At 39.2% G+C, this 144,179-nt stretch overlaps 1 protein-coding gene and 2 pseudogenes across 1 annotated transcript; 2 read left to right on the top strand and 1 right to left on the bottom strand.

Annotated features, from left to right (window-relative positions):
- Positions 1 to 13,716: 13,716 nt before the first annotated feature.
- On the bottom strand, positions 13,717 to 84,709 carry Herc6 (HECT and RLD domain containing E3 ubiquitin protein ligase family member 6). The gene is made up of 23 exons (XM_021164082.3): positions 84,483 to 84,709; positions 82,462 to 82,621; positions 81,181 to 81,257; positions 71,467 to 71,694; positions 70,063 to 70,157; positions 65,869 to 65,996; positions 63,024 to 63,160; positions 62,495 to 62,568; positions 59,266 to 59,384; positions 58,353 to 58,412; positions 51,195 to 51,288; positions 50,268 to 50,457; positions 44,901 to 45,055; positions 33,013 to 33,117; positions 32,040 to 32,147; positions 27,030 to 27,167; positions 24,888 to 25,031; positions 21,696 to 21,862; positions 20,110 to 20,173; positions 19,720 to 19,790; positions 16,277 to 16,460; positions 16,083 to 16,185; positions 13,717 to 15,839 (listed from the first exon to the last, which is right to left on the bottom strand). Exons 1-23 carry the CDS (start codon positions 84,676 to 84,678, stop codon positions 15,583 to 15,585), a joined length of 3,054 nt encoding a protein of 1,017 aa, XP_021019741.1. The 5' UTR covers positions 84,679 to 84,709; the 3' UTR covers positions 13,717 to 15,582.
- On the top strand, positions 52,937 to 53,178 carry LOC110296439 (small ribosomal subunit protein eS27-like pseudogene; annotated as a pseudogene).
- Positions 84,710 to 93,579: 8,870 nt separating the features above from the next.
- Positions 93,580 to 96,488, top strand: LOC147003973 (KANTR integral membrane protein pseudogene; annotated as a pseudogene).
- The last annotated feature ends 47,691 nt before the right edge of the window (positions 96,489 to 144,179 follow it).

Below are 144,179 nucleotides of genomic sequence, written 5' to 3' on the forward strand. Positions count from 1 at the left end.
GTAGAATTGCTACATGACTAAAACTGGAGGTCCAAAAATGTTGCATACCTTCTTTCCTTGTAAAAGGGTTGTGTGTGTGTGTGTGCTATTAAAATTTTACTTATTAGCAAAAACAAAACAAAAATCTACAAGCAAACAAACAAAAACAAAAACCTGCCTTAAAATAGCATTTACACATTAGATCAAAATACAACAATCCAGAAAGTTGGCCTAAGTCAGTTTTCTTCACTACTAAATAACATTCATCTTCATTTTGAGAAAATTTCTGTTTACAAAGAAAATAAAGAACAAAATGTATAGATTCTAATTCGTTGGGCTGGGAGTTTTTATTGTCTAAAGTACCATATACTTCAGTTAGGAGCATTGAAACTTAATGTTCTGTAGCACAACAGGGTGACTAAACTTCATGACATTTTATAAAGTACAAGAAATATCCTTAACAAAATGTTTATGGACAGGGCCATTAGTCTCCTTATTTGATCATAGTACAATGTATACATGTATCATGCCCTTTGAGTATATGTAATTTTGTGTCAATTTAAAAGACACCTTATATTTTAGTTTGTTACATTGTATTATGATTGCCTGCTTTTTATCTTCTGTCTAGACAGTAAACTCTTGTTCCAATTTTGCTTTCCTTTGGGTGCTCGATTGAACCCCAGAACCTCCTGTGTGGTAGATTACCATCACAATATTTTTATTAGTTTATTTTTTAAATATTTATTTTATTCATGAATGTCTGTGTGAATATGCTCACACATATGCAGGTGACATGGAGGATCACAAGACACATCAGATCCCTTGGGTTTGGAGTTTCAGGTATATGTAGGTATTAGAACCCAAACTGTGATCCTTTGATAGAGGAGTAAGTGCTCTTAACTCCTGAGGCATCTCTCCTGCTCCTTGTTTGTTTGAGGCAGAACCTTTAAGCTCAGGGTGAAGTTCATACAAATCCTCCTGCCTCCTGGATGCTGGTTTTGCAGTCATGAGCCATCACACTTGGCTGTCACGACATTTCTAAAATAAGGCTTAGTACAAAGCAGGGAAGACATGACTCAGACAAGTCTTACTAATTTTTAGTGGTTTTATTTATTCTTAGACAGTCTTATACATACAGTGTATCTTAACCATATATACCCCCAATTTCACCCCTAACACATGGCCCTCCCACCTTCCTATCCTCCCCCCTTTTTAAAGTAACACAGTGAATTCAATTTGTGATGCCTGAATAAGCACAAGGAGCATATCAGCAAGTCTTACCATTTCAGCCCAATTAACATCTCAGGTTCATCTTGAGAATAGGAAAACCTTTTGTTTATATAGAATTGTTTGGATCAGGGTTGAAGAGATGGCTCAGTGGGTAAAAGTACTTTATCAAGCATGAGGACACCATTTCAAATGCCTAAAATCCATATTTTACAAAGTGGGTATAGTTACAAAACCTCTGTAGTCATAGCACTGCAGAGTGCAGAGACAGGTTAGGTAGGTCTTACTGGCTGGTAGCCTAGCTCCAGATTCAGTGGAAATGCCTCAATAGAATAACACAGTTATACAGTGTATAACAAAGTAATAAAATAGACTATGCAGTGACCTCAGACTCCATGTGCATGCACCCAGGCACATGTGTATCTACACATAAATAGATATATAACATATACAAAAAAAGTTCAGATTTTGAGCATCAAGATGAAATTTACATGTGAAAGATCTTTATAAAGAATTAAAAGGGTACACAGGTCCTGCCAGGAGAGAGCTGGTCTCCCAGAAGTGCCCTCACTCCTGAGCTCAGAGGTGAGATCTCCAATAACTGTCCAAAGCAGGACCAGCCAGGAGCACACAAGGCACAGGAACAGTGGAGCAGATGGAAGTCTCCATCTGCACCTGGGAGCTGGGGTTATTCCATATCCCTCTGTGTACAGGTGCTGCTCTAAGAGAGCTGGTCTACCAGCAATGTTGACACAGGCACACAGGAGGGACAACCTCCAGCCAGAGACAGAAAGACCAACTAGCACCAGAGAAAACCAGATGGCAAAAGGCAACCACAAGAACTTTACCAACGAAAATCAAGACTACTTGGCATCATCAGAATCCAGTTCTCCTAACACAGCAAGTCATGGATACCCCAACACACAAGAAAAACATGATTTGGATTTAAAATCACATCGTATGGTGCTGATAGAGGACTTTAAGCAGGAGAAAAAATAACTCCCTTAAAGAACACAGGTTAACAGGTGGAAGCCCTTAAAAAGGAAACAAACAAACAAAACCCTTAAAGATTTACAGAATAAACATAACCAAACAGGTGAAGAAATTGAACAAACCCATCCAGTATCTAGACATGGAAATAAAAACAATAAAGAAATTACAAAGTGAGACAACCCTGGAGATAGAAAACCTAGGAAAGAGATCAGGAGTCATAGATGCAAGCATCACCAACAGAATACAAGACATAGATGAGAAAATTCTCAGGCTCAAAATATACCATAGAAAACATTGACACAACCATAAAAGAAAATGCAAAATCCAAAATGCTCCTAACCCAAAACATTGTGTCAAGAAATCCAGGACACAATGAGAAGACCAAACCTAAGGATAATAGGTATAGAAGAGAGTGAAAATTCCCAACTTAAAGGGCCAGTAAATATCAACAAAATTATTCAAGAAAACTTCCCTAACCTAAAGAAAGATGCCATGAACATACAAGAAGCCTACAGAACTCCAAATAGATTGGACCAGAAAAGAAATTTCTTCCTTCACATAATAATTAAAACACCAAATGCACAAAACAAAGAATATTAAAAGCAGTAAGGGAAAAAGGCAGACCTATCAGAATTACACCACACTTCTCTTCAGAGACTAAGAAAGGCAGAAGATACTGTGCCAATGTCATACAGACCCTAAGAGAACACAAATACCAACCAAGGTACCTACTATACACAGCAAAACTCTATTACCATAGATGAAAAACCAAGATATTCTATGACAAAACCAAATTTACACAATATCATTCCAATTTACACAGTATCTTTCCACAAATCCAGCTCTTCAAAGAATAATAAATGGAAAATGCCAACACAAGGAGAGAAACTACACCTTAGAAAAAGCAAGAAAATAATCTTCTTTTAACAAACCAAAAAGAAGATAGCCATATAAATGTAATTCCACCTTTAACAACAAAAATAACAGGATGCAACAATCACATTTCCTTAGTATCTCTTAATATCAATGGACTCAATTCTCCAATAAAAAGACATAGACTAACAAGCTGGATACGTAAATGGGACCCAACATTTTGCTGCATACAGGAAACCCACCTCAGTGACAAAGTCAGACAATACCTCATAGTAAAAGGCTGGAAAAAAATTTCCAAGCAAATTGTCCCAAGAAACATGCTAGAGTAGCCTTTCTAATATCAAATAAAATTGACTTTGAACCTAAAGTTATCAAAAAAGATAAGGAAGGACACATCATATTCATCTAAGGAAAAACTTCCTTAACCTAAAGAAAGAGATGCCAATGAAGAAGAACCAAGAAGAACTTTCAATTCTGAACATCTATGCTCAAATCAAGGGCACCCACATTCTTAAAAGAAACTTTACTAAAGCTCAAAGCATATATTGCACCTCACAAAAAATAGTGGGAGACTTAAACACCCCACTCTCATTAATGAACAGATTATGGAAACAAATTAAGCAGAGACACAGTGAAACTAACAACACAGTGAAACTAGCAGAAGTTATGAACCAAATGGACTTAACATATCTATAGAACATACTACCCTAAAACAAAAGAATATACCTTCTTCTCAGCACCTCACTAAACCTTCTCCAAAAATGACCATATAATCTGTCACAAAATAGGCATCAACAAGAAGATGGAAATAATCCCATGCATCCTATCAGATCGCCAGGGACTAAGGCTAGTCTTCAATAGCAACAAAAACTACAGAAAGCTCAGATACATATGGAAGCTGAACAATGCCCTACTTAAGGATCACTTGGTTAAGTAAGAAATAAAGAAAGAAATTAAATACTTTTTAGAATTTAATGAAAAAGAAGCCACAACATTCCTAAACTTATGGGACACAATGAAAGCAGTGGTAAGAGGAAAACTCATAGCTCCGAGTGTCTCCAAAAACAAACAAACAAACAAACAAAAACAGGATAAAGCATACACTAGCAGGTTGACAGCACATCTGAAAGCTCTAGAAGAAACAAACAAACAAAAAGCAAATACACCCAAGAAGAATAGACAGCAGGAAATAATCAAACTCAGGGCTGATATCAACCACATAGAAACAATGAGAACTATATAAGGAATCAACCAAACCAGGAGCTGGTTCTTTGAGAAAATAAACAAAATAGATAAACCCTTAGTAAGGCTAACCAGAGGGCATAGAGACAGTATCCAAATCAACAAAATCAGAAATAAAAAGGGAGACATAACTACAAAACCCAAGGAAATTAAAAAAAATAATCATTAGATCCTACTACAATTGCCTATAGTCAATGGAACTGGGAAATCCAGATGAAATAGACAATTTTCTAGACAAATACCAGGTACCAAAGTTAAATCAGGATCAAATACACTATCTAAACAGTCACATAACCCCTAAAGAAATAGCAGTCATTAATAGTCTCCCAACCAAAAAAGGCCAGGACCAGATGAGTTTAGTGCAGAGTTCTATCAGGCCTTCAAAGAAGACATAATACCAAAACTCTTCAAACTATTCCACAAAAAAGAAACAAAAGGAACACTACCTAATTCATTCTATGAAGCCACAATTACTCTGATACCTAAACCACACAAAGACCCAACAAAGAAAGAGAACTTCAGACCAATTTCCCTTATGAATACCGATGCAAAAATACTCAATAAAATTCTCGCAAACCGAATCCAAGAACACATCAAAACGATCATCCATCATGATCAAGTAGGCTTTATCCCAGGGATGCAGGAATGGTTCAGTATACAGAAATCCATCAGTGTGATGCACTACATAAACAAATTCAAAGAAAAAAACCACATGATCATTTCATTAGATTCTGAGAAAGCATTTGAGAAAATCCAACACCCCTTAGTGATCAAAGTCTTGTAAAGAACAGGAATTCAAGGTCCATGGCTAGAACATAGTAAAAGCAATATACAGCAAATCAGCAGCCAACATCAAACTAAATGGAGAGAAAGTTGAAGCAATCCCACTAAAATCAGGGACTAGACAAGGCTTCCCACTCTCTCCCTATCAATTCAATATAGTACTCAAAGTCCTAGCCAGAGCAATTAGACATCAAAAGGAGGTCAAAGGGATACAAAATGGACAGGAAGAAGTCAAAATATCACTCTTTGTTGATGATATGATACGTAAGTGACCCCAAAAATTCCACCAGAGAACTTCAAAACCAGATAAACAACTTCAGCAAAGTGGCTGGATATAAAATTAACTCAAACAACTCAGTGTTCTTCCTCTACTCAAAGGATAAACTCGCTGTTAAAGAAATTAGGGAAACAACAACCTTCACAATAGTCACAAATAATATCCCATACCTTGGTGTGACTCTAACTAAGCAAGTGAAAGATCTGTATGCACAAGAACTTCAAGTCACTGAAGAAAGAAATCAAAGAAGACCTCAGAAGATAGAAAGATCTCCCATGCTCTTTGATTGGCAGAATTAGTATAGTAAAAATGGCCTTCTTGCCAAAAGCAACCTAGAGATTCAAGCAATCCCCATCAAAATTCCAACTCAATTCTTCATAGAGTTAGAACAAAATTCAGGAGGAAATATGGAGACCAAGTGTGGAGCAGAGACTGAAGGAAAGGCCCTCCAGAGACTGCCCACAGGGGGATCCATTCCATATAGTTACCAAACTCAGAAACTATTGTGGATGCCAAGAAGTTCTTGCTGAAAAGGAGCCTGTTATAGCTGTCTCCTGAGAGGCTCTGCCAGTGCCTAACAAATACAGAGGCAGATGCTCTCAGCCAACCATTGGACTGAGCATGGGGTCCCCCAATGGAGGAGTTAGAAAAATGACTGAAAAAGCTGAACTGGTTTGCAAACCCATAGGAAGAACAACAATATCAACCAACCAGACATCCCAGAATTCCTAGGGACTAAGCCACCAACCAAGGAGTACACATGGAGGGACCCATGGCTCCTGCCGCATACATAACAGAGGATGGCCTTGTCAGACATCAATGGAAGGTGAGGCCTTTAGTCCTGTAAAGGCTCGATGCCCTAGTGTAGGGGAATGGGAAGACAGGAAGCAGGAGTGGGTGGGTTGGTGATGGGGGCGGGGAATAGGATAGGGGGGTTTTGAAGGGGAGACCAGGAAAGGGGATAACATTTGAAATGTAAATAAAGAAGATATAATAATGTATATAAAATAATAATAATAATAATAATAAATTAAATGAGCTAATTATGGTAGGACACACCTTTAATCCTTGCATGCAGGAGGCAAAGGCTAGTGAGATGGAGAGCAGCCTGATTTACATAGTGAGTTCCAGGATAGCCAGGGTTTTGTAGAGACTCTCTGTCTCATTAAATAAATAAATGAATGAATAAATGCATAGATAAATAAATAAATAAATAAATAAATTTGAATTGTGTAATGATAGTATATGAAATTCAACAAACAAGTTCTCCAGTCAAACAAGCCTACAGTTAAAATTATAAAACATAACTTGTTCCATGGACATACTGCATTTGAAACATTTAAGAAAACTGTAGTCAGAACAGTGAGCTGTTACTACCTAGACCACCAACAATTTTCTTTTCCCATCTCAGTTCAGAGAAATGGCCACTACAGAAGATGTAGTCAAGAATCTAGAACCCCTTCCCTACGAGTTATCAGATAAAGGTTAAAGTAACTGCTTGGAGGTCACCAGAATAATTGTGTAATTATTAAAGACAATATATGCATGTATTTCTCCAACTGATTTTTGGAGCAACTGTAGAAAACACTATATAACTCTGTTGGGAGGCTATAACATAACACTCTTGCTATTAACTGTGTGGGGGGATTAGATGTGAGCAAAGCTGTAATTAGAGCAAGGAAATGATACCAGATGGTAACAAATTCACAGTGACACAGAAGAGAATCAGAAACCATAAAGGTAATGTAATCAATTCTATAAACATACTTGCTTCTTAAAATAACCTTCAAAAATGCCAAAAGAGAAATCTAAACAAGAAACCAAAGGACCAATAGGACCCCTCAAAAAATGTCCAAGAAGGATAAAAAGGCTACAAAAATAACATTGAATTAGAGTTGGGTATGGGGCCTGCTCTTAAATTTGGTTACGTTACCCAGTGAGACTCCCTTGGAAAAAGAACCTGATTTTTCTTTTGCCACTGGATATGAACTACATACAGATAGCTTCCAGGTTGTGGATGTGACCTGTGCCTACTTTCCTTTGTCAATGCTGGGACCCTGTGCATCTTGTGCAGATTTTATGTGTGCTGCCACAGTCTCATTAGACTTTTGTGTCTGGAAGAAACTGTTTTCTTAGTGTTATCCATCACCTCGGGTTCATATAATCAATCCATTTATCTTCTGCATAGATCCCTGTGCCTTGAGGAAGGACTTTGATGAAGGTATCCCACTTAGGAGTGAGTGCTCCAGAGAATCTCATTCTCTTCTTGCTTTCCAGTTTTGAGTTTCTTCATTAGTTCCCATCTTCTGAAAGAAGAGGCTTCTCTGATCTGGCCTGAGAGAGGCACTGATATATAATTGTATATTATTAGAAGTCATTTTATAGCTATGTTACTTTAGTAGAATAATAGTATTAGGCTTTTCCAAAAACCCATGACCTACTTAGTCTCATGTTCTTGGCCACTTTAGCAATGGTATCAAGTAGTCAGATATGGATTCCAGCTCATGCAGTGGGCCTTAAATCTAATTAGAAAGTGCTTGGTTTCTCCTGTAACATTTGTGCCACCATTGTACCAGTATATCTTGCAGGCATGTGGTTGTAAGTTGCAGGGTTTATAGTGGAGAGTTATTTATGATTACAGATTACCTTCCAGGTATGGACAGTGCCTTCCAGTATCATGAACACTAGTCACTAGGACTGAAGCTTCTAGTTAGGTACCAGGTCAACTTCTGTGTATTCAGTAATGTAGGTGTTTTTAAATATAGAACATTATCATCAGGTTGTAGAGAGCAACCAATAGCCTATGTTGTTTGGGGGGGGGTGTCTCTTTACTGCTCTGGTGCTATAAGAAGATACCATGACCAAAGCAACTTATAAAAGGAAACATTTAATTGAACCCTTGCTTACAGTTTCAGAGAATTACTTCATGATCATCATGGTAGGGAATGTGGCAACAGGCAGGTAGATATGGCACTGTGGCAGGAGCTGAAAGTTCACATCTGTCTCATAAGACTGGGCCTGGCATGACTTTTGAAACCTCAGAGCTTACTTCCAGTGACACACCTCCTCTAATAAGGCCACACTTTCTCAAAAAAGACCATACTTCCTAATCCTTCCCAAATGGGAAGTTCCACTATGTGGGAACTAAGCATTCAAATATATGAGTCTATGAGAGCCATTCTCATTCAAACCACCTCAGGAGCATTCCAGTGGGTCACTTTAGCCAATGACTCAACAAGATGTAAACTATTTCTAGCACTGGGGGTTTACTCTGTGCCATAAGGTGCCATAAGACAAGCTGTAGCAATGTCTCCCTGTTATTTGGTGACTCAATTTATATTTCTTTCATATATATATTGAACTACTGTGATGAAAGTATATTCTTTTGTGTTTAGCTGGAATGTACTATAGTTGTCTGATAAGTTCATTTATTTTGTGATTTTACGTAATTCCAGCATTTCTGTTTAGCTTATGTCTGTATGACATGCCTGTTGGTGATTGTGGGGTAAAAAAGTCACCCACTATCACTGTGTGAGAGTCAATATGTGGTTTTAGCTATAGCAGTGTTTCTTTCATGAACGTGCTCTTGTTGGTTTCTTCCTTTAGTGATTGTGTAGTGTAACCTTCTGATTAGTTTTAGTTCAAAGTCTTTTTTTTTTTTGGTCAAAATTTAAGATAGCAATACCAGCTTGATTCTGGATTCATTTGCTTGGAATTTTTTTTCTATCCTTTTATACTGAAGTGATCTCACTCCTTGGTGATAGGGTGTTTCCTGGATGGGGAAAAAAAGACGATCCTGTTTTCTAATCCAATTGGTCAGTCTGTCTTTTTATTGGGGAATTGAGACTATTAATATTAGGAGTTAACAATGAGAAGTGTGTATTGATTCATGTGATTTTGTTACTGTTGTTGTGGTTGGGCCTTTCTTCCTACTTTTGATTCAAATGTTCAGGATCAGGACAGCAAAATGTTATTCTAATATTTTTAAAACCTTCCACTGGTATCTGTAACTTCTCATTTGAAACACTAAAAAGAGAAAGAAAACTGGACTATCTATTCCCATGAACACTAGTATTTTCTTTTTAAAGAATGAATATCTTTCACTGAACATACTTTCTTGACAGCCCTTGACATACAAAATCCTACAATAAATATTACAGTGGGACTATTAAAAATCTATTATTTCCATTGCATTCATGCATCAATCACCTTGAAGCCAGGTTGGGGATATTGTACCCTCCATCTATAAGGCACCCTGTTCACAGGTCTCAGTGGATGCCAGAAATGTCAATAGCCTGAAACTGTAGGTTATGTTTTCCTATGAGTACACACATTTTTATAAACATTCAAATTTTTACTTCAAGAAAATATTAAGTGTATTAAAACTTCCCATATCACTACTAATATACCATGGAACAATAACTAAATCAGGGGTAATTGAACACAGGCACTGTGATACCTCCCTGTCAGTGTGGGAAAACTAAAAGATGGTTTATATCTTGGGTGAAACAGAATAAGATGGCATGTGGTTTCACCAAACTACTTAGACTGTTCAACAAGTTAAATTGGATGAGATGCTTGTTTCCATTTAATAGTTTTCGATTGTAGGTAGGCTGCGTACTAGGTTAAACTATGGAAAGTGAAACCACACTTCGACATTTGATTCTTGTGTAGAAAAAGACAAGCAGGGGGGAAAAGGATAAGTTATAAGACAGGGAAGAAAGAAAAACTTTCCCTGGACTATAAATGACCTACATCACGGAAAAATTACAGCATTATGGGAACAATGGCCAAATGTCCCATTCTGAACTAAATGTTCAGAAATAGGCTAAACCCTCACAGAACACTCTATAATTCTAAGTGCATTACAACATACATGTGATTCATACAGATAAGAAAAAGAAGATAAGTGTTTCTCAAAGGTAAGGCTGAGAAAGCCATTGAGTCAGTCACAGGGAAGTCACTGGTGAGATGTGGAGGTACATGAGCCTTAAAGGATTCAACTCTGCTCTGTAGGTGGAGCCAGCTAACCCTCTTCACTCTGTGACCTGGTGCCCTCCTTGCAGAAAACACCAAGATCTCAACAGATTTGTTTTAATGACTCAGTATACCACAGAAAGGACAGAGAAATGCCAAATGATGACCAAATCATGTGCTGACACTAAGTGAAATGAGCCAGAGGCATGAAGGCAAGTAACATGTTCCCTCTAATATATGCAATTTAGGAAAGCACAAAGAAAAGTATGGAAGTACAATAGCCAATTAAGGATAAAGAAGGGGGATGTAAGAACAAAATCTAATTTTAAAAAATGACTTATTATTTTTATGTGTATGAGCATTTTGTCTACATGTATGTATGTGCACCAAATGCATGGTTGATGTCCAATGACATCAGAGGAGTGCATCAGGTCCCCTGGGACTGGAGTCACAGAGGGTTGTCAGCTGCTATTCGAGTACAGGGAATCAACCCTAGGTCTTCTGAAAGAATAGGTTCCCTTAACTGCTCAATCACCACCTCAGAGATAATAGGGGTTGGATATGCTCAAAACCCATTTTCTATTTATGAAAATGTCAGATTGAAACCTGTTACATGACACAAGTAATGTATGCTAATTAAAAATTTTAAAAAAGGTAAGTGTGATCAATAGCTCAGACAAAATGACAATATGAAAATTTTCATGAGGATACTAAAATTTTACACCTTGAAAAGTATAAGAACTAAAGTTAAAAACATAGAAAACTTAATGTATGCCAAGAGGCTAGAGAACTGGAAGGTGTCAGAAAACCCCATGAAGCAAAGTTAGGCCAGGACAAGAGCACACACAACTCTCAGCTGGAGAGAGCACACACAACTCTCGGCAGGAGAAAGCACACATACCTGGAGAGAGCACAAGTACCTGGAGTCCTAGATGTCGAACTCACAGGCAGTTGTGAAAACAGGCACTCTCCTACATCTGAAAACCAGAAAAAGCCAAATTGTTCTCACAACTGAAGAAATCAAGATAGAATTAAAAAAAAAAAAAGAAAACCAAAGTACATTAGAGTAAAACTACCTGAAAATTAAAATTTAAGGGGAAAACTTCCAAAGTGTCCAGAATAAAGACTTGTTTCAAAAGAAGCCAGGTGTGGTGGCACACACCTGTAGTACCAGCTACCAAGCACCGAGGTAAGAGGATCTCTTGAACCCATAAGGCCATAAGGCTGGCCTGGGCAAAAAAGAAGACTGTCTCAAAGAAGAAAACAACAAGCACTCATAAAGTTTGTTATAAACTAAAACAAAAGCAAGCAACCCATTTATTATAAGCTGTTGATAATAGGCCTTAAATGTAAATGTACAGAAATAATTAAGATCAGGATTGGGAAGAAGGCTTCATGGGCAAACTATTTGCTATATAAGTATGAGGACCTGTAGTTGGTCCTACATCCCAGCTTCCATGTAAGAGCCAAGAGAGGCAGATTCTAGATGGGACAAAGTAGTCTAGGTTCAATAAAATCTGTCTCAAAAAGTTAGTAGAGAATGGAAGAGGAAGAATTAAAACTCAAACTCTGGGTCACATAGACATGGACATTCAAATACACTCATATGCTCACATACCCACATATATTCATGCATAACACGAACACACACACACACACACACACACACACACAGAGAGAGAGAGAGAGAGAGAGAGAGAGAGAGAGAGAGAGAGAGAGAGAAACAGAGAAACAGAGAAACAGAGAAACAGAGAAACAGAGAAACAGAGAAACAGAGAAACAGAGAAACAGAGAAACAAACAGAGAAACAGAGAAACAGAGACAAACAGACAGCATGAGCATAAGGGGGGGTGCGTGGAAATAAAGTCAAAGGATAGGAAAACCTGGAGAGGAATGTCAAAAAGGAAGAGGCCAAAGGAACCCCTTCAGAGAGCATCTTTGGGGGCACCTTTCCCAGAAAAGTCTTCCTGGAGCATCTCAGCTCAATTGCCAGAAGAAAAAAAAAATCTGACTTTTTAATAATCTTTTAGGGGTAGCAGGAATTTGACACCATGAAACTTATTTTAGTATAGTGTATGTGATACAAAAGCATGGAGAAGACAGATACTGGCTAACACCATAAATGAGGAGTTTCTGTTGGGTCACAGTACAGACTGCAAGCTAACTCTGCATCCCAGAGAGAACTGCAGGGAAGCGATGTCTAATTCAGACCTGTGCTCTTACCAAGGGTTAGGTTATATAATTCAGAACACTTGGCTACCATGTACAAAGTTCTAGGTTCTACTCCCAGATACAAGGAAAGGGAATCTTGGTTGGCCAGTTGTTGTTGGATATATTTCTGACTTTTCAGTTCTGTTCCATGTGATTTGGTGACCTGTACACACCTCCTCCCAATTCACACCATCTTTTTCACTTTATACTCAAAGTGAATCACAAAATCAATATATGGAAGTCCCCTGTATTAGTTACTTTTCTATTGCTATAATAAAACATCATAAGCAAGGCCTCTTATAGAAGGGAAATTTATTTGGAGCTATAGTTCCAGAGGGCTAAGACTCCACCACAACCTCAGTGGGGAAGGGTGGCAGAAGAGCAGGCAAGCATGGTGTCTGCAGCTGGAAGCTTCGACCTTGATCTATAAGTATGAAGCAGACCATGCAACCTGGCAATGGTGCATAGCTTTTGAAACCCCAAAGTCCACCCTCAATGACACACTTCTTCCAGCAAGGCCACAACTTTTAAACCTACTCACACAGGGACACCAACTGGGAACCAAGTATTTAAATGTCTTAGTATATGGACCATTCTCATTCAAACCACCATACCCTTCACCTTTCATCACTCTTTAAATTATGCCTCAGCTATTCTGAGCCCTTTACATAATATACTTTAGGATCCATTTATCAGTGTCAACAGAATAAATTGCTGAAATTAAATTAAATGATCATTTGACTACATGTGCTAGTCAGTAGACTCAGCTTTTCTAGGTCTAAGACCAAACATTCTCTCTAAACAGTAAACAGTAAGTCTCATACACAGACATAGACAGTCAGACACATACCACACACACAGACATACACACAATACACACAGAAATATAGACACACATACAGACACACAGATATGCACACATAAACACCACACACACATGCAAAGATACACACAAATACATACATATACACACAGAGACAAAGTTATACACACAAATACATACCTTATACACACATATACACACACATACCCACAAACCTTGGACTAATAGCATGTTGCTATCAGTAAATCTGATCTTTTTACTACATATTGATTTAAGATTTCATTAGTTTCTTTAAACAATATAGTTTTCATTAGAAAATACTTAAAAACATTAAAATTACTCTCTGTTATTTCCTATTTTTCATATGATAGATGACAGTGATTTTCCAATTCACTGTGTGTTTGTGAACTTGAGTCCTGAGCTCTTTCTACATTTATCTAATGTGCTTTTTAAGACTCTTCTACATAGTTAATATAATCTAAAAATAAGGCTTTTTGTTCTTTGGTTTTGAATTAATGTCTTTTATTGTCTTTATTTATAATATAAATTCATATCCTGAATACAATGTTATATGTACATGATAGGCCTTCCCATCTTCTTGGCAGTGGGCAGCATTTAGTCTTTTGCCACTAAGAAATCAACCGTATCTAGGTTTTATCAAATTGGCAGTTTCCTTTAGGCCTTGTTTGCTTTCTAATACATGACTAGGTGCTATATTTTGCTCAGTTACTTTTCTGTCTATTCTGAGGTATTATATGGGCATTCTTTCTATCGGTCTGTTGAGATGTAGTTGATTTTTAAGTGCATCTCCAGGTTAATTCCTACTTGGTTGTGAGGCATCACACTCTACATTGTATTGGATGTTCTAAGTATATTAAAATCTCAGGAAGGATTTTGGCGTCTGTTCACATAAGATATCTATGGTTTCCTTTCTCTGTGACATCTTTGTCTGGTACTAGAGCAATGTTGGGATCCGAGAGTTAGCTGAAGCGTATTCCCTCTTCTAATGATTCATTTGCTTTTGTTGTGGCAATTGATGACAATCATTTTATTATCTTTAAATGATCTATTTTTAATTAGCTTATTTGGTTTCTTTGGAGTTCAGTAAACATCTCACATATAAAGCCTGATAAGTCTATAAAGATACAACATCTTTACAGAAATGGAACTTTTATGATGAGTGATTGCCACAGCAGCATATGTGTCATTCTTATGACAAATTATATTTGTTTATGAAGTCATTTCAAAGCTGTGTAATTCAATTTAAGGTTTAACATTAAGTAGAACTAGTATACAAGATGTATTGGTCATTTCCCATAGCAGTTCCATTGCTTCATTAATTTACTCTATAGCATCATAACAAGACATACTGCAACTTATTCCCATTTTGCCAACCACGAGAAGGTATGAGCTCCTGATTGTTTTCACTACTTTACTAAAATAACAGTATCTATGTTTAGAATGTATTTTGGAGCACTGTACTAAGTATAAGTATCTTTGATGAATAATAAATGTCAACACTTAGAAGTTGAAAATAAATCATTTAGAATTTTCTAAAATCACAACTCGAAATATGTTCCTTAATACAAAATATGCACCTATATGCTTCAAAAACACATTGAAAGCTTTGCAAACATGGTTTCTTAATATTTTCAAACTAATAGTTTTTTATTGGTACAATAAAACATTAAATAAATATTTTATTTTTTTATTTTAATGTAGGTATATGAATGTTTTGGTGGCATGTATATCTGTGTACCATATCCATGGAATGTCTTGGAGGCCAGAGGAGGGGGTTCGATCCCTTAGGACTAGAATTACAGACGAGAGGTGAGTAGCCATGTGGGTGCTGGGAATTGAGCCCTAGTCCTCTGGAAGAGCAGCCAGTGATCTTAAACATTGAACTCTCTCTTTAGCTCACAATATTGAACATTTTAAATATTTAGTATATTATTAAATGAACATTGTTGTTCAGGAAATATTTCAGCCAAAACAAACATTCAAAAGCATCAAAATTAAGAATGCAGCAAAGTAAAAAAAAAAAAAAAAGAATGCAGCGAAGTATTATAGAATTGTTTCATTAAAATATTAATTTATAATTTATTTATCTCAAAAACTGTGCAATTCAAGTAAAATCCTTTAACCTCTTGTCCCTACTTAGATTAAGGAAAGACAGAAGAATTCCAAAGTGAAACACCTAATTCCTGAGTCTGTGAACTGCTGGGAGGTGAATGTTTCTGCATGGGGATGAGACAAATCCCGTGCTATTGTTGATTGCAACCTGAAGTGCTTCCTTCATCCTTCGCATTGAGGAATACTTAGGCAGGTCTAGCATCCTGTGACATGTCAATGATCTTAGGTTATCTTCTTCACTGAAGGTTTCAGAACACCGGAATACTATCCCTTCATGCTGTAGGCCTTTCACATGCAGCCTATCACATCCTGTAAGAAACACTAGAAAGGAATACAATTTTGTTAAGAATTTTCATCTAGAAATTTTCAAGATACATAAAAAGAAATAATGATCACATTTAATAAATATTGAGTACACTTTTTGTGCAGAAAAACTGCACAGGGGCAGGGGTAGGGAAAGTCTAGAAAAATAATGGCTTTGGGGTTTTGTGCTCTACACATATATGTGCCTTGCCATTAAAATAATCCATTTCCTGAAGACTGGATATCTATTATAGTACTTACAGAGAAATTTTTTCTTTTCATCGAAAGTTAAGTCATGGAAAGCCTTCCAAAACCGCAGAATAGTTGGGTGTGATTTGTCATATCCATCTTCATACTTTGAATTCTTGAGAACAAGAGAAAAAAGAGAGAAAGTTTTAGGAAGGATACGAGTCAGTTATTTGGAAACATTAAAGGGTACTTGGGTTACCACTTACATTTTCAAATTGTTTCCAGTCACAAGTAGCATTTCCAATTATTGCTGTCATTAGTTCTTCGGGCTGGAATTGCCTAATTATATCCCAGTTACACACCTTGTAAAATCCTCTATGAAATTCTTCATAAATCGTCTTTATAGATATGTTAAAAATGTAATCAACACACTTATGCACATAGTCTGTCCTTGATGGAAGAAAAAAAAATCCAATGACATGCCTTATCCATGACTATAATACTATCTATTTTTCTCTCCTTACTCTATTGAGAAAGAAAAGTAGAACTTCTGTGTAGCCCACAAGTCTATACAAGACAGGGAAATGAAAACTTGACTAACTAGGAAAAAAAAGGTCCTTAGAGAATATAAGAGAAGGACTCAGACTCTACAGTATTCTCATTTTACATATTACAAGGAGTATTTGTGTCTCCAATCTGAATATTTGTCTTTGAACAGGGACATGTCCCAATGAGCTCATTATACATGGAAAATGCATTGTAACACATCTGACCTACTAAATATTGTAGCTTAGCCATTTTCCCTCACTAGCTGCTCTCCAGCATCAGAAGTATTGCATAGTAAAAGAGCTAGCTAAAGAATGGTCAAAAATCCAAAATTTATGGAGTATGGTGACCATGGAACATCATATGCTTTCACATCACAGGGAACTACGGGAATAAGTCCAACCATTTGGCCCTTGCTTCTTTGCTTCTACACATTCCTTTCTGACATCCTTATCTGGCTATGTCTTGTTCGCAGGAAACCATATGTTGTAAGCATTCTCCCCAGCATGGCATGCTTCCTCTTTCCAATCATCAGATTTTTCTATGAAAATGAAATTCTCAGGGCTGGCCCTTCTCTTCTCCTTCCATCCCCCATCTCTCTTCTAATAGATCACTTTGTGAAAATAAGTTCTGCAAGGCTGACCTTGCATTATCAGATACACTTAACACAGTATGATAGATTTCCCTGTGGCAAGAGACACCATGTGGATGTGGTTTGACTCTGTCCAGCAAGCATATATGTGGTGAGATTTATCTCTCCCATTGTTGGGTATTAAGAAGGTAGAAACTTGGTCTAACTATAGTGTTTATGGAAGGACCTTTGAAGAGTGATTACAGTTACATGAAATCATCAGAGAAGAGCCCCATGACTGAACTCTGTTAGCCTTACTAGGTGATGAAAAGGAAGATGAAAAGAGACAAACAGCCACACTCCTCATGTCTGTCAGGTGCTGCCCTTTCACACTCAAGATGAGGCTAGCAAGAAGGCCACCCACAGATATGGTCCTTGAATTTCCAGAACTACGACATAAATACAACTCTTTTCCTAATAAAAGTTACCCAGTATTTGATAATTCACTACAGTAATGGAAAGTGGACTATGTGGGGTATAGAAACATCTCCATTAGAAACATGTTCACCCTCAACCCCCCACCACCCCTTTATACAGCTTTTGTAACTAGCCTATTTGAACCACCTCTCTCTGTCCTCCCTGTAACCAATCATGTCCTGCCAGTATAATAACCAGTTTCCCAAAAGGAAAAAGGGTGGGGTGGGATGTCAGGAGACAGAAAGAAAAAGAAATACAGAGAGAGGGCAGAGGGAGGGAAAACGGAAAAGACAGGAAGGAAAACCTCATTTGTATCATTTGCTAATGTTTATGCTCTAAATATTCCTGCCATGGCTGACTTCAAATTACTAACACTTTAAATAATAACCTTTGAACAGTGATGAAAATTTTGGAGTCAGATCCCATAAATTAGTACCAACTGGTTTATCTGATACATTACATGATGGTCTATTTGGGTATCAGCTTTCTGACCACTAAGATACAAGTTATATATTTTGCCTTTTTCATGCTTCTGTTACTAATATCTAGAATATATTGTGACAGAGAATACAGTCTAAAATTATACCTTAGAGGACAGAAATATTTATTTTTTTCCAACATTTTTTATTATTAGGTATTTTCCTCATTTACATATCCAATGCTATCCCAAAAGTCCCCCATACCCTCCCCCCCACTCCCCCCCCCACTCCCACATTTTGGCCCTGGCATTCCTCTGTACTGGGGCATATAAAGTTTGCAAGTCCAATGGGCCTCTCTTTCCAGTGATGGCCAACTAGGCCATCTTTTGATACAAATGCAGCTAGAGACAAGAGCTCCAGGGTACTGGTTAGTTCATATTGTTGTTCCACCTATAGGGTTGCAGTTCCCTTTAGCTCCTTGGGTACTTTCTCTAGCTTCTCCATTGGGGGCCCTGTGATCCATCCAATAGATGACTGTGAACATCCACTTCTGTGTTTGCTAGGCCCCGGCATCGTCTCACAAGAGACAGCTATATCTGGGTCCAATCAGCAAAATCTTGCTAGTGTATGCAATGGTGTCAGCATTTGGAAGCTGATTATGGGATGGATCCCCAGATATGGCAATCACTAGATGGTCCATCCTTTTGTCACAGCTCTAAATTTTGTCTCTGTAATTCCTTCCATGGGTGTTTTGTTCCCAATTCTAAGAAGGGGCAAAGTGTCCACAAAGATGCTTTCTCCGCATCTAACGAGATGATCATGTGGTTTTTGTCTTTGAGTTGATTTATATACTGGATTACGTTGATGGATTTCTGTATATTGAACCATCCCTGCATTCCTGGGATGAAACCTACTTGATCAGGATGGATGATTGTTTTGATGTGTTCTTGGATTCGGTTAGCTAGAAATTTATTGAGGATTTTGCATCGATATTCATAAGGGAAATTGGTCTGAAGTTCTCTATCTTTGTTGGGTCTTTTTGTGGTTTAGGTATCAGAGTAATTGTGGCTTCATAGAATGAGTTGGGTAGTGTACCTTCCGTTTCTATTTTGTGGAATAGTTTGTGAAGAACTGGGATTAGATCTTCTTTGAAGGTCTGATAGAACTCTGCACTAAACCCATATGTTCCTGGGCTTTTTTTGGTTGGGAGACTATTAATGACTGCTTCTATTTCTTTAGGGGATATAGGACTGTTTAGATCATTAATCTGATCTTGATTTAACTTTGGTACCTGGTATCTGTCTAGAAACTTGTCCATTTCATCCAGGCTCTCCAGTTTCGTTGAGTATAGCCTTTTGTAGAAGGATCTGATGGTGTTTTGGATGTCTTCAGGATCTGTTTTTATGTCTCCCTTTTCATTTCTGATTTTGTTAATTAGGATGCTTTCCCTCTGCCCTCTAGTGAGTCTGGCTAAGGGTTTATCTATCTTGTTGATTTTTCTCAAAGAACCAGCTCCTCGATTGTTTGACAGAAATATTTATAATTGAATCATTTCTTCTCTTCTCCTACCTGTTTAGCATTCTAAAAAAAAAAAAAACTAAAACAAACATCCAAGAAGCTCAAATATACTTTAAATTGTATCAGTACAAACATTTTATGCCTATTCAAAGTAGATATTTTAGGTCTCTAAACTTACTTGTTGGTTTCGTTCACAGGCACAGAGATCCCATCTGGAATTAAATCAACATCTTTTTGATCCCAGTATATCTATAACCAAAATATAATCAACTGATTAACTTAAAAATGATCTGTCATTATTATCCATATACCTCCCCTAAAATTTTACAGCAATTATCTTTAAAAATATTGATAATTTATATTAAATATTCTATAATAAAATTATGTTTAAAGTAATAGATAATGGCTGGGGAATATATATTAATTGTATAATACTTTATTGGCATAGGTGCAATCTCCAACAACTCCTTGTGACACTAAAACAAACAAACATATACACATACATACATACATACATAAACAAAAACTGATTAAAGCCAACCTATAATCGAGATTTATTGCTACTCACAGAAAAATACATGTGAAGTTCTTCAATATCATCAGCCTCACAATTTTGAACTTCTTGCAAATTCCTATTGAAAAATTAATTTAAAATGACATATTTGATGTTATAAAAATTCAAAGTGATAATCATTCAGTGGGGGAAATTAAGTAATACAGACAGGCACAAAATTCAGTATAAATTTTGTCTCCTACTCCTTCTCACTCATCTTCTTAGAATAATCTTGATTTAGAATTTGATTTGTTAGCCAACTCTACCTCATTGATAGTGCAGTGTACTGTGAAAATGATTATGCAGACAAGGCTCTAAAGCAGAGAAATTACTTTGCCAAGTCCATGGTGTCTTTGGTTGTCACAGTTAAAGGTTGTCATCTAGTGAGTAGTGACTCTAGACACTTTCAAATACATCACATGCCCTGCAAAACCTGCCACAAAGAGAAGTAAAACAGCCAATGCCTGTGGTTATGGCTCAGTAGATGCGCTGTTTAAAAGGGAGGAGGCCCAGGGTTGGATACCCAATCAAAACATTCAAAACATTCAAAACAGAAAAGGCCAAAATATCAAATTGTCACTCTTGAGAAACCCTTCTTTAAGAAAAATCTATCACTAATGGACCACACACACACACACACACACAAAAGAAACATTTCATTCAATTTGTTATCAATACTTTAAGAAAAATTTGTGGCAGAAAAAGGACATTTTATCCACTTAGTTCCTAGTGAACCTGAACATGCTTTTATTTTTGGATAAACCATATTCATATTCACTTATGGCACTATTTCTTTATAAACCACATATATATGTACTTATGGTACTAACTCAATTTATAAACCATATAAATGTACTATAGCACTATATTAATAAACCACATCTAAATACATACACTTATAACACTGTATCTATTTATAAATTATGTCTGTATAAACATAGTCATAGTACTATATTTTTACAAATCACATCTATCTGTGCCATCCTATCACACCGTATTTATAAACCATATCTATGTGTATATATATACATGTTTATATCACTGTATCCATTTATAAGCCACAACTATGTGCATGTACTTATCATGCTATATTTATTATAAACCATATGTATATATGAACTTATAGCACTATTTATAAGTCATATCTATATCTCTATATATGCACTTATAAGCACTAATTTACTTATAAACCACATTACATATATTTATAAGTATAGCACTGCATCTGTTTATAAGTTACATATATATGCACTTATACATTGTATACATTTGTAAACCATATCTATATATGTATATGCTCTTATAGCATCATATATATTTATAGGATAAGAAGGATGACACATGTTCATCCTGAGAACTCCCCTAAGTACTTTCCACCTTGATAAAGAACCCAGGTCCAGACTCTTTATTATACTGGTTTTTTGATCAGAGGAACATCTGCTTTTTCTTCATTTCTGAAGGCTTACTCTATTTACTGCAAGTCATGCTAACGGAAGCCCATCTATAGGACACACAACATTAAAATTGAAGACCTGACCTGTGTCATGTGTGATATTAATGGTCCTTAACGCTGCTTTCATAAAGCAAGTATATGTACTTACCTCCCCAAGGGAAGACTAAGTTCTTTTAAGTCTTCCAAAGACGGCTTTTGGTTCAAAAGTTTTTTATATAAAGCCAGTGGAAAAGGAAGGTTGATAACCTTTAAGTTATGTAGGGAGAGTCCACATAAGATCCCAAATAGGAAATAGCTGCTCTTCTCAAACTTGGGCTGGAAAATACATTTGAAAAAAGTTCCTAAGCTATTATAAATAACCAGTTCTACAAAGGCACAACTAGACCAAAAAAGGAACAAATTTTAGCTTCCTTTACTAGTTAATATCACAAGTTAGACAAAAACTGGGTTTCAAAGAATAGAAAAATTCAGAATCTTTTATAAGTTATAATACAATTTCGATTTTCTTCCATAATGTTCGTTGTATTCTTTATGTTTATTTGTTTTTGTTTGTTTGCTTGAGACATACTTAGAAAACATTCTTTTGATAGTTCTCAAAACTAACTGTATAACTGAGGGTGACCTTGAACTCCTCTTTTTTTTTAATTGGGTATTTATTTCATTTACATTTCCAATGCTATTCCAAAAGTCCCCCACACGCTCCTCCACCCACTCCCCCACTCACCCACTCCCACTTCTTGGCCCTGGCGATCCCCTGTACTGTGGCATATAAAGTTTGTATGACCAATGGGCCTCTCTTTCCAGTGATGGCCGACTAGGCCATCTTCTGATTCATATGCAGCTAGAAACATGAGCTCTGGGGGGTATTGGTTAGTTCATATTGTTGTTCCACCTATAGGATTGCAGATCCCTTCAGCTCCTTGGTTACTTTCTGCAGCTCCTCCATTGGGGGCCCTGTGATCCATCCAATAGCTGACTGTGAGCATCCACTTCTGTGTTTGCTAGGCCCCTGCATAGTCTCACAAGAGAGAGCCATATCTGGGTCCTTTCAGCAAAATCCTGCTAGTGTATGCAATGGTGTCAGCGTTTGGAAGCTGATTATGGGATGGATCCCTGGATATGGCAGTCTCTAGATGGTCCATCCTTTTGTCTCAGCTCCAAACTTTGTCTCTGTAACTCCTTCCATGGGTGTTTTGTTCCCAATTCTAAGAAGGGGCAAAGTGTCCACACTTTGGTCTTTGTTCTTCTTGAGTCTCATGTGTTTTACAAATTGTATCTTATATCTTGGGTATTTTAAGTTTCTGGGCTAATATCCACTTATCAGTGAGTACATATCATGTGAGTTCTTTTGTGATTGGGTTACCTCACTCAGGATGATGCCCTCCAGGTCCAAACATTTGCCTAGGAATTTCATAAATTCATTCTTTTTAATAGCTGAGTAGTACTCCATTGTGTAAATGTACCATATTTTCTGTATCCATTCCTCTGTTGAGGGGCATCTGGGTTCTTTCCAGCTTCTGGCTATTATAAATAAGGCTGCTATGAACATAGTGGAGCATGTGTCCTTCTTATTGGTTGGAACATCTTCTGGATATTTGCCCAGGAGAGGTATTGCGGGATCCTCCAGTAGTACTATGTCCAATTTTCTGAGGAACCACCAGACTGATTTCCAGAGTGGTTGTACAAGCTTGCAATCACACCAACAATGGAGGAGTGTTCCTCTTTCTCCACATCCTCACCAGCATCTGCTGTCACCTGAATTTTTGATCTTAGCCATTCTGACTGGTGTGAGGTGGAATCTTGGGGTTGTTTTGATTTGCATTTCCCTAATGATAAAAAATGGGGCTCATAGCTAAACAAAGAATTCTCATCTGAGGAATACCTAATGGCCGAGAAGCACCTGAGCTTGAACTCCTCTTGCCTGTACCTCCTAAGCGAGGGATTATAGCCACATGCAGCCATGCCCAGCTTCTTGCATAATTTTCAGTATAAATTAATAATACAGAACATTAAGTAAATGAATTTTTGGTTACTGGTAGTATTTCTGAAATGTAGAAACATGCTCTGGTGGAATTACAAAGTTTTCGTTTGAAATTTTAAGGTCCTGACCATCCAATTCATGGAGACAGGTGACAATGAGGAAGGATGGTTGTTCTGCAGCAAGATTTCAATTGAGCAGAATGAATGCCAGATGAGTATTCCAAGAATGGTGGCTCCATTTGGCAATGCAGCCCCACATGGGGCTTAACACTGGAGTGGTGCTCATGAGGCCACATTGTCACTCTGACATCCTGTCTTACAAGGAAGACCCTTTGCCTGCAGACAATCCTGTCATGATGCATTGTGTTAAGGAGACCTCTTGAGAGCTGATTTATGTAGGCACCATGCCCTTGGGCTTTGATCTTTGAGCTCCTTAACAAAGTACTTTGGTGGTTCACTAAAGTGACATCAACAAAAACAGACCATAGCAGCTGCCCTCACTTCTCTTCTCTGCATCTTGTTCTCCTCCTTAGAGAAACTAAAACTAAAGGACAAAAAACATTCCAGGCCAAAACAGCAGCCCAGGAAGGAAGCTATCCTAGTGTGACATTCCAGGATTCCTGCTCCAGTACCTTTCTGGATGTTAGCAGGTTCTGAAGTTCAGTGACTCACAGGATATGTGTACTCCCAGTTCTCCTTACCCTATTTACTCCTCTACTGGAATTCTGAAATGAGTTAAAGCGCAGCACAATCTGCAAAGGCCTCTCCCAGTCAGCTTTTCATCCCATAGTTTGTAATGCGTACTCTGGTTCAACTTAATTTTGCTGTTTTATCAAGCCATATATAAATTAAAATAAAATTTGTGTGTGTGTGTGTGTGGTCTGTTTTCTACTTAACAGAACTGTATGAATGTACTTTAAAGTGAGGGCTTTGCTCAGTGTGATGCACTCCTACAATCCAAAGCATTTAGAAGTTAGAGGCAGGAGAACTGTGAGTTCAAGGATAGCTTGGAATATAGAGCAAGGCACTGAATAAGACAACTTATAAAAAGATAAAAATGAAAAAAATTATAATCAAAAGAATCAACCAATATCTCAGAATTAACAGCTATCTCTACTAGTTCACCTACAGTTTCTCTCTACTAATTTGAAACATTCTGCACTATAACTCTAAAAATTATGGACACATGCCAAGACATGGTTTTCCACAAATTACCTAATCATGCCAGAGCTCAGCTGCAGTCCCACAGGTGATGTGTTCCTATTCAAAATAGAGAAGCCAGGTGGTACAGTCCTGATTTTTTACACTTGCTTTGCATATTGCAGCATGTAATGCGTTTTTTGAGAAAGACAGAACTTACATTGACTGGAAACCACATGTTGGAACCCTTTTCAGGATATATGAACATTTCATATTTGGGGTCTGTCATCTCTTCAAATATACAGTGGAAGAACTCTGAACTCACTCCCCCAGCCTCAGGACAAATTTCATTAACAAATTCAACCTAAAGAAAGAAAATTTATTTCAGGGCTGTTATTTAAAATATAGGTCCTTGCTCTTTATGGAAAAGTCTTCAGCGTGTTCTGGCCTTCTTGTGCTCACTACAATGGCAAGATCCACACAGTTCTTTTCCTTCTCACACCCTGTCATCCCTCAGTTTGCTGCCAAGCAATGAAAGCCAGGAGCCCATTTATTCCCAGGTTGGTAAGTCGGTGAGTGGATCCTTTAGATTGACATACTTACCTCTGGAAGAAAAAAGAGTATCTTGATATAAAATTTAATATTCCTTAAACCCATGAGTCATGAAATTATCAAGTTATTCCACCTTGTCTGTCTTCATAGTTGCTTTCAGACTGAGCAACCTTGGCCTAATCCATTTGTGTTCTCCAGCCCCTCCTCAAAGTACTTCTAGTAAGCATCCCTTCTAGTGAGCATGGGTTAACAGTTCTCAAAAAGGGGTGGGGGAGGGCAGGGCTGGAGAGATGGCTCAGTAGTTAAGAGCACTGACTGCTCTTCCAAAGGATCTGAGTTCAAATCCCAGCAACCACATGGTGGCTCACAACCATCCATAATGAGATCTGATTTTTGGTGCTGGAGATTAAATTGTGTCCTCAGGCATGCTAGGCAAGCACTATAGCATTCCCAGACCTTGTATTTTAAATATGTGTATGTATCCTCAAGCTTCATTTTCCCAGATGTTGCCCTTGTCTGCCTGAAAGAGCGCACCTGCTACTGTTTGATCAAAAGTTTTGGCCTGCTCAGGACTCACAGTGATGCCAAGGAGTAGGAAAGATAGTCTTGTCATGCTCAGTCTATTTTGTATAACTCTTGAAGTTAACATCTCTCTTAAAGTAGAGTCATTTCCCACAGAGGAAAGTATTTTCTACTGATATCTTCCTCACAGACAAAAGTATAAGAAAACTAAATACCAAGGGAGACTGGCTTCTAAGATAAGCTTGTTTCTTTATTTTCTATTTGAATCACATGCTGGGAAATAGCCCTTTCTGGTCTGAGTACTCTCATCCAGGATCTGTTTTCTTTGGGAATTGACCACTTACAGTCGCAGCTGGTATCAGGAAAATCCACTCCTTTTGAAACTCCAGGCTCTAGCTTTTACCCACAGAATTTGTCAGTATTCTATTCTGTATGTAATATGGCCTTAGGTGCTACACCATAAACAGTCACAAGGCATCCACAAAGGATTAAACAAAGACTGGCTGGAATCAAAACCTACATTGCAGAGCCTAGAACTACAATGTGTGGGAAATGTGCCTGTTACACCTGCTATCTGTTGGGTGTATGGATCGTCTCAGTTCTTCACTATTTCTTGATTGAATTCTTTTGAATATGATTTTCCAACGTCTCTCATTAAGAGGTTAGTGTATGTTCCCAGTCTTTGGCTTGGGTTCATTCATGAGACTTCTTTGGTTCAAACAATATTTAATGATGACTAGATTGCATTTCCAGCACTGCTCTGAGAAGAACATGCTTGCTGGTCGCAAGAGGAAGAAGAACATTAAAGTATAACCGAATGTCCTCAGCCAGTAATAGCATAGCATAGCCAATCCCCACCTAACTTTTGGATATGTGAACAAACTCAAGCAAAAATGTGGATAGCTGGGAATGTAGCTTATGGTAAAGCACTTGCTTAGCATGTGTGGAAACTCTGGCTTTATTCCTAGCCTCATACATACAAACACATATTCATAAAAAAAAGACACCCAGAAATTCGGGTGCACTAGAAGATTTTAAAATGAATTGTTATTTTTATGACATTAAGTATTGGAATGATTCATTCTAACCATCAATAGTTAAGTTAACCTACAACTAAATATGTAAACATTCTTTTGTCTCAAGGGAAAGGGGAAATTTCTGGAAACCACGGTTGTGAATGTTGCTCCTTAATTATGAAGGTTCCTTCCCACAAAGAGAGAGAGAGAGAGAGAGAGAGAGAGAGAGAGAGAGAGAGAGAGAGAGAGTCCAGTGAAAAATTTCTTTTTACCAATAGTTGCTTCCTAAGGTCGAAGTCTTCCACTTGTCTTAATTGACGCAATGTATCTTCCACCAGGTGACTTCGTCTGACTTTCAGTATAAGGTATGGTGGGGAGCTCATCTTTTCTGGAAATGCCATGACTTCAGACTTTTAGAAAAAGAATTTTTAAGCTGGTTATCTTTTGGACCTTTAATAATCTCAGGGATAAAAGTGTGAATGGGGGAGCAGGCCTACAATCCCTGGAGTGGAGGCTGGAGAATCGAAAATTCCAGATCTGGGGCTGGTGAGATGGTTTAGCGGGCAAAGAAACTTGCTGCCTAGTATCCTAACCTAAATTACCTCTCTGGAACCTATATGCTAGAGGGAGAGAACTGACTCAAGCAAGTTATCCTCTGAACTCCATATGTAGATGGCAGCACATATGAGTACAGTACATAAACATAAAAACATTTTTAGAACGAAATTCAAGGCCATCTTGGGTATATATACAAGGCTCAAATTCAAGGCTGGCCTGGGCTACATGGTTTCCCATCTTTTCTGCCCCTGCCACACACCCAGTCAACCTTCTGAGTGCTGGAATTACAGGCATAAAGCATCAGGCTTGATTTATATTGAATAGTTCTAGTAAAAATATTTTTGTGTTTTGCTGCCACTGCTTTGTATACTTATAATTTAAGAAAGGTGGTATTAAATTGTAAGATAATACAATTACAGGATCAAACAAGTTGTAGCACCTAGTGTTCCTGTGCAAAAATGAGTAACCGGCCATGAACAGTTAAGTGGTTAAAAATGTCTACAACCCCTTCATATAGTAGTCATAATGCTGACATCAAACCTGCTAAGAGAACAATCTACCATCAACCTTCAGAAGTCCAGTGTTACATGTAAACCTCAGAAATGACTGTCAGTGCCATGGGGCAGATGAGGAAAGCTGATGTCAATAGGAAAAAGACAAAGGGAAGACATTCTCTGAGAGGATTCTCCATGAAAATAATAAGCATCCATTTTGGAAGTCTCTACAACTGTGTCTCAGGGAACCACACTGTTCTGGAGCAGTGTTCTGCCATTTAAAATAGTAGTGTCCTGAGCTTTCTTAAATTGTCAATAGTCCTTCACTACTATAGGCCTTGGTCTTGTTTCTGCTAAACTTCTTTGGATAAGAAATTTAGCACTGGACTTGACTACCCTTGATTTAAACTTCAACATACCTCTGAGGCTTCAGGTCTAGCACACGAACAATAAAGCACTGTTTAGGAATCCTGTGTCAAGATAGTTCCCTTGGGGTCTGCTTTAAAACAAGGATACGTTGATTAATGAATAACGAGTTACTAGGGCAGGTGTGTTTGTTCATACAAGCTTTCTACTATCTTAGATAAGGCATATTCGAGTCTGGGCTGGGGAACCCCTACTCGAGACCTCTGGCACCCCAACACATACTGAGACATTCACAAAATTCTACTAAATTTTTCTGTTATTCCTTGAGCTTTTCTTTTCTCCTGGTTCTTTATTGACTCCTGTGTTTGGGAGTCTGTAGTTCTGGATGTTTCAGCAACACTGACTGTTAGACAATGTTGTCTATGGCTCTGAATGATACACAGTGTTCACTGACCATAACAGGCAGACATTTCTCTTGCTTAGTGAAGACCTAGTTTAAGAATCTCCATCTTATTCTATTGTGCAGATAATCTCCACCTGGTCCCTGTGTGTGAGTTTTCCCTTTCTACATTATTTTATTTGAATTGGCTAGTTAGTTTAAATTAGTTAGTTATGTTAATTTGGAGCTTACAGTTTTTGACTTTATACATCAAATCCTTTGGAGAACAGAGCTGTGAAGTCTGCTTCCCAAGTATACCCATGAGAATTACTACTAGAAATTATCTCTCCTAGTCCTTCTTATATAACTTGTAAAAGTTCACGTATCTTCTCATTAACACGATAGATTAGCTATTTCTATAGAGAAAATACTACATATGGAAGGAACTGCTTAAAGGAATTTTATGAGGAGGTTACATGTGGGAGGAAAAGGCTTTACATTTTCCCTTTGCCAGAACGTCAGACAGATGAAAATAGGACTTGGTCAAACTGACTAATGACATGGTGATTAAAAGGAGCTAGTTATTAGTATTCCTTCTAGGCTCCACCCCACAGTTATCTGAGAATGGCCAAGTATGCCTGACTCATTATGAAAGGGGCTGTTTGGTGGCCCCCCATCTTACTCTCTTACTCTCTCTGTCCCTTCTCTTGCCATTCCTCTTCCCCCTCCCTGTTTTCCTACCTGGCCTCTAGCCTCTACTCCCTCCCTTCCTCCCCCACCTCTCTCTCTGCCTTTCTCTGTCACTACTTCCTCCTCAACTCCCCATACCCTAAATAAACTCAATTCTGTGCTATATCTGTCATATGCCTGGCACTTCAGGAGGAAGGGATGCTCCAGCATGGGCACGCAGAGGCATCCTTTTCCATCTCCCCATACCGTGCCTCTAACAAACATACCCTGGCTCTTTCTTTTTTATAAAACACAACACTAATAACAGTAGAGTGATAAGTCTTTATCCTTGGAATGATATTACTAGCATGCTTCTTGTGTCTTGATTTCTTATTGTAAAACCCTGGAATTTATGGCATGATGCCCTGATAAAATCAAACCTAATTAATAGTGTATAAAAAGGAAATAATTTGCATCAAAATGGCTTCTTTTGTGGACATGGTGCCCTAGACTTCTTTGTTTTATACAGATGGCCAGTGTTGTTTGGATTTATAACAAATGCAATAATGTATATGATGTTGAATTTCTTTTCTTTTCTTTTCTTTTTTTTTTTTTTTTTTTTTTTTTTGGTATTTCCAGACAGGGTTTCTTTGTGTAGCCCTGGCTGTCCTGGAACTCACTCTGTAGACCAGGCTGGCCTCGAGCTCAGAAATCCACCAGCTTCTGCCTCCCAAGTGCTGGGATTAAAGGCATGTGTCACCACTGCCTGGCATGATGTTGGATTCCAATAAATCATTAACTCTAAATAGCTTAAGTCAATATGAATCTTTCCTGGGAAATGACCTAGAAAACAAGCTGTAGCAATCAAAAAAAGTTTGAAAAATCTTTAATATAAAGTCTAGGACAATACTATTTATATATAATTATATTAATAATTACATATAATAATTATATTAATGTACAGCTATATTATATATAGTTATATATAAATATACAATTCTTCCTTTAGACATAATATAATATGTAAATGTTATATGTAAATGTTGTATGCTGGTGATACAATTGTGAGAGAGGAACAAAATAGTCAAAGTAGAAAGTTCTAAAAATTAGAAAGTATGTGTTAGATATAGGATATAGATATCATATTTGAACTGTGCATTCTCCAGTCTCATTATTTGCATGTTGAGCAGTTATGGGTCCCTATGTTAATTGCTATGTGTTATAAAAAGCAGTTTCTTTAATAGAGTTTGAGAAATTCACTAATAATCTATGTGTATAGCAATAAGTCATTAGTAGTTATATTAATACCATGTCCATTTAGCAGAAAACTAATAGGAAGTTCTCCTCTAGTGTCTAACCTAGGTAGGCACAAGTTCCCTGGCCCTGATACTGGTGCCAGGTATTGATTTAATCTCATAGAATGAGCTTCAAATTGAAACAGAAAATGGTTGGTTATTTCCAGACACTCATGCCACTCTTGCAGCAGTTGGCATCTCTTGCCAGGACAGTCATTATCTTGAAGAATTCATCTCTAGGTCAGATTGACGATTTTTTTTTACCCCTGTGGAAGTGTGCATAGCACCTTCTAGGACCATAAAAGCTAGCCAATAGGAATGCAGCTTCCAAGTCAGTACCTACTTGATTTCCTCTATGTTCTATGCGTCATGTATTCAGTGTCTTCAGCGATAGGGCCTATATCATACCCTTTCCCTGCAGGTTCAGGGACCTTCACAGAAGAAGGGGTGGTAAGACTGTAAATTTCAGGAGTGGTAGATGGGCAACACTAATTGGACTGGGGATTAAAACTAGGGTGGAATGGAGAGAAAAAGAACATTAAATTAGGTAGGTAGAGAGGTGAGGGTGGATCTGGGAAGAGCTTGATGAGAAGTTAATATGATCAAAATATATTGTATGACATTCTCAAAGAATTAGCAAAATAGTATTCAAATATGTTTATGCTTACAAGTCAAGCTCTGAGAAACTAGGAAGGTGGGGGAGCACCCTCTCAGAGGCAGAGGGGGTAGAGCTATGGGGTAAAGAACTCGGGGAGGGGACTGGCAACTTTTGGAATGTAAATAATTTATTAAAATTTAAATTAAAAATTTAATAAAAAAAGAATAAGTGAGGAAAATATTAAACTGGAAGCATCATGAGATGACCTGAACACAGAGAAATAAGGTGACCAGATTAGCAGACTAAAGGGTTAAATCCTGAAAAGTAATTTGAGCTGGCATTTGCCTTAAAATACTTCATAAGAAAGAACTAGTAGTAACTGCAAAATTAACAAAAGTGGTAGACCAACACATGTGGTAAAATGTGTATACCCGAGGGTCATGGTAAAGACTACTACTATTTTTACTTTATATATGTTTTAAATTTTTCATCACAAAAAATGTGGTTACCCAGATTAGCTTGAATATCGTTTCACTGAGTCTCCAAAGATTCATGTGCAACTTTGTTTCTAGTGTGGCCATAATTAACTTTTAGCTGGACTTCCTAGAAGATAATAAGGTCATGCATGGGACACTACTCTTGGAAGGGATTACTATGAGCCTCACAGAATGGGTTATTTCCTGTGAGAACAGGTTGTTATAAAGTGAGGCCATCCAATGCAACTGGCCCCTATGACACATGTCAAAGTCCTTTTGTGGTTCTCGTCGTGTTTTAATGCTGGTGGTGGGAGACAGGGTAGTGAAGAAATAAGAATGGGCCCGTCAGAATTCCTACATCATGTCAGTGAACATTTGAGTTAAATAAATCCCTTTATAAAGGATAAGCCTCAGTTAGTTTGGCATAGTAACAGAAAACATACATACCATCAGTTTTACAAATGAGTCACATTTCATTAGTTTAATTTTGGATGGCAAATCAAAGACAAATAGAAAATCACTGAAAACAACCATATCTGAGAATTCTGTAGAGACCTAAAAAAAGAAAAATGAGGCAAACAAGTTTTGACAATGAAAAAAATAACATTCATTCCTTTCCTAACTTTATCACTATATTTACTGCTAGGATCTTTTGAATCTATTACAATGAAGCATCTTCCTTCCTTCCTTCCTTCCTTCCTTCCTTCCTTCCTTCCTTCCTTCCTTCCTTCCTTCTGTCTGTCTGTCTGTCTTTCCTTCTTTGTATTTGAGACAAAATGTCATATATCCTAGGTTGATCTTAAACTATGTCCCAGAGAATGACCTTGCACCTCTTTTTAAAATTATTTTTAAAATTTTAAATTATTTTATCATTTTAAGTTATGGGTTTTTATTGTGCATGTGTATCTGTGTACGACATGCATGCAGTGTCTTCAATGTCCAAAGATGCCAGAAGATGATGTCTGATCTCCTAGAACTAGAGTTGCAGATGCAGACAGTTGTGAAATACCATATGGGTTCTAGAGATGGAACCAGGTTCTCTGGAAGAGCATCCAGTTCTTTTAACCATAGAGCCATCTCTCAAGCCCTGACCTTGTACTTCTGATCCTCTATCCTCCACCAAAGTATAAAGATTACAGGACCTCACTGCCATACCTGGTTTATGCAGTACTAGGGATCAAGAACCCAGGCCTCCATTTGTTCTAAGCAAGTACTCTACCAAATGAGGTACATATCTATCCCTTAGAGATAATTCTATAAGAAAATAAATTTGTTTTATGAGCAAAGTGTTTAAGCTTTCAATGGCATTCAATTTAACAAATTTAGTATTGTAATAAGGACATTTTCTGATGCAGCGATGATATAGTTGCTAACAGCTTTAAGTCATGAACATTCTTACAAGGTGATATGTTATACTTACCAGATCATTATGCCGTATGAACATTCTTCCTGCCTCTACATCAAAGCTAAAGATGCCAGAAAGCTCATTTATGATGAAGGCACTTTCTGGAAGTTGACATTTAGCCTTAAAGAAAACAAGACCTTGAATTTCATTTTCTATTAATAAATTGTATAGCAGGTAAAACCTAGATTTATATGCATATATACATTTGTCAGTGACTGAGAAAGTGTGTTTTAGACTAGCTGAATTAAATGGGATAAACTTCACTCAGCATATTTCACTGAAAAATCAAATTCTGTCACTCAAGAATTTTCCATCTACCAGGTGGTGGTGGTGTTCACTTTTAATTCAACCATTCAGTAGGCAGAGACAGCTGAACTAGAGAGGCCAGCCTGGACTAGAGTGTGAGTTCCAGGGCAGCCTGGACTAGAGAGTGAGTTCCAGGGCAGCCGAAGCTATGCAGAGAAACTGTCTCAAAACAAGGGAATAAACAAACTGAACTCGAACAAACAACAAAACAAACAACAACAAAGAATATTCCATCCTCATGGTATCTATCAATCATTTAAAAAATTCTGGCTTCTCCGTGTATCTTTTCTGGTGTCAGTCTCTCTGTGCCTTTGCAGGACAGTTGGGGTCTTTTTCCCCTTTACCTACAAATACAAATGCTAGTTCTATATTAATTTGTATATGTGTTGTCTTGCTTTTACAATTTCACACGTATTTTTGATACCTGATACTTTTGATACACTGTGTGTATTCCAAAATACAATCCGTGTAAGGTACTCATGGTCAATTTACAAAGATCTTCTCAATAAATTTAATTTAAATTTTTTTTAAAACTCTACCAAATGAGGTACATATCCCAAAGTACAATCCGTGTAAGATACTCATGGTCAATTTACAAAGGTCTTCTCAATAAATTTAATTAAAATTTTAAAAAAACTATCTTTGGGGGAGTTATCATTCTATGCCAGAGTAAGAATGGAGATAGTGGGGAAAAAAAAAAGAATGGAGATAGTGAAGGTCATGGTAAGAATACTGGGTAAGGAGTCCTTTAAAGTTAGGGACAGGCTCCAAAGAAGGTGACACACGTACTCTAAGACAGATACATGGTGACAGAAGAACTGCTTAAAACTACATCTTCCAAGAGCAGATAGATGTAAGAACTCCTGAGACATAGCCTCAGAGGCTGCCTGCTCTGACCTCAAACCAAGTTCCTAGTAGGCCTTTAAACCAAGATACCTATGACCTTGAGAATAAATTACTGCTGGCTTAGCCAAAAACTTCTTTAAAAATAATGATTCTGTGTTACCTATGGCTTACTATACAGACAGTAACCAGAAAGCATCACAAATACACACACACACACACACACACACACACACACACACACACACACACACACACGATATCTCTGCCTATATATAGGTAGCTAAGTATAAGGTTAAACTTCTGGTTCTTCCTCTCCTTCCAAATGCAGAAATTATAGGATCCAGCACTAACCCTGGGTAGGACAGTTTGATGTTGGTAGAGGGTAGCTCAACAGGTGCATCTGACTAGTGAGCATCTGGTTTTCTTTTTTCCCTATTTCTTTGCTTATTTTTAACTATAATGTGCTTACTAGAAGTTTTCTTCCAAGTAAAGAATAAGTATTCAGTAAATGAATAAGTAATTAAACATCTTCATTGTTCATTTACAAAGTTAAATAAATTTAAAGCATCTGATTATCTACAAACAATACTAAAAATCACCAAGGAGACATGTAGTTTATTAAGCAGTAAATTAAGCTATAAGGGAAAGGTTAGATTTTTTTAAAATGTATTTTTAATCATTTATTTATTTATTTATTTATTTATTATATTTAAGTACACTGTAGCTGTTTTCAGACACACCAGATGAAGGCATCTGATCTCATTACAGATGGTTGTGAGTCACCGTGTGGTTGCTGGGACACCATTTCCTAGCTGGAGGAAATATAGAAGGGTAAATTTCTTTGAGACAGCCAGGAACCCTTAGGGAAACTGCAGCACCGTTTGATAATGGCTCAGAGCCAAAAAGAGACAGTGTACACTGCAGCCCAGAAGTCAGAGGGCAAACGTTGGCTCCAGGCCAAACCGACAAAGGGAGCCTGCTACAGGCACCAGCCCTCACCAGTCAGAATCAACTCAAACTGCCAGATGCTAAACTGGCCGCACAAGGTACTAGCTGAGCAGCTCCCGAGGCAACAGGCAGAAAGAAAAAAAAAAAAATCCAAGCCCAGACACAAACCTCTAAAGAGGTACTGTTGCAGCCTGCCCGCAGTCCACAACACAGAGAGACCACAAGGTACAATATGCTCGAAAATGTGTTTAAGTGCTAAAGGGGAAAAATGAATATAGAAAGAATACAGGGAGAAAGTCTCTGAAGGAAGTAAAGAATTAGAGATTGAAAAGAAAAATATTTTCTGTGTTGAAAATGCAGAGAAACACAATGACTCAATGCATCTGGATCGCATATGACTTTGTTATGCTTATCAGCATTCAAATGTTTTTTTTCTGTAACAATTAAAATTTTATAGATCCTCATTAAGAAAGATCAGAATAAAACAGACCGAGGTAAGGAGAGAACTGAAAGACAGGATGCTAGGTTCTGGGCCATAGAACAGAGGTTAGAGGACTCTTTAAATCAGAGTAAAGAACCTTAAAAAGAATCCAATCTGGAACCTACAATAGCAAAAACAAACAAAAAAAAGAAGTTCCAGATGAAAAAGAAATTCACAAATGCTTGGGGGAATTATAATGGCAACCCATAACAATACAATGCTTAACGAAGTTACCTGAGAGCAATAACATGCAATAGCTTATGTATATAATTTTGCAGAGTTTGAAAATTGAAAATATACATATGTGATAATACATCACACAGTTGATGCATATTTCAAATCCCAATGGTTTTCCGCCTTAAGTTCTAGAAAGGCTGATTTTGAGATTGCATATTTATTATAGATGGTGGCTACCTTAGAGAAGCATTTGCAGATTAAAGCTATTTATGCTCGGGTACCATACATTAGAATACAACAATTTTTTAGACATTATGACATAAAACCTGTTATAGGCATACCTTACAATCATACCACACAAGTAACTGTGCAGAAATCTAACAGAGCGTTAAAGATAATGCTCATAGAACAAAAGGGGGATACAGACTCTCCCAAAGAGAGTTTAAATAATATTTTTTTGACATTATTATTTTAAGTCTTAAATGTGGTGTGTGTGTGTGATTTTAAAGAATGCTGAGACACTGAGATGTATTTATTCCAGCACCCTGCCTGATCCTACCTCAGACTGCCTCAATGCTGTTTCTTCAATGAGACAGATATTATAACTGCTAAAATACATTGAGTTATGAAAAAACTACTGAACTAAACCAGCCTGCTTATATTAAGGATGTCCTAACCTAAGAATGGAAGGAAGAAAATGTGATTCTTTGGGGGAGAAATTTTGTGTTTCTCTCTACAGGAATAGAAAAGCTATGCATTCCTTCCAAACTGGTAAAAATCAAATCTAACAGATTTGACTTCAGACCCCTGAAGATTCTGGCTACAGATAGGAAACAAACAAACAAACAAACAAACAAACACCACGAAAACCAACCAAACAGGAAACTTGTTTCACTGACCCTTCTACATAGGGACAGTTCTGAGACTGGCTGAGACATGACAATGTTTTGTGCCAAAACTTCAGCTATGTGTAGTCAATAAATCATGTTGGCTATAGATTCCTCAAGACTTCTGATACCATCTTTTCTAATGGCATAGATATAATTCATATTATAGTTTGGTTAAACAATACAAACTAACTTATAAACAAGGACAGAGAGCAGAGACTCATCTGAGGCTGGATGGTAAACACTGCACATCCCATGCATGTGTAAATAGAAAAAAATGTGTATTACTCCTCAACGCTTACATATTCACAGAAAAAAAAAAAAAAAACAACCAGACAAGCAGCCCTGAGACAATTACCTTAAGGACGCCAAAAAGGATGCTGAGACATTGAGATATATTTATCCCCGCATCCTGCCTGATCCTACCTCAGACTGCCTCAGTGCTGTTTCCTTAAAATTGTGTATCCAGGACAGATTCAAAGAAAGCTGCTGGCCCAATTGGTGAGCATCAAAGACTGTTCCAGCCAGGACTTCAGTTAAGCCCTGAATTTTTCCAGCATGCAAAGACTGGACAATAAATGCTACAGCTAGCTTTCTTAGACTGACCCAAATCACAAATTTTAGGTGACCCCCCCAAAAAAGAAAATGCTTCAAGTCAGCAGGATGCAATTTTAGGACAAAGACAACCCATTTGCCAAAAGTGGGGTGGATGGTTCTTTGTTGTTCAATGGGTGATTGATCTTTGTTGTCATTTAAGGTGCCTAGTTACAAGGTGTAATGGTCTTCAATCAGGAAAGAAACAAATTAAGGGAGGTTAGACTCAGAGATTTTTCTTTCTTTTTCTTTCCTCTATCCTTTCTTTTCTATCTAGTGTTAATGGGAGGAGGGAGAAGGGATGTAAAGAAAGAGGTAGAATATAGAAATAATTAGAATAAAAGGCAGATTATTGGATCTACTCTTAAATTATAGAGCCACTACTAGTCAAAATAATCTTCTATTAGTATAGGTATTTATATATTGATACAAAATTAAGGTTATATTTGGTTACAACATACTAGTATCAACTTTTTAAAACCTATTGTACCTATGTAAATCTTAAAAATGTAATGTTAACTTCTAGTCTTTTTGAAAGTTACTATTATAAACTGTTTAGGATAATTAAGATAATGTCAGTTAATAGTCAGACAGTCAAACTCATGGTCATGTTAGAAACATGTTTAGTTTATTACAGAAATATGTTTCCAAGGTTGAACAGATATTAAATAGCTAGAAATAAACATTTACCTATGCAGACAGACTAATAGATAGATGCTCTTCACAAACCTCAGAGACTACAGAATATGGCACTTAAAGACATCTTACTGATAAAAGACCTTTTATAACAGTGGGACAGGTCTGATCCTAGCAGTACCTCCACTCTACTTGAAGAAGATGCTGAGCATAGAAGAATTCCATATGGAGCTTGCTTCATATATGGCAAGATAGTCACTGGGCAAGAAACTGCTTCAACTGCAGACAACATGCTGTCCAAAATGGACAAATGAGAAGCAGAGAAGTCAACTGCTAAGCTTTGTCAAGACGAGGTAAGCAGTCTTTCATAATTCTTGCTTCAAAGACAAATTTATCAGATATTCTGGGCCTAAAGGCTGAAGAAGGATACGCCAACATTATAGAAAAATTTGTGAGACTATCCAGGCAGCCAGCTTTCTCTGTTATTTCTATAATTTTGGAAGCTGCCTGCCTGTATTACATGCTTACTCATGTAATATTTATTCCTTCTCAAGTCTCTGATTGGGTTGAAGACTAGATTGTTACAGTCTTATAATTAAGTTACTCTCTAGTAAGTACACAAATTCATGAAAATTAAATAGGTGATAAAGTAATCAAAAAAGATATTGAGAAAGAAATTTTTAAAATTCTGGAGATAAACAAAGATAAAAACACAACACCTGACATATGAACACATCAAAAGGATTCCTCAGAGGAAAATAAAATAAATAGAAACATCTAACTAATACAAAGTATCAACTAATCTAAGTCCTGGTTCTTTGAGAAAAATAAACAAAATCAACAGACCCTGTCTCAATTAACTAAAATAAAGAGATGATCCAAACTAACACAATCAAAAATCAATAGAGACATTACAACTGATGCAAAAGAAATTCAGAACATTATATGGAAATATGTGGAAAAACCTGTCCATCATTAAACTGACAAAAAAAAAAAAACTAAAAGAAATACATGAATTTCTAAGTTGAATCACTAACTAGAGCAATAAGTCAAGAAGGTGTTTCCTCTATTAGTGAGGGATAACAATAAGAAAATAAGAATAAGTAAAATTAGGCCTATTTGCAGATAATACAATATGTATAAAAGATACCAAAAACTTGATCAGAAAACTTCTGTACTTCAGAACAGTGGCAATATTGAGAGGAAACTTACAAAGCTCATTAACCATTCTATAAGCCTTGGAGGCACAGGAGTAGCAGAGTTCCACCCACAGGACCCGGAAACTCACCGGGTTCCACTGAGAGAACACTTTACCAGCCATAATGGCTGGATCCAGCCCCTCAAATCAGAAGTGGCCAAACTGTGCCCTATGGAGTAAAATGCCCCAAGATCAGGCCATAAAATGCCACCAATCCCAAGACACCCTAGAAAGCTCCACCCCCAGGACACCCTATGTTATCTCTGCCTCCTGCTCAATTCTTTGTTTCTTCTCTCTTGTATGCAGAGGCCACCCAGCCATCCTCCTGTGTTTTTCCCAATGAATCTTCTGTGAGAGGTTTGTTGTGAAGTGATTCAGGCAGCAGGGTGACTTGCCAGGGCAAATGCAGAGACTCCTGTTATAGGTGCTACACTTGCAGATCTCTGGCTAAAAGGCCTGACCTCTACCTGCATGCAAGATAAGACAGCCCATCCTTGAAGAGCTCCAATTGCAGGGCCAGGCTCCTGAGAAGCTCCAGAGGCCCTTGAGGTAGAAGAGTAGCCAGAGCCGGGCGTGGTGTCGCACACCTTTAATTCCAGCACTTAGGAGGCAGAGGGAGGTGGATTTCTGAGTTCGAGGCCAGTATGGTCTACAGAGTGAGTTTCAGGACAGCCAAGGCTACACGGAGAAACCCTGTCTCGAAAAAACATTAAAACAAAACAAAAAAAACCTCACCAATCCCTGAGCTTGCCCCAAGATATAATTCCTCCAAGAATCCCAGGACACCATGGAACGTTTCACTCCCCAAGAAACCCTATATAAGTCTCTGCTGCTTCTCATCCCGAGCAGAGGCAGCCATTCTCGGATTTTCCCTCCCAAGAAATCTCTTGGTTGAGGTTTGTTGTGCCATATTCCTCAGCTCCCAACTGCCAGGATTGCTTTCCCCTCGGAGATGTAAGGCTTATACTTTCTATACGCCATCAGCAATCATGCTGAGTCCAAGATCATACACACACTTCCATTAATAAAACTTGAAAAATAAACCACCTGGGAATAAACCTAACCAAGGAAGTAAAAGCCCTCTTCAACGAAAACTTTAGATCTCTGAAGACAGAGATAGATAAAGGTAGTAGGAAATGGAAAGATAGCCCATGCTTGTTGAGTGGGAAAATTAATACTGTAGTTAATTAATGGTGTAATCAATACAAAATTAGTATGAATGCAATCCCAATAACTATATCCACAATATTTCCCACAAAAATAGAAAAAAAAGTTTGAAAATGCATATGGATCCAGAAAAGACTCCATATAGCCAAAGCAATCCTGAGCAAAATGCAGAGGGATTGCCACTCCAGATATCAAAATATATTGCAAAGCATAGGGGGAAAAAAAGACAAAAGAAAAGCCTGGTATAGGCACAATAACAAACATGTAAAAACATATAGACTGGTGAAACATAATAAAAGACACAAACATGAATGCACAAAGGTACAGCCATGTGATATTTGACAAAAACATATACTGGGTAAAAGACAGCATCTTCAACAAACAGTGCTAGGAAAACTGGATGTCTACACACAGAAGAATCAAAGTAGACTGTATCTACCTCTCTGAACAAATATTAACTCCAAGTGAATAAAAGACCTCAATTTCAAACCTGACATTTCTGGAAGAAAGATTGGCTTTATTCTACAAGATATGGTTATAGGAAAAGACCTCCTGATTAGAACTTCTTTTGCCTAGGACATCAAATTAATAATAATAATAATAAAACTTTGACTTTAAGAAAATCAGCAGAGTGAAGAAGAATCCCATGGAGTGACAGAGAATGTTTGCTACTGATTCATCTGACAGAGGATTAATCTCTGGAATACATAAAGATCTTCAGAAAACAATGTTAAGAAAATAAATAATCTAATTTAAAAATGAGTTGTAGTAATCCCATCGATGGAGTTATCAACCCACAGTCAAAATTTCTGACCCAGAATTGTTCCTGTCTAAAAGAACTGCAGGGACAAAAATGGAGAAGAGGCTGAAGAAGAAGCAGTCCAGTGATCGGCCCAACTTAAGATGCATCTCATGGGGGGACGCTAAGGCCTGACACTATTACTGATGCTTGATGTGCTTACAGACAGGAGGAGCCTAGCATGGCTGTCCTCTGAGAGGCCCTACCAACAGCTGACTGAGTCAGACACAGATACTTACACCTAACCACTGCACTGAAGTCTGGAACCCCTATGGTTGAATTAGGGGAAGGACTGATGAAACTGAAGGGGAGGGGAACTCCATAGAAAGACCAACAGTGTCAATTAACCCAGACCCGTGGGAGCTCCCAGAGACTGATACACGAGCCAGGCAGAATACACATGTTGGTCAGTGGCCCCTAGCACATATATATCAGAGGACTACCTGGTCTGACCTCAGTGAGGGAAGGTGAACCTAATCCTTGAGATACTTGAGGCCCCAAGGAAGAAGGATGCCTGGAAGGGAGGGAAGCACCCTCTCAGAGGCAAGGAGGAGGAGGATAAGGATCTGTGGGATAGGGGACCTGAAGGAGGGGCAATGGCTGGAATATAAATATATAAAATAATTTTAGAAAATGAGCTATGGGTCTGAAAAAAGGGTTCTCAAGCAAATAAATAAAAATATCTGGCCGGGCGTGGTGGCGCACGCCTTTAATCCCAGCACTCAGGAGGCAGAGGCAGGCGGATTTCTGAGTCCAGCCTGGTCTATACCAGGGCTATACAGAGAAACCCTGTCTAGAAAAACCAAAAAAAAAAAAAAATGTCTAAGAAACATCTGAAAAAAAGAATAGCTCATCATCCTTAGGAGTTAGAGAAATGTTCTCAAAACAATTTTGAGATTTCATCTTACTCGAGTCACAGGGCTAAGATCATTAAGGAAGATGACAACAGACCCAGAGAGACCTGCAGAGAGGAGAGCTCTCTTTCACTGTTAGTTGAATTGCAAATTGGTGCAACCATTCTGGGAAATCAGTGTGGAGAATCCTCAAAAAGCCAAAAATAAATCCACCAAATGAGCCAGCTATACCACCCCTTGATATATGCCAGTGGTTCTCAACCTCCCTAGTGCTATGACCCTTTAATATAGTGCATCATGTTGTGGTGACCTCCAACCATAAAATTATTTTTTACATCAGCACTGGAACAATTCTTATTAACTTCTTTATTAACCTCCAAGTATCTTTACTTTTCTCCAGGAAAATCAAACACTACCAATATGGAAAGAAAGGAATTTACAAGAAACTATCCAGGATGAAAAACAAAATCATTCACAAAATCCAGCTCTTTTCAGTTATAACTGTGAATGCAAGTCAGCTTAACAGAACAATGAAATGACAGATTAATGCACCAAATTCCATAAAATTATTTTTCTTGCTACATCATAACTATAATTTTGCTACTGTTAGGGATCATAATGCAAATATCTCTGTTTTCTAATGGTGTTAGGTGAACCCTGTGAAATGGTTATTGGAACCCCCAGATAGGTTGTGACCGACAGATTGAGAACTGCTAGTATATGCCCAAAGGACAAAATATCATGACCAAAAAAACATAAAATAATGCATTTAACTATGATTATTGCTTCAGAAGGTTGGAGTCCATAAGGACATGGAACAGGAATAGGTAATATACCACATGTATGTATGTATGTATGTATGCATGTATGTATGTATGTATTCATACATTTTGATCACAAAAAGGAATCTTTGAAGCCTGCCCCCAGGCTACTTCTCCAAGTAACATACTTCTCCAGCAAGACCATATCTTATAATCATCTTTAAACAGCCACCAACTGCAGGACAAGTATTTAAACATATAAGCCTGTGGAGCCATTTTCATTCAAAATATCACAATACCCTACTCCACAGATACTTCCTTGACCATTTTCATTGCCATGCTGTCTACAATGGCTAGAAAATGGAAACAACCTAAATGTCCTTAAATTTATGAGTGGAAAATGCAATGTGGTGTATATACACTACTGAATATTATTCAACTCTAAATAAAAGTGAAATTTTCATGTAAATAGAGCTATATATGATTATGCTGAGTGAGGTAACCCAGACTCAGAAAGGCAATGTCACAAGTTTTATCTTATCCATATATCCTTGCCCAAATATTTAGGTGTGAGCATAGAACATGAAGAAATCACAGAAACCAGGATAGTAAAAGGGGACTATGAGGATAGAGTGAAAGAAAAGCAAAACTTGAAAGAGGAATAATCAGATACAAGAGATATGAAAGGAGAAATGCGAAATCCTGAGAGACCTTAATAAGAGAGGGGACAGGTATCAATAGAGAAAAAGATGTTACAGGGCATTGAAAATGACATTAAGGATGTTTGAAAAAGCCATAAGAAATCACTTTATTTTATATTAACCTACAATTACACACATGCATGTATGTGTGTGCCTGCATGCGCGTGTGTGTGTGTGTGTGTGTGTGTGTGTGTGTGTGTGTGAGAGAGAGAGAGAGAGAGAGAGAATTATGTCACTTGGACTCTGAATGCTCCCCACAAGGGCTATAGACTATCTAACAAAAACTCCAGTGCTATGAATAAGAAACTTCCTTTTGAGTTTTGGTCAGGGTAGCTCAAGAGACTCCCCAAATAATATAGGCTATTGCTGCTGCCTTTGGCTGCTTCCCAGAGGGTGAAAACACCATATTCAGACACTGGACAAACAGCATTAGATGAAGATATGATCAGAAAGCCCTCTCCAGTTTTTATAGTCTCAGAAGTCTCAGAACATACTATGGAAGCTGCCAAGGGAGAGAAGCTACCACAGCCCTACCCAGTCATGATGCCTATGTTCCACATCACGACCAGTACAGCAAGATAGATCTCTAAAGGTGGTACACAAGTCCTGGCAGTAACCAGCAGCTCTCCAATTGGATGTAAGGCTCTTTTAACAGGAGGGAGACCATGCCTGGTACTGGAAATCTAACCAATTACCCAGAACTAGTGAGGTCAGTCTTAGAGAAGAGCCTACTACTGCCTACTTTACTAGACCAGCATAATTCCTAACTGCATTCTTAGCAACTATCCTTGTATCCACAGATAATTGTATCTCTTAACCCTCATCAAACATACTTCTCTTTGTAACAAATGGAGACCATTACAGAAAAAACTACAACTGGTCAAATTGCAGAGAACAACTGACCATGTTTCGCCAAGGCCCATCTACAACTTCTATATCAAAGTTCTGGAGAACACTGTGAAGGAGGAGGTGAAAAGATTATAAAAGGTAGAGGGTCAGGAAGTCTGGCGTATGATAGCATTTCCTAGAAATGAAAGGGAAGCTACATCAATGAGACCTTAATACTGAGGTTACCAAAATGAGGATGAAGCAATGACAATACCTATAAACATGCTACTGCAGACAGCAGAACAGTCACAGGGTTCCACCCCTACAAAAAAGACTACAGTCAACCCAAGGACTGCTGAAAGGGAATATTACTTATCTCCAGGGATGATCCCCCCAATTGGTTATTTAATACTAACCAAAATTTGACCTGAAATCATATACATAGAAGCAATGCTAATTGGACCCAACAGGTTGTGCTGATAAATATATGCATTTATACATATATGTAAAAAAATATTTAAGGAGTCCACGAATTTAAGAGAAATGTCAGGGAGACATGGAAGGGGTTTTGAGAAGAAAGAGAAGGAGAAATTATATCATCATATTTTAATTTCAAGTATTTTTAAAAATGTAATTGACTGAGAAATAAGGAATTAAATAATAATAATAATTTATTATTTAATAAATTGGTATATACAATTCCTTAAGAGGAGAATTTACCTTGTGCACTTCTTTTATCACTTCTAAAAGAACTTTAATATTAGTAATATACTGCTCGGTTGCAACTCCATACTGTATTTGAGAGATGATGGCTTTCTTTAGCATCTGAACCAGTATGTTCAGAGAAGAAACTTCCAAAGATGCCCAACATGTTCCTGAGGGTGTGAAAACCAAACATGAGAATGTATTCCTCTTCTCATCCCTTAAATTCCTCAGTTTTTTCTGGGATGTTTAAGACAAGAAATAGACGATGTTTCCCATATCTACCATCATAACCATAAAACAATTCTTCTATGGATATTATCACAAACAACACACTATTCAACAAATGTAGACCAAAACTTTAATCTATTAAAATTAAAGAAACTCAAATTCAGAATTTGAAGAAAATTGTTAATAATTATGATGAAGTGAATGATCATCCTTTCTTTGATTCTGTTGTTTGATTTGACGTTTCTGAGATAGGACATTTTTATGTAGCCCTTAATATTGTAGCCCAGGCTGGCCCCGAACATCTACCAAGCTTCCTGCCTGATCATCTGGGTGCTGAGGTTAAGATCATGTACTGACTTCATTACTTCCAAATTAGCAATTTTGTCAAACAGCCACAAATATCTGAAAATATACAGATGAATACCATGCAATGTTACTGATATTTCTACCTAAAAACTAAGTAATGCCTATTTTCAGATTACATAAACAGCTGTCACATATGGATATACACTTATTTTAGGTAGATTACACCTCACTTTTAATATTGTTGAGAATACACTGGATTTTGGTATTTTTAAAGAGGAGATGGTAGGGACATGGGAATCTTTTTTTTAATTTATGAGTGGATTAGGACTTTTGAAATATGACTCCTATATCAAGAAAAAAAGCACTTTCTTTTTTGAGAAAATGTCTTAAGTAGTCCAGGCTTCTGATTTGCTATATAGTCAAGGCTGGCATTGTACTCCTGGTCCACTTCCTCTACATCACAAGGTCTGGAATTACAGATGTTCACCCCCACACCCAGAAAATATCTCTTTTAAAACCTGCAAATATGGGGCTGGAGAGATGGCTCCATGGTTAAGGGCACTTTCTGCTCTTGCAAAGAACCAGGTTCCGTTGCCAGCACCCACACGATGGCTCACAATTGTCTGTAACTCCAGTTCTAGAACATATGTTACTCTCTCCTACACTCCACCAGCTCTGACACACATGTAATGCACATAAGTTCAGTTAAAGTACACACACATAAAATTGTTATATTTAATTTTAAAACACACTGCTCATTCCATTAATAATGATGCATGGACAATTTAATCATTTAATTCTGTAACTGTACTTCCTTGCATTTTTCTTGTAAGTGTAAGTTTATATACATCAAAGAAATACAGGTTACTACTACTACAGCAGTAGAAGAATGGAAGCAACTATCCATAGCACATTCCATGTTCTGGAACAGCGAGAGTTTGTTCCTCTAGGCCTGTGCATTGGAAATGGTAAAGTGGTGGGAACTTTAAGACATGGTTTAACCTTAAGCAATAATTGGTAGTTCTTGAGAGAGGGTTGTTATAAGAGACAGTGTGTGTGTGTGTGTGTGTGGTATATGCACATGTGTGTGCCCATTTGTAGGCACACACACACCAAGGACAGAGCAGGATGTCCAGTGTCTTGATTTATTATTCTATGCCTTGTTCTCTTAAGAGATGGTCTTTCACTGAATCTAGACCTAGTATGCTAGCCAGCAAACCTCAGCTCTTCTTTCTCTGTTCCTTGCAGCTCTGAGTTTACAGGTACACATACCATACTAGCTTTCCATGTGGGTGCTGAGCACATTTACCCACTTATCCATCTTAACTGTCATAAAAGGAGGTTTTCATGGTTACACATAAAAATCTGAGTCTGTAACTCCTTCTAAGATGGCACTGGGGTAGTTTATATATAGCGTTGTATTTTTTAAGTATCAGACCTTCAATGATCACTTAAAATTATGAAAAATTCCATAGTTTGAATAAAATAACAATGATAAGAAGTTTTTTCATTGAACATTTTCTTTATTTACATTTCAATTGGTTTCCTCTTTCCAGGTCTCCCCTTCGAAAATCCCCTATCCCATTACCCCCACCTCTATGAGGGTACTCCCCTACCCACACACCAACTCCATCTTCCTGCCCTGTAGTCCCCTACACTGGGGCATCGAACACCCTCAGGCCCAAGGGCTGCTCCTCCCACTGACATCCAACAAGGCCATCCTCTGCCACATATGTGGCTGGAGCCATGTGTCCCTCCATCTGTACTCTTTGGTTGGTGGTCCAGTTCCCAGGAGCTCTGGGGGAGGAGGGTGGTCTGGCCTGTTGACACTGTTACAATCCCCCTCAGCTCCTTCAGTCCCGTCTCCAACTCCTCCATTAGGGACCCCCTGCTCAGTTCAATGTTGGCTGCAAGCATCTGCCTTTGTATTTGTCAGGCTCTGGCAAAGCCTCTCAGGAGACAGCCATATCAGGCTCCTCTCAGCAAGCACTTCCCTGCATCTACAATAGCTTCCAGGTTTGGTGACTGTATATGGGATGGATCCCCAGGTGGGGCAGTCTCTGGGTGGCTTTTCCTGGGAGTTTCTGCTCCACACTTTGTCTCCATAATTCCTCCTGTATTTTGTCCCCTTTTCTAAGAATCACTGAAGCACCCACACTTTGGTCTTCCTTCTTCTTGGTCTTCATATGGTCTGTGAATTGAATGTTGGGAATTCTTAACTTTTGGGCTAATATCCACTTATCAGTGAGTGCATACTTATCAGTGAGTGTGTACTTTTGTGACTGAGTTACCTCACTCAGGATGATATTTTCAAATTCCATGCATTTGACAAAGAATTTCATGAAAGCATTGTTTTTAATAGCTGAGTAGTACTCCATTGTATAAATGTACCACAATTTCTGTATTCACTCCTCTGTTCAGGGACATCTGGGCTGTTTCCAGCTTCTGGCTATTATGAATATGGCTGCTATTAACATAGTGGAGCATGTGCCCATATTACATGGTGGAACATCTTCTGGGTATATGCCCAGGAGTGGTATTAGCTGGGTCCTTAGGTAGTACTATGTCAAATTTTCTGTGGAACCGCCAGACTGACTTCCAGAGTGGGTGTACCAGCTTACAATTGCACCAACAATGGAGGAGTGTTCCTCTTTCTCCACATCCTCACCAGCATCTGCTGTCACCTGAGTTTTTAATCTTAGCCATTCTGACTGGTGTGAGGTGGAATTTCAGGGTTGCTTTGATTTGCATTTCCCTGATGACTACGGATGTAGAACATTTTTTTAGGTGCATCTTGGCCATTTGAGTTTCCTCAGTTGAGAATTCTCTGTTTATTTCTGTTCTCCATGTGTTAATAGGTTCATTTGTTTCTCTTGAGTCTAACTTCTTGAGTTCTTTGTATATACTGTATATTATTCCTCTTTTGGGTGTAGGATTGGTAAAGATTTTCTTCCCAGTCTGTTGGTTGCAATTTTGGCCTACTGACAGTATCCTTTGCCTTACAGAAGTTTTGCAATTTTATGGGAATTTGTGGATTCTTGTTCTTATAGTATAAGCCACTGGTGTTCCATTTATAACTTTTCCCATGTGGCCATGTGTTCGAGGCTTTTCTCCACTTTCTCTTCTATTAGATTTTTGTGTTTCCTCTTTAAGGGCTTCTACCTGTTTACCTGTGTTCTCTTGTATTTCTTTAAGGGAGATATTTATGTCCTTCTTAAAGTTCTCTATCATCATTATGAGATATGATTTTAAATCAGAGTCTTGCTTTTCTGGTGTGTTGGGGTAACCAGGGATCACTGTGGTGGGAGAACTGGGTTCTAATGATGCCAAGTAGTGTAGGGAAATAATAAGGGGGCTCATGGGATGCCCTGGGGAGGGGAAGCAGCCCAGAGGTTGCCCTGGGAAAGGGGAGATCCACACCCCGCCAGAGTTTTACCTATTCTCTAGTCTGTCAGGCGTGGGAGAGCTGCTGTCTATCTTCCACTCATCCCTGGATGAGCATCTAAGCCTCTGACCCATGTTTCAGGGGGTGGGGTGGCAAGGGGCAGCCCTACCTGGGATTCCTAGAGCTACTTTCCTAGAGCCTCGGAGTTATGGGAGAGATAGATGAGAGAAGAGAAGTTCCCAACACCTGAGAGAGCGAGTGCAGTCTTGACTGGAACACAGAGACTCTCTATGGTTTTAGAGATTTATTGTAGAAAGGCAAGGGGAACTAGAGAAGGTAAGGGGGGGAAGGCTAGAGAGAAAGAGAGAGTAAGAGAAAGAGAGGTGAGGAGAGGAGAAGACAAAGAGAGAGGAGAGAGGGGGTGAGAGAGAGTATAAGAGGTAAGAGAGTGAGAAGTAAGAGTTAAGAGCAAGAGCAAGATGGGGGCCTAACAGCCCCTTTTATGGTCTTTACTGTTGCTAGGTACCTGGGAAGGAGTTTAGCCTGAAGGTCAGAATCTTGGCCTATGTGACTTCTAGCCATGCTTCTCTTGTGGGGGCTGTGGGAGGTGGTATCTTAGGCAGGAGCCAGAGTTCCGGGAGCATGAGGGAATGCCTACCGTGTCATGTAGGTGAATTATCACCCTTTGGGGTTCAAACTTCAGCTCAACTGGAGACCACCTGTCTTTCCATAGCCCAATTCCCAACAAAGTAGCATTGGTTTCTGTTGCTCATGTTCTTGCCCTTGCTTCTTGCCATCTGGTTATCTCTGGTATTAACTGGTCCTGCTGTCTCTGACTGTGTCTTGTCCCTCCTGCAAACCTGTGTGTCAGTACTCCTGGAGACCAGTTCTCTCTGGAAGGACTTTGGATATGGAGAGCTGTGTCACAGGGTGCAGCTCCAGAGTGCAGACAGAAACCTGAAGGATCATGTCTCTGGCTATTCCTTGGCTCCTGTGTTCTGATGGCTCTGGGTGGGTCCTCATGGGCCAGGATTTTGAGCAGAAATGGTGGTCTTACGTGTGCTCACAGATGTATAGCACTCCTGGGAGACCCACTCTCTCCCATAAATATTTGGGTATGGAGCACTGTAGCACAGGATCAGCTCCAGGCACAGACCCAGTGATAAAAAGTTTACCATTGCTTTTTGTCACTATTGGTTAAATGTTTGAGGTTTCCAAATAGTAATCAAAAATTATAAAGTATGATTTATCTTGACTGGCACTGTATGTCTAACAAAGTGTAAGAACAATACTTGCTTTGTATGGTGAGAAGTGTAGCGGGTATAATAGTTTTGGATTGATCTTTACAAAACTTCACATACCCTTCACTAAAATAGTATCATGAAATCTCTCCAATGTTTGCTATGATTTCTACTTCAAAAGTGATTCTACAGAATATATTTGTAAAATGATATAAAACTTACTCAGAAATGCTAATGACTGTGGATCCATTTTATGAATAACTTTTGCAAATTCAAATGCCAGGGTCTTCCAGTTCTTAGGATCGTGCATAATGGAACATTCTGGGAGCAAAAGAAAAACCAGTAGAGCGTCGTGGTGTGGAGAACTGTATGGAAGATCTCTGAGCAGATCCTCCTCAAGACATGTGGTTATCTGTGGTCAAAAGGAACAAAGAGCAAGGCCAAGTTACAGAAGATACAGTATTTTGAATGACTACAAGTTGTAGCTGCAGGTTTCCTTTCATCATCTTCCAATTAGAAAGTTCACTTAGTCCTTCTGGAACCTATTGATGAATCATGGTCAGCCTTTTCATTCACATACCCTTGAGGTAGTCCTTGAGTGATCCATCTGCTCATTTTATATTATGGGACATGAAGGAACTAAAGTGAAATCACATGTAGATGGATGTACACAGTGAATAGTCGGTTTGAAACTAATGCAAAGTTCTTCAGAAATATTTCTGTAAGCTAGTTGCAGTGGCACACATGCGAAGTCCATTACTCAGAAGGCTGCACCCAAGATTCATCTCAAAGCAGACCTTGAGCTTTTTAATCATTCACCAGAGAGGGTATCCTGCTTCCCAAACCCCTGTCCTTTCCATGTGCATTGCTAGAAAGAAGCTTCATGTCTCAGTATTACTTTCTTCATATTGAAAACAAAAGACTATATCTTTTGTGCATTTAATGGTTTAATAAAAAAGTAAATGCCACCACCTATCACAATGTCTGGACTAAAATACCATTATAATGGTAACTAGCCCTCTGTTCAGCCCCACGCACAAGTCCTTATTACCCACCTCCCACCAAAACTAAGCTGCTGTTATATTTATTCCTACAAAGAAGTGTGATTGTGTGGTATCCCAGATAAGCGAAATAAATAGTGGCTGTTACCAAGGAAGAAATCCATTTCTCTGTTGTTAACTTCTTGAAGACATCTCTTGCCAGTTTTAAATCCACATCAATGAAATTATTTTCTCCAGCATCTCTATGAATACAATAAGCATTAAAAACACATAAACAGGTGGGAAAAGAATATTTTAAAACTCCATATGATATTATTTGGTCTTTGTCTTAGCACACACAAAATAATAACTTTATTTAAAGCTCACCTATTTTCGAAATAATAGACTAGAGCAACACAGAAGTGTATAGATCTATTCTTGTTAAAAAGGAATAAACTATAACTTGTTATATCTGAATTGGTAAAATTTAATAGGCTGCAATTTTAGCAGGATTTTATTTTTTAAATTAAATTAAATTAAATTTTATGGTACTAGGATTGAACCCCTACTCTACCACAAAGTTACAAGCTGATCCCTACCAAGATTCTACAAAATAAGTCTAAGGACTATCTATCCCGACAATCAGTCTATTCCACAGACTCAATTGTTTACTCTCTGCATATGGTGCCATTTCTGTTTAATTATTTATCTGTGTACTTATTTATTTATCATTGATTACTTTTTGAGACAAAGTCTTAGTGTGCCCAGGCTGGTCTTGAACTTGTGATCTTCCTGCCTCAGCTTCCAAGTGCTAGGATTACAGGAATGCACCACTGTGTCTAACCACCATATCTTCTTAAGATTTACATTTCTGCAGTTACATTAGGGGTGGGTGATGAAATAATAGTGGTTCCACTATGCCCAGAGACCTTGTCAGCAGAGGTTTGACAGTTTGTTTTAGAAATGTTTTGAAAGATACATGAACTCATTAACGGAAACATGAACACACAGTTTGTGCAATGAGAAACTTTGAATCTCTTACCTCAAAATCCTGTCCTTGATAGTTCTACCAGTCCTAGATTCTAGCAATATTTACCCAGTTCGTCTCAACCTTGACCCTTTTCTACATTAAAATATTGCCCAGATATTGTTTACTTGGCAGTTTGATTTAGTCACATTCCATGACCAGCATGCAGCAAGTCTAACAGCTTTAAAAAACTATCATCAACACATATTTTGGGTTTGCTGAATTAAGTATCAGTATTGATACTAGAACTATTTACACAAATTATAACTGTAAATATTTCTACAAAATTCTTTCTCCTTTGCAGCCATCACCTGGAAGTTTAAAACTCCCAAAAAGTGCTCATGGATATTTTTTCTTCTTTAAAAAGATAGTATTGTAGAAGAGGAAGAGATCACTTCTGCCTTGCTGCTGGCCCTATGGAAACTTAAGGTGGGCCTAAGAACTCAGTAAGTATAAAGGATTCTCTTACATTCAATGAACATAAAGAAAGATTATCATGAAAAAGAGATACAAGTTTTATTAAAATTGTATGTACATAGGAACAAGATAAATCCAAAGAAATGACAAAAATATGATGTTTTATACTTTTTTAGACAAAGAACAATATGTTTGTGAAGGAATGATATGATAAATGGGTGGGTAGACTAAGATAATAACTCTTAAGGATATGTGTAGAAGAGGCATGTGTGTGTGTGTGTGTCTGTGTGTGTGTGTTTAAAGGGGCTACTTCAGTGACTATCTATGTAGGATCCTCACAACTCCACTTACCATTCTCCTTTCCCTCACACACCTTTTGCTCAGCCCTTAACTATTTATTGCTTGCTACATGTAGAAAAACAAAAGTTCCCGGCTGTGAAGATGGCCCTACAAGAACATGCCTTGCAAAGGATCTCCTTTATTGCTCTCCAGAAGAAAAGAAGAGGAAACACAAGAAAAAGTGCCTGGTGCAGAGCCCAATTCCATCTTTATGGATATAAAATGCCCAGGATGCTATAAAATCACCACGGTCTTTAGCCATGCACAAACTATAGTCTCGTGTATTAGCTGTTCCACTGTCCTCTGTAAGCCTACAGATAGAAAAGCAAGGCTGACAGAAGGATGCTCCTTCAAGGGGAAGCAGCACTGAAAGCCCCTGATTCAAGATGAGTGGGAACCTTCCCAATAAACACATTTTGGATAAAAAAAAGAAAAACAAACAAACAAAACAAAACAAAACCAAAAATGAAACAAGCCAGATAATGTGGTTAATCTCTTCTGTAGTTATCATGCTTTAGGTGATTTCACCTGGAAATAAGCGATATACCAATTTGACATATTTTGAGCTGATAGGGCATTAACTCCTAAATTTAGTATAGACAATTCTCCTATGTGCAATAAGCATAAGTCTGAAGTAAAAAGGGGCCATTGTGTCCTGGAGAGTCCCTTTCCCAGATTCATGACTTTTGGGCGTTGCATTTTGTTTTGTTTCTGACCCTGTCTAATGTGGGATATCCATGTAAGTATGGGATTACAACGATCATGGTGGAGCCAGGCATGGGTTTGCAGCTGAAGGCACTGATGCCCACTGTCCCTGAATCAATCCAACATCCCAAGCCTATCCTCCTCCCATGCCTGAGTGCTGATGCACAATTCTCATCTAGACCCAGTTCAGGCAGCCACAGCCCTGGGGAGTTTGTTGTCATAATGGCTGTGTCTTGCCCAGAACATAGTATTTCGCAGATCTTTTCACCCATGAACATTTTTTTTCTTTGTTTTTGCTGCTGTATTATGTGATGTTCCCTGAGCTTACAGGGAATGGCATGAGTGTCTTCTTTAAAACTGAGCATTCATGCATCACTTATTCTAGGGACTTTGTGCAGTCATGAATTTTTGCATTTACCAGCAATCACTTTGGGGGCAGGGAAACTTTTTTTAAGGCTTACAGTAGCATTTGTTTCTGAATATAATTATAAATATTCAAAAAAGCAGTTTGGTGATATCCCATGCTAGTTAAACAGCATTTCTAGTTCCTCCATAGGGTCTATTTTATATGATTTTTGGCCAGCTTTACAACACTACCAATGCTTTGCCTCCATAGAGTGCATCTCTAATCCAGTCAAGAGAACAGCTGGTTATGCCATTAACAGTAGTGTTCTACTGCACAAATAGACATGCTTTGTAAAACAGATTGGTATTATAGCTTGTAGGGTACACAGCTGTTTATCTTTTCTTCCCTAGAAGCCTACAGTGCCCTTCTTAGGCTATAAAACTAGCCAGCAGGGAAGAATCATTTTTTTTAAATTAGGTATTTTCTTCATTTATATTTCCAATGCTATCTATCCCAAAAGTCCCCCGTGTCCTCCACCCCCCTTCTCCTCCCCCTCCTCCCACTTCTTGGCCCTGGAGATCCCCTGTACTTAGGCATATAAACTTTTCAAGACCAATGGGCCTCTCTTTCCACTGATGGCCAACTAGCCCATCTTCTGATACATATGCAGCTAGAGACACTAGCTCCAGCAGGTACTGGTTAGTTTATATTGTTGTTCCTCCTATAGGGTTGCAGATCCCTTTTTCTCCTTGAGTACTTTTTCTAGCTTCTCCATTGGGGGCCCTGTGTTCAATCCAATAGCTGGCTGTGAGCATCCACTTCTGTGTTTGCTAGACCCAAGAATAGCCTCACAAGAGACAGCTATATCAGGGTCCTTTCAGCAAAATCTTGCTAGTGTATTCAATGGTGTCAGTGTTTGGAAGCTGATTATGGGATGGATCCCTGGGTATGGCAGTCTCCAGATAGTCCATCCTTTCATCTCAGCTCCAAACTTTGGCTCTGTAACTCCTTCCATGGGTGTTTTGTTCCCAAATCTAAAAAGGGGCAAAGTGTCCACACTTTGGTCTTCATTCTTCTTGAGTTTCATGCGTTTAGCAAATTGTATCTTATATCTTGGGTATTCTAAGTTTCTGGGCTAATATCCACTTATCAGTGAGTACATAATATGTGAGTTCTTTTGTGATTGGGTTACCTCACTCAGGATGATGCCCTCCAGGTCCATCCATTTGCCTAGGAATTTCATAAATTCATTCTTTTTATCGCTGAGTAGTACTTCATTGTGTAAATGTACCACATTTTTTGTATCCATTCCTCTGTTGAGGGGCATCTGGGTTCTTTCCAGCTTCTGGCTATTATAAATAAGGCTGCTATGAACATAGTGGAGCATTTGTCCTTCTTACCGGTTGGAACATCTTCTGGATATAAGCCCAGGAGAGAGATTGTGGGATCCTCTGGTAGTACTATGTCCAATTTTCTGAGAAACCTCCAGACTGATTTCCAGAGTGGTTATACAAGCTTGCAATCCCACCAACAATGGAGAAGTGTTCCTCTTTCTCCACATCCTCTCCAGTATCTGCTGTCACCTGAGTTTTTGATCTTAGCCATTCTGACTGGTGTGAGGTAGAATCTCAGGGTTGTTTTGAGTTGCATTTCCCTGATGATTAAGGATGCTGAACATTTTTTCAGGTGCTTCTCAGCCATTTGGTATTCTTCAGGTGAGAATTCTTTGTTTAGCTCTGAGCCCCATTTTTAATGGGGTTATTTGATTTTCTGGAGTCCATTTTTTTGAGTTCTTTATATATATTGGATATTAGTCCCCTGTCTGATTTAGGATAGGTAAAGATCCTTTCCCAATCTGATGGTGTCCTTTTTGTCTTATTGACCGTGTCTTTTGCCTTACGGGAGCTTTGCAATTTTATGAGTTCCCATTTGTCGATTCTCAATTTTACAGCACAAGTCATTGCTGTTCTATTCAGGAATTTTTCCCGTATGCCCATATCTTCAAGGTTTTCCCCCACTTTCTCCTCTATAAGTTTCATTGTCTCTGGTTTTTTGTGGAGTTCCTTAATCCACTTAGATTTGACCTTAGTACAAGGAGATAGGAAAGGATCAATTCGCATTCTTCTACATAATAACCTCCAGTTGTGCCAGCACCATTTGTTGAAAATGCTTTTTTCCACCGGATGGTTTTTGCTCCCTTGTCAAAGATCAAGTGACCATAGGGGTGTGAGTTCATTTCTGGGTCTTCAATTCTATTCCATTGGTCTACTTGTCTGTCGCTATACCAGTACCATGCAGTTTTTATCACAATTTCTCTGTAGTACAGCTTTAGATCATGCATGGTGATTCCCCCAGAGGTTCTTTTATCCTTGAGAAGAGTTTTTGCTATCCTAGTTTTTTTTGTTATTCCAGATGAAGTTGCAGATTGCTCTTTCTAATTAGTTGAAGAATTGAGTTGGAATTTTGATGGGGATTGCATTGAATCTGTAGATAGCTTTTGACAAGATAGCCATTTTTACTATATTGATCCTGCCAATCCATGAGCATGGGAGATCTTTCCATCTTCTGAGATCTTCTTTAATATCTTTCTTCAGAGACTAGAGTTCTTATCATACAGATCTCTCACTTCCTTAGTTAGAGTCATCCCAAGGCATTTTATATTATTTGTGACTATTGAGAAGGGTGTTGTTTCCCTAATTTCTTTCTCAGCCTGTTTATTCTTTGTGTAGAGAAAGGCCATTGACTTGTTTGAGTTAATTTTATATCCAGCTACTTCATTGAAGCTGTTTATCAGGTTTAGGAGTTCTCTGGTGGAATTTTTAGGGTCACTTATATATACTACCATATCATCTGCAAAAAGTGATATTTTGACTTCATCTTTTCCAATTTGTATCCCCTAGATCTCCTTTTGTTGTCGAATTGCTCTGGCTAGGACTTCAAGTACAATGTTGAATGGGTAGGAAGAAAGTGGGCAGCCTTGTCTAGTCTCTGATTTTAGTGGGATTGCTTCAAGCTTCTCACCATTTACTTTGCTGTTGGCTACTGGTTTGCTGTAGATTGCTTTTTATCATGTTTAGGTATGGGCCTTGAATTCCTGATCTTTCCAAGACTTTTATCATGATTGGGTGTTGGATTTTGTCAAATATTTTCTCAGCATCTAATGAGATGATCATGTGGTTTGTGTCGTTAAGTTTGCTTATATAATGGATTACGTTGATGGATTTCCGTATATGAAACCATCCAGCAGGGAAGATTCTTATAGCTCGATTTCAACTTGATTTCTCAATATCATCCATCCAAGGCATGTGGTCTTCTCCAACAGAATCTTACCAACTAGTTCTAGTGCTGCTTTGCTCTTGTTACAAAAATAAAATGAAATAAAAGCTGCATAGCAAGAGATACTCAATATCCTTTGATGGCTTTCACCTTTATATACACAAGCATCACACACACACACACACACACACACACACACACACACACACAGATGGTTAGTCTTATATCAACTTGACACAAACTAGAATCATCAGATAGGAGGGAGCTTCAACTGACAAAATGTTTCCATAAGATCAAGCTGTAGGAAATCCTATAGCGCATTTTCTTCATTAGTGACTGATGAGGTAGGGACCAGGCCATTTTGGGTTGGGCCACCCCTGAGCTGCTGGTCTTGAGATCTGTAAGACATTAAGCTGAGGAGGTCCTGAGGATCAAGCCATTAAGAAGCACCCCTCCATGGCCTCTGAATCAGATACTGCCTCCGGGTTCCTGCCCTGCTTGAGTTCCTATCCTGACTTTCATCAATGATGAACAGTGATTTGTAACCATAAGCTAAACAAACCCTTTTCTCTCCAAATTGCTTTTGGTCATATTCTTTCATTACAGCAATAGTAACCATAATTAAGACACATGCAAAGGAAGAAAAAAACTTGATGGAATTTCTGGGAATATAGATCGTGTGTGTGTGTGTGCGTGTGAGTGTGTGTGTGTGTGTGTGTGTGTGTGTGTGTGTGTGTGTGTGAGAGAGAGAGAGAGAGAGAGAGAGAGAGAGAGAGAGAGAGAGAGATTCCCAAGAGATATAGATGGCCCAAACACTGAACATTAAAAGAATTACTTAAACTATTAGGTAATGTTAGCTGCTAGGAGATGAGGACAGGAGGGTCAGATATGTAGCGTCCTCCTCATCTACACAGCAAGATCAAGGCCAGCTGGCCTACATGAGAGTCCTGGTTTTGAGATAGTAAAGCATGTTTAAGTACAGCTGTTTATCTGTAGATATAAAGAGGCTGACTAAAATGCCATTCCCTCCAATTAAACAACAGAGGGAGGAATATGGAGGAGTTAGTTTATAGCATGAAAGAATCTTTTATCAACCAGAGAATTCTCTATGTTGGAATCCATGTGCTGACAAAATTCACACTCAATTTGGTTCTATAAGTTTCCTTGTAAACGGCCCCCAGTATTTTAGATAAAGGTAAATTCCACTGAAGCTTTACCTTTTCTTCAGAAAGCTCGCTGTCAAACAAGCAGAAGATGAAAATATCAAGCTGATTTCTCTGCAAACATAATAACAAGACAAGGGCAAAGTCACATTTGGACATTGTGAGGTGACATTGCCATATGCCACTGCTTCTCAACCTGTGAACTGCAACCTCTTTTGGGGGGTTAAATGACAATTTCATAATGGTGGACTAAGACCATTGGGAATACCAAATATTTACATTATGATTCATAATAGTAGCAAAATTAATTATGAAGTAGCAAAAATAATAATTTTATGGTTGGAGATCACCACACATGAGGGACTGTATTAAAATATCACAGCATTAGGAAGGTTGAGAACCACTGTCATATGCAAATGTGTTGAGCAGTACTTATAGGTATCCTAGGATTCATGTGACCTGCGGGCTGCAGGATAGAAATACCTACAGCCTCCTTTATCTTATATAAAAATAGAGCTCTAGACTCATTATTAATATCCACATTATGAGCACATAACTTATAGATGTCACTAATGAGTATCACCAAAACTCTTTATAGTTATTTTTCTATGCATTTGCATTTAAATAATGAATACAACCAGTTACACTAAAGGCCTAAATTCTGACCGTGAGTTAATCAACTATGAAGACCCAAAAGCAGTACAACTTGCTGCTAAGACCCATTCATACATCTCCCTTACTTAGAAAGGTACACGCCATGTACATTCTCCCTGTAGCTCTTATATTAAATAAATTATTAATTACCATGCATATCAATGACCAATCCAACCAAAAGGTAATAAAAGAGAATCATTCCCAAAATGTAAATTCTGTTAGGACAAAGCTAAACCTTCTCTCTCACAGCTAGGACAAAGTGATTAGGACTTCAGAATCACAGAAGGGACTCTAAGTCATCAAGCTGAGTCACCTTTTGGCATCTTCCCGATCTTTTCTTTTGTTTGCTGCTCTCCATTTCTTTACCAGAGACTGGTTGATTCGGATTATTTCTGGCAGGATTTTCATGGAAACACCTGTAGACCTAGTACGCTTTAAGGAAGAAAATAAAGACAAAAATGACCAGGGGAATGCACATACACTTTGAGTGACAATCAGTAAAGTGCCAGGCACACGCAGGGCTTGTCCTCTTGCATAGGTGTTTGGTGGGTTGAGCTTTTGCTTCAGGATGAACATTCTGTTTCCTAACTTGTGCCATTTTGCTTGGTCTGGATTTTAAAAAGTGTAATAATGCAATAAAAGATTAAAAATAGAGACTGATAGGTGCTTATAAATCAATATTCATCTTAGCATCATTCAAACGGCCATAATAGCGATCAACATATGAATGCATTTTCGATGTGATGATATAATATGCAGTGAAATATTACTCAGCATTGAAAGTGATACTCTAATATAATGTAGGTGTATTCTAGACCATGCTAAATGGAAATAAATCAATTAAAAAATAGGAGACATTTTATGATTACATTTATATAAAGTATGTCAACCTTATAGAAATAAAGAAGAAATTAGCTAGGACTGAGGAGGCCAGGGAATGAGGAATTATTATTTAATAGATATGAGGTGTCTGCTTGTGATGATTAAAATGTTTGAGAAACAGTGATGATACTTAATGACATTATGAATGCAATTAATGCCACAGAAAATTGTAGGCATTGGGTTTCAAATGCCACATACACAATCTTATATGTAGTTTGAGATAGGGTCTCACTATATAGCCAAGAGTGACACTACAAACATACACACGCACACACACACACACACACACAAACACACATACACTACTTTTCTTCAATCAAATAAAATCCTCTGGGAAAATATGTACAAATAGAATGCTTCAGGTGTGCCTACCCACTGTGCTGGTGATGGGCTCTATGCCAGGATTTTATTCAGACTCAGCCACGTTTCCAGCTCCTATCTGAGCACTTTGATTTAAATCCCAGTGGTTTGGAAATTTACCAATCACAAGGGTTTATTTTCTCTTGTATCTAAGCATCTCAGTACAACCATCTGCCCCCTACTGGCATTTATGTATCATTTATTTTCCTCTTCAAAGTCCCTAGCTTCTCCTTGAAAACTTCACAAGCTCCTTGTCACTTGTGCTGACCACTGCTCCTGTCCTCATGCTCCCTCTTCTCATTCTTGACAACTTCAAAGGTGATGACAGAAGTCTGTCTCTTGCTTCAACATCTCAGCTCCCAATCTCACCTCAACTCCTTTCTCACCTCATTTTAGCTACTCCTGACAGGAGTAGCTAAACTCCAAACTGAAGTGATTGACTCCTGGGGTTAGATAATTCTTTGTTGTGAAGGATACTACACATAGTAAGATATTTAGTACTCACTGTTCCTAGCCCTTACCCACTAGAAGCTAGTAATAGTCACTGTCAGCATACCAATCTAAAATGTCTACAGACAGAACCAAATGATTGTTAGAATGCAAAATGACCCTTACTTAAAAAGCACAAACTTATGTCTAGGGCATAAACTGGACTTTTACACTAACAATTGCTCCATTTTTAAGCACCCATTCAGAACAGTCTCTCTAACCATGGCATCAGATCTCACTCTTCGATCATCTCGTTACTCTGAAACAAGCTTAGTTCCTACTCTTCACTCTTCTAATCACTCCCACAACTCCTTTAGGCTTCCCTTATTGGACTGAAAATTCCTTCTTTCATTATGTTCAAGTCTGGATAACTCCAAAGTCAGTTCCCAATGCCTGACACCACTGAAGACAACTGCCCATCGTGCTGGCCAACCACATTCAATCTGTGATCACAAATACCACATGGGCACTTCCAAAGACAGTTGCTTATCTTACTCTGACACAACCATTGCTCCTCTCCTTGCCTTCCCCCACATTCCTTTGCTTCTCTCACTCTCACATCAGCTTTGGTCATCAAGCAGTATTATGCATCAACTCACCCTCATCTGCAGCCACAACAGCATATTTCTTTCCTTAGACATCTCAATTCTACACTACATTCTCTCAACTTGACATAAAGCTTAGGGAATCTCAATTGAACTGGCTCTATCAGACTGGCCTATGTTTTTTGCTTCTATAGAGCATTTTCTTGATGAATGATTGATGGGTGAGGCCTAGGTGACTGTAGTTGGTTTCATGCCCAAGCAGATGAGCCTGAGCTATATAAGAAAAGTAACAGAACAACCCACAGCAGGACAGTAAGCAGTGTTCCTCCAGGGTCTCTATTTCAGTTCCTGCCTCCAGGTTCCTGCCCTGAGATCCTACCCTGACTTCCCTTCATGATGGACTAGTAAGCTGTAAGCCAGTTCAACCCTTTCATCTCCAGTTTGCTTTTGGTCACAGTGTTTTATTACAGCCACAGTGAGAAGAACTGCTATAGCACTGGACTCTGTTTTCTCTCTCCTGCTTTGGGACATTCTTCTGCCACTCATGAGAAACCATCCCATTATCTTTTAATTTTACTTTCTTGTTAAAATGTCTCTGTTGTCAAAATCCTTGTTTCCACTTCCTCTCCTCTTCTTGCATTGACCCCACACCAGGGTTTATTGCTATCTGTTAAAATTAAACTCTGTGCTTGTCTGTCTTGACTTTCCTGCAGAGATGCTTCTCTGGAAAAAGCTGCCTCCTAGTTCCCAAATAAGAAACCATTCTTTCACATCTTTTTATTTGGTTCCTCCCCTGCTTTCCCAACTGTGCACGGTAGCCTGATTTTGTACCTCTTCTTCCCCTCTGTCTCAGGCATCTCCCCTGCCCCATCTTCCCTCTCTTCTTTTGTCTTAAGCCTGCCCCTCATTGCCCACATCTTTCTCCTGCCATTCCTATTTTGGGATGAAATCAGGGCTCTTGATTTTGCACTCAAGACAAGTAATCTCCCACTGAGCTACATCCCCAGCCCTCTGTTCATTTTTGGAGACAAGGTCTTGTTGACATTTCCACCATTTTAATAGAGGAACACATTAGTAAGAGATCTGAAAATGAATAATATACTGTCTCAAACAATACTCTGAAATTTAGGGAATTGTGGGTACAGCTCAGAAGAAAGCGCTTGCCTAGCATACACAAGGCTCTGGGTTTGAGTCCCCAGCACCAGGAAAGAAAGAATTCCTGAAATCTAGAGGGGAAAAATAAGTCTAAAAAGGAATAACACATACTGATACCCGACGAGTTGTCACAAAGTTGGCGTGTGCTCCAGCAAAAATGTCTTTGACTTCAATATCCACAAGGTCTATAAAATTAAGAGATCCATGTTCAAAGTTTTACTGGGGAAAAATAAACCTATATATAACTAAGTTAAATGTATTCATTTGTTAGAAATGTATACTCTCCTAAATTCTGACTACAAATAGCATAAGAATTAATTTTGACCAGATCAAATATTATTTATTCATTCAATAAACATTTATAGTTGTCTAGGCCCTTGCATAATGAATCAGGGTTAACTTGCTTAACTATTTGCTTGAATGTAGCAAACCATGTTGTTTATATAATTAACTAATTTGATGTCTTTTGAATTACTTAAATCTTTAGAAATGATTACCTATTACTCCAGGAAAAAGATTCAACAGTTTAAGTTAAAAGCACTAAGAACCAAAATCATAGCTCAGTGGGATCCTGTGAAAGAAGACTGAATGCGATGTCTCCTTCAGTCCATCAGTCACGAGCTAGTGGAAATACTCATACCCTCTGCAGCTAGCAGGCAGGTAATGTCAGAGTTCTCCGCGGGGGCCTCCTGATGAGTTGGGTTGCTTGTGTGACTTGGTCCATGGCCTAAAGATACCACCTGACCGGTGGTGTAGACATATGCAATGGTGTGATAACTACAATATAAAATACAATACAGTGACAATATGATAGTCCAAAGAACCAAACACCCATGAGTTTAAAAAGAAATGGAAATGACAGATTTACCTTCACCATACAGCCAGCTGTCTCATTACAGTATTAGTATTGCAGAGTACTAGAACTCCTTCAATCCCTGAAGAGGTGGTATTAACATACTAGTAATAGTAAAGATACTATTTGTGGTGGGGATTTACTATGGTTCCTACTATGTGGCTTTTTTTTTTTTTTTGGTTCTGTGTTGAGACAGAATCTCATATAAAACAGGCTTGCCACCATCTCTTCATGTAGCCAAGGATAATCTTGACTTTTTGACCCTTCTGCCTTGACCTCCTTTGTGCTGGGATTAGAGGCAAAGCTCACCATCACCACCATCACCACCACCACCACCACCACCACCACCATCACCACCATCACTACAGCTGAGACCACTGCCACCATACCCAGTATATGTGGTTCTAGGGATCTATACCAGGACTCACTGAGTGGTAGGCAAGCACTCCACCAGTTGTGCTACATATCATGTATTTTATTTATTTATTCTTAATTTTAAAAACAGCATAGAAAATATCAGGCTTCATCACGATGCTGTGTCAAACACTTGTTTTTATTAGTCCCTTCTGCCATCTCTGCTCATATCTCTCTGTGTCCCTGCTCCTTTATCCTTCCACCTCTTTGGCATCTTCTTTCTGCTTTCTTGTCACATGTGTTCCATTGCCCACCTTCCTTAACACTTCTTTTCTCCTTTTTTGGTCCCCTTTATAGTTTTATGACCTATCACGCTCTCACCCACACATGTACACACAGACAAACAGTAAAAGCTAAGATCTGCATTAGACAGTACATGCACTCATCTTTCTAAGCCTGAGTCATCTCTCTTAAATAGTAATTTCTAGATTTATTCATTTTCCTGGAAACTGTATATCCCATTTTTTTTCTTGATAGCTGAAGAAAATTCCTCTGAATATGTATATCATGTATTCATGACCTATCCATCTATCAAGAGACACCTAAGCTGATTCTATTTTCTGTCTTTTGTGAATAGTTTGCAAGAGCCTCTGTGGTAAGATATCAGAGTCTTTTGAGTGCATGCCAAGGAGTGGTACAGCTGAGACAAATGGTAACTCTACTTTTAACAGCTTGAGGAATCTCTCTCCTGATTTCCATGGTGACTGCACCAGTTTGCACCCCCAGCAGCACTGACTTTTTCTCTCCCTCACCAAGATTCCTTTTGCTTTTTTTTCCTGGTGACAGCTGGTCTGACATGGGTAAGGGTTGCCTGAGTGAGGTAGAATCTCAAATTGGTTTCCATATGCATTTCCCTGAAAGCTAGGGATGGTAAACATGCCTAAAAATGTTCATGGTTATGTGTGTTGCTTATTGTGAGACCTTTCTGCTCAATTAATGGCTTGGTGATTAGCAGCAGTTTGTGTTTTTCACATGGTCTAGGTTTTAGCTTTCTGTTTGAAGTAGCTGGCAAGGATTTTCTCCCATTGAAGGCTGTCTGTTAACTCTGCTGATAGGTTTCCTTGCTTTGTTTAAGCCTTTAAATTCCATTCAGTTCAACTGTTAATTCTTCAAGCTATTCCTATTCCCCTGGAGTCCTTCAGAAAGTTCTACTACTTTCTGCCTGCATCTTGACACGTTTTCCTCCTGTCTCCCTCTAGCATTTTCAGGGCTTTGGCATTCAAATTAAGGTTTTAGTCCACTTGAGTTGTGTATGTATGATGCTCATGTGTGTGTGTGTGGTGTCTGTGCATGTAGGTATGCATACACATGACTGAGGGCAAATGTATTTGTGAGCTTGTTGGGTTCCTGAGCTCATGTCAAGAACCTTCTTCCAATGCTTTTATTCCTTCTTCACTAAGGTAATGTCTATTAATGAACACATCCAAAGACTGTAGACATGACTAGGCTCTTGGGGAAGCCTTCCAAGGCTACAATTACAGGCAGAATGCCACATCCACTGCCACTGACATGGGTCCTGGGGATGTGATCTCTGGTCCTCATACTTGCACTGAGAGCATTTGAACCACAGAGCATCTTTCAGGCTAACTTTGAGCTAACTTTTGCAGAGTAAGAAATATAAATCTAGTTTCACTTTTATACAGGTGGATATCCAGTTTTGCTAGCACCATTTGTTGAATAGGGAGGGACTTATTTTGTTTCAGTTTTTCTCCAATCAAATACTATGTAGCCCTATCTGTGTAAATTTACTTCTGGGTCCCATATTTTATTCTATGTGTTCTAAATGGAAGACTTTCATTTTTTAATGCAATAGGTTAAATACATACATACATACATACATACATACATTCATACATACATACTCAAAATGCCCTATAATTAGGTTATCTATAGTCCTGAATATATGCTAATCATCATCATGTCCTGTATGCATGAGATTAATTAGTCTCATCAACTTAAACAGGCAAACAACCCCACCTTTGCCGTTTAATTCTCTCCTACCTTCTAATCAGAGTAAGGCAGTCTATATGTAGTAAACTTCTAATAATTATTTCTTATATAATTATTAATAGAAATGAAAATTTTAAATTAAAATGTATCTTAAAGAAATAAATTTTCAAAGAAAAAAATCATTATTAAAAGCAGAGCCATGTGTTTTGGAGTTTCTATGTAATAAGCACAAAACTGTCTATTCAAACTTTTTAAAAAGGTCCGTTACCTTGCGCACTCTATCTGTGAAACACAGCCACCAATTCCTTCTATGAGTTGTGGGCCTCTTCTCCCACTCCTGGGGCTGGGCTGTAGCTGTCCAGAGCTATTGCCTCCAAATGTAAACACTTGTCCCTCCTGTTTAAGAAATAGGGAACCAGATTTATTTCATGTTTTTAAAGGTAAACTATCACAAGATATTAGTATGAAAGTGATATGTGAAATTTTGTGTCATTTATTATTTGATTTATGGGATAAATTTCTATAAATTTATTTCAAAATCATTTATTTATGTATATATTATTTATATTTTTTTAAAATATAAGTTGATGAGACTAATCAACCTCATGCATGTAGAACATGATGACTATTAGCATATATTGGGGGTTTTAGATAACCTAATTATGAGGGCATTTTGAATATTTATGTATCTAACCATTTACATTAAAATTATATTTATTATATATTTATAAAATTTCATGACTTATTCAAAAATATTTATATTATTATTCCAAATATTATTTACAAATTTATTTATGGAATTTCCTTTAAAATTATGCACTTTGAATATGTTAAGAGTGTATTACATACTCAGATTTGCTAAGGGAGGGGCTGTAAAGATGGCTCAGCATTATGAGCATGTACTGCTTGGCAGAGAACCAGAGTTTGATTCCATCATCCATATCAGGCCATTTACTACCACCTGTAACTCCAGCTCCAAGGAAACTGATTCCTTTTGCACTCATGTACACATACACACACACACACACACACACACACACACACACACACACAGAGAGAGAGAGAGAGAGAGAGAGAGAGAGAGAGAAACACACAGAGAGAAACACAGAAAGAGAGAGGAGGAGGAGGAGGATAGAGATAGAGTTAAAAATAATAAAATAAATGTTGAGTATATCTTAAATATTTTCATAATTCTTTTCTTTTCTTCATCTTCTTCCCCTTCTCCCTCTCCCTCTCCCTCTCTATCATTTAAGGAAGAGAAAGATATCTTTTCGACACATATACTATATATACACCAGGCATATCTATAACTTTGTGAACTGTATTCCAATAAGGCTAAGAAAAGAAGAACTAGCTACTTTTTATTAATTAATTAATTAATTAATTTCATCCCTCATTTATTTACATGTTGCCTTCCCTCCCAGTCCCCCCACCTCATGGGGTTCTTCCTTATATTCCCCTTCCCATTTACCTCTAAGCAGGTACCCACTCCCAGGCATGAAAACTAGATACTTAATGGGTATTTGCTAACGGAATCAATGACAATTTAACTGCTTAAACTCTAACACCAACATTTAAGTATTGGGTTGGCTGCTTTACTTATTTGGGCATTTCCTGAAAACACTCTCTCCTCCAAAGATGATTCTTATGGGCTGGAGAGATGGCTCAAAAGCTAAGAGCACTGGCTGCTCTCCCAGAGTTCTGGGGTTCCATTCCCAGCACCCGCATGACGGCTCATAACTGTCTGTAACTTCAGTTTCAGAGGATCTGACACCCTCACACAGACATACACGCAGGTAAAACACCAATGCATATAAAATAAAAATAAATAAATCTTTTAAAAAATGATTTTAAAAAATATAATTTTTTAAAATGTGATTCTTTAAAACAAATCTAGGAGTTTGTGGGGAATCACTTAGTTGGTAAAATGTTGGTCATGTAAGCATGGGGAGTTGAATTCAATGCTCTGAGTTCATATCACAAGCAAAGCATTCACATAAAAAGCAAGGCATTGCAATGTGCAGTTGTAATACCAGTGCTAGCAATATGGAAATAAAGGATCCCTTGGGCTCCCTGGTCTGTTGGGTTAACAATGATCCCCAGGCAAATGAAAGAGACCCTGCCTCACAAAACAAAGTGGATAGCTCCTGAGGTCCAATACCAAAATACCAAAATGTTATCCTCTGGTCTCCACAAGCACATGCATACACGCACAGACACAGAAACAGACACAGACACACACACACAGGTCTACCTTTCTCTTGACAACTAAGATTAATGTAATTTGAACAATTGATTAATATAGTTCAGACAATTGAGGTTTCCTAATTTAAGTCGTGGCTTTAGAACAACTAATAAAAATAATGAAATTGAAAATTAAAATAATTTGGTGGACATGAAAATAATGTAGGTCAGTGGTGGATCACTTATCTAGCATGCCTAAGGTATTGCATTTTATTTATTGAAAATAATTATAGTTAATAATAATAAATTTTAAAAATTATTTGATGTACCATTTTTTTCTAGTGCTGAGAATCAACTCTAACACCCAAGCAAACATTCTACCCTTGATACACCACTTGGTCCTGCAGATTTCAGTTTTTATACAAGCATATGAATTATAAAAAAACTGTTCCAAATCTGTATCTTTTGATGATGGGAAATATCCATCCCATTCAAATACATTGGACAGCCAGGATAAGTGGCAGAAGAAAAAAACTAACAAAACTGGCTGTTATTATAGCAATCACAGAATGGAACAAAGTGTGTTCTGGTCTGTGCGGTGGGTTACTGAAAATGATAAAAAATTTTTCTGTCGATCTACATTGCCAATGAATAACTGCATGAAAGATTGGCTCCTACATTAGCTTCTAGTACAGTATCTTGAAACATCTGCTGGGTTATATTTAGTTCAGTTTTCTACTTTAGATATAGGTAGGTTTAGATATTGAAATTCACTTTGTGTCATATCTGAGCATTTATGTTCTTTTAAAATTTGTTTATGAAAATCCTAACTTCTGGGGTCTGGAGAGATGGCTCAGCAGTTACGAACACTTGCTCCTATAGATGGTCTAAGGTCTGTTCCTAACACCCAGAAGGAGCCTAACAGCTCTGTAAAGCAGTTCCAGAGGATCGGGCCCCTCTTCTGGCCTCAATGATGCTTAGATACACATGCGTACAACACACTTCTCTCTGTGTGTGTATATATATATATGACTTATTTATTTAATGTATATGAGTATACTGTAGCTCTCTTCAGACACACCAGAAGAAGGCATCAGATCCCATTAGAGATAGCTGTGAGCTGATCATGTGGTTTCTGGGAATTGAGCTCGGGACTTCTGGAAGAGCAGCAGTCAGTGCTCTTAACCACTAAGCAATCTCTCCAGCCCTACAATTATTTTTTTAAGGAGAAAAAGTTAAAACTGGTTATACTTTTTTTTATTTCTTTTGGCTTGTGTACTCCTTCTAGAATGCCCCACCTGGGGATCCATCCCATAAACAACCCACCAAACCCACACACTATTGTGGATGCCAACAAGTGCTTGCTAACAGGAGCTTGATATAGCTGTCTCCTGAGAGGCTCTGCCAGTGCTTGACAAAATACAGAGATGGATGCTCACAGCCATCCATTGGACAACGCCCACAGTCCCCAATGAAGGAGCTAGGGAAAGGACCCAGGTTGCTGAAGGGGTTTGCAACCCCGTAGGAGAAAGAACAATATGAACTAACCAGTAACCCCAGTGCACCCTCGGACTAAACCACCAACCAAAGAGTACACATGGTAGGACTCATGAGGATGGACTAGTTGGTCATCATGGGAGGAGAAGCCCTTGGTCCTGTGAAGGCTCTATGCCCCAGTATAGGGGAATGCCAGGGACAGTAGTGGGAGTGAGTGGGTTGGGGAGCAGGAGTGGGGGTAGGGGATTTTTGGAGGAGAAACCAGGAAAGGGGATACCATTTGAAATGTAAATAAAGAAAATATCTAATAAAAGAATGAAAGATAGAAAGAAAACATACAACACACTTCTATCCACAAAATAAATCTTTAAAACAAAACCCAATTTCTAATAAAGCATTATTGGGAAATGGAATCAGGCCTTTGTTAGATGATCAAGTCACAGGACAAAGTTTTCATAAATGGAGTTGTTTTCTTTATAAAAGAAACCTCAACCAGAATACCTTGACCCCTTCTACTGCGGGAGAACAGAGCAAAATGCCATCTGGGAATCAGAAAGTTACCTATCATTACTTGTAAACCTGCTGGCACCTCTCGGATGACCCAGCCTCTAGAGTTATGAGAAGCCATACCTCTGGTGTCTCTTAGCTGCACAGTTGGTGGGGTTTTGTTACAGTAACCTGGACAGAATAAGATCACTTGCTTGCTTTCAATAATAAATAGCACATCTATGTTTTTAATAAAGTTCTGATATCTGAAAAGGAGATGCACATGTGGAATTACCTCAGTAAGCACGGCAGTGTGCTCATAACCACAGCTAATATAAACCACACTCAGATTCTTCAGGGCACCAATTGAATGTGGCTTGTAGATTTGTTCTGTTGAAAGAAAGAAGACTTTCTAGAATATAGGAAAATGATTGAGAGACACATTTGTATGTTTGAGAGCAGCTTAGGCTACAAAGTGAGGTTCTAGAGTGTGTGGGGGAGACAGCCTCAGAATTTCATATCTTCATATTTTTATAACTTTTATAATCTCTACATTTCTGTCTTATGACTCAACATAATTTTAAAAGTGAATATGCAGTAGAATTAAAAAGAAAAAGTATGCTTTGATGGGAAAATATGCACTCTAATATTTATTTCTGGAAATCTTTAACCTTCTAGAACAGCTTTGGTTCCAATCTTCAGTACCAATTATGTTTTCATAGTTTGTATTCATTTCCGATGCATAGTATGTGCCGAATGTATGTATTAGTGACGCTGAGAACTAGAGAACCTACCATAAAAAGATTAAATGGGATGTAAGTGCTCTTTCATATAGTAGGTGCTGATATACATCAGCTGAAATGCAAAGAATGAACAGAAGAGAATGAAGTTCTTGGAGAAGACTTCTTAATGAATTATATTTTAGAGGTACAGTTACCCAGACTTTTTCTTAAACATACAACCTAGTCATTTTCTCTAACAGACTCAGTCTAATCATTGATTTCCAAAGCTTACATATTAGAACACCATGGGAATTCATAACAATGGCCTGACTGTCACTCACAGGCATCCTGATCTAATTTTCAGCTTAACCTGAGCATCAAGAACTTTAAAGGCATCCTATGGTAGACAGATGGTTTACATCCCAAGGCCAGAGCCTGTAAATATGATAGGTTACCTAGCAAACAGCAAATAAGGAAGCCAGTCGAATTTTAAAATGCTGACCAGTTGACATTCAAATAGACAAGTTAATATAATTGATCCAGGTGGGCCCAATGTTATTACTTTAGCTAAGGGAGCTAGAGGCAAAAGAGCCAGTGTGATCAAAGCATGATTTTTAGAAGACTTAATCTGACACCACAGGCTTTGGAGAAACAGGAAATAGCCTATTAATGCCAACGTCCTATATAGAAGCTAGACAAGACAAGAAAATGGGGATTCTCGTTCAGAACCTTCAGGAAACAAGGCAACCCTGCTGACTGAGACCAAGGAGCAGACTCCTCTGAGTCTACATTTTAAAAAAAACATTGTTTTAAGTTGTTAATTTGTGATGTTATTCCAGAAGCAAGAGGAAGCTGATACAGCTTTCCAGGTCATGCCAGAGTGAATTTGGGAACCACTGTGATGTACACTGTGGCAGGCCGCTTTTCCAGCTACAAAGGAATAACAACTTGTTAGAAGGACAAAACTATTTACTTACCTTTAACTTTGTTCCCGCTGAGAGCCAGCTGCCCAGATCTGTTGCTCCCCCAGCCAAATGATGTCCCCGTGAGAGACAGAGCAAAACTGTGTGTGCCACCTGCAGCAACCTGAGCCAGTGGGATCCCCTCCAGAGACTTCACCTTCTGTGGGATAGCTTGGGAACGGGAATTCTTCCCCAGGCCCAGTTGTCCTTCACTGTTCCTTCCCCATGAAAACACATGGCCATCTACATATATGAAGAACACTTAAGAACTGTACACCTACTGGATTCCAAACACAGTAAAATCTATCACCTCAGTTACACACACACACACACACACACACACACACACACACACACACACACATACACACTGGTTTTACAGACGTATCATTGACAAAGGAAGCATACATATTTGAAATATTGAAGTAGTATTCTAGTATACATATACACTGTAAAATAAATGCCAAAATTAGCTAAATAAATTGCCTCACACAGGTAGTTTTGTTTTATTTTGCCAAATTCTGCTTGTAGGGCTGGGGCTTTAGCTCTAGAGTGTGCTGAGACCAACTAAGGTCTTGGGCTCAATGGCCAAGTCCAAGAAAATAAGCAAACAAGAGAGTGAAACAAAGCAAAACCCTTCTCTCTTAGTAAATATTAAGTATACAATCTATTATTACTACGAATAGTCACATCATGGGACAATGATTTCCCGACCCCATTCATCCTAAACTCCAGTTTGTAGCCTTTGAACACTTCTTCCTTCTGGCTACCTGCATGTTCCTGGCAACAGCCACTCTATTCTGTTTCTGTGAGTACAATGTTATTTGATTTTATGTGTAGGTAAATTAGGTAGTATTTGTCTTTTTATGTTTACCTTAAGTTTCTATTATAATATCCTAAAGTTGCAAATGCATGATTCGCCTATTTTTTGTACTAGACTTGATTCTATAAGTCTTCAAAAAAAAAATAAAACCAAAATAAAAGAGATAATACAACTACATTTTTGGACAAAAGGCAAGGCATATTCAAGATCCCCTTTAAAACAATGTCCCTTCTTCTCCCTTGCAAAGACAACTGTGTTCTTACAGCTTTTCTGCCACCAGATACTTGGAGTTGTCCTTGATTTGTGTTTTCTATATGCTTCAAGCTAGAAAATCCTAAATCCCCGTTTCCTCCCACTGCCAAAACTATGTAGAGTTCAACTTTTTCTCATTTCTTAATTGTTACCACTTTATAGTAGTCCCAAACTGGTGTTCCACCATGCCTCCTTTGCTTTCAACAGTCTTTTCTGTCAAGGGTAGCCAAATTAATCTTTAAAAAAAAAATTGGGCTGGTGAGATGGCTCAGTGGGTAAGAGCACCCGACTGCTCTTCCAAAGGTCCGAGGTTCAAATCCCAGCAACCACATGGTGGCTCACAACCATCCGTAACGAGATCTGGCGCCCTTTTCTGGAGTGTCTGCAGTGTGCTTACATATAATAAAAATAAATAAATCTAAAAAAAATAAAAAAAAAATAAAAAAAAAAATAAAAAAAAAATTATGTCCAGTCCCCAACTCAGGTCACCCTGCAGCTACATCCCTCAGTCCCTCTTCTTCTCTTTGGGACTTACCATATAAGAGGCTCCTTTCTAACAAGGACCTTCTAGCTGGACTATGCAATGGGAAGACACAGGTAACCCACCTGCAGGACCCATCCTGACTCTGATCACCACATGAAGATTGGGATAGATCCATTCTCCAGGCCAAGGCCAGCACACACATCCTGCACTAGGGCCCAGCCTCACATTCTGCCGCATCCACATTAGAAACAGCCAACAGAAAAGTCCAAATTCCTTATCATCTTGCAAAAACAATATGGAAGATCAAGACAGTATGTACACCCCCAAATCAACTAGTGCTATAGAAACATTCTTCAGTGAGAATTACCTAGATGGACACTGAGGCACAGACCTCAAAATGAACAACCATAAATGTCACCAAAAAATGCAAGAATTTTTTTTTAAAAAAAGGACACTATTTAGTGAACTTGGAGAATAAATGTCTTATTGATGATCAATAAAAACCAAATATGAGTGAAATGACAAAGAAAATACAAAATTTGAAATCCAAGTATAATGAAAAGATAAAAATGTTTAAGAGAACCCAAGATGAAATGAAAATGGAATTTTAAAAAATATATTAATATCCCATTTGGAATCCTCAAAAGGAGGCTTCCAAATAAATAAAGTAAATGATGGAATATCAAGGATAAAAAATAGAATTAGACAATGCAAGCAAAAAATATAAAATATATTTTTAAAAGCAGGAAAAGAATGGGCATGTCTAGTGCAGGACATGTACGAATTGTGAAAAAGCATAAAAGATCAATCTTAGAACTAAGGCATAGATAAAGGGAACAAGTCCCAGATGAGTGACATGGGCCAGAAGTTCAGTATGATCAACCTCAAGCTGAGGAAGGATATAAACAGAAAGATAGAAGAAACACACAGAAAGATCAGAAAAAAAATTAGTCATGGCATGCAATAGTTAAAGCATGTAAAGAAGGAAAAATGTAAAGAAGGACTTTTGGGATAGCATTGGAAACGTAATTGAGGAAAATATGTAATAAAAATATTAAAAAAAAAAAAAAAAAAAAAAACATCTCCAGGAGTAAAGATTGCCTACTGTGACTGCATTTACCTAACTATGATGTTGCCTATACCAGGGCCAATCTCAAGCATTTTTACAGAAATTATTTCTGGTCTTTTGTACTCCCCCATCTTGTCTTTAAATCTCTGGACATCTTTTAAATTGCTAGACCAAAAGCCAACTTGTTTGTTATTTAGTAAATTATTGAGCCTCTAATATATGCTGACACCAGGCTAGTGGAAAATTTCATGAATGATCTCCAGAAATCTACACATGTCTTTAGGCTCTTTGCACAGCTCTGTTAGTAAATGGAATTGTCAAGATTTGCATATTTACTGCTTCTTTAACTAAAGCATGTGCTTCCAGAAGAAAAAAAAAAAAAGAAGGAAGTTGTGTTGCAAACTTCTTGAAGAAAAAGAAAAACAGACATACAGGACAACCCATCATCATAACAACTGGTTTTTCAATAGAAACTTTGAAGGCCAAAAGCAACGCATGCTTGTTCTGGAGCAACGCATCGAACTCCTAAAACACCATAAGTGCAAAGCTATATGTCTGTACCCAGTGAAAATATCAGCCATATATGAGGTAGAAAGAAAACCTTTCATGATACAGACATGTTAAAAGAGTTTGTGTCTACAAAATCAGACCTGCAAAGAATACAGAAAGCAATACCTCAGACTAAAGATAGGAAAGTGACTATAGAAGGGACAAAAGAGGATTTTAAACTAAACTCTAGTGTCCACAACTTCATAGCAACCATAGAGTTGGAAGTAAAGACAGATTAATGCCAACTTAATAATATCATATGATGTTGATACCTTACTTTCTCCAGTAGATTGGCCATCTGGAGAACCTAACAGATATCTTCAGAACTTTCACTGAAATGCCAAAGAATATACATTCCACTGAGCAGTCCATGGAAGTTCCTCTAAAATACACCACACTCTGGGACACAAAGAAATTCTGAACAAATTCAGAAAAATCCAAATAACTCAGAATCCTACCTGATCATAATGGAATAAAGCAAAATTGTCAGCAAACAAATCTTTATCAATATACAAGCTCATTGAGATTAAACAACTCATTAGTTGGTGATGAATAGTCAAAGAATAAGTCAAGAAAATAATTTTAAAATTTATGGAAATAAATTAAAATTAAAGCACAATACACACAACCTCTGGTACACATTAAAATGTGAGGCTTAGGGGGTTGGAGAGATGGCTTGGTGGTTAAGAATGCCGACTGCTCTTCTGAAGATCGTGAGTTCAAATCCTAGGAACCACATGATGGCTCACAACCATCCATAATGAGATCTGATGCCCTCTTGTGGAATGTCAGCTGTAGTGTACTTACATATAATAAATAAATAAATAAATAAATAAATAAATAAATAAATAAATAAATAAAACTTTTTTTTAAAAAATGTGAGGCTTAGAGGAAAATGTACAGCTCTAAGCTCCTACATTAAAAACTAGAAAGATTACAAATAAATGACTTCATGATGCAACTGAAGGATTTGGAAAAACAAGAATAAACCAATCCCAAATCTAGTAGATGGCAATATATATATATATATATATATATATATATATATATATATATATATATATCAGTACAGAAATTGACAAACAGACACAAACAAAAACAATACTGAGTTCTTAAAGCTGGTTCTTTAAGAAGATAAATAAGATAGACACAGCATTGACCCAACAAATCAAAACAAAACAAAACAAAAAAAAAAAAGGAAAGACATATTCCAAATGAACAGAATCAAAAACGAACATAGAAGCATTACAACATGTACCAAAGAAATTCAGAATATTATAAGGGAATACTTGAAAAACTTGTACTCTACTAAGTTAGAAAACCTAAAAGAATTTTAAAATGGGTACAGAGTTAAACAGAATTTTCAACTGAGGAATATTGGATGGCTACGAAGTACCTTAAGAAATGTTCAACATCCTTAGTCATTAGGGAAATGCAAATCCAAACAACCCTGAGATTCCACCTCACACCAGTCAGAATGGCTAAGATCAAAAATTCAGGTGACAGTAGATGCTGGCAAGGATGTGGAGAAAAAGGAACACTCCTCCATTGTTGGTGGAATTGCAAGCTTGTACAACCACTCTGGAAATCAGTCTGGTGGCTCCTCAGAAAAGTGGACATAGTATTACCTGAGGATGGAGCTATACTACTCCTGGGCACATACCCAAATGATTCTCCAGCAAATAACAAGGGCACGTGGTCCACTATGTTCATAGCAGCTGTATTTATAATAGTCAGAAGCTGGAAAGAACCCAGATTTTCCTTCACCAGAGAAATGGATATAGAAAATGTGGTACATTTACACAACGGAGTACTATTCAGCTATTAAAAACAATGAATTCATGAAATTCTTAGGCAAGTGGATGGAACTTGAAAATATCATCCTGAGTGAGGCAACTCAGTCACAAAAGAACACACACAGTATGCACTCACTGATAAGTGGATGCCCAAGATACAATTCACAGACCACACAAAGCTCAAGAAGGATGACCAAAGTGTGGTGCTTTCATCCTTCTTACAAAGGGGAACAAAGTACTCATGGGAGCAAATAGGGAGGCAATGTGTAGAGCAGAGACTAAAGGAAAGGCCACCCAGAGAATGCTCCACCTGGGCATCCATCCTACATTCAGTCACCAAACCCAGACACTATTGTGGATGCCAACAAGTTCTTGCTGAAAAAAGCCTGACATAGTTGTCTCCTGAGAGGCTCTGCCAGAGCCTGACAAATACAGAGGCAGATGCTCAAAGCCAACCATTGAACTGATCATGGGGCTGCCAATAGGCGAGATTGAGAAAGGACTCAAGGAGCTGAAGGGGTTTGCAAACCCATAGGAAAAACAACAATATCAACAAACCAGACCCTCCAGAGCTCTCAGGGACTAAGCCACCAACCAAGGAGTACACGTGGAGGGACCCATGGCTCCTGCTGCATATGTACCAGAGGATCAATATCAGGCATCAATGGGGGGGAGAAAGGCCCTTGGTCCTGTGAAGGCTTGATGGATGCCCCAGTGTAGGGGAATTTGAGGGTGGGGAGGTGGGAGTGGCTGGGTGGCTGAAAGAACACCCTCATAGAAGCAGGGAAAGGGGGAATGGGATAGGGACTTGGGGGGGGGGACCGGGAAAAGGGGATAGCATTTGAAATGTAAATAGAGAAAATATCCAATAAAAAAAACAATAGAAAAGAAAGAAAGAAGCTATGCTCAGGAAAACGAGAACATGCCACTGACATATTTTTCCTTATCCTAACTCCTATGCATTGTGCAACCCTGAGCTATAATTTAGAGATCAAGTTATTGTCATTAAATATTATATATATACACATATACATATATGAAATATACAAATATATACATATACATACATACATATATGTGTGTGTGTGTGTATATATATATATATGAAAACCTAAAAGAAGTTGATAATTTTCATGATTCATCCAAACCACCAAAGTTAATTCAAGAAATGACTAACAAACTAAAGAAACCCGTAAGAGATAAGGAAATGAAATCATAATAAAAACCTTACCTACAAAAACAATACCAGGCCCAGACAAATTCACAGCAAATTCTACCAGATTTTCAGAGAAGATATTCAACCAATGCTTCTTAAATCTTTCAAAAAGAAAGAAATAGAACAGCTCCAAACTCCTTTATGAAGCTAATGCCAGTCAATACCAATGAAAGGAACACAGCAAATAAGCCTAAACTACAGGCCAATATCCCTTATGAACATAAATACAAAAATGCTCAATAAAATGCTTTCAAACTATGCACTCAAAAGATCATCAAAGCAGGCTCTATTCTAAAGATACAAGAAAGGATCAAAATATGTGGCTTGTACAAGTTTGCAATCCCACCAACAATGGAGGAGCGTTCCTCTTTCTCCACATCCTCATCAGCATCTGCTGTCACCTGAATTTTTGATCTTAACCATTCTGACTGGTGTGAGGTGGAATCTCAGGGTTGTTTTGATTTGCATTTCTCTGATGATTAAGGATGTTGAACATTTTTTCAGGTGCTTCTCAGTCATTCGTTATTCCTCAGGTGAGAATTCTTTGTTTAGCTCTGAGCCCCATTTTTAATGGGGTTATTTGATTTTCTGGAGTCCACCCTCTTGAGTTCTTTATATATTGGATATTAGTCCCCTATCTGATTTAAGATAGGTAAAGATCCTTTCCCAATCTGTTGGTGGCCTTTTTGTCTTCTTGACGGTGTCTTTTGCCTTGCAGAAGCTTTGCAGTTTCATGAAGACCAAAGTGTGGACACTTTGCCCCTTCTTAGAACTGGAAACAATCACCCATGGAAGGAGTTACAGAGACAAAGTTTGGAGCTGAGACAAAAGGATGGACCATCTAGAGACTGCCATATCCAGGGATCCACCCCATAATTAGCCTCCAAATGATGACACCATTGCATCCACTAGCAAGCGTTTGCTGAAAGGACCCTGATATAGCTGTCTCTTGTGAGACTAGGCCGGGGCCTAGCAAACACATAAGTGGATGCTCACAGTCAGGATGGATCACAGGGCCCCCAATGGAGGAGCTAGAGAAAGTATCCAAGGAGCTAAAGGGAACAGCAACCCTATAGGTGGAACAACAATATGAACTAACCAGTACCCACCGGAGCTCGTGTCTCTAGCTGCATGTGTATCAAAAGATGGCCTAGTTGGCCATCACTGGAAAGAGAGGCCCATTGGTCATGCAAACTTTATATGCCCCAGTACAGGGGAACGCCAGGGCCAAAAATGGGAATGGGTAGGTAGGAAAGTGGGGGGGGGGAGGGTATGGGGGACTTTTGGGATAACATTGGAAATGTAATTGAGGAAAAAAAATATTTTAAAATATTTCAAAAAAAATTCAAAAAACAAAACAAAACAAAACAAAACCCCAAATATGTGGCTTGATAAATAATATAAGTAGGCTTAATGGGAAAAATCACATCATCATCTCAATAGATAAAGAAAAAAACCTTTGACAAAATCCAATCTGCTCCCTCATTATAAGTTCTAGAGATAGGAGGACTGGAGGGAACATACCTCAACATAATAAAGACTGAATATGGCTGGGCAGTAGTAGTGCATGCCTTTAATCCCAGCACTTGGGAGGCAGAGGCAGGCAGATCTCTGAGTACGAGGCCAGCCTGGTCTACAGAGTGAGTTCCAGGACAGCCAGGGCTACACAGAGAAACCCTGTCTTGAAAAAAACAAAATAAAAAATAAAAAATAAAAAACACAAAGACTGAATATGATAAATCCATGGCTAACATTTTCCTAAATGGAGAAAGGCTTGAAGCAATCATACTAAAATCAGGAAAGAGACAGGGCTGCCCACAAGCCCTGTTATTTTTCAATATATGTCTTAGTACTCTAATATGAGCTAGAGCAATAAGATAAGAAGAAAAATGAAAGGTATGCAAATAGGAAAATAAGTCAAATTATTTTATTTGCAGATGATAGGATATTATACATACAAGATCACAAAATTTGTACCAAGAGGCTTTTAGAAATGATCAACAATTTCAGGAAAGCGGTGGGATACAAGATCAACTTGAAAACTCAGCAGCCTTCCTTTATAACAACAATGGATTTGCTGAGGGAAGAGATAATGACACAGTCCCACTCACAACTGTCTCAGGGGAAATAAATGATCTAGGAATAAACCTAAGCAAGGCAGTGAAAGACATCTATGATGAAAACTTTATCCCTGAAGAAAAAGGCTGAGGAAGACACAAGACAATAAATAGATAGCCCTTTCATGGGGACGTGGGTGGACAGAATTAATATTGTGAAAAGAAATGTTTTGTCAGAGCCACTTACAGATTCAACAAAATTCCAAACAATATCTCCACAGCATTCTTCACCGAAACAGAAAAACCAAACATTCTAAAATTCATTGTGAAACTACAGAAGACCTTGGGCAGCCACAGCAATCCTGAGCAAAAGGAACCATACTATTAACTAATCTAAGGGCGGGCTCTTTGTGAGATAAACAAAATTGACAGACCCTTAGCCCAACTAATCAAAAAAAGGGAAGACATGTCCTAATTAACAGAATCAGAAAATAATATTGAAATATTATAATACATGCCAAATAAATTGAGAATATATAAGGTAATTAATTTTTAAAAGAAAACTTGTACTCTATTAAGTTGGAAAATCTAAAAGAACTGTACAGATTTTTAGATTTATCCAAACCACCAAAGAAAATAGCACCCTAAACAGACTCACAACAAATGTGATTGAAACAATAATAAAGTCTCCAGCTAGAACAAATAGATTTAAAGATAAGATGAATATCTCAATAAATGCAAATGCCTTTGAGAAAATCCAATGTACTCTCAGAATAAAAGTCCTAGAGATAGTAGTACTAGAGGGAATGTAACTCAAATTAATAATTAATAAAATTAATTTTAAATTAAAATTAATATTTGAGAAATATTAATTTCTCAAACTTGAATCACTTGAATCACTCCCATTAAAACTAGGAAGGTGTAGAAGCTGTCTACTGTCCTAAGCACTGTCCAAGCACTATTTGGAGCAGAATGCAACTGAGGAAATTTAAGAGTCAAAAATAAAAATGAAAAAGTAAAATTATCTTTATTTTCAGATGGCACGCTATTAGGCATAACTGACTCCAAATATCCTATCAGAAAACTTCTAGAAAGAACCAATAATTTCAGCAAAATGACATTACACAAAAATCAACTCTTGAAAATCAGTAACCTTTCTAAAGGTCATCAATAAACAATATGAGAAAGAAGTGATGGACACATGCCCACTCACAATAGCCTCAAAAAGAATAACTATCTAGGAACCAAGCTAAGCAAAGAGGTGAAAGACCTCTACAGTGAAAACTTAAAATCTGAGTGAAGAGATTTGGAGACATTAGAAAATGAAGAGCCCTCCCATGCTTATGAACAGGCAGAAATAATATTGTGAAAATGACCATCCTACCAAAAGCAATTAACAGAGTCAGTGTAGTCCTAATCACAATCTCCACAACATTATTTTAAAATATTTCCTAATGACAGAGGTCCCCTAAGTATTCTTTACCTTCTGATAATGCCAAAGAGTGGTAGTGTCCACAGGAAACTTGGATTATTTTTATGCCAGCCAGAGCTTTTATTTTCCTATAATAAAAAAAGCCACAAAAATCTGTTGAACCTTCTTTAGGATGAGTTATCAAAGAGATCACAGACATTTAAAAGTATTTTAGACGAGACATCAGCTCTCCGTGAACAATGTTACTCTGTGCTTCTGGAATAGTCCAAAGTGTCAAGCTGTTTTTTCCTTCTTGCTTTTTATGATTTTTGCTAATTAGAGGAAGGGTTTTACTCCCAGCTTCCAAGAACTACAGACCACCTCTGTTCCTCTCTAAAGACAGTAGCATTGGGTTTTCCTATTCTGCACCTCCCATATCTTTGCAAAGGACCAGAGAGTCTTCATTCCCACACCGACCCTGCTAATGCCACTCCCATGGCTGTCATTTCACTAGCTGTAGTGTTTGGAGACAGCAGGAATGTCATTCATCTAACCATTGCATCACTAAATGACAAGGCATCTGACTACCCAACAAGAACCATGAGGCTCTGTTGTGCACTCCTTAATACAATATCTTCACTTCCGCACACAGCCCACAGCCAAAATCACCTAGCATCTGTTGTCTTTCTTTGGTGTGGGTTGGGTTTTTTGTTTGTTTGTGTCTTTTTGTGGCACTTAGAGTTTTTAAGGGGAGAAGGGTAAGAAAGGGTCTCACATAGGTCTGGCTGTTCTCTGACTCTTTATGTAGGTAAGGATGACCTTGACCTTCTGATTCTCCTGTCTGTGTCTCAGCAAAGGTCTATGTATTTTAGAGCATCAGTGGAAGAGTACAGCATGTTCCATTAACCTTTTCCATCACAATGGTAATGGATATTCTCCTACATAGGAGCTTGAGTATTTGGGAAATATATAATAAGTTAATGTGAGAGGCTCTTCTTTAGTCAGATACAAGATAATCAAGTAAGATTTCTTTCTGAGTCCTTGGTATCTTGATGGTTTGTATTTTATAATATTTATTTATTTATTTATTTATTTATTTATTTATTTACTGTAGAAGTTCAAGGGGGCTCCCATACTTGTATTACAATAAGTAATATCAGGACTTAAGAATTGCATATCATTTCATCCTTACTCTCTCCTTCATGGCCCTCTATTTAATCAACTTATTCTACACATGATTTCCTGAACACTTTTCTCTCCACATTTTAACCCTTACGCTAGTAATCTCTGTGCCATGGCATTTGAGTACTTAGCACTTAAAAATACTGGAAAGTAGTGAATTGAAATACTTACGTAGGCATAAAGCTTTTTTCCTTAAATTCTCCAATCCCCAGCTGCCCTTCAGAACCGGCTCCCCAAGCGAAGACCTTTCCTTTGTGGCAGACAGCCACAGAGTGTTCCTTCCCACAGCTCACCAGGTCAACATGCAGATTATTCAGTGCCTGAATTGGTTCTTTGGGAACAGAAACAAATTTTAAAGAGAGAGAGAGAGAGAGAGAGAGAGAGAGAGAGAGAGAGAGAGAGAGAGAGAGAGAGAGAGAGAAAGAAAGAGAGAGAAAGAGAGAGAGAGAGAAAGAAAGAAAGAAAGAAAGAAAGAAAGAAAGAAAGAAAGAAAGAAAGAAAGAAAGAAAGAAAGAAAGAAAGAAGTAAAAAGAAAAGAAAAAGAAAAGAGAAAGAAAAACCTCCCATAAGATTATAAATGTCTGGAGTTTAAGACAGGAATTGCCTCCAAAAAGGGAGGAGGGGGAGTTACCCTGATTCTTTGTGTCCCTCAGTGTTGGTTAAATCAAGTCTAAAGTTCTTACTAAACATCATGAAGAAGTAAACCCAATATGTTTATACATGTGTGGAAAGACAGCAGTTTATATGGACTACCTGAACACAGCTTGGCAGGCAAAGTCGGAGCACCTTGAGTTCCTATCTGAGCAAACTGAAACCTAGCTCAAAATGATATTCACAGCCCACGGAAACGAAACTGAAAGGTGCCCATTCGTGTCTGGCAAGGGCTTTATCATTTCTTAGATGGTTCCCCACAATTTATTATCCAACCTCTTTTCTTTTGTTAAGTACACAAGTTCCTGGATCTAAGCACCTCTTTTCTTTTACTGTCTGTGAATACCTATATTAGGTAAAAGACTAATAAAATCCCATGCTGTTTTTTGCCTATTCATTTTTTTCAAGTTAAAATTGTAGCTTCCAGAAACTGAATCCAAAGGGACAGAGGAATAGTTTTCATTTTCTACACAGTTCTTCAAATTATTCTACATACATAATCAAATATAGTCAATGGGAATGTAAAATAGTCCAGTGGTAGAGTGCTTGCTTAGCATATAAAGTGGCAAAAATAGATAATTAAAACCAGAAAAACAAACTAGAACTTTAGTTAAATCCATACTTAGAAGTGAATCAATATCATATATAAAATCCCCTAGTGGATTAATGTTTTGGTAAAACCACAAATTCTTGTTTAGATACAATTACAATAACTCATAATGACAAAATTTCTATAAAGATTAAATACATAAGCAGAAGATAAAACGAGGAGTTGCAATGATCTTAGAGATGCCTTTGGTGTAATTATAGATGACTTTTTTGAATTTAAATATTTTATTATTTTTACTTATGTGTGTGTGTGTGTGTGTGTGTGTGTGTGTGTATCACTGTGTGCATATATGTGTGTGCTGGTACCCATAGAAGCATCGGGTCCTCTGGAACTGTAATTATAGGTAATTGTAAACTGCTGCATAAGTGTCAGGAGCTGAACTCTTAACCACTGAGCCATCTCTCCAGACCCTATAGGTGGCTTCTTTAGTACTTTCCTAAATCAGCTTTAATGCCGAAAAATGCTATTATACTTAAAAAAAAAAACAAAAGACAAAAAACAAAAACAAAAACAAAAACTTAGGAGAGAAGATGCCCCAAGTTATTGCTAAGCTAGTTAGAGGCTTGTTAGAGGCTTGGAAGCTATTCGGTTTGGAAAACAGATTCCCCCACCCCCACCCCACCTCCCCTCCAGAAAGTTCTCTCAGGCTTAGCTTGGTAAGGAGGAGGGACTTTCTTTCTATCCAGAGGAAAGCTTGCTTTTTTGCTTTCAGTTTCTCAATGAAGAGGAATTGGAAACCGAAACAAATACAAACTCTAGAGCTCTAGGAGTTGACCCAGTTGATGCAAGCTGCTTAAAACAGGGTTCCAGCTTCTGATATCCCTGGTCCAGCCACCCGGTATCCCTGGTCCCCGTCCCTGGTCCCCTGGTCCCCTGGACCTGAGGCCCCCACATCCTGTCCTGAGCACCTGCTCAGGAGCTTGGTAGTCACCTGGCTTTTTGGTACTCTGCTCTCTCTTCTGGCCCAGCTGTCCCCAGCTGTTGTCCCCACAGGAATACACCCTGTGGTTGCTGAACAGTAGGAGCGAGTGGTGTTCCCCGCTGGCTGCCTGTAAGAGTTCAATGCCGCCGGTTCCCGCCTTCAGGCGCCGAGGCTTCAGGCTTCCTACAGCCCAGCTGAAGTACATCCCTGCGGTGCACAGCCACCCGCGGCTCTGGTATGACAGATGGGCTCCCAAGAGCAAGTGACCTAGCTTCCCTAACTCCTCCCAAGGGCGCTGCCCAGTCCCTTACATCATAGTTCTTTCGAGTAAATGCCTGCTTGTCCCACGCCACTAACAGCTTTCCCAGGGGCTTCCTTCTTGGGTCATTTTGAAACCTGGCTGCTTGAATTTCAAATACTGAGTATCTGAGAAGACAGGGAAGAAGAAAGTATCTCCATCATAAGTAAGCCACTTGTGAGTGCTGCTGCTCTGGACAAATTTCTAGATCTGTGAAATATTTATTAAGTGACAATATCCACAAGTTGTAGCAATTTCAGTGGCAACCAGTTCCCAGGGAATCTGCTTTCCTTGGCAATTCTAGCTGGGGTTCTTTTATTCCAATCTTGATTATTAATTTTCAGATCACACATTAAGCATCACATAGTAAATCTATATGTATAATACATAGATTATGGAGTGTGTTCAGGGGGTTACAGAACTTTTTTGAAAGTTTCAAGGAGTCAGAGAAAGCCAAAGCTGGAAAGCCTGTAGGGATGTAATTAATAATGAACCCCAACTGAGCTGCAAGGGGGAAGCTGCTGTCCAACTGAATCTAACTGCAGAGTAAGGGCAGGGGCCAGATGCAGAGAAATGAAAACCTTCACATCAAAGCTATACAAGCCAACAGAAAAAAAGAGAACACTCTTGCAAGTTTGCTGAGCTCTCCCTCTCCTCCCTCTCCTCCCTCTCCCTCTCCCTCTCCCTCTCCCTCTCCCTCTCCCTCTCCCTCTCCCTCTCCCTCTCCCTCTCCCTCTCCCTCTCCCTCTCCCTCTCCCTCTCCCTCTCCCTCTCCCTCTCCCTCTCCCTCTCCCTCTCCCTCTCCCTCTCCCTCTCCCTCTCCCTCTCCCTCTCCCTCTCCCTCTCCCTCTCCCTCTCCCTCTCCCTCTCCCTCTCCCTCTCCCTCTCCCTCTCCCTCTCCCTCTCCCTCTTCCTCTCCCTGTCTGTCTCTCTGTCTCTCTCTGTCTCTCTCTGTCTCTGTCTCTGTCTCTCTCTCTCTCTTTTTCCCTCCCTCTCTATCCCTCCCTCCCTCCCTCCCTCCCTCCCTCCACCCCCCTCAAACACAGCTCTGAAAGGGCTGTGGGTCACTGTGTTTGTTCCCATCTGTTGCAGGATGAAGCCTCTCTAATGAGAGCTGAATAAGGCACTGACATATGAGCCTAGCAGAATATTATTGAGTCATTTTATTGTTACCTTTTTGTTTTTCTGAGACCAGTAGTATTTGGTTTTGTCCTAGGTTCTAGTTCTTGGTCACCCGAACAGTGTCAGGTGAGGGTTCCTTCCATCTCATGGTGTAGGCCTTAAGTCAAATCTGAGATCAGTTGGTTACTCCATTTGGTTTGTGCCACCATTGCCCTAGCATATTTTGCAAGCCGGACAGATTGTAGATCAAGGGTTTTATAGTTGGATTGGTTTACTTTTCTCTTTTAGCAACCTGCAGAGTCCCTTTGCCTGTCATAGACATAAGAACATGGGGTAAAGGTTCTATGTAGGCACTAGCGCTACCTCTCCAAATTCAATGGATTGTGTGGGTGTTGACTTCAGCAATGAAAACTTGCTGTCAGTTTGTTGAGAGCAACCTATTTTCTTGGTAACAGCCTGAATTATTTGAGGATTTCATAGCGACCCTTTCAACCAATAAATCAACTGGATAAAACTTAATCCCAGACTGAAAGGTTCCATTGGGGACAGAGATGGCCAGTTGGGGTTCCATCTCCCTCATTATTTGGAGACTGCAATAGAACCACCTTCATTATTTTAGGAAGTTTCCACTACATCAGGTTTCCATATTCTTCAAATGAGTTTCAATACTAGCTGTTCCTCCTGTCATTGCCTCTCTAAATTCCATTTTCTCTCTTCCTTCCCACCAGAACCTCCCATTCTCATGCCTTCCTCTCCTCTACCAGTAAAATCCATTTCTATTTCTTCATCCCAGAAAAAAATCCATGTGTCTTCCTAGTCCCTTCCTTGATGCCTAACCTCTCTGGGTTAAAAAGATACAAGAATATACAGAATACCAAGTAGACAACAAAATCAGAAAAGAAATTCCTCATAGTATTCTTTAACATGAGGTCATTCAGTTTGATCAGCACCATTTTTTGAAGATTCTATTTTCTAGTATATATTTCTAGCTTCTTTCTCAAATATCACATGTCTATAAGTATGTGGACTTATTTCTGAGTGTTCAGTTCTATTCTATTAATCAATATGCCTGCTTTTATGCCAATGGTATACTACTTGTCTTGCTATAGCTTTGTAGTATAACTTGAGACCTCCAACAGTTCTTGAATTGTGTAGGATTGATTTAGCTAGCATCGATTTTGTGTGTGTGTGTGTTTCAATATGAAGTAGAAAATTGTTCTTTCAAGCTCTTTGAAGAATTGTGCTGGAATTTTAATAGAGATTGCATCGAATCTGTAGATTGCCTTTGGTAGGATGGCCATTTTTACTATGTCAATTCTACTGATTCATTGTCTGATGTCTTCAATTTCCTTCTTCAAAGACTTGAAGTTCTCTTATAAAAGTCTTCCACTTGTTTGGTTAGTCTTACCCCAAAATACTTTATATTATTTGAGGCTATTGGGATGGATACTATTTCCTGAATTTCTTTCTCTGTTTGTCATTTGTATATAGGGGGGTTACTGATGTTTTTATGAGTTAATTTTGTATTCAGCTACTTTGTTGAAATTGTTTATCAGTTGTAGGAATTCTATGGTAGAATTTTTAGGGTCACTTATATATCATCAGCAAATAGAAATATTTTGACTTCTTTCCAACTTGTATACCTTTGATCTTTTTAGTTGTCTTATTGTTCTAGCTAAGACTTCAAATGCTATATTGAATACATATGAAGAAAGTATGCCACCTTGCCTTGTTCCTGATTTTAGTGGAATTGTGTTGAGTTTTTCTCCATTTAGTGTGACATTCACTATAGGCTAGCTTTAAACTGCTTTTATTATATTGAGGTATGTTCCTTGTAGCCCTAATCTCTCCAGTACTTTTATCATGAAAAAGTGTTTGGTTTTGTCAAAGGTCTTTTGTTCATCTAGTGAGATTATCATGTAACTTTTCTCTTTGTTTATATGGTGGATTATATTTATTGATTTTTTTCATACACTGAACAACCACTACATCTCTGGGATGAAGTCTACTTGAGCCTGTGGATTCTTTTTACATGTTCATGTATTCAGTTTGAAGGTATTTTATTAAGTACTTTTTGTATCTATATGCTTAAGGGTGTTAGGGTAACTGTGGACTCATAAAATGAATTAGACAATGTTTCTTCTGTTTCTAGTTTATGGAATAAATTGAAACGTATTGGTGTTAACACTTCTTTGAAAGATTGGTAGACTTCTATATTAAGACCATATGACCCTGCGTGGCTTTTGTTGTTGTTTTGGGTTTTTTTTTTTCTTTTTGTGGTTGGAAGACTATTAATGAGTGCTTCTATTTCACTAGGGGCTATAAGTCTATTTTAATTGTTTTTTCTGATTTTGATTTAATTTTGGTAGGTAGTATCAATTGAGAAAACTATCCATTTCTTTTAGATTTTTTTCAATTTTGTGGAGTACAGGCTTTTTAAATAAGGCCTAATGACTCTTGAGCTTTCCTTGGTGTCTCTTGATATGTCTCTCTTTTCTTTTTTTTTAAATTAATTAATTAATTTATTTATTTATTTATTTTATTAGTTTATTTGTTTATTTTTAATTTCATTTAGTTTGGTGGAAAGAAATGACCAGGAAATAAATTACCCCTGCCTCATGGCCCATCTGTGGGAGCTGAGCATTGGTGGGCAATGTGTTCTTTAAATACATTTAGCGTAAGTCCTTTGGAACGCTGGTTCTTATCTGTGAAGCTTGGTAGTTGCTACACAAGCTGGATTCTATGTCTTCATTAAATTTTAATTAGGTAACTTCTAATCCCGCTCTTTATATTGTAGTACAGCTTATAAAAGTGAAGTTATGTGATACAGTTGTGCTTACCAAAGTCCTTCAGATGATGTCTCCAATGCTGTTAGTTCAGTTAGATCCCAAATGCATCTTGCTGAGTGTCTTTTTCTGCTTGCCTTCCAAATTTATGAAAACTTCAGGAAAATTTAATCCGTATGTTTCTGTTTCATTCATTCTTAACTCATCATATCTTTGGTTTCGAAAAACAATTTCAGATCCAAGAAACTCAAGGATCATTAAAAAAAAATACTTGTAATCTCGTTCTGGCCACATTTTTCTTTGATTGATGCATATGCAATGTATAGTGTTAAGTATTAGAGATTACTTCACCGCTCCCCACCCCCACTCCACTTTAACTTCAAAATATACTGGTAACAGGGAACTTCCAACGGCAATCAAATGTGAAATGACTGTGCATTTCTGCCAGCAGCTGCCTTGCCAAGCCCGGGCTGACTCAATCAGCGTGAGCCCATGGAACAAAGCCAGCTTCGCCTCTTAATCGACTTCAGTGTTCTCGGAGTCTCATATAAACTTTCTTCACTGACTCACCATTTAAAAACACAAGTCGCCTACAAGGATACAAACCTGTCATCTGGTAAAAAGTGCAAGCTAAGGCATGTCTGAGCCCTTTTGGAACAATGAAGTATCACGTTTGGCAATTATTTTGTCTGAAAATAGGAACTCCTTTCTTTCAATCTTGTACAATATTGCTTAGTTTGTTTTTTTTTTTTCTTTTTTTTTTTAAACATAATTTTGGGGACATCAAATCTCATTACAGAGGACTTTAGGATTCATTTAAAAATAATTACTTCAGATACCTAAGACATTAACACGCAAATAACAAATAGATGTTTATGCATTGGCTCCTGGTTGAAGCAATCTGGTTGGCATTTTCTCAAGAGGATTATTTAAATTTTAAATGGAACAACATCTCATTTTGATTTCTACAAATATGCTAAGGCACAGAAGTAATTTATATGTACATGAAACTCTTAAGTACCTAGGTACTTGAGGATAATTAAAATACAAAGTACTCTTATTAACTTTCCCTTTTAAGTTTCCACCCTTTCGCTTCTTCCTTGAGAATAAGAGGGGGTTTCGAGAATGGATTGTCAAGAACCTAGGACTCTTTTTACACCCCCACCCCCACCCCGTTATTGAATTCAGGGCTGTCATCCCTTTTGTAACTCTTTTCCTTGCATCCTTGGGAACTGATGCTCCAGTCTTCCCTTACACACCCATTTTCAGTCTCCCCTGACACACCCATTTTCAGTCTCCTCTTACACACCCATTTTCAGTCTTCCCTTACACACCCATTTTCAGTCTTCCTTTACACACCTGTTTTCAGTCTCTCCTTACACACACATTTTCTTTTCAGAGTGTCTTTGTTTCCTAAACCTTCGTCTCATTCATTGCCACAGTCAGAGACGTTATGCTTATTGACTTGAAGGTCCACAGTTTCATTGAGGAAATGAATGCCAGAGTCAAGATGATGCAGTGTTGTAAATCAGAAGGCTCTACACCAGGTTCAGCAGGAGGTGTGGATAATTCCCACTCTTATGTCATTGGTCATCAATTTCTTTTTTTTTTTTTTATTAGGTATTTTCATCATTTACATTTCCAATGCTCTCCCAAAAGTCCCCCATGCCCTCCTCCCCACTCTCCTCCACCCCCACTCCCACTTCTTGGCCCTGGTGTTCCCCTGTACTGAGACAGATAAAGTTTGCAAGACCAAGGGGCCTCTCTTTTCAGTGATGGCTGACTAGGCCATCTTCTGATACATATACAGCTAGAGACACGAGCTCCAGGGGTACTGGTTAGTTCATACTGTTGTTCTACCTATAGGGTTGCAGATCCCTTTAGCTCCTTGAGTATTTTCTGTAGCTCCTGGGTTGGGGGCCCTGTGATCCATCCAATAGCTGACTGTGAGCATCCACTTCTGTGTTTGGTAGGCCCAAGAATAGCCTCACAAGAGACAGCTATATCTGGGTCCTTTCAGCAAAATCTTTCTAGTGTATGCAATGGTGTCAGCGTTTGGAGGCTGATTATGGGATGGATCCCCGGGTATGGCAGTCTCTAGATGGTCCATCCTTTCATCTCAGCTCCAAATTTTTTCTCTGTAACTCCTTCCGTGGGTGTTTTGTTCCCAGTTCTAAGAAGGGGCAAAGTATCCACACTTTGGTCTTCGTTCTTCTTGAGTTTCATGTGTTTTACAAGTTGTATCTTATATCTTGGGTATTCTAAGTTTCTGGGCTAATATCCACTTATCAGTGAATACATATCATGTGAGTTCTTTTGTGATTGGGTTACCTCACTCAGGATGATGCCCTCCAGGTCCATCCATTTGCCTAGGAATTTCATAAATTCATTCTTTTTAATAGCTGAGTAGTACTCCATTGTGTAAATGTACCACATTTTCTGTATCCATTCCTCTGTTGAGGGGCATCTGGGTTCTTTCCAGCTTCTGGCTATTATAAATAGGGCTGCTATGAACATAGTGGAGCATGTGTCCTTTTTACCGGTTGAGACATCTTCTGGATATATGCCCAGGAGAGGTATTGCTGGATCCTCCGGTAGTACTATGTCCAATTTTCTGAGGAACCGCCAGACTGATTTCCAGAGTGGTTGTACAAGCTTGCAATCCCACCAACAATGGAGGAGTGTTCCTCTTTCTCCACATCCTCGCCAGCATCTGCTGTCACCTGAATTTTTGATCTTAGCCATTCTGACTGCTGTGAGGTGGAATCTCAGGGTTGTTTTGATTTGCATTTCCCTGATGATTAAGGATGTTGAACTTTTTTTCAGGTGCTTCTCTGCCATTCGGTATTCCTCAGGTGAGAATTCTTTGTTCAGTTCTGAGCCCCATTTTTTAATGGGGTTATTTGACTTTCTGGAGTCCACCTTCTTGAGTTCTTTATATATGTTGGATATTAGTCCCTTATCTGATTTAGGATAGGTGAAGATCCTTTCCCAATCTGTTGGTGGTTTTTTTGTCTTATTGATGGTGTCTTTAGCCTTGCAGAAGCTTTGTAGTTTCATGAGGTCCCACTTGTCAATTCTCGATCTTACAGCACAAGCCATTACTGTTCTATTCAGGAATTTTTCCCCTGTGCCCATATCTTCAAGGCTTTTCCCCACTTTCTCCTCTATAAGTTTCAGTGTCTCTGGTTTTATGTGAAGTTCCTTGATCCACTTAGGCTTGACCTTAGTACAAGGGGATAGGAATGGATCGATTCTCATTCTTCTACATGTTAACAACCAGTTGTGCCAGCACCATTTGTTGAAAATGCTGTCTTTCTTCCACTGGATGGTTTTAGCTCCCTTGTCGAAGATCAAGTGACCGTAGGTGCGTGGGTTCATTTCTGGATCTTCAATTCTATTCCATTGGTCTATTTGTCTGTCACTATACCAGTACCATGCAGTTTTTATCACAATTGCTCTGTAGTAAAGCTTTAGGTCAGGCATGGTGATTCCACCAGAGGTTCTTTTATCCTTGAGAAGAGTTTTTGCTATCCTAGGTTTTTTGTTATTCCAGATGAATTTGCAGATTGCAATTTCTAATTCGTTGAAGAATTGAGTTGGAATTTTGATGGGGATTGCATTGAATCTGTAGATTGCTTTTGGCAAGATAGCCATTTTTACAATGTTGATCCTGCCAATCCATGAGCATGGGAGATCTTTCCATCTTCTGAGATCTTCTATAATTTCTTTCTTCAGAGACTTGAAGTTTTTATTATACAGATCTTTCACTTCCTTAGTTAGAGTCACGCCAAGATATTTTATATTATTTGTGACTATTGAGAAGGGTGTTGTTTCCCTAATTTCTTTCTCAGCCTGTTTATTCTTTGTGTAGAGAAAGGCCATTGATTTGTTTGAGTTAATTTTATATCCAGCTACTTCACTGAAGCTGTTTATCAGGCTTAGGAGTTCTCTGGTGGAATTTTTAGGGTCACTTATATATACTATCATATCATCTGCAAAAAGTGATATTTTGACTTCATCTTTTCCAATTTGTATCCCTTTGATCTCCTTTTGTTTTTGAATTGCTCTGGCTAGGACTTCAAGTACAATGTTGAATAGGTATGGAGAAAGTGGACAGCCTTGTCTAGTCCCTGATTTTAGAGGGATTGCTTCAAGCTTCTCACCATTTACTTTGATGTTGGCTACTGGTTTGCTGTAGATTGCTTTTATCATGTTTAGGTATGGGCCTTGAATTCCTGATCTTTCCAAGACTTTTATCATGAATGGGTGTTGGATCTTGTCAAATGCTTTTTCCGCATCTAACGAGATGACCATGTGGTTTTTGTCTTTGAGTTTGTTTATATACTGGATTACGTTGATGGATTTCCGTATATTGAACCATCCCTGCATCCCTGGGATGAAACCTACTTGGTCAGGATGGATGATTGTTTTGATGTGTTCTTGGATTCGGTTAGCAAGAACTTTATTGAGGATTTTTGCATCAATATTCATAAGGGATATTGGTCTGAAGTTTTCTATCTTTGTTGGGTCTTTTTGTGGTTTAGGTATCAGAGTAATTGTGGCTTCATAGAATGAGTTGGGTAGAGTACCTTCTGTTTCTATTTTGTGGAATAGTTTGTGAAGAACTGGGATTAGATCTTCTTTGAAGGTCTGATAGAACTCTGCACTAAACCCGTCTGGTCCTAGGCTTTTTTTAGTTGGGAGACTATCAATGACTGCTTCTATTTCTTTGGGGGATATAGGGCTGTTTAGATTATTAACCTGATCTTGATTCAACTTTGGTACCTGGTATCTGTCTAGGAACTTCTCCATTTCATCCAGGTTCTCCAGTTTTGTTGAGTATAGCCTTTGGTAGAAAGATCTGATGGTGTTTTGGATGTCTTCAGGATCTGTTGTTATGTCTCCTTTTTCATTTCTGATTTTGTTAATTAGGATTTATTCCCTGTTCCTTCTAGTGAGTCTGGCTAAGGGTTTATCTATCTTGTTGATTTTCTCAAAGAACCAGCTCCTTGATTGGTTGATTCTTTGAATAGTTCTTCTTGTTTCCACTTGGTTGATTTCGCCCCTGAGTTTGATTATTTCCTGCCATCTACTCCTCTTGGGTGAATTTGCTTCCTTTTGTTCTAGTGCTTTTAGGTATGTTGTCAAGCTGCTAATGTGTGCTCTCTCTAGTTTCCTTTTGGAGGCACTCAGAGCTATGAGTTTTCCTCTTAGAAATGCTTTCATTGCGTCCCATAAGTTTGGGTATGTTGTGGCTTCATTTTCATTGAACTCTAAAAAGTCCTTAATTTCTTTCTTCAATCCTTCCTTGACCAAGGTATCATTGAGAAGAGTGTTGTTCAGTTTCCACGTGAAGGTTGGCTTTCTATTATTTATTTTGTTATTGAAGATCAGCCTTAGTCCATGGTGATCTGATAGGATGCATGGGACAATTTCAATATTTTTGTATCTGTTGAGGCCTGTTTTGTGACCAATTATGTGGTCAATTTTGGAGAAGGTACCATGAGGTGCTGAAAAGAAGGTATATACTTTTGTTTTAGGATAGAATGTTCTGTAGATATCTGCCAGATCCATTTGATTCATAATTTCTGTTAGTTTCACTGTGTCCCTGTTTAGTTTCTGTTTCCATGATCTGTCCATTGGTGAAAGTGGTGTGTTGAAGTCTCCCACTATTATTGTATGAGGTGCAATGTGTGCTTTGAGATTTACTAAAGTTTCTTTCTTTTTTTTTTTTTTTTTACTTTATTTCATTTTTTTTTTAATATTTTTATTACATATTTTCCTCAATTACATTTCCAATACTATCCCAAAAGTCCCCCATAGCGCCCCCCACTTCCCTACCCACCCATTCCCATTCTTTTGGCCCTGGCATTCCCCTATATTGGGGCATATAAAGTTTGCAAGTCCAATGGGCCTCTCTTTCCATTGATGGCCGACTAGGCCATCTTTCGATACATATGCAGCTAGAGACAAGAGCTCCAGGGTTCTGGTTAGTACATCATGTTGTTCCAACAATAGGGTTGCAGATCCCTTTAGCTCCTTGGGTACTTTCTCTAGCTTCTCCATTGGGAGCCCTGTGATACATCCAATAGCTGACTGTGAACATCCACTCCTGTGTTTGCTAGGCCCCGGCATCGTCTCACAAGAGACAGCTATATTTGGGTCCTTTCAGCAAGATCTTACTAGTGTATGCAATGGTGCCAGCGTTTAGAAGCTGATTATGGGACGGATCCCTGGATACAGCAGTCTCTAAATGGTCCATCCTTTCATCACAGCTACGAACTTTGTCTCTGTAACTCCTTCCCTGGGTGTTTTGTTCCCAATTCTAAGAAGGTGCACAATGTCCACACTTTGGTCTTCATTCTTCTTGAGTTTCATGCGTTTATCAAATTGTATCTTATATCTTGGGTATCCTAAGTTTTGGGCTAATATCCACTTATCAATGAATAGAGATTTACTAAAGTTTCTTTAATGAATGTGGCTGCCTTTGTATTTGGAGCATAGATATTCAGGATTGATAGTTCCTCTTGGAGGATTTTACCTTTGATGAGTATGAAGTGTCCCTCCCTGTCTTTTTTGATGACTTTGGGTTGGAAGTCAATCTTATCAGATATTAGAATGGCTACTCCAGCTTGTTTCTTCAGACCATTTGCTTGGAAAATTGTTTTCCAGCCTTTCATTCTGAGGTAGTGTCTATCTTTTTCTCTGAGATGAGTTTCCTGTAAGCAGCAAAATGTTGGGTCTTGTTTGTGTAGCCAGTTTGTTAGTCTATGTCTTTGTATCGGGGAGTTGAGTCCATTGATATTAAGAGATATTAAGGAAAAGTAATTGTTGTTTCCTGTTATTTTTGTTGTTAAAGTTGGCATTCTGTTCTTGTGGCTGTCTTCTTTTAGGTTTGTTGATGGATTACCTTCTTGTTGTTTCTAGGGCGTGGTTCCTGTCCTTGTATTGGTTTTTTTCTGTTATTATCCTTTGAAGGGCTGGATTCGTGGAGAGATAATGTGTGAATTTGGTTTTGTCGTGGAATACTTTGGTTTCTCCATCTATGTTAATTGAGAGTTTGGCTGGGTATAGTAGATTGGGCTGGAGTTTGTGTTCTTTTAGTGTCTGTATAACATCCGTCCAGGATCTTCTGGCTTTCATAGTCTCTGGTGAGAAATCTGGTGTAATTCTGATAGGCTTGCCTTTATATGTTACTTGGCCTTTTTCTCTTACTGCTTTTAGTATTCTGTCTTTATTTAGAGCATTTGTTGTTCTGATTATTATGTGTCGGGAGGTATTTCTTTTCTGGTCTAGTCTATTTGGAGTTCTGTAGGCTTCTTGTATGTTCATGGGCATCTCTTTCTTTAGATTTGGGAAGTTTTCTTCTATAATTTTGTTGAAGATGTTTGCTGGTCCTTTGAGTTGAAAATCTTCATTCTCATCCCCTCCTATTATCCGTAGGTTTGGTCTTCTCATTGTGTCTTGTATTTCTTGGATGTTTTGAGTTAGGATCTTTTTACATTTTACATTTTCCTTGATTGTTGTGCCAATGTTCTCTATGGAATCTTCTGCACCTGAGATTCTCTCTTCCATCTCTTGTATTCTGTTGCTGATGCTCGTATCTATGGTTCCAGATTTCTTTCCTAGGGTTTCTATCTCCAGTGTTGCCTCATTTTGGGTTTTCTTTATTGTGTCTACTTCCCTTTTTAGGTCTAGTATGGTTTTGTTCAATTCCATCATCTGTTTGGATGTGTTTTCCTGTTTTTCTGTAAGGACTTCTACCAGTTTGATTATGTTATCCTGTTTTTCTTTAAGGATTTGTAACTCTTTAGCAGTGTTCTCCTGCAATTCTTTAAGGGATTTTTGTGCTTCCTCTTTAATGTCTTCTACCTGTTTACCAGTGTTCCTTTGTATTTCTTTAAGTGTGTTATTAAAGTCCTTCTTGAAGTCCTCTACCATCATCATGAGATATGCTTTTAGATCCGTGTCTAGCTTTTCCGGTGTGTTGGGGTGCCCTGGACTGGGCGAAGTGGGAGTGCTGGGTTCTGATGATGGTGAGTGGTCTTGGTTTCTGTTAGTAAGATTATTACATTTACCTTTCGCCATCTGGTAATCTCTGGGGTTAGTTGTTGTCGTTGTCACTGTTTAAAAATTGGAGCAGAAGCTGTGTTCCACTCACCAGCAGTCTCAAAATCCTGTGGCGGGGGTCCTGGGTAGCTGGTGGGTGTCAGCCGACCCTGTGCTCTAGCTACCCTGGTGCTGGTCCGGCCGGAAGTGGCCTGTGGTCCTACTCAGGCCGTTTTTCTGCTTCCCTAACTAATGCAGCCTCAGGTCCCGCGCGCAATTGGATTGGAGCAGAAGCTGTGTTCCACTCACCAGAAGTCTTAAGATCCTGTGGTGGGTGTTGTGGGTAGCTGGCTGGCGAGTGTCAGCTGACCCTACGCCCTAGCTACCCTGGCGCTTTTCTGACAGGAGAGGCTTGTGGCCCTACTGAGGCCGGATTTCTGCCTCCCCAACCAAAGCAGTCTCAGGTCCCGCGTGATTGGACTGGAGCAGAAGCTGTGTTCCACTCTCCAGCAGTCTCAAAATCCTGTGGCGGGGGTCCTGGGTAGCTGGCGGGTGTCAGCCGGGACCCTGTGCTCTAGCTATCCTGGTGCTGGTTCGGCCGGAAGTGCATGTCTCTCTTTTCACTTCTGATCTTGTTAATTTGGACATTCCTTCTTTGCCTTTTAGTTAATTTGGATTAGGGTTTGTCTATCCTATTGATAGTCTCAAAAAAAAAAAAAAAGCCCTTTATTTCATTGATTCTTTGTATTGTTTTCTTTGTTTCCATTTAATTAATTTCAGCCCTCACTTGGATTTTTTCCCATCTATTCCCCCCAGGTGTGATTTCTACATTTTTTTTCTCTAGAGCTTTCAAGTGTGTTATTAAATTGCTAGTATGGGATCTCTCTCTCTTTTCCTTTTTTCTTTTCTTTTTTTTTCTTTTTTTAATGTAGGCACTTAATGCTATGAAGTTGCCTCTTAGAACCACTTTCCTTGTGTCTCCTACTCTTAGATATGATGCGTGGTTGTTTATTTTCATTTAATTTTAATGAGTCTTTAATTTCTTTCAGTACAGATTTGTCTGGTTTCTATGAGTTTATAAGGTTTTGTCCTTTCTACTGTTGATCTTAAGCTTTACTTCAGATTCAATAACTTTCTGCATCTGTGGTGTGTGTGTGTGTGTGTGTGTGTGTGTGTGTGTGTGTGTGCGTGTGTGTGTGTGTGTCTGTGTGTCTGTGTGTCTGTGTGTGTGTTTTAAGGTTTTTAAGGAAAAGAGAGTGAGAAAGGGTCTCTCATAGTTCTGTCTGGTCTCTGACTCTCTATGCAACTGAGGATGACCTTGAACTTCTGATAGCGTAAAGAGAGTTATTCAGTTTTCTCGTATCTGCTGAGACTTGCTTTGTGTCTGCATATGTGATCAGTTTTGAAGAAAGTTTCATGAGGTGCAGAAAAGAAGGAATACTCTTTTGTGTTTCAATGAAATGGTCTATAAATAACTGCTAGGTCCATTTGTTTTATACTGTCAGTTAGCTCTAAAATTTCTCTGTTTAGCTTTTGTCTAGATGATCTGTCTCTTGGTGAAAGGGGGTATAATTATCTAACTATACCCCCTTTCACCAAGAGACAGATCATCTAGACAAAATTTCAAAATTATGAAAATGAATATGTAGATTAAGCTGTAGTACTGGGGTTTTTTGTTTGTTTGTTTTTGTTTTGTTCTTTTACAAATGTGGGTGTCTGTGTTTGGGGCATAAATGTTAAGAATTGCAATGTCCTATTGGTGCATTTTTCCTTTGGTGAGCATATAGTGTCCTTCCCTATCTCTTCTAATTAGTTTTTGGATGGAAGTCTATTTTGTTAGATATTAAAATGGTTTCACCAGCTTGTTTCTTAGATCCACTTGCTTGATATATCTTTTTCTAAACCTTTAACCTGAGTTAATGTTTATCATTGATGTTCATAATTGTAGTAAATCACTTTAGGTTGACGTTTTCCTTCTAGAACTTTCTGTATAGCTGTGTTTGGGGCTAGATATCATTTAAATTTGGTATTATCATGAAATATCTTATTTTCTCCATCTGTGGTTATTTAAAGTTTTTCTATGTGTGGAAGTCTAGGCTGGCATCTGTGGTCTCTTAGAGTCTGCAGGACATCTGTCCAGGCCCTTCTTGATTTTAGAGTCTCCACTGAGAAGTTGGATGCAATTTTAATAGACCTGCCTTTCTATCTTACAGCCTTTAATATTCTTCCTTTGCTCTGTGTATTTAGTGTTTTGATTGCTAAGTGGTAAGGGGACTTTCTTTTCTGGTCCAATCTCTTTGATGTTTGGTATGCTTTTTCTACCTTTATAGGCATCTCCTCCTTTAGGCTAGGAAATTTTTTCTATAGTTTTGTTGAAAACATTTTTTAGTCCTTTGATCTAGATTTCTTCTCCTTCCTCTATACCTATTATTCTTAGGTGTGGTCTTTTCATAGTGTCCCAGAATTTCTGGATGTTTTATAGCAGTTTTTAGATTCAACATTTTTCTGACCAATGTATGCATTTCTTCCACACTTGAGATTCTTTTTTTAACTATCTTGTCTTTTGATGATGAAACCTGCTTCTGTAGTTCTTGTTTGAATTCTTAATTTTTTTATCTCCAGAATTTGCTCACTTTGGGTTTTCCTTACTGATTCTATTTCAAAATTCAGGTCTTAAACAGTTTTATTTATTTTCTTAGACTGTTTGTATTTTCCTAGATTCCTTTAAGGGATTTATTCATTTCCTTTTTAAAGACCTCTATCATCTTCATAATATTAATTTGAGGTCTTTTTTTTAATGTGTTAGAATATTCAGGGCCTGCTATGTAGGATAGTGGGCTGCAGTGTTCTGGGTGTTATTGATTGTGATCTCAGGCTGGTATCTAGGCATCTAGGTTTGGGATGTCTATATAGCTCTAAGTTCTGATTTTTGGGCCTGTCTTTGCTCACTTAGTGTTTTCTTCCTTGCTTTTTGTTTCCTGTCTAGATTTTGATTAAAGGCATGTTCCACCACGGCCAGGTCGTCATGGGTGTTTTACTGAAGAGCTGGGCATGAGACTCAGGGGTGGATCTGGAGGAACAAGGCACTTAATATATCCTTAAGATATTAAATAATGCTACTCTTATTTTTAAAGAAATTACAAATTTAATCAACTTGTCTTTTTATAATCATCTTACTTGTTATAATTGTTTGCTTATCCCAATTTCCTGTCTTATATGAGCCTAGTTTTCATGTCTAACTGACTCAAGTTTTGCTGTTGTATCTATTAAAGTTTTATTCTCACTACTCAGCATAATTTGGATTTTAAGAATTGTCAAGTCCCAAGAAAACTTAAATTCATCAAACTCCAAAAGGCAGTACATATATTCAGAAAGGACAGTCTTGGTCCAGCTCAAACAGGATTATAGAATGATTTTTGGCAGTTAGGTTAAAGCTAGCATTCCTCATGAACTAGTGAAATGTTTTGTGTCTGCTAGAGGAAATCATCTTTCTTGCCTCTGGAAGAAGCAAAATGTGGTTCTCCATTGTCATCTCTCTGTGGTTGCATACCAAAGCCCATGCTGGCTCTAGTTTCCTACAGGCCCTATTCAAAAGCACCCATTATACATTTCAAGGTCTCCACACTGTCACCCTATTCCTTCTGACATCCTCCTCTACCCTAAACTCCAATGCTTGTTCCAGCTCACAGGCTTCCTGCCTCTCAGTTATTCATCCATCTTTTATATAACAGGTAATTCTCTACTATTCCCACTTCTAGGGGGACAAGTCTAATGATAAGGTCCTGTTCCCCAAATGGTTCTTGACCTGTCAGTAAAGAAAGCCATGGGCTAATTTCTGAGGGAAAGGGACAAGTGAGACTTCTGGGTCCCTGAAGGCAGGAAGAGGGACACAAGGAAGGAGAAAGGAGTCCACCATTCTTTAGAGAGAGGAGAGCCAGGCAACCATGTGAGATCTCAAAACACAGTAGCCACACAGGCCACTCCTACAGGCAGGTGATCAGGGGAAATTACCAACTGAAGTTTAGGACAGGTGAGAGAGATGGAGATAAGAAACTGGTAAGGGCATGCTTTTCCAGGTGGGAGATAGTAGTGGCCAACAATTGTGCCAAAAAGGTAAGTTGAAATTGAATGACTGTGTCTGTGCCTTTTATCTAAGCATTCAAGGGAAGCTGGGAGGGGACCAGTAGCATGGTCACTTCTCAGAACTAATGGTGGGTAAAGCATAAAGCTACATGCAGTGCCCACTCTTGCTATTCCTATTCCTGCTTCCCTAGCTCTGGTCTTGTCCAGTCTGCTTCTTTTTCCTCTCTGTTCTGGACTCTTCCAGATGTGTCTGGATATTTTCTCTCTCTTACCCACAGTAAAAACTTTTCCCCTAATGGAGTTGATTGTTTCATTATTGCTCCTTGACCCTGCATATAACTGGTCCTATAGACCTGAGAAGATCACAAATGCCTTTCTTGAAGGGACCTGGTCTCTCCTAAATGAACCTTGCTACTAATTTCATCCACCTAATGTATGGATCATTTGTTTCTGCTGGCTTCTGCCACCTACCATATTCTACTCCAAATTCTAGAGTCCACTTTCCAGCCACTCTCCTTCACCTGCTTTAACCACTAATCTCTCCTTGCCTGCTGGTTTCTTGTTAATTCTGAGATTTGAGAGAAATTCTTGAAAGTCACAATTGTCCAAATTAAAATAAGGTGTATTTGAGGGAGCTGTAGGCTGTAGAGCTGACTATCTCTCTTAAGTTGGAGCTTTCCAAGAGCAGCTCTCACTGGCCTCTTTAAGTTCTTTTTATACAGGAGGTGAGTTCACACTGGGTGAGAGAGTTGTGGGTTAATGATTGTTAAAAGGGTATGATGAAGAGGGGAGGAACAATGTCAAGGATAAATGTTAAGTGAATAGGGGTTGCAAACAGTCTGTATCAAACCAGGAACTTAATCTTCATTGCAAATAAAGACCTTAATTAGTAAGGACTTGACACCAGACAGAAAGACTTATTATATCTTAGCTAGATTTTAGCGCCAAGCTAACTGTTTCAGCTATAAACAGAACTGTCACCCTGCACAATATGTTATCTGTTTTGGTTTTACTTCTTCTAGAGCTTATTATACCCTCCTGACATCTATCACTTGGGAAGGTTCTAACTCTCCTTGGCTGGAGTCTTCCCTGATGTGACTCAGGGCATCTCTCTGCTAAGTCACTTACTCTTCTTCTTTTGGAATTCTCCCTTTGGTGGAGTTTCTATGTGACCCTTTCCCATAAGACCCTCCTCTCTCACCCTTGCTATGCTCATGGCTTCCTCCCCACCTGTCTCACAGCTTGCTCCTGGAGCTTGCTCTGCCTCATTCACCTCCTAGAGCCTAAATTAACCATGGGTTCTTAACCCGCCTTTTAATCACTTCCTCTCCATGGACTCAGAGATTCCATTAATGTCTCACTGACTTACTGCCACCAGCATGGCCTCAGTATAAAATAGATCATAAGCCTCAATAACCTGAAGATTGCACACTCAATTTCCAATTTCCCATGAATAGTAACAACTTCTGCCTCTGCACAATCAAATAATCCCCAAATCATCTTATCTTTTGGCTTTCTTTAATCTCCACTCCTGAAAATCTCTTAAGTTTTCTTTATTCTCTGCTTTCAAAAAAATCCTGTAAACTTTCCATGTCTTAGAATTTGAAAGTTATGGTTCAAAGATCTATAAAATATATCATTTAAAAAGTTAGCTTAAAACTTGTAACAAAAAGGATTGATAGTTAAAAATCTATACAAAGGTAATCTTAATTTGCTACAGCATGCTAGTGTGACCATGCAAGATAATGCAGAAGTCCCTCCATCCTTAGGTCATCTTTAAGCTTGACTAGAATTTGATCTCCTTAGGCTATCGAGAATTTGGTCTCCATGAAAAATTACCCAATACTATCTAGAAACCCAAGGGCACCATGCCCTATCTAGCTGATCATAACTTCTGTTAAGCTGACTGCTTTCTTAGAATGCTTCCATCCAGCAAATTCCTTTAAGAGACTCCCAGGTGTCATGAAGTGACCAGATCAGACTGAATTGCCAGCAATCTCAGGCTTATTGGTGCAGCTTTCTGACAAGTTCACTGTGTGACCAGAAAGCAGTCTGGAGCAAGAGGGAGGTCAAGACATGCCCAAACCTCAAAAATCTCATCCTGAGACCAGCAAGAGCTAGGACTGTTTCCTTCTAGCTCTGGGCCTGCATATACTTAGCCTGTATGACCACCACTCTGCCAGCCTTGAGATAGTCACATAGCCTGGTAACCACATTACAGTTTTAACTTCCCCTTTCCCTATAAGGACATTTCCAGCCAGCACATGGAATTCCGCTTTAGGCAAACGAAGTAAGACCAAAACAGAAAACATTATCTTGCAAGGATGAGATGTCTAGTTTTAGTTGAAACAGTTTGGGTCCTAGACAATCATGGACTCATTGTTTGTTTGTTTGTTTTGTTGGTTTTTTTTTGTTTTGTTTTGTTTTGTTTTTCATGAATCCCAGCAGTAACAGATCTTCAACTCAAAAAATTTAATGCTCAACCTTAACAGGGATAAAATTGTTAAATCCTAATCATAGAAAAGCTACTAACTTGTAAACTGTTAAATGTACTTAAGACACAGAAGTTAATGATCACTTTATAAATGAACAAATTCTTTCATGTGTTCAGTACTATGCTTGCAGTCATGCTAAGTACAAATGTAAATAATTTACAGAGATGCGCTTCAGCCTTCTGTATATGCTTCAAGGTTTAGCCTGAAGCAAGTAATTAACAATGAGCTTGTTTAAAACCAGGTATATTTAGTAAATTAGATGATGGCCCTCAAACCCCTCAGAGAAATCTGCTGCATGTGGAATTTAAGGTGTTTAAAGAAAAATACCAGCTTCTGACAGTGCTGTGGTTATCTCTAAAAATAACTCCTTTGGATTTGCTTCAAGTGTGGCAACACTGACCCCTGGGCAAAGAAGTATTTCATGCCTCTCCCACCACCAGGGCCCTGCAATAACTCTGGAGATGGTTGGTTTGAATGCCCTACCCTGCTTTGCCAAGATAGGCCAGTTCCTCCACATAAAGGAAAAAACAAAACAAAACAAAACAAAACAAAGAAAACTCTCAGACCTTCTGGGTTTGGTGGCCAAAAGCTAATGTAGCCCTGTGTGGTAGCTGGAAGACTTAACACTGTCCTATGTGGAGACCAAAGACTCTGGCCCCCCAAAAAGCCATTGAGATTACCATGGAGGATACCAGGCTGGCTGTCCTTTTAAGTGATACAGAGGTCATTGATGTATACTTTCTGCTCAACATTATCCTTATATTTCTGTGGTGACAGTGGTGGAGGAACAGAGTGTTCAGTTGGAACCTGTGGCTCACACACACCAGCTCCCCCCATCCACTAAAAAACCTATTAACTCTGAAGAGAAACCTATTATCTTGGTGTCAAAACTCGGGTAGAGTTGAGCACCCAGCCAGGTTGGACAGGCTCCTCTCCTTCTATTTTCTCTCCTCCTGAAGTGACCAATTTTTGACTTGAGGTAAACTAACCTTACCAGTAGCCAACAAAGACTTCTTCCAGGTCCAGGACCCATCAGGCTCCTCCCAAGAGGGGTAGCTGCACCAGAGCAACCCCATCCTCAGACATCCCTGGCATGTCTCCTGCAAAATTTATCCAAATTGGGATGGTCTCAGACCTTGCACCCAAAACGCCAGATTTTCCTTTGTTTTTTTTTTTTTTTTTTTTTTTTTTTGTTGTTGTTTTGTTTTGTGGCTTGGCTTCAGTACACTCTGGATAATACAAATAGCCACCAGAGGGCACTCTAGATTTTAGCATCCTCTGATCTTGAAATTTTCTTCTGGCTTATGGATAAGTGGCCTACACTCCTTCATGTTCAAGGTTTTTTTTTAGGGGGGTTGGGGACTGCACTCCTGCCCATCCCTCTGTAGCCAATGCTTAGAGGCCCAGGTCTGGTTGGCCAGGTTTAGGGCATCGCTAGTCACCCTTTCATCTGAGGATATGGATCCTGAGCCATCTGCCCTAACTGATTGGTCTTTCTCTGCTGCTTCCCTGATCCCCACCTACTCTCCTGGAACTTCTACATTGCTATGTGCTTTACCCAGTGGTCAGCCTTCCTCCCTCCACTCTTCCCTTCCTCCTCCCCCCATCCAACCCTCCCCCTTCTACACTGCTTTACCTAATGACCAGCCTTCTTTTTCCTCTATCCTTTCTGCCTCAGAACCCAAGCTGGGAACTCATGACCCACCTACCTCTTTTCTGCCTAGCTGCGGGCTGTAGACATTTTTATTCAACCAATAGTTTTAAATTAAGAAACAAGGTTTGCACAGCAAAAGGAAACATATGTGAGAATTTACTGGTCTTGAGGCAATTAGTCCTTGGTACACATAATTTAGCATTACAATGCATAGCAACTGACTAAGCCTCAACAATTCCTCTTTTTTGTCTAAAGAAGAAGGCTTTTTCTCTTAAAATAATGAACAACATCTATTAAGAACAGAAATGAAACAATTATGAAAATTATTAGGTAAGAGTTAAATTCATAATGTCAAGTCTATTTATATGTGGCAACTTTATAAAGTATCCTACTATTTATTCTATCTTGAAGGGTTCAGAATTTTGTATCTAACCCAGTTTCTATCCTAACTTACATTACTAACCTACAAACACCTGTTTATAATTCTTCCAACCTTCATAAGACATTTTCTGGACACTCTAACCTTCATTTACCATCTTTAAAACATCTCCTTAGACCCTAAAACTTTTTCTTAGATACTTCACAACTTAAGGTTATAATAAGACTATGTAGCTTCCAAAAATTATACAAATGACAAGACAGTCCCTAATATTTTCTAAAATACTAGAGCATCATCTTCAGCCTTGTGATATCTGATTTACCTTTTGTGAAGCACGAATTATAAAGGATTTTCTAACCTTGTCTTGCCAGAGCTAATTTTTTTTTTTTTTTGAGACAGGGTTTCTCTGTGTTGCCCTGGCTGTCCTGGAACTCACTCTGTACACCAGGCTGGCCTTGAACTCAGAAATCTGCCTACCTCTGCCTCTGGAGTGCTGGGATTAAAGGCATGTGCCACCACCACTCGGCTGTTTGTTCTTTCTGAACAGCATTCTTTGCCTCGTGGATAGCTTGCCAAAATTAAAAGCCCAAATGGAGGTGCTTTGATTCATATCACCTTCTTCCAGATCAAATAGGGTGCTGATATGTCTCAATGTCAAATTTCTTAAATTAATAAAAACTTTTTTTTTTGGTTTGGATTTTTTGAGACAGGGTTTCTCTGTGTAGCCCTGGCTGTCCTGGAACTTACTCTGTAGACCAGGCTGGCCTTGAACTCAGAGATCTGCCTGCCTCTGCCTCCTGAGTTCTGTGAGTCTCTTAAATTTTTGAAGACTAAATACTTTAGATAGTAGAGTTCTTTCTCCAAAGAATGTCAAATACAAACGCACTGAACATTGGGAATGTACTTCTTTTTTTTTTTTTTCCTTGGATATTTTCTTTATTTACATTTCAAATATTTTCCCCTTTTCAGGTCTCCCCTTTGGAAACCTCCTATCCCACCCTCCTATGAGGGTGCCTCTATGAGGGTGCTCCCACACTCACCTACTCTCATCCTCCCACCCTGGCATTCCCCTACACCGGGGCACTGAGCACCCTCAGGTCCCAGGGCCTCTGCTCCCACTGATGTCTTACAAGGTCATCTGCCATATATGTGACCAGTGCTGCCACGCTCTCCGGTCGAGTCAGCTTGACAGCTGAGGCTTGGAAGCTACTCACGAGGCAAAAGAGTTTCATGGAAACTCACTCCTGGAGTCTGGCGTTCTCTCTAACCCATACATTAATTTTCCATTCCCGAGTTAGTCTGGTGTATGGATCTACGACCTCTCTTTTAATATTTTATTATAAATGCCTCTTAAGATTAATTCTGCTATAGTTAGCTTCCCCCCAGTGAATCCTGTGAGAAAGCAGCAAGGAAGTTTAACTTATTCAGTAACTAATTCATAAGTAATTCAATTCATCCGACGCTTTGCCCACCTGCCCCAGAGACCCATTCCATGCAGACAAAGGGGCCCAGAGGGTCTGCGGCACAGTGCCATGGGGTAGTTCCATGTATACTCTTTGGTTGGTGGTCCACTCCCTGGGAACTCCAGGGGATCTGACCTGTTGACACTTTTGCTCCCTTCATGGAGCTGCAAAACCCCTCAGCTCTTTCAGTCCCGTCTCCATCTCCTCTATCGGGAACCCTCGAGCTCAGTCCAATGGTTGGCTTCGAGCTTCCTTCTCTGTATTTATCAGGTTCTGGCAGAGCCTCTCAGGAGACAGCCATATCAGGCTTCTATCAGGTGAATGTACTTCTTACTTGATCATTCTTGTAATTTTTCTTATTGTATGTAGTGTTTTATTGTAAGGGCTAAAATGGGGAGTTGTTAGGGTACACTGTGTGAAATTGTGTCTCTGTCCTTTTTCACCTACCTAAGTCATTCTTGGATTGTCTTTAATAAAACAATGAGCTGGGCAGGAAGTGGAAGAGGGGACTTCCTGAGAGGGAGAAAGGAACTCTGAGAAGGAGAAGGGAAGCCTTTTTGTTAGGAAGGAGAAGGATGTGATCACAGGCCTCAAAGGTGTAGCTAGCCATATGGCTGGATGGAGGTAGGTGGTTGGGTTAACTTAGATGAGTTAGATGAGAGCCTGCCCAGCTAAAACCCAAGGCTTTGAAATATTGGAAGGTCTCCATGTGGTGATTTGGGGCAAAAACTGGTTCAGGAATAGACACTGTATTAATTTCCAGCATTCATTAATATATGCAGAATGCTAATAGTCATTTTTAGTCTACACTTTCTAGACTCCAGTTTCACATCTCTGAAAATCACCATCTCAGTCTCAATCCTGTCATTACCCACCTCCTATCTCAGGGACTCCTAATTCCTATTGACTAACCTTGCAATGCTCCCATTCACCCAGAGTGTGAGCCCTACAATGTGTAAGCCCTCTAGTTCCTACTGCTTAGTACAGGACCTCCACCTTACTAATGAGGAAGTAATCCCAACTTACCCTGTGGTTATCAACCCATCCTTTCTAACTTTCTTCTTACAACTTCCCACTTTACCATACTGAACCTAAAGGACACTCTCTTTACTGTCCCCCTTCACCATGATTCATATTTTCTCTTTGCCTCTACCTGGAGGTCCCAGATACACAGACTTCAAGACAGCTCACATGGACAGTTCTCCCTTGAGGGTTTTGGAATAGTCCTCATTTCTTTGGCCAAGCCTTGGTTTGGAACCTCTCCTCCTTAGACCTCATTCCTCGACCATTTATTGTGTTGATGATAATATTTTGCAGCCCCATCTCTGCCCCAAAAAGACATTGTGTCACTCCAAAATTGCCATCATGTACTTGGGTGTCCAACTCAGCTGAATCCGATCTTTACAGAACTTGCAGTCCCTGATGACTGGGAATCAAATCCTTTCATTTCTGTATTCTTCTATCACCAGATCCCTAACTTTTTCATTACTTCCAAGCCCCTGTACCAGGCAGCCAGGTCCCCCATGGGGCCTCTCACCCACCCAACCATGCTCTGCCATCACTTGCTTTTACTGCAGGATGACCTTTTAGTGGTCCCTATGTTGGCTGTCTTGGACTCCATCTGCCCCAACATCTCTTTACAGATGAAAGGATGGAAGTGGCCATGGGTATCCTAGCTCAACATGCTGGGCCTTCCCATGGCCTATAGCTTTTTTGTCCAAACAGCTAGATTCCACTGTATTTCAGTGATGTGTCTGAGAGCCCTAGAAGCAGTCTCAGAACTCACCTGAGAGTTTCTTCAAGGCCACACTGTTCCAGCCTATCACTGTATATTCTACCCACTGGCTGTCAGACTTTCTGTGTCATTTCTCTCCTTCCTTCCTTGGGCCCTCGTGGACCAAACCTTTCATCTATTGCTTTTAGAAATCCCCCATATTACCTTGACCTTCAGTCCTGCCGTAAATTCTGCAACCTTCCTCCAAGTTCCATTCCCCTCTGATACTCACCTCTTATTCCTGCCCAGGGGCTATGAAAGCACATACTTACCACATCTTGATCTCCTAGGCCAATTCCTTACAGACCTCCAACTCATCTTCTTTATGAATGGAAGCTCTCTCATAGACTGATTGGAAAACTGCTAGGGGGCCTATTCTGTGGTCAGCTCCATGGATACAGTCAAGGTAATACATTTGCTGGTAGGTTTAACTGCTCTAAACAGACACCATGAACAACAGCACTCCTATAAGGACAACATTTAATTGGGACTGGCTTACAAGTTCAGAGGTTCAGTACATTATCATCAGGGTGGAAGCATGGCAGCATCCAGGCCAGCTGGTGCAGGAGGAGCTGAGAGTTCTACATCTTCATCTGAAGACTGACTTCCAAGCATCTAGGTCAAGAACCTTTTTTTTGTTTGTTTGTTTTTGTTTTTGTTTTTCTAAACAGGGCTTCTCTGTATAGTCCTGGCTGTCCTAGAACTCACTTTGTAGACCAGGCTGGCCTCAAACTAGGAAATCCGCCTCCCTCTGCCTCCCGAGTCCTGGGATTAAAGGTGTGCACTACCATGCCTGGTTTAGGACAAGAATCTTAAAGCCCACACCCATAGAGACACACTTCCTCCAACAAGACCATACCTCCAAATGGTACCACTCCTTGGGCCAAGCATACTCAAAGCATCATAGGACCTCTTCATAAAAGGCCAAATTAGTCACCTTAAATGGGGTTCTCCAGCTGGGTGTGGAGGCAGAGGCAGGCAGATTTCTGAGTTCGAAGCCACCCTGGTCTACAAAGTGAGTTCCAGGACAGCCAGGGCTATATAGAGAAACCCTGTCTTGGAAAACCAAAAAAAAAAAAAAAAAATGGGGTTCTCCAAATAGCCAAATGCCTATGGGATAACATCTATTCTGACTCTAGATATTTTAATAGTTCATACCCACTCTTATCATTTGGAAGGAAAGAGGCTTACTTAGTGCCAAGAGCACTCTCGTTGTCAACACACCCCTTATAGCCAAACTCTTGGAGGCTCTCCAACTCCTGGCAGAGATAGCCATAATCCACTGCCAAGGGCACCACACTTCCTCGGATCCAGCGACCTTGGGCAATCCCAAATCTGACACAGTGAACTAGGGGCTGGCCTCTAGCTCCAACAGATCCACAGGACTGGATCATAGGATACCTCTTTCTGGAACCCTTCTCTTGGCCTAAATACCAACAGGAGGAGAGAGACTCACTCCTCAATAAAAGGGCCACACAGACAAAGGAGGGATGGTTCTATTTGAACAACTGCCTTAGCTTTCCCCAGAATCAGGTGCTCTCAATTGTCTTGATAGTGTCAAGTTCTACACATTGGTTCCAAGGGTCTATTCCACTTTCTAAAATCAACAATATTCTTGATGTTTTATACTGTAAGTACTGGTGTTTCTTGATTAAATTAGTGTCTAAGGTGTCCTCTGGTGTAACAAACCAGGATTTTGAAAAAAATAAATCAAACAATTTGGATTTTACTAATAAAAAGGAAATAAGCAATACTGCAATGATTCCTTCTAGGGTCTCATTGTATTTCTAACCATTAAAATAAAAGGTAATGTTTGGTTATATCTGTAAGGATGAAAAAATTCTGGTTTCTAGCATGTTCTGATTTCTTTTTTTTTTGATTTTTAATATTTTTATTACATATTTTCCTCAATTACATTTCCAATGCTATCCCAAAAGTCCCCCATAGCGCCCCCCACTTCCCTACCCACCCATTCCCATTCTTTTGGCCCTGGCATTCCCCTATATTGGGGCATATAAAGTTTGCAAGTCCAATGGGCCTCTCTTTCCATTGATGGCCGACTAGGCCATCTTTCGATACATATGCAGCTAGAGACAAGAGCTCCAGGGTTCTGGTTAGTACATCATGTTGTTCCAACAATAGGGTTGCAGATCCCTTTAGCTCCTTGGGTACTTTCTCTAGCTTCTCCATTGGGAGCCCTGTGATACATCCAATAGCTGACTGTGAACATCCACTCCTGTGTTTGCTAGGCCCCGGCATCGTCTCACAAGAGACAGCTATATTTGGGTCCTTTCAGCAAAATCTTGCTAGTGTATGCAATGGTGTCAGCGTTTAGAAGCTGATTATGGGACGGATCCCTGGATACGGCAGTCTCTAAATGGTCCATCCTTTCATCACAGCTACGAACTTTGTCTCTGTAACTCCTTCCCTGGGTGTTTTGTTCCCAATTCTAAGAAGGTGCACAGTGTCCACACTTTGGTCTTCATTCTTCTTGAGTTTCATGTGTTTATCAAATTGTATCTTATATCTTGGGTATCCTAAGTTTTGGGCTAATATCCACTTATCAATGAATACATATTGTGTGAGTTCTTTTGTGATTGTGTTACTTCACTCAAGATGATGCCCTCCAGGTCCATCCATTTGGCTAGGAATTTCATAAATTCATTCTTTTTAATAGCTGAGTAGTACTCCATTGTGTAAATGTACCATAATTTCTGTATCCATTCCTCTGTTGAGGGACATCTGGGTTCTTTCCAGCTTCTGGCTATTATAAATAGGGCTGCTATGAACATAGTGGAGCATGTGTCCTTTTTACCTGTTGGGACATCTTCTGGGTATATGCCCAGGAGAGGTATTGCTGGATCCTCCGGTAGTACTATGTCCAATTTTCTGAGGAACCGCCAGACTGATTTCCAGAGTGGTTGTACAAGCTTGCAATCCCACAAACAATGGAGGAGTGTTCCTCTTTCTCCACATCCTCGCCAGCATCTGCTGTCACCTGAATTTTTGATCTTAGCCATTCTGACTGCTGTGAGGTGGAATCTCAGGGTTGTTTTGATTTGCATTTCCCTGATGATTAAGGATGTTGAACATTTTTTCAGGTGTTTCTCTGCCATTCGGTATTCCTCAGGTGAGAATTCTTTGTTCAGTTCTGAGCCCCATTTTTTAATGGGGTTATTTGACTTTCTGGAGTCCACCTTCTTGAGTTCTTTATATATATTGGATATTAGTCCCTTATCTGATTTAGGATAGGTGAAGATCCTTTCCCAATCTGTTGGTGGTTTTTTTGTCTTATTGATGGTGTCTTTAGCCTTGCAGAAGCTTTGTAGTTTCATGAGGTCCCACTTGTCAATTCTCGATCTTACAGCACAAGCCATTACTGTTCTATTCAGGAATTTTTCCCCTGTGCCCATATCTTCAAGGCTTTTCCCCACTTTCTCCTCTATAAGTTTCAGTGTCTCTGGTTTTATGTGAAGTTCCTTGATCCACTTACACTTGACCTTAGTACAAGGAGATAGGAATGGATCGATTCGCATTCTTCTACATGTTAACAACCAGTTGTGCCAGCACCATTTGTTGAAAATGCTGTCTTTTTTCCACTGGATGTTTTTAGCTCCCTTGTCGAAGATCAAGTGACCATAGGTGTGTGGGTTCATTTCTGGGTCTTCAATTCTATTCCATTGGTCTATTTGTCTGTCACTATACCAGTACCATGCAGTTTTTATCACAATTGCTCTGTAGTAGAGCTTTAGGTCCGGCATGGTGATTCCACCAGAGGTTCTTTTATCCTTGAGAAGAGTTTTTGCTATCCTAGGTTTTTTGTTATTCCAGATGAATTTGCAGATTGCACTTTCTAATTCGTTGAAGAATTGATTTGGAATTTTGATGGGGATTGCATTGAATCTGTAGATTTTTTTGGCAAGATAGCCATTTTTACAATGTTGATCCTGCCAATCCATGAGCATGGGAGATCTTTCCATCTTCTGAGATCTTCTATAATTTCTTTCTTCAGAGACTTGAAGTTTTTATTATACAGATCTTTCACTTCCTTAGTTACAGTCACGCCAAGATATTTTATATTATTTGTGACTATTGAGAAGGGTGTTGTTTCCCTAATTTCTTTCTCAGCCTGTTTATTCTTTGTGTAGAGAAAGGCCATTGATTTGTTTGAGTTAATTTTATATCCAGCTACTTCACCGAAGCTGTTTCACAGGTTTAGGAGTTCTCTGGTGGAATTTTTAGGGTCACTTATATATACTATCATATCATCTGCAAAGAGTGATATTTTGACTTCATCTTTTCCAATTTGTATCCCTTTGATCTCCGTTTGTTGTCGAATTGCTCTGGCTAGGACTTCAAGTACAATGTTGAATAGGTATGGAGAAAGTGGACAGCCTTGTCTAGTCCCTGATTTTAGAGGGATTGCTTCAAGCTTCTCACCATTTACTTTGATGTTGGCTACTGGTTTGCTGTAGATTGCTTTTATCATGTTTAGGTATGGGCCTTGAATTCCTGATCTTTCCAAGACTTTTATCATGAATGGGTGTTGGATCTTGTCAAATGCTTTTTCCGCATCTAACGAGATGACCATGTGGTTTTTGTCTTTGAGTTTGTTTATATACTGGATTACGTTGATGGATTTCCGTATATTGAACCATCCCTGCATCCCTGGGATGAAACCTACTTGGTCAGGATGGATGATTGTTTTGATGTGTTCTTGGATTCGGTTAGCAAGAACTTTATTGAGGATTTTTGCATCAATATTCATAAGGGATATTGGTCTGAAGTTTTCTATCTTTGTTGGGCTTTTTGTGGTTTCTGTGGTATCAGAGTAATTGTGGCTTCATAGAAGGAGTTGGGTAGAGTACCTTCTGTTTCTATTTTGTGGAATAGTTTGTGAAGAACTGGGATTAGATCTTCTTTGAAGGTCTGATAGAACTCTGCACTAAACCCATCTGGTCCTGGGCTTTTTTTAGTTGGGAGACTATTAATGACTGCTTCTATTTCTTTGGGGGATATAGGGCTGTTTAGATCATTAACCTGATCTTGATTCAACTTTGATACCTGGTATCTGTCTAGGAACTTCTCCATTTCATCCAGGTTCTCCAGTTTTGTTGAGTATAGCCTTTGGTAGAAGGATCTGATGGTGTTTTGGATGTCTTCAGGATCTGTTGTTATGTCTCCTTTTTCATTTCTGATTTTGTTAATTAGGATGCTTTCCCTGTGCCCTCTAGTGAGTCTGGCTAAGGGTTTATCTATCTTGTTGATTTTCTCAAAGAACCAGCTCCTTGATTGGTTGATTCTTTGAATAGTTTTTCTTGTTTCCACTTGGTTGATTTCACCCCTGAGTTTGATTATTTCCTGCTGTCTACTCCTCTTGGGTGAATTTGCTTCCTTTTTTTCTAGTGCTTTTAGGTGTGTTGTCAAGCTGCTAATGTGTGCTCTCTCTAGTTTCCTTTTGGAGGCACTCAGAGCTATGAGTTTTCCTCTTAGAAATGCTTTCATTGCGTCCCATAAGTTTGGGTATGTTGTAGCTTCATTTTCATTGAACTCTAAAAAGTCCTTAATTTCTTTCTTTATTCCTTCCTTGACCAAGGTATCATTGAGAAGAGTGTTGTTCAGTTTCCATGTGAAGGTTGGCTTTCTATTATTTATTTTGTTATTGAAGATCAGCCTTAGTCCATGGTGATCTGATAGGATGCATGGGACAATTTCAATATTTTTGTATCTGTTGAGGCCTGTTTTGTGACCAATTATGTGGTCAATTTTGGAGAAGGTACCATGAGGTGCTGAGAAGAAGGTATATCCTTTTGTTTTAGGATAGAATGTTCTGTAGATATCTACCAGATCCATGTGATTCATAATTTCTCTTAGTTTCTCTGTGTCCCTGTTTAGAGTCTGTCTCCATGATCTGTCCATTGGTGAAAGTGGTGTGTTGAAGTCTCCCACTATTATTGTATGAGGTGCAATGTGTGCTTTGAGATTTACTAAAGTTTCTTTAATGAATGTGGCTGCCTTTGTATTTGGAGCATAGATATTCAGGATTGATAGTTCCTCTTGGAGGATTTTACCTTTGATGAGTATGAAGTGTCCCTCCCTGTCTTTTTTAATGACTTTGGGTTGGAAGTCAATCTTATCTGATATTAGAATGGCTACTCCAGCTTGTTTCTTCAGACCATTTGCTTGGAAAATTGTTTTCCAGCCTTTCATTCTGAGGTAGTGTCTATCCTTTTCTCTGAGATGAGTTTCCTGTAAGCAGCAAAATGTTGGGTCTTGTTTGTGTAGCCAGTTTGTTAGTCTATGTCTTTTTATCGGGGAGTTGAGTCCATTGATATTAAGAGATATTAAGGAAAAGTAATTGTTGTTTCCTGTTATTTTTGTTGTTAAAGTTGGCATTTTGTTCTTGTGGCTGTCTTCTTTTAGGTTTGTTGATGGATTACCTTCTTGTTGTTTCTAGGGCATGGTTCCTGTCCTTGTATTGGTTTTTTTCTGTTATTATCCTTTGAAGGGCTGGATTCGTGGAGAGATAATGTGTGAATTTGGTTTTGTCGTGGAATACTTTGGTTTCTCCATCTATGTTAATTGAGAGTTTGGCTGGGTATAGTAGCCTGGGCTGGAATTTGTGTTCTTTTAGTGTCTGTATAACATCCGTCCAGGATCTTCTGGCTTTCATAGTCTCTGGTGAAAAATCTGGTGTAATTCTGATAGGCTTGCCTTTATATGTTACTTGGCCTTTTTCTCTTACTGCTTTTAGTATTCTATCTTTATTTAGAGCATTTGTTGTTCTGATTATTATGTGTCGGGAGGTATTTCTTTTCTGGTCCAGTCTATTTGGAGTTCTGTAGGCTTCTTGTATGTTCATGGGCATCTCTTTCTTTAGATTTGGGAAGTTTTCTTCTATAATTTTGTTGAAGATGTTTGCTGGTCCTTTGAGTTGAAAATCTTCATTCTCATCCACTCCTATTATCCATAGGTTTGGTCTTCTCATTGTGTCCTGTATTTCTTGGATGTTTTGAGTTAGGATCTTTTTGCATTTTACATTTTCCTTGATTGTTGTGCCAATGTTCTCTATGGAATCTTCTGCACCTGAGATTCTCTCTTCCATCTCTTGTATTCTGTTGCTGATGCTCGTATCTATGGTTCCAGATTTCTTTCCTAGGGTTTCTATCTCCAGTGTTGCCTCATTTTGGGTTTTCTTTATTGTGTCTACTTCCCTTTTTAGGTCTAGTATGGTTTTGTTCATTTCCATCATCTGTTTGGATGTGTTTTCCTGTTTTTCTGTAAGGACTTCTACCTGTTTGATTATGTTATCCTGTTTTTCTTTAAGGATTTGTATCTCTTTAGCAATGTTCTCCTGCAATTCTTTAAGGGATTTTTGTGCTTCCTCTTTAGTGTCTTCTGCCTGTTTAGCAGTGTTCTCCTGTATTTCTTTAAGTGTGTTATTAAAGTTCTTCTTGAAGTCCTCTACCATCATCATGAGATATGCTTTTAGATCCGTGTCTAGCTTTTCCGGTGTGTTGGGGTGCCCTGGACTGGGCAAAGTGGGGGTGTTGGGTTCTGATGATGGTGAGTGGTCTTGGTTTCTGTTAGTAAGATTATTACGTTTACCTTTCGCCATCTGGTAATCTTTGGGGTTAGTTGTTATCGTTGTCACTGTTTAAAGATTGGAGCCCAAGCTGTGTTCCACTCACCAGCAGTCTCTAAATCCTGTGGCGGGGGTCGTGGGTAGCTGACTGTACCCCGGTGCTGGTCCAGCCGGAAGAGGCCTGTGGTCCTACTCAGGCCGGTTTTCTGCTTCCCTAACTAATGCAGTCTCTGGTCCCGCGCACAATTGGATTGGAGCAGAAGCTGTGCTCCACTCACCAGAAGTCTTAAGATCCTGTGGCGGGTGTTGTGGGTAGCTGGTGAGTGTCAGCCGACCCTACGCCCCAGCTGCCCTGGTGCTTTTCTGACCGGAAGAGGCTTGTGGCCCTATGTAGGCCGGATTTCTCTCTCCCCAACCAGAGAAGTCTCAGGTCCCGCGTGATTGGACTGGAGCAGAAGCTGTGTTCCACTCACCAGCAGTCCCAAAATCCTGTGGAGGGGGTCGTGGGTAGCTGGCGGGTGTCAGGCAACCCTGTGCTCCAGCTACCCCGGCGGCCGGTTTCTGCTTCCCTAACTAATGCAGTCTCAGGTCCCACGCGCAATTGGATTGGAGCAGAAGCTGTGTTCCACTCTCCAGAAGTCTTAAGATCCTGTGGCGGGTGTTGTGGGTAGCTGGCGAGTGTCAGCTGACCCTGCGCCCCAGCTGCCCCAGTGCTTTTCTGACTGGAAGAGGCTTGTGGCCCTATGTAGGCCGGATTTCTCTCTCCCCAACCAGAGCAGTCTCAGGTCCCGCGTGATTGGACTGGAGCAGAAGCTGTGTTCCACCCACCAGCAGTCCCAAAATCCTGCGGTGGGGGTCGTGGGTAGCTGGTGGGTGTCAGGCGACCCTGCGCTCCAGGTACCCTGGCGCTGATCCGGCCGGATGAGGCCTGTGGCCCTACTCAGGCCGGTTTCTGCTTCCCTAACTAATGCAGTCTCTGGTCCCACGCACAATTGGATTGGAGCAGAAGCTGTGCTCCACTCACCAGAAGTCTTAAGATCCTGTGGCGGGTGTTGTGGGTAGCTGGCGAGTGTCAGCCGACCCTGCGCCCCAGCTGCCCTGGTGCTTTTCTGATGTTCTGATTTCTTGTTTCTATCCCTATTAATACATCAATAAAATAGAGGAAATCAGTATTCACATAGACGGGATTATAATTTAAATATTGAAGACCGGTCTTTCCTGAAGTTATATCATGATGTTAAACTATAAGATCAAAGTACCCAAAATCCCTGAGAGAGATGGAGGGAGAGAGAGGGAGGGAAGAAGAGGGGGAGGGAAGAAGGGAGGGAGGGAGGGGAAGGGAGGGAGGGGAGAGGAGGAGAGGAGGAAGATGTCAAAGAGGGGAAAGAAGAAATAGAAAAGGAAGGAGAAGAGGAGGAGGAGAAAAGAAGAAAAAATAATTTGTTTAAATATCTCAAATATTAGTAAGGTGGTTCATAGAAAAAAATTACTGTAAATACAGGTAGAAACAAGTCTAGCCTTTTAATTTCCATTTTAGGTAATAATCTTATATTTGAAATGTTATATCAAATACAGAGGACACAAAAGAAGTCTGATCCAGTTCATAGTGACTAATAATTTGATTTGGTTCAGGAATTTTTTGATGGTTTTAATGGTTTTGCCAGCGATTCCTCTCTGCTGAAGACTGCTCTCCTGACCACTACTTGACCTCATTTAGATTGAATCCTAGAAATCAGAATGCTAGCTCTGTGGGGATAATTAAGTGGCTTACTGGACTCCCAATGTGATGCCTAGGCAGCAGGGGGCACTGGAAATAGAATTCCTGAAAAGAAGCTGTCTTTTAGGGCTTCTTGACTGTGAACATCAGTGGAGATTAGAATGTTGCCTTTTCAGAACCTAATAACAATTTATGCAGGGCTGACTTTAGCACATAAATAGGCTTATTTTTGCACATCTGTGTCAAACCTAACATCCTATCACTAACAGACAGATAGAACCTTCTGTAGTGTGTTCATTTGACAAAATCCAGTTTTCAAGCCATCAAAGGACTAACAGCATTTTCAGCATCTGAGACCTATAGCAGAGATCTCTTCGTTGGGCTTAATTCCCACTAATGTATTTGAAAAGTACTTTGATTTATGACTTTTTAAATTTTGTCTTGTAAAACTATAAAAACTTTATGAAACTGCTTCTATATTGGAACATGAAATTTAGAGTAATCTAAACGTGTGTGTCTGAGCCATGGTCATTCCTATTTAGCTCCAGAATAAACTAACTTTTAGTCTGTGAGAGGTAAGATCTGTGCTTTTTGTGCTGACAGTAACTACTTCTCCACTGGACATTCTCTTCTGGAAGGAGAAGGAGGCTCTTAAGATCAGGAAGATAGTGAAATGTGCTAGGATCAGGACTCTCAGAAAGTTATGAGGTTCACAAGGCCCTCCACAGGGTCGTAAAATCAGTGGCAAGTTGCCATGGAGATGAGACTTGTTGGAAGAGTTGCCTGCAAGGTGTGTGTGTGTGTGTGGAGTTCAGTGATGCAGTTGTGAGGATTGCTCAAGATTCTTTTATGTCTTTGAGTTACTCATGCCCCTATGGGTTAGCCTCAGAGCCATGTTCCTGTAAGTAATACCAATGAACTCACTGATTTACAAAGATCAATTTTGGTAGAATTTCTTTCTTTCTTTCTTTCTTTCTTTCTTTCTTTCTTTCTTTCTTTCTTTCTTTCTTTCTTTCTTTCTTTCTTTCTTTTTTCTTTCTTCTTTCTTTCTTTCTTTCCCTTTAAATCTGTTGTCAGTGTGTTACTGTGGTGAATAAGCATTTGTTCGTATCCCACTCCCAGAATAAGTCACAACAGAAGGAAAAGAGATATTCAAAGGAAACCCATCATTCAAGGGAAATCTATATAAGCCCTGCATTTTCACTTTTTTGTGTAAATGGAGAGGAGCCTGAGGAAAAGAAGGTCTAGTGACAGATCCAAAGTGGGATCCAGCTCAAGGGGAGGTCCCAAGGCCTGACACTATTACTGAGGCTATGGAGCACTCACAAAAAGGGACCTAGCATGACCGCACTCCAGAAGACCCAACAATTAGCTGAAAGGGTCAGATGCAGATATTTGCAACCAGTGGAAAGAAGCTGCTGACCCCTGGAGTTGAATTAGGGAAAGGCCTAAAGTAGCTGAGGAGAAGGACGACCCTGTAGGAGGACCAGCAGTATCAATTAATCTGGATCCCCGAGATCTCTCAAATACTGGACCACCAAACAGGCAGCATACACCAGCTGATATGAGGCCCCCAACACATATACAGCACAGGACTGCCAGGTCTGTGTTCAATCAGAGATGATGTACCTAACCCTCAAGAGACTGGAGGCCCCAGGGGGGTTAGAGGTCAGGTGGGGTGGGGGATGGAGGTAGGGACAGTCAGGGGGGAGGGGGATAAAATCTGGAGTGCAAAATAAATAAATAAATGAAAAGATTCACAAATTTAGGGGCTTTGCAGTTAACACCATTTGCTGTTCTTAGAGAAGATCTAAGTTCATCCCAACAGCCATATCAGATGGCTCACAATCTCTTTATTCTCTTCCCTCCCTCTCTCCCTTTCTCCCTCTGTCTCTCTGTCTCTCTGTCTCTCTGTCTCTGTATCTCTGTCTCTCTCTCTCTGTCTGTCTGTGTGTGGGTGTGTGTTTGTGTGTCTGTTTTTGTTTCTCTGTCTGCCTCTGTCTCCCTGTGTCTGTGTGACTTTAAGTAGCTTATTAAGATATAGTTAATATCCCATAGAATTCATCCATTAAAATTGAAAAGTTGCTCAGTTGCTAGAATGTTTATCTATCATGCATAATGCTCTGAGTTTTATCCTCAACACTATATGAAAGTAGCCATGCTAGCAAACACCTGTAATCCCAGCATTCTGAAGTTGGCAGGAAGGTCAATGGGGCTGGTTAGGTAGTTTAATGGGTACGGCAGTTACTGACAATACCAAAGACCTGAGTTCAGTCTTCTAGACTCATATTGTGCAGAGTGAATTGATTCTTGCAACTTGTCTTCTGGCTGTCACACATATGACATAATACATGTATGAGCACACACACACACACACACACACACACACACACACACACACTGTCTTTGCTTTCTGTTGCAGAAGAAAGGGTTTATTACGTCTTCATGTTACTGCCTGTCGCTTAGGAAAGTCAAGGCAAAGCAGGAACTGAAATGGAGACCATGGGGGAATACTTCTTACTACCTTGAATACAGCTGCAGTTTACCTGCCAAGGCATGGTACCACCCATCTCGTGGTGGACTGGATCCTCTCATATCAATCCTTAATCAAGAAAATACCTACACTCCTGCCTACAAGTCAGTTTGATAGAGAGATCCTATCAATTTGAGGTTCCTTCTTCACAGATGACTCCATCTTTTGTGAAGTTTACAAAATCTAACCAGTACACCCTTGTCAGCTGGACACACAAACACATCACTTCTAAACCATAACCTCTCTTTTCTTGTTTATACCTGAGAATTCATGTTAACATTCTAGTATAAAATGCTATATTCTCTAAAAGCCCCAGTGTTTTAAAAATCCCAACAATTTGGAGTCCAAGTTATCACTAAGAATTTAAAGTCTCTTACCTATGACCTCCTGTAAAATCAAAAGCAACTTTTATACTTACTTATTTCAAAGGGAGAACACCAGGGCACAGGTACAATCAGATTTTTAAAATAAACAAACAACAACAACAACAAAAAAAACCCCACCAAAATCCAATAGTGTAGGTAGTTCAGTGTCTTTAGGACTCCAGGGGGTTGGGCATTCCTACTTCTCCAGCTTGACCATCTGAAATACACATAGCTTGTCTAATAGTCAGGCAAACCCCATCTCATACCTGTCACTGTTCTTGGAGAATAACCTACAGTCCCAGAATCTTGAAAATTCTGGGTTCTCCACTGAAACTGAGACTGCCTCTTCATAAATAGCCTTTCTTGGTATCTTCAGGGACTCTGACCCTGTGACATGTGTCTGTCTGGTGATGCCTATGGCCTCAGCATTTGGGTAGTCGAGGAAGAAGGATAAGACATTCAAGGATAGCATGTGCTGTATGTTAAATTTATGGCAATCCAGGCTACATGGGATCCTGTATCACAAAGACAGACAGAGCCAGGTGTGGTGCACACACTTATAATCCTAGCAGGCATTTAGTAAGCAGAAGGAGGAAGATTACCCATGAGTTTGAGGCCAAATGTTCTAGTTGGTAAGTTCCAGGTCAGCTAGGGATACATAGAAAGACACTGTCTCAATCAAATCTACAACAGAAATGTGGCCAAATACCCGTCAACTGATGAATGAGTAAAGTAAAGGTGATACAGTTATGCAATTAAATATTATTGAACAACGAGGCAAAATATTCTGATATATGTTATGAAATATGCTGAGTTTAGGAAGCCAGTTTCATATTATCCCATCCACACAAAAAATTCATATTACACTACAACTTGTAAATATATATCTTTTAGAAGAACATTTTAAATACTGTATGTTGATCGTACGCACTACCAACTCCCCACTCCAACACCCCAAGACTCACCAACACAGCCTATCATCTTCACATCCTTAACTTCATTTTTTTAAAAAATACCTGAGTCCAACTAATGAAATCACTATGCACATGGGTGTGGGGCAATCCACCCCAGGATGAGCAACCTACCAGTAGACACACCCCAGGAGAAAAGTGACTTCCTTCTCTCAACAGCCATTAACTGTCAATAGCTCCTCATCTAGGGGAAGGACCTCATGAGCCTCTCCCCTGCTCATGATGGAATGCTAACCATTTTGATATTGGGCATACCAAAGTTGCTATGAGTTAGTGGTGCAGTGGTCATGTCATACCCAGAAGGCAGCATTTCATAGCACATCTTCTCATCCTCCAGGTCGTGCCTTTCCATTTGTTCCCTGAGCCCTGGGGGAGGTTGAAATTCCTAATCTGTTTAAGGATGAGCACCAGACAGTCACTATCCTCAGGTCAGTCAGGTTGATCTTCTTTCATGAGTTTCTACATTGATTGCTGTTCACAACAACAACAACAACAACAACAACAAAAACTTTTCTGACTAAGGGTGAAATCAACACCATGGGTATAATCAGAAAGATTTAAAAGACAGTTTGAAATGTCCATTTAGTGGTTAAGTTTCTCCACCACCACCACCACTACCACCACCTATGACCTTTAAACTATAGCTTCTGGCCAGGATTACAGTATCAGGCAAAAATTCCCTCCCATGGAGCAAACCTGAAACACAATCAAAACAGTCATGTCATGGTTGCACCAACACACATAAGCTGGCAGGTCAGAACTGTAACATGCAAGATTCACCACTGTTTAATACAATTAAGAACTATTCTCTCCCAAAGCACTTTCTGACACTGTGAAAGGTAGCTAGCAGGAAGTTTCCAGGCCAATTCCGGTTTGATTTCTCTGCATCCTACCACTGAAATGCATTTTGTTTTCAGCAATAGGACCTTAATATATAGTTAAGGTTGACAACAAAGAACAATGGTTATTGTTTCTGGACAAGACAATATTATGTCCTATTTCATAATATCATTTTTTTTCTTTAAACTGATTAAATACCATTGTACCTGGATAGCATAGGTCATTTTTCATTTATCTGCCAGTGAGTGTCTAGACTGATTCCATTTTCTAGCTGTTGTGAATGGAGCCACCCTGAACATGAATGTGCAAATATCTCTGTAGTAGGATATGGTAATGCTTTCAGTATATGCCCTGGGATGATATAGCTAAGTCAAATGGTATTTCTATTTTTAGCTTTGTAAGAAACCAACAGAGATGAACTGGGCATGGTGGCACATGCCTTTAATACCATTACTTGAGAGGCAGAGGCAGGTGGATTTCTGAGTTCGAGGCTAGCCTGGTCTACAAAGTGAGTTCCAGGACAGCCAGGGCTATACAGAGAATCCCTGTCTCGAAAAACCAAAAAAAAAAAAAAGAAAGAAAGAAAGAAAGAAAGAAAGAAAAAAATAAAGAAAGAAAGAAAGAAAGAAAGAAAGAAAGAAAGAAAGAAAGAAAGAAAGAAAGAAAGAAAGAAAGAAAGAAAGAAAGAAACCACCAGAGTGAGTTCCATGATTGTAACAACGGATAAGGGTAGCTGACTCTTAATTTTTTTTTTTTTAAATGATCAAGGCCCCAGAGTTTACTAAGAGTCTGAGCTTATGAAGGCCCATCCCGGCCACGCCAGGCTCTTGATGCTTTGTTGTCAGGCTGTCAGCACTTGTTTGCCAGGCTGTTGCTTAAACAGGAACCCACTCTTACATTCTTTTTGTTGTTGTTGTTGTTTTGTTTTTGTTTTTGTTTTTCGAGACAGGGTTTCTCTCTCTTACATTCTTACAAGCAGTTATTGACACTTGTTTTCTTGATTCTAACCATTTTGGTTAAGGTGAATGGAATCTCAAATAGTTTTAATTTGCATATCTTAGATGGCTAATGATGTTGAACATATTGAAAAACATTTGCCAGGCATTTGTATTTGCCAGCTCTCTGCTCAATTCCATACCCCCTCCCTTTTTTATTGGATCATTTTCTTGATCTTTTGTTTTCTTGAGTTCTTTGTGTATTCTAAATTCTACTCCTCTGTTGCATTCCTGCCAGATGTTCTTGCTTGCTGGAGGCTTCCTTTCCTCTGAGTGGACAGTTTCTTTTGCTGTCTTTTAATTTCCTAAGGTCCTCTGTGTTGATTATTGGATTTATTTTCTAAGGGATAGAGTCCTCTTCAGAATGGCCTTACCTGTGCCTATATTTTAAAGTTACTTCCTACTTTTTTTTTTCTGTAACAGTTGCAGAGGTTCAGGTCTCACTTTGAGGCTCTTGACCCATTTAGAGTTGATGTTTGTGCAGTGTGAGAGATAAGGATCAAATGCTACCCATACAGATTCCAGATTTCCCCAGAGCCATATGTTGACAATACTGTCTTTTCCCTGATGTGTGCTGGTGACCTCTTTACCAAATCCAGGGCTTGATGTGGCACAGCTTTGTATCTGGATTCTCCATTTCATACTATTGATCAATGTGTCTGTCATTGTGCTAGCACACCTTGTTTTTATTCATTACTGTGGCTCTATCTCCAGCAGTATTATTTTATGCTCAGACTGGGCCTGCCCTCATTTATCCTCATTAATCTTTGATCAAGGAAATGCCCTCACAGACTTGTACCCAAGCTAATCAGATGGTATTAATTCCTAATTGACTTTCTCTCTTCCCAAACCACCCTCGCTTATGTCAAGATGACAAAAAGCACAAGTTGTTTTCTTGATTTTTCTTCTCAAAATATTTTTTCATTGATATATAGGAAGGCTACTAATTTTGTATTTAAATTCTATTACATCTTTATTAGTTTTTGTATTAGTACCTAACTTCACTGAATTTGGTAATGTCCCTTTGTACTTTACAAAATACTTTGAGAAGCATTGGTGTTAGTTCTATGCAGATCTGGTGAACTTCATCATTGAATCCTTCTGGGCCTGAACTGTTTTTGGTGATGGTACAGAGATTCTTTTTTTTTTTTAATACTGCTTCAAGCTCACTGCTCATTACATACCTGTTTAAAGTATCCATCTCATTTTGATTTAACTTTGGCAGACCCTCAGCATTTAGAAATTAATTTCCATTTTCGTTAAACTTTTTAAGTTTAGTAGATACAGGTTTTTAAGGCACAAGCCTAATGATTTTCTGAACTTCATTGCTATGTGTTGTAATGGCTTCATTTTTAGTCCTAATTAGGTTAATTTCAGACTTCACTCTCCTTATTTTGGTTGCTTCAGATAAGGATTTGTCAATCTTGTTTAACTCTTCAAATAACCAACTCTGTTTACTGATCTTTGTATTTTTTTTTAAAGATTTATTTATTATATGTAAGTACACTGTAGCTGTCTTCAGACACTCCAGAAGAGGGCGCCAGATCTCGTTGCGGATGGTTGTGAGCCACCATGTGGTTGCTGGGATTTGAACTCTGGACCTTTGGAAGAGCAGTCGGGTGCTCTTACCCACTGAGCCATCTCACCAGCCCCGATCTTTGTATTTTTGTTTCTGCTGTTGTGGTTTCCACTGCACAAACTTTTGCTCCCTTTTCCATTACGTAGACTTCTGCCCTAATCTTACTCATTTCTCTCTATGTACTAGTTTAGGTTTGATCTACCCTACCTTTACCACAACACCAACATATATTATCAAGTTATTTGTCTGAGATTTCGCTGGGATCTTAAAACAGGCACTTAGAATTATAAACCTTCCTCCTAGGACTACTTTGCATCCCAAAGGTTTTGGTATGTGGTGGTTTCATTTGATTCTAGGAAATTTTTAAAAAGTAATTCTTGATTTCTTCCATTCATCATGTAGCAGTGAGTTGGCTTGAGTTTGCCTATGCTCTGGGGTTTCTCTTTCTGTAGATTTTAGTCTTACTCCATTGTGATCACACAGAATTCATTACGTTATTCTAATTTTCCTGTATTTATTGGGACTTCCTTTGGGTTCTAACATATGATCTAGCTTATAGAAAGTCACATGGGCCTGGCGTGGTGGCGCACACCTTTAATCCCAGCACATGTGAGGTAGAGGCAGGTGGATTTCTGAGTTTGAGGCCAGCCTGGTCTACACAGTGAGTTCCAGGACAGCCAGGGCTATACAGAGAAACCCTGTCTCAAAAAACAAAAAACAAAAAAAACAAACCAAACAAAACAAAACAAAAAGTCACATGGGCTCCAGAGGAGAATGTATTTTTTTGGTGTTTGGATATAATATAATGGCCTGTAGATGTCATTTAGTCCATTTAGTCCATAAAGTGATTTGATATTTTTGTCTGTTTTTTGTTGGGATGAACAGTCAATTGGTGAGCCCAGAATGTTGGTGTCACCCACTAATATTTTTCTGGAATTAATCTGTGATTTTACATCTAGTAATATTTGTGTTACAAAATTGAGTGCACCTTTGTTCTGGGCATATATGTTTAGAATCTTAATGTCCTCTCAATGAATTGATTAGTATAAAGTTACCTTCTATATCCTTCCTTACCAGATTTGGTTTGAAGTTTGATTGTTTAAAAGATATTAGAACAGTGATTCCTCCTTGTTTCTTAGGTTAATTTGCTTAGAATACATATTCCTTCCTTCCTTCCCTCCTTCCTCCCTCCCTTCCTCCTTCTTTCTTTCTTTCTTTCTTTCTTTCTTTCTTTCTTTCTTTCTTTCTTTCTTTCTTTCTTTCTTTCTTTCTTTCTCTTTCTTTCTTTCTTTCTTTCTTTCTTTCTTTCTTTCTTTCTTTCTTCCTTCCTTCCTTCCTTCCTTTCTTTCTTCCTTTCTTCCTTTCTTCCTTTCTTCCTTTCTTTCCTTTCTCTCTCTGTCTCTTTCTCTTTCTCTCTTGCTTTCTCTCTCTCTCTTTCTTTCTTTCTTCCTTCCTTCCTTTGCAAGTGTCATCCTAACTAGTTAATAACAATGACCCTTTGACTTCATAACTACTGAAAGATAAATTATCAAGGACAATATGAAGTATATACAGATTCAAGTTAATAAGATAATTGGGAGGAAAATAGAGGGAGTGAGAATAGGGATGAATGACAAATTGTCTCTTAAAAGAAAAAAAAGCTTGGCTCCGGGACTCCGCCGAGCTTAGTCTCTACAGGTCAGAGTGGGGACCACGGGGGCAGACGGCTTCTGGGACAGGCAGGAGCCACAGAGCCGCTGAGGCAGCACCCTTTTGGGGCCGCAGACTTCCGGCACCCTCCCAGCCGGAGGACAGAGACCTGCCCTGCAGAGAGTGCCATCTTGGCTCCGGGACTCCGCCGAACTTAGTCTACAGGTTAGAGTGAGGACCACAGAGGCAGACAGCTTCTGGGACAGGCGGGAGCCACAGAGCCGCTGAGGCAGCACCCTTTTGGGGCCGCAGACATCCAGCACCCTCCCAGTCGGAGGACAGTGACCTGCCCTGCAGGGAACGCCATCTTGGCTCCGGGACTCCACCGAGCTTAGTCTCTACAGGTCAGAGTGGGGACCACGGGGGCAGACGGCTTCTGGGACAGGCGGGAGCCACAGAGCTGCTGAGGCAGCACCCTTTAGGGGCCGCAGACATCCGGCACCCTCCCAGTCGGAGGACAGTGACCTGCCCTGCAGGGAGCGCCATCTTGGCTCCGGGACTCCGCCGATCTTAGTCTGTACAGGTCAGAGTGAGGACCACAGAGGCAGACAGCTTCTGGGACAGGCAGGAGCCACAGAACCGCTGAGGCAGCACCCTTTTGGGGCCGCAGACATCCGACACCCTCCCAGCCGGAGAACAGTGACCTGCCCTGCAGGGAGCGCCATCTTGGCTCCGGGACTCCGCCGAGCTTAGTCTCTACAGGTCAGAGTGGGGACCACGGGTGCAGACAGCTTCTGGGACAGGCGGGAGCCACAGAACCGCTGAGGCAGCACCCTTTTGGGGCCGCAGACATCCGGCACCCTCCCAGTCGGAGGACAGTGACCTGCCCTGCAGGGAGCGCCATCTTGGCTCCGGGACTCCGCCGAGCTTAGTCTCTACAGATCAGAGTGGGGACCACGGGGGCAGACGGCTTCTGGGACAGGCGGGAGCCACAGAGCTGCTGAGGCAGCACCCTTTAGGGGCCGCAGACATCCAGCACCCTCCCAGTCGGAGGACAGTGACCTGCCCTGCAGGGAGCGCCATCTTGGCTCCGGGACTCCGCCGATCTTAGTCTGTACAGGTCAGAGTGAGGACCACAGAGGCAGACAGCTTCTGGGACAGGCGGGAGCCACAGAACCGCTGAGGCAGCACCCTTTTGGGGCCGCAGACATCCTACACCCTCCCAGCCGGAGAACAGTGACCTGCCCTGCAGGGAGCGCCATCTTGGCTCCGGGACTCCGCCGAACTTAGTCTGTACAGGTCTGCTGACAGAGGATACTCAGAATCCCCAGAAGAACAACCTCTGAACAGAGACAACTATAACAACTCCAGAGATTACCAGATGGCGAGAGGTAAAGGTAAGAATCTTACTAACAGAAACCAAGACCACTCACCATCATCAGGACCCAGCACTCCAACTTCGCCCAGTCCAGGGCACCCCAACACACCTGAAAACCTAGACCTGGATTTAAAAGCATATCTCATGATGATGGTAGAGGACATCAAGAAGGACTTTAAAGAACTACAGGAGAACATGGCTAAAGAGTTACAAGTCCTTAAAGAAAAACAGGAAAACACAACCAAACTGGTAGAAGTCCTTAAAGAGAAACAGGAAAACACATCCAATCAGATGATGGAAATGAACAAAACCATACTAGACCTAAAAAGGGAAGTAGACACAATAAAGAAAACCCAAAATGAGGCAACACTGGAGATAGAAACCCTAGGAAAGAAATCTGGAACCATAGATGCAAGCATCAGCAACAGAATACAAGAGATGGAAGAGGGAATCTCAGGTGCAGAAGATTCCATAGAGAACATGGGCACAACAATCAAGGAAAATGGAAAATGCAAAAAGATCCTAACTCAAAACATCCAGGAAATACAGGACACAATGAGAAGACCAAACCTACCGATAATAGGAGTGGATGAGAATGAAGATTTTCAACTCAAAGGACCAGCAAACATCTTCAACAAAATTATAGAAGAAAACTTCCCAAATCTAAAGAAAGAGATGCCCATGAACATACAAGAAGCCTACAGAACTCCAAATAGGCTGGACCAGAAAAGAAATACCTCCCGACACATAATAATCAGAACAACAAATGCACTAAATAAAGATAGAATACTAAAAGCAGTAAGAGAAAAAGGCCAAGTAACATATAAAGGCAAGCCTATCAGAATTACACCAGATTTTTCACCAGAGACTATGAAAGCTAGAAGATCCTGGACAGATGTTATACAGACACTAAAAGAACACAAATTCCAGCCCAAGCTACTATACCCAGCCAAACTCTCAATTAACATAGATGGAGAAACCAAAGTATTTCACGACAAAGCCAAATTCACACATTATCTCTCCACGAATCCAGCCCTTCAAAGGATAATAACAGAAAAAAACCAATAGAAGGACAGGAACCACGCCCTAGAAACAACAAGAAGGTAATCCCTCAACAAACCTAAAAGAAGACAGCCACAAGAACAGAATGCCAACTTTAACAACAAAAATAACAGGAAACAACAATTACTTTTCCTTAATATCTCTTAATATCAATGGACTCAACTCCCCGATAAAAAGACATAGACTAACAAACTGGCTACACAAACAAGACCCAACATTTTGCTGCTTACAAGAAACTCACCTCAGAGAAAAAGATAGACACTACCTCAGAATGAAAGGCTGGAAAACAATTTTCCAAGCAAATGGTCTGAAGAAACAAGCTGGAGTAGCCATTCTAATATCAGATAAGATTGACTTCCAACCCAAAGTCATCAAAAAAGACAGGGAGGGGCACTTCATACTCATCAAAGGTAAAATCCTCCAAGAGGAACTATCAATCCTGAATATCTATGCTCCAAATACAAAGGCAGCCTCATTCATTAAAGAAACTTTAGTAAATCTCAAAGCACACATTGCACCTCATACAATAATAGTGGAGACTTCAACACACCACTTTCACCAATGGACAGATCATGGAAACAGAAACTAAACAGGGACACAGTGAAACTAACAGAAGTTATGGATCAAATGGATCTGGCAGATATCTACAGAACATTTTACCCTAAAACAAAAGGATACACCTTCTTCTCAGCACCTCATGGTACCTTCTCCAAAATTGACCACGTAATTGGGCACAAAACAGGACTCAACAGATACAAAAACATTGAAATTGTCCCATGCATCCTATCAGATCACCATGGACTAAGGCTGATCTTCAATAACAAAATAAATAATAGAAAGCCAACCTTCACGTGGAAACTGAACAACACTCTTCTCAATGATACCTTGGTCAAGGAAGGAATAAAGAAAGAAATTAAGGACTTTTTAGAGTTCAATGAAAATGAAGCCACAACATACCCAAACTTATGGGACGCAATGAAAGCATTTCTAAGAGGAAAACTCATAGCTCTGAGTGCCTCCAAAAGGAAACTAGAAAGAGCACACATTAGCAGCTTGACAACACACCTAAAAGCACTAGAACAAAAGGAAGCAAATTCACCCAAGAGGAGTAGACGGCAGGAAATAATCAAACTCAGGGGTGAAATCAACCAAGTGGAAACAAGAAAAACTATTCAAAGAATCAACCAATCAAGGAGCTGGTTCTTTGAGAAAATCAACAAGATAGATAAACCCTTAGCCAGACTCACTAGAGGGCACAGGGAAAGCATCCTAATTAACAAAATCAGAAATGAAAAAGGAGACATAACAACAGATCCTGAAGACATCCAAAACACCATCACATCCTTCTACCAAAGGCTATACTCAAAAAACTGGAGAACCTGGATGAAATGGAGAAGTTCCTAGACAGATACCAGGTACCAAAGTTGAATCAAGATCAGGTTAATGATCTAAACAGCCCTATATCCCCCAAAGAAATAGAAGCAGTCATTAATAGTCTCCCAACCAAAAAAAGCCCAGGACCAGATGGGTTTAGTGCAGAGTTCTATCAGACCTTCAAAGAAGATCTAATCCCAGTTCTTCACAAACTATTCCACAAAATAGAAACAGAAGGTACTCTACCCAACTCATTCTATGAAGCCACAATTACTCTGATACCTAAACCACAAAAAGACCCAACAAAGATAGAAAACTTCAGACCAATATCCCTTATGAATATTGATGCAAAAATCCTCAATAAAATTCTTGCTAACCGAATCCAAGAACACATCAAAACAATCATCCATCCTGACCAAGTAGGTTTCATCCCAGGGATGCAGGGATGGTTCAATATACGGAAATCCATCAACGTAATCCAGTATATAAACAAACTCAAAGACAAAAACCACATGGTCATCTCGTTAGATGCGGAAAAAGCATTTGACAAGATCCAACACCCATTCATGATAAAAGTCTTGGAAAGATCAGGAATTCAAGGCCCATACCTAAACATGATAAAAGCAATCTACAGCAAACCAGTAGCCAACATCAAAGTAAATGGTGAGAAGCTTGAAGCAATCCCTCTAAAATCAGGGACTAGACAAGGCTGTCCACTTTCTCCATACCTATTCAACATTGTACTTGAAGTCCTAGCCAGAGCAATTCGACAACAAAAGGAGATCAAAGGGATACAAATTGGAAAAGATGAAGTCAAAATATCACTCTTTGCAGATGATATGATAGTATATATAAGTGACCCTAAAAATTCCACCAGAGAACTCCTAAGCCTGATAAACAGCTTCGGTGAAGTAGCTGGATATAAAATTAACTCAAACAAATCAATGGCCTTTCTCTACACAAAGAATAAACAGGCTGAGAAAGAAATTAGGGAAACAACACCCTTCTCAATAGTCACAAATAATATAAAATATCTTGGCGTGACTCTAACTAAGGAAGTGAAAGATCTGTATAATAAAAACTTCAAGTCTCTGAAGAAAGAAATTATAGAAGATCTCAGAAGATGGAAAGATCTCCCATGCTCATGGATTGGCAAGATCAACATTGTAAAAATGGCTATCTTGCCAAAAGCAATCTACAGATTCAATGCAATCCCCATCAAAATTCCAAATCAATTCTTCAACGAATTAGAAAGCACAATCTGCAAATTCATCTGGAATAACAAAAAACCTAGGATAGCAAAAACTCTTCTCAAGGATAAAAGAACCTCTGGTGGAATCACCATGCCTGACCTAAAGCTCTACTACAGAGCAATTGTGATAAAAACTGCATGGTACTGGTATAGTGACAGACAAATAGACCAATGGAATAGAATTGAAGACCCAGAAATGAACCCACACACCTACGGTCACTTGATCTTCGACAAGGGAGCTAAAAACATCCAGTGGAAGAAAGACAGCATTTTCAACAAATGGTGCTGGCACAACTGGTTGTTAACATGTAGAAGAATGTGAATCGATCCATTCCTATCTCCTTGTACTAAGGTCAAGTCTACGTGGATCAAGGAACTTCACATAAAACCAGAGACACTGAAACTTATAGAGGAGAAAGTGGGGAAAAGCCTTGAAGATATGGGCACAGGGGAAAAATTCCTGAATAGAACAGTAATGGCTTGTGCTGTAAGATCGAGAATTGACAAGTGGGACCTCATGAAACTACAAAGCTTCTGCAAGGCTAAAGACACCATCAATAAGACAAAAAAACCACCAACAGATTGGGAAAGGATCTTCACCTATCCTAAATCAGATAAGGGACTAATATCCAATATATATAAAGAACTCAAGAAGGTGGACTCCAGAAAGTCAAATAACCCCATTAAAAAATGGGGCTCAGAACTGAACAAAGAATTCTCGCCTGAGGAATACCGAATGGCAGAGAAACACCTGAAAAAATGTTCAACATCCTTAATCATCAGGGAAATGCAAATCAAAACAACCCTGAGATTCCACCTCACACCAGTCAGAATGGCTAAGATCAAAAATTCAGGTGACAGCAGTTGCTGGCGAGGATGTGGAGAAAGAGGAACACTCCTCCATTGTTGGTGGGATTGCAAGCTTGTACAACCACTCTGGAAATCAGTCTGGCGGTTCCTCAGAAAATTGGACATAGTACTACTGGAGGATCCAGCAATACCTCTCCTGGGCATATATCCAGAAGATGTCCCAACCGGTAAAAAGGACACATGTTCCACTATGTTCATAGCAGCCCTATTTATAATAGCCAGAAGCTGGAAAGAACCCAGATGTCCCTCAACAGAGGAATGGATACAGAAATTATGGTACATTTACACAATGGAGTACTACTCAGCTATTAAAAAGAATGAATTTATGAAATTCCTAGCCAAATGGATGGACCTGGAGGGCATCATCTTGAGTGAAGTAACACAATCACAAAAGAACTCACACAATATGTATTCACTGATAAGTGGATATTAGCCCAAAACTTAGGATACCCAAGATTTAAGATACAATTTGCTAAACGCATGAAACTCAAGAAGAATGAAGACCAAAGTGTGGACACTGTGCACCTTCTCAGAATTGGGAACAAAACACCCAGGGAAGGAGTTACAGAGACAAAGTTCGTAGCTGTGATGAAAGGATGGACCATTTAGAGACTGCCGTACCCAGGGATCCATCCCATAATCAACTTCTAAACGCTGACACCATTGCATACACTAGCAAGATTTTGCTGAAAGGACCCAAATATAGCTGTCTCTTGTGAGACGATGCCGGGGCCTAGCGAACACAGGAGTGGATGTTCACAGTCAGCTATTGGATGTATCAGTGGGCCATGTTCTCCTGTTGTCCTCCATCTTCTCTGACTCCTACAATCTTTCTTCCCCCACTCCCATGGGGTTCCCTGAGCTATAAGGGATGGGGACCTGATGGAGACTTCCAATTTAGACTCTCTCTCAGCATAATGCCTGGCTGTGGGTCTCTGCATCTGGTCTCATCTGCTGCTGGAGGAAACCTCTCTGATGACTACTGGACAAAGCATAGATCTATGAGTATAGTAGAATATCATTAGAAATCATTTCATTGATTTTTTTTGTCAGTCATGTTTGGTTCTACCCTAAGCCTCTGGGACACACAGTCTCTGGTTCTTGGCCATCCAGGCAGTACAGAGCGTAGGCTCCCTCTCATGGCATGATCCTCAAGTTAATCCTAATATTGGTTGACCCCCTCCCACAAGTTCTCCACCACCGTTGCTCCAGTATATCTTGCATGTAGGCGAGATTGTAGGTGGAGAGTTTTATAGCTGGATTAGTGCCCAGGTTTCTGTTTCCATAGCCTACAGAGTGTCTTTTAGCATCAAAGAGACTAGACTATAGGCATGAATGCTCCATGAAGACACAGGTAAACCTTTCTACATTCAATTAACTGTGTAGATGTTGTCCTCAGCAATGGGACCCAGATGTCAGTTTTCAGAGAGTGATTTCCAGTCCTAATGTCAGCCTAGGTTCTCAACAGGAAACCCTTGGCCAACAACACAACTAAATGCAACTCAGTCTTACCATTGGAAGCCTTGCCTGACTACAGAAGATGGCCAGTTCAGAAACCATATCCCCCATTACTAGGAGTCTTCACTAGGGGCATCCTCATAGATTCAAGGGAAGTTTCCACTGCACTAGATTTCCACACTCCTCCATTGATCCTCAGTTCCAGCTGTCTCTCTCCACACTCTCTTCCTCTATTCCTACCACCCCTAGCATATCTCTCTTGCTTCCATCCTACCTGCTCTATTCTATTTCCCCGTCCATGCACAACACACATACCCTGCCCTTATTTTTTCCTGATCATTCTGGGTTTGTAGATTGTAGATGGATTACCATTTATTTAACAGCTAATATCCACTTATAAGTGAATACATACCATATTTGCCTTTCTGAGTCTGGGTCGCCTCACTCAAGATAATTCTTTTCTAGTCCTCTCCATCTGCCTGCAAATTTCATGCTGTCATTTTTGACATGAAATAATGAGTAATATACTACTTCTTTTTACTCCATTCTTTTGCTGAGAGACTTCTAGGTTATTTGATTGTTTCCAGTTTCTGGACATTACGAATAAAGCCATATAAACATAATTGAGCAAGTGTCCTCATAGTAGGATGGAACATTCTTTGGTTATATGCCCAATAGTGGTATAGCTGACTCTTGAGGTAGATCAATTCCTGGTTTTCTAAGGAATATATACATATATATATATATATATATATATATATATATATATGTCCCTTTTTAGAGACACGATTTTAAAAGACAATATCCCCCAAGGGGCAACAAAATCTGTGAATGTTCACATCCCTTATATACTATAGCACAGTGCTTACCTATAACTTTATGTATTTTTCATATACTTAAACCACCTCAATTATTTGGGACATCAAATACCTTGTAAATGCTATTTGGGTTTTCTAATATGTTGACTTGGCAATAATGATTTTTAAAAAGAGATCTTTACATCTTCAGTACAAATATATGTTTTCCTTAATATTTTCTATCCACAGATGGAGAAGAAAGAATACAAAAATCCAACTCTGTTTTGTTGAGCAAACACTCTCTTTACTTGGCTTTGTTATTATGCCATGTTTGGGGTCTAATAGTAAAAATATCAAAATGGAGTCACCTAGGCTATTGGAGCAAGTTGATATCAAGTTGTCATCAGAATTGGAAGAGATGAACAACTTTGCCTAAGGAATCAGTTTTAGTTAGCATGATAAAGAGGTTCAGTCTGACTTAGTTTTTACATGACAACTTGAAGTAACCTCAATTATTTGTCTATTGTTCTGTCCCTCTTCTCCATCTCCACATTTCACAAGGAAAGTAACTTTGATCAATTAGCTCTTTGTTCTATCTACAAACAACCTCTTCGGTTTGGTTCACTCAATATTTATTCTATTTTATGAAATGAAGCTTTGCCTGTTTTAAAAAATTGAAGTTCATGCCTATTAAAATCTTTGTAATTATAATGTTGTCCTTAGAGAGATTAAATACCAAAAATGGAACATGTATAACCACTATCCAGGATATAGACAAGGCAGAAGAAAAAACAAAGACTCCAGGTGAATTTTTCAAGCCAGTTTAAAACTCATATAATGAACAATGTACAAACTGTTTTAGCCCACAAGGAAGCTTTAAGAAGTTTGCAATTGCCACATAAATGTGTGAATAGACATTGATAACATGGTGAAATATCAGAAGCAGAAACTGTTCTTAAAGTTTCAGTGTTTCCAAGGCCTTGTCAATATCTAGCACAGTAGTGATTCTACTAATATTTCTTCAGGGTAACTGAGTGAAGAAATTTACCATGTGAGGAAAAACAGAAGGAACACAAAAATACAATATCTGTTAATTCCATTTAAAAAATCAGTCTTTGTATTTAAATAGGAACAGAATCATGGGGTAAGTAAGAAAAAAGTAGAGAAGTCAAGTTTGAAAACAGACTAAGAAGAGTAGTGTTGGGATGAAGAAATGGGCATGCCTGCAGGAATTGAGGAGGTGTATGAGGTCAGACAGTATAAGTGTGTGTGTGTGTGTGTGTGTGTGCCCACACACACACACACGCTTGGTGATATATGTGTGTGCTATAGGCTTGTGTGTGCACATGTGAGTATATCAGAGGAAGACATCAGGGGATGCCACACAAGTCTTTTTCTTCTCTTGAGCACTCTCTGCCTTGTTTTCACAGAAGCTAGGGCTAGATTGGTTAACTAATAAGCTCCAGTAATCTTCTGTCTCTGTCTTCCATCATCCGGCTTTACATGCATGTGATCACACTCAGCATTTTATGTGGGTGCTTAGAATTTTAAATCAAGTCCTCATGTTTACACAGAAAGTATTTTTAACCACTGAGTCACCTCTCTGCCCCGAGAAATTTAGTTTATAAAACACTTTGGAAGAAAGGATCAGGTTCTTGCCTCCACCACCAGAAGGCTTCAGTGGATCTGAGGCTTATCAGCAGCAACGAGTCATTGTGTCACCCAATATATAAAGTAAAGTAATAACCATAATGTGTGTGTGTGTGTATGTGTGTGTTTGTGTGTGTGCATCTTAAGTGAAGTTATGCCACTTGGGCTGACAATACTCCTGTAAATAATCTAACAAAACCTCTGTACCAGACATGAGAAACTTCTGTTGAGCCCTTGGAGTTGTTAGTTTAAGTGACTCCCAGAACAATAAATGTAGTTGCTGTTACCTTTGGTTACCTCACAAAAATTGAAGGTAAGTCCCTATTGCTAAAGATAGCACTTTGGACACAGGAGCAACAAAATTTTATCTTATCTAACCTGAAAGTTAGCCTGTCCTTCCTTCCTTCCTTCCTTCCTTCCTTCCTTCCTTCCTTCCTTCCTTTCTTTCTTTCTTTCTTTCTTTCTTTCTTTCTTTCTTTCTTTCTTTCTTTCTTTCTTTCTTTCTTTCTTTCTCTCTCCCCCCCCTCTCTCTCTCTTTCTCTCTCTTTCTTTCTTTTCCTCCTCCTCCTCCTTCTTCTTTGATAGAGATTCTTTGTGTGATAATCCTGGCTGTCCTAGAACTTGCTCTATAGACCAGGCAAGGCTTGAACTCACAGAGATTAGTCTGCCTTTTCCTCTGAAGTGCTGGGATTAAATGTGCCACCATTTCCAACTGAAGGTTAGCTTTTATAGATCTCAGAAAGTATAGTATAAGCTGACAAGGAGGGAAGCAATGAACAACCTTAACTTTCCGTAATGCCAATGAATTGTAATGATGACCACCATAGAAATATATTTCTAACACGCAATAGTGGTACTAAGATCTTGACAGTAACCAAAAGTTCTTGAACTAAACCAAAGCCTATAGGAGGAAAATCATGATCATAATATTAAAATCCAGCCAACCCAGAGCTTGGAAAATCTTCCATAAAAGGGGAGCAAGTATTACAGGAGACAGTAGGGTCAAGGATACAAGAAAACTCACAGAATAAATCAACCTGGGTCCATAAGTGCTCACAGAAACTGAACTAACAATCAGGGATCTTGCATGGGTCTAACCTAGACCTTCTGCATTTATGTTATGGTTGTGTATCTTGGTCTTCTTGTGGGACTCCTAACACTGAGGGTGGGCTATCTCTAACTCTTTTGCCTGCCTTTTTTTGGTCCCTTTTTACTCCTTACTTGGTTGCCTTGACCAACTTTAACATGAGGGGAGGTGCCTAGTGTTCCTGCAACTTGATATGTCACATTTGGTTGATATCCCTGAAAGACCTGCCCTTTTCTGAAAGAAAATGGAGGTGGAGTAGATGGGGAGAAAGGGAAGAGGAAGAGACTGAGAGGGGAGGAAGAAGGGAAACTGTGGTTGGGATGTAATACATGAGAGAGGAATAAATTAAAAAAAATTAAAAATAAAAGAAAAACCTAGCCAACTTCCTGAGGCTGGTGAGGTCATGAGTTAGAAGAGAGCCTACTACCATCACCCCACTAGACTAGCATAGTTCCTGGCTACATTCTAGAACTTGACCTTATTATATCCAAGGATGAGTGTGTCTCTCACCCTTCATCAAAGACGTTTCTCTTTATAGAGAACAGAGACCATGAAAAAGACTGTTGCTTTGAAAAACACCACAACTAACAACTAAGGCAACTTCTAAAAGAAAGTAAGTAACTAGTAGTAAGTAACTAGTAGTAAGTAACTAGTAGTAAGTAATTAGTAGCTTTCTTGTAGTCTTAGAGTGAACATGGCAGCAGGAAGACAGACATGGCTCTGGGACAGTAGCTAACATACTGATCCACAAGTTGGAGAAAGGGGTGGGGGGGAGAGAGAGGGAGGGAGAGAGAGAGAGAGAGAGAGAGAGAGAGAGAGAGAGAGACAGAGAGACAGAGAGAGACAGAGAGACACAGAGAGAGAGAGAGAGAGAGACACACACAGAGAGAGACCGAGAGAGAGAGAGACAGAGAGAGAGAGACAGAGAGAGACAGAGAGAGAGAGCTTGGGCCTGGCATGGTCCCAAAGCTCACCTGTAGTGACACACCTCCTCCAACAAGGCTACTTCTTCTAATCCTCTCCAAAGCAGGTTCACCCAGTAGGGACAAAATATTTAAATAAATAAATAAAAAAAAAGCCTATGAGGGCCATTCTAGTTGAAACCACTACAACATAAGGCAGAGATCGCCAAATTGTGTGGAGCCCAATCTTAGTATCACAACTCCTCAATCTATGGCTCAGAAAACATCACAGCAGAGGGGGTGGAAAGTTAGTAAGAGCCAGACTACTAAGAGGTTTGCTGTGAAATTATATCTCCTAGGAACAACAAGGAAGTAACACCCATAACACCTCTTCTTTGTTTAGGCTTCGCTAAACAAGACCTGAGCAATGATAATATGAATAGACATGCTAAAGGCTAGATTTATCTTTATTCGTGTGTGTGTGTGTGTGTGTGTGTGTGTGTGTGTGTACCCCTTCATGTGCAAGCCTCAGCAAGAGTCCTCAGCCAGAGGACAAAATGTCTTGGGGCCCTGCCCCTAGACAAAGAACAACAAGTAACTTATAACTACTGAGAAAGGGAAATTAGCCTCTCCGAGGGATAATCATCTAATTGGTTATTCAATGCAAAGTGATGATCCTTGAAATCATATACACACAAGCCATATTCATATATTTATGCATATATCCTATGGTGGTTTGAATGATATGGTCCCCTATGCTCAAGTTTGAATAGTTGGTCCCTATTTGGTGAAACTGTTTGGATGGGAGATATGATTTTATTGCAAGAAATGAGCTGGGCAGAGGAAAGCAAGCTTTGAGTTTTCCAAACACTGGTACCATTCTCAGGGATGGATCCCTCTTGGCCTCCTTTTTGCAGATTAAGATGCAAGCCCTCAACTATTTCTGCAACCATGCTTTTGCTCTGAATCTGTAAGTTCAAAGACTCTGAAATTCTGAAACTGTAAGTTATTAATCAAATGCTTTCTTTTATAATTTGTCTCCTGCTTCTTCTCTTTAAGTAGGTGCTGAGGCTTGCCCATCCACAATCTTTAAGGTGTTGGAAGTTTAAGTATGCACAGAGGATTTGGGGGATTATAGGAATTCACTGTAGAGTCTGGGGTATGAGCTTTGGGTCTAAGCAGCACAGAAGAATTGAGAGGAGGCCTGGCTGGATAGCTGCAGAACCTGCTAGGGCCACTGTGGTCTATGGGCAAGCAGGAGAGGAAGGTGCTGCAGTGCATCTTTCAGCTGTTTCTCTAGGCCATGCTGTAATAACAGAAAATGTTGAACAATGAAAACAGTAAATGTAAACCTTTTGCATTTATGAATTTCAAGCAGGAAGAAGTACTTGTTCCTTACACAATGAAGCTACCCAGTGGATCAAGCTTTTCCCAATGTCCTTTAAAATTCAGTTTAGATCAGAAAGCTGACATGCTTTGCAGGGTGTTTGAATGTCAAACTCTAGCCTCATGTTCCAAATTCCAGCCTACCTCTATATCATCCCTATGACATGTGCTGGAAAACTTGGTTGTTGATCTACATATAGATCAGTCGGGATTTTCATAGACAGTTCAGTCATGTAATCATTCTTTTAATGAGACTTCAAGTTTCTGGTGGCCCCAAGATATACTATCATCTCCGCATAAAATCAGAAACCTCATCCCTTTCTGTAGGCAGTTAATGGTGTTACTCTGATCTTGGGTCTGACTATCATTATAGAGCAGACAGAGGATTTCTCCTGTGAAGCCCAGAACTGTACTGATTATTTTAGTTAGGGTTTTAGTGCTCGGCGGAGACACCATGATCACTACAATTCTTATAAAGGAAAACATCTAATTGAGGAATGCTTACAGTTCAGAGGTGTAGTCCTTATCATTATGGTTGGAAACACCACTGGTGGCATGCAGGCAGGCATGGTGCTGGAGAGAACCTGAGAGCTATACATCCAGATTGGCAGGCAGCAGGAAGTAACTGCCACACTAGGCCTAGTGTGAGCATATGGACTTTAAAGCCCACCTCCACAGTGACACACTTCCTCCAACAAGACCACATCTATTCCAATAAGGTCACTCTCTATTGGCCAAGCATTCAAACACATAAGTCTAGTGGGTCTATATCTATTCAAACCACCACAAAGACAATAAAAAAAAAAAGATGAAAAATGGCTCTCATCTCAACACTAATGGGTGTTACAGGGCAATGTTTTTAAAGAGATATTTTCTGGTCTTTTTTGACTAAGGTCATCTGATCCTTCATAATGATTACTGTGACTAGATACATGCTCAATGGGTGCAAATGTTATGGAAGTAAACAATGACTTTCTTATTGGACTTAAGGCCCTCTTCTTAGGAGGAAATGTATGTCTATTACTCTAAACCTGGCCAAAATCCATAATTGTGGATCTCCCAATATCCCAAGGGTGAAAGCTACTATAACTATTTTGCTAAAATGACATAGTATCAAAGTGTTCTCTAAACTCATATCCCCATACTTCATAGATTAGTACAGCTTTTTTTTATTGTTATCTTATTAGAGAATCTTTTTGTGCCGTAGACAGGTTAATGCAGAAACTCATAACTAATTAAAGTGTAGAGAATAGGTGTCTATTAGATGCTCTGCCCAAAATAGGATGCCTATATAACCCACCAACCCAAGGCTCAGGCACTATCTCAAAAGAGAGGATGTAGATATTATAAGATCCAGAGACCAGAAAAAACTAGAGGGAAAACTAGCGTTTTCTAGACATGACAAGACCATTGCACACATGAACTCACAGCAACTATGGCTGCCTGGAAAGTTCTACACAAGATCAAGCAGTCAACATTCTAGAATGGAGGTGGATGGTGAAGGAAGATGAGACCCCACCCTTAACTGAGGAACTATGGACAGTTGAGCTTCTGTAGGAGGGAAACTCCAGACATTTCCTAAGTTTGGAGGCCCTAGGAGATTGAACATGCCCAGGTGGGTCCTAGTCTTCCCTATAGAGTTTGTAATTCCCAACCCTGTTAATCATGAATACATCTCCCATATTTGAGATAAGATCTTACCATGTATCCAAGGCTGATCTCAAGTTTGAGATTTTCTTAATTCAGCCTCCTAGGTGCTAAGTTTATAGATGTGTCTCCTATTGATCCTTTAATCTCTTTCTACTTCTCCTGAGAAACTCACCTAAGACAGTTAGCAACCGTTACTTCTGTTTGTATATACTATGGTAGTCTTTATCCTGGTTCTTTTCTTAAAAGCACAAGCAACCAGTAACCAAATAACAACGTTCATTTTAATCCTCTCAAGTCTTATGACAGGGAAAAAAACCTAAGCAGAAAATACAGATTGATTCCTAGGAAAGTAACGAAGCGAAGAGGTGAGACCTTCCGGGCAGGTTTGGGGATGAAGAGTTTTGAATAGAGGAAGGATCTCTTTGGAGAAGTAGTGGGACCAAAGATTGGTGAGGGCCAGGATCTGCCCATGGAAAGGTTTGGAAAAGTGGGGTAGACATTTCAGAACTGCATGACTTTCCTCGGGAGAGGACGTGAATACAAATCTGCTTCTTCCTTTAGGGGGGTATGTGACTCAGCAGACACATGCACAAGACCCCAGGTTAGATCTGCAGCAGCACACACACACAAGCCCCACTTCCTCTGTGGATTTCTGTCTTCTTGTTTAAGGGGAAGTGGACAATGGAGTCTCTTGGTCCTGGCAGTAATACTAGCCTTTGTAAGTGGCAAAGGAGACTTGGTGAAGTTTTGTAAGGCAATGTTGTGAGATGAAAAATATATCAGTGAGTCCAGGATTAATTGTTGGTGGCAGAGGGAGAAACCACAGAAAGAAATGACAGAAAAAGAGGAATTATATCACTCATTGCCAACTCAGAAAAGGAATAGATTTTCTCTTTTTTTCTTTTTTTGTTTTTTTGCTACTTACACTGAGACACATTTCAGGATAAGTTCCCAATGATGGCAAACTGATAACCATTTTACCTCCTTCCTTCTACTGTCATAGAACTCTGCCTTCCTGCCAGGTTATGGCTTCCTATATCTTACTGTATTGCTTACTCCAAGGTAGGCAGAGTTAGGGAAAAGCTATGCTATTGTCATTTGGATTCAGCAAAGTGTTGTCTAATTTCACCATAGAAGTATGCCTGAGGATCCTAATTTCCTTTACATTAAGGCATCTTCAGGAAATAGGTGAGCTCTTGACACCTTTATGGCATACACCTGTAATTCCAGGAGGTGTACAGAAATAGGGACTTGAGGCAAGATCTGAATTTTAAGAACAGACTAGGGTATTCCAAACACAGAAGAAGGGAGGGAGGGAGGGAGGGAGGGAGGGACGGAGGTAGGGAGGGAGGGAGGGAACTTGCATACTTCTCATAGTAGAACATATACATCATTTGGTGCCATTCACTTATTTAAACTTTTAAAAACTTCTTTTCCTGTCATCCTTTTGAACCCAGAATCCTTAAAAACCTTGTTTTTTTTATGTCTATATTTGACACTAGCAGAGAATGAAACATAGTTGGTTTCTTTCCCAGAGTATGCTAATTAGCTGGGAAAATAACACTTTTCTTTTCTGCTATTGGAAGAGAATGCAACCAATAGAAACACAGTTAAGCACCTACACCCACTCCATGTACAAAATAAAGGAGTACATGCCAGTAACTTCTGCCTTTGGTTGCTTGACAACCAGCCACAAATATGCCTTTCATCATCTCTTACACTGTTACCTTCAGATTCCAAAGGGTCATTTGCACGAGACCCAGAATAGAATAGTGAGTTTACAAAGCTAGTTGTCATTTCCAACAAGTTAAAAACCCATAGGCTTCTAGCACTCCAGATTTCAAAACAACAGTTTTTCCTAATATTATTTGTACTTTTCTATTGTTATGTGTTTACTTAGAAATAATTATTCATTCCTTCACTTCATTGCCTTGACAAAAAAGCATTTTTTGAATATTGTTTATGAAGATTACACAGGAGGGAACTTGGCTCTATTTTAGTTATATTTTAACAGCACTGCTTTGGCATTTATCACTTGGTAACAGATACTGTGATCCCCCTTGATCATGTGTGCTCACTGCCACTCACTCATGAATTTATACAGTTTAGAGTCTAAAGGCAAGCTTGTAAAGTCTTGTTTCCAATGCATGGAGCAAAGATAAGATTCATCTGGGCAACTAGATATGTTTATAAAAAGGACAAATGCTTTGAGTCGAGCCAGTTGTGGACTCAATGGTGAGTCTCCTGTTCGGTGAACATCACTAGATTCAGTTTCATAGAATTACAGTTTAACTGTGTACACAGATAATATTAATTTATATGTATTCAGTTGGATTCAACTTTCTTTTATTAAGATGGCATTAATGTTATTGTGTTTCATAAGATTGTCAGATATTTTTCATTTTTTTTGACTGTACAGATTTTTAAAATTTTTTATTAGATATTTTCTTTATTTATATTTCAAATGTTATCCCCTTTCCTATTTTCCCCTCTGAAAATCCCCTATCCCCTCCCCCTCCC

This window comes from Mus caroli, unplaced genomic scaffold, assembly GCF_978045245.1.
Source record: "Mus caroli unplaced genomic scaffold, Mus_caroli_1 scaffold_7, whole genome shotgun sequence".
In the NCBI taxonomy this organism is placed as follows: Eukaryota; Metazoa; Chordata; class Mammalia; order Rodentia; family Muridae; genus Mus; species Mus caroli.

What these genes read in the sequence shown, in the direction of transcription:
- Herc6 (XM_021164082.3), bottom strand. Translation starts at nt 84,678, where the DNA reads ATGTACTTCAGCTGGGCTGTAGGAAGCCTGAAGCCTCGGCGCCTGAAG. An exon ending in GCGAGCTTTCTGAAGAAAAG is followed by an intron (nt 51,289 to 58,352) that starts GTAAAGCTTCAG and finishes TTGTATTCATAG; the next exon opens with AGATGCTGGAGAAAATAATT. An exon ending in CCTGTGAACGAAACCAACAA is followed by an intron (nt 16,461 to 19,719) that starts GTAAGTTTAGAG and finishes TCTTCCATCAAG; the next exon opens with GACAGACTATGTGCATAAGT.